This window comes from Onychomys torridus, chromosome 21 (genome assembly GCF_903995425.1).
Source record: "Onychomys torridus chromosome 21, mOncTor1.1, whole genome shotgun sequence".
Classification (NCBI taxonomy): Eukaryota; Metazoa; Chordata; class Mammalia; order Rodentia; family Cricetidae; genus Onychomys; species Onychomys torridus.
In genome coordinates, this window is record NC_050463.1 from 15,989,986 (window position 1) to 16,134,164 (window position 144,179).

At 42.7% G+C, this 144,179-nt stretch overlaps 3 protein-coding genes across 3 annotated transcripts; 2 read left to right on the forward strand and 1 right to left on the reverse strand.

Annotated features, from left to right (window-relative positions):
- Window positions 1–20,004: 20,004 nt before the first annotated feature.
- On the forward strand, window positions 20,005–98,450 carry Fbxo11 (F-box protein 11). The gene is made up of 23 exons (XM_036171347.1): window positions 20,005–20,103; window positions 69,599–69,723; window positions 69,839–69,920; window positions 70,319–70,463; window positions 72,768–72,897; window positions 74,066–74,149; window positions 74,383–74,515; window positions 76,531–76,637; window positions 76,719–76,830; window positions 76,918–77,024; window positions 77,105–77,242; window positions 85,459–85,676; window positions 87,376–87,461; window positions 88,757–88,851; window positions 91,324–91,446; window positions 91,556–91,641; window positions 92,627–92,703; window positions 92,790–92,933; window positions 95,526–95,636; window positions 96,565–96,672; window positions 96,893–97,001; window positions 97,425–97,523; window positions 97,603–98,450. Exons 2-23 carry the CDS (start codon window positions 69,616–69,618, stop codon window positions 97,730–97,732), a joined length of 2,532 nt encoding a protein of 843 aa, XP_036027240.1. The 5' UTR covers window positions 20,005–20,103; window positions 69,599–69,615; the 3' UTR covers window positions 97,733–98,450.
- Window positions 74,989–75,739, forward strand: LOC118571969 (ATP synthase subunit ATP5MPL, mitochondrial-like). Its single transcript, XM_036171348.1, has one exon. It carries the CDS (start codon window positions 75,532–75,534, stop codon window positions 75,712–75,714), a length of 183 nt encoding a protein of 60 aa, XP_036027241.1. The 5' UTR covers window positions 74,989–75,531; the 3' UTR covers window positions 75,715–75,739.
- A 476-nt stretch (window positions 98,451–98,926) lies between the features above and the next one.
- On the reverse strand, window positions 98,927–115,930 carry Msh6 (mutS homolog 6). Its single transcript, XM_036171346.1, has 10 exons — window positions 115,544–115,930; window positions 109,618–109,817; window positions 106,937–107,109; window positions 103,288–105,847; window positions 101,303–101,571; window positions 100,744–100,861; window positions 100,479–100,568; window positions 99,462–99,616; window positions 99,180–99,379; window positions 98,927–99,085 (listed from the first exon to the last, which is right to left on the reverse strand). The coding sequence occupies exons 1-10, from the start codon at window positions 115,807–115,809 to the stop codon at window positions 99,004–99,006; spliced, it is 4,113 nt and encodes a 1,370-aa protein (XP_036027239.1). The 5' UTR covers window positions 115,810–115,930; the 3' UTR covers window positions 98,927–99,003.
- Between the last annotated feature and the right edge of the window lie 28,249 nt (window positions 115,931–144,179).

Below are 144,179 nucleotides of genomic sequence, written 5' to 3' on the forward strand. Positions count from 1 at the left end.
TGTGAAAATATGGATGGCGATTATGTAACCATTTTGTTGAAAAACAGGAAAATGCAACGTTTTGTATAATGAATACAAAGGGTTTTGTTTGGCTGTGAGACAAGGCTGTGAGACACAGCCCTGTGAGTCCTGGGACTCACCATGTAGACCAGGCTAGCCTTGAACTCAGAGATCTGCCTCCCAAGTGCTAGGATCAAGAACGTGAGCCAGTAAGCCTGGTCTGGTTTCTGTTTATTTTGTTTTTGTTCCTTTTTTTTTTTTTTTTTTTTGGAGACTGTGTGTTACTATGTAGCTCTGACTAAACATGAATTCACTCTGTAGACCAGGCTCACTTCAAACCTTTGGTGAGAGTCTATGGAGTCAAGTCATAGAACCATCATGATGCCTTGAAGTACTTGGTCACCTACACCAAGGATGTTCCTGAGAGAGTTAGTTCTATGGAAAACCCCAGCCTTGGCCAGACAGAGTGGTCCCTGCCTATAATTCCAAAACAAAAACAAAACAAAAAAAACCACAAAATCTTAAAATTGAATAACAATTGTGTGTGTGTGTGTGTGTGTGTGTGTGTGTGTGTGTGTGAGAAACAACATTTCTACATGTAGAGGCCAGCCTGGACTATGGAGTCCCTGTCAAAAAGAAAAAAGAAAAAGAAACAGTGTATACTGGGGGGGGGGGGGGTTGGTGTGGTGTGGGGGTGGGCTAGGCATATAGCCTGTGTCACAGAACTTGCCTGGGATGGCTGAGGTCCTGGGTTTTATCCCCAGCACCACAAAAACAATTCTATAAAGAAGTGAGGGAAAACGTATAAACCTCAGACTTGCAAAAGCTCTATATTTTCTTTAAAATGGATTGTCTTTTTAGTGGGGTGTGTGTGTATGTGTGTCTGTCCATCCATACTCACACATATACCACAGAGCACATGTGGAAATCAGAGAGTCAGGAGTCAGGTTTCTCCTTCACCAAATGGGTCAGATCATCAGTGAAGCTTGACAAAGTCTTTTACTGACTGAGCCATCTTGCTGGCCTGAAATTACTTTGTAAAGCTTTCTTTGGAGTTAAGAGAATTAGTGGGAGGCCTTGGTGAGTGACAGGAACCAGAGAAAGGTGTACATGTGGAACATTAGCAGGGCCAGCATCCCATCCCTCAGCTCTGGTCCTAAAGCCCTGACAAGGAGGCACAAGGACCTGGCTGGGAATGAGCAAGGAGGGGAAGGCGCCTCAGAGCAGCCATGGGTCATGTGGGAAGAAATGTAAGATGTTACCTCACCAGCTTGCTTCTTCCTGGCTCCGATTTGAAATAATCCGAAAGAAACAGAAGCCTGGGGGAGAGGTTACAAAGGTGGGCTCTCACTTTGGAAACTTCTTCCCTTGATGTGTTTTCAAAATGTCACCAGTGGACAGAGCGGACCTTTAAGCTAGCCTGCGTGCGAAACTGGGCTGAGTGCTCCCCTTGAACATGTCCAGTAATAGTCAACCTCTTTTTCAGGCAGGGGAGGTGGCTCAGTGAGTAGCACACTAGTTGCTCTTATAAGAGGACCAAGACTCAATGCTCAGCACCCACACTCACAGCCAGCCTAGACTCCAGTGAGCAGACATCTAAAGCCTCTTCTGATTTCTGAGGGCACCAGGCATACATGCGGTGCACACACATATTTGCAGGCAAAAAATTTATATACTTCAAATAAAATATATAAATCTAAGAATATCTTTAATGTTTTGAGTGCACCAGGGGAAACAGTCCTAGGGTGTTATTATGTTTACCTAATAATTGAGCCCTTTCCTGGAATGTATAAATCTCAGCTTCAGACCAAAAAAATAAATTAAAGAGAAAGCACGTTCCCCAACTGAAGGTCAGATGAGCCCTTTGTAACCAGGAGTGAGGTTTCATGGTAAATTGTGCTGGGCATCTGGTATTTAGTCCATAAAGGCCAATAAGGAGCACTTCTAAGCCTGAGCTATTGTAGCGGACATGTTTATGTAATAATTGTGTCCTTATTCCTTGAAGAGTAAACAGCACAAAAAGTGTGAGCATCTCGTCTACAAGGCTACCTAAGCAGGAGCTGAACAAGGATGACACCTATAGACAGACTAAGATAATGGGGAAGATCTCATGGGGCCTCAACCCTAGACAAACAAGTAGAAGCACACATATATATTCTACATATGGGTCTATATGTGTGTGTATACACATATATATATTCCATGTATGTGTGTGTAACAAAGAAATAGAGGCCATGAATTTGAGAGAGAATAGGGTGGTGGGGGTACATAGGAAGGTTCAGAGGTAAGAAAGGGAAAGGGGAAAACAATGTAATTATATTTTAATTTCAAAACATTTTTTTTCTGGGCTGGAGAGATGGCTCAGAGGTTAAGAGCACTGACTGCTCTTCCAAAGGTCCTGAGTTCAATTCCCAGCAACTACATGGTGGCTCACAACCTTCTATAATGAGATCTAGTGCCCTTTTCTGGTGTGAAGGTACACATGCAGGCAGAACACTGTATATATAATAAATAAATCGTAATATAAATATGTATGTATGTATGTATGTATGTATGTATGTATGTATGTATTTCTATGTATACCCCTGGCTGCCCTGGAACTTTCTCTGTAGACCAGGCTCAAACTCAGAGCTCTGCCTGTCTCTGCCGCCCGAGTGCTGAGATTAAAGGTACATGCCACCACTGCCTGGTGCTTTTAAAAAACATGAGCAATGAGAATCTTCATAGTCTAGGGATAGGATCGGTGTTAGGACATGGAGGGCAGAAGCGGTTATAGGGCACACTAAGATCTTGGCAGCTTTGATTCTGTTCTTACCACTTTCAAAGTCTCCGCAGATAAAAAGGATACAAAACCTCTTCCCCAACTCTCCGTAGACCTTCTAGGCAAACATGGAGTTCTCGGGCTGAACACTTCCATTTGTGTGTATTACTCTGTCTCTTAGCTCCCCGTAAGAAGGTATCAGATACACAGGAATTTGCCCTTTCCTTTACGGTGTTCCTACACGGGCCGGGCCCTATGCTCCACACCGCAGAACCAAAGGAACCAGGGGAGAGTCTCTGGAAGCTGGACCGTAGTGAGGAGAGGGAAAAGGGTAGTCAGTTGAGTAAACATGTCCTTAAGCTTGGGGTACTCTGACAGTAGTCAACTGCCAGGAAAGGCTGATGATCAAACACCCCTAGGGTTGTGTCTTTGGAGTATGATCACGCCTTCAGCAAAGAGAAACCTAAGCTTTTCACCCAAATGCCTACCAGGCTGCTCTGTAATCCCAGAATTAGGGAGACTGAGGCTGGAGGGTTAGGGATACATATTGAAGCCTTGTTTAAAAATTAATAAATAAAATTTTATTAAATAAATAAATAAGCAAGCAAGTACCCTGGGTGGTGGTGCAGGCCTTTAATCCCAGCATTTGGGAGGCAGAGGCAGGTTAATGTCAAAGTTCAAGGCCAGCCTGGTCCTGGTCTACAGAGGAAGTTCTAAGACAGGGCTATACAGAGAAACCCTGTCTCAAAAAAGCGAAAATAAATAAACAGATAAATAAATGAAATGAAAAATAAATATATTAGCCACAACGAATAAAAATTAGGCCCTCGCTGGAAAAAGCTTTCTTGGTAGAGGGTAAAATAAACTTGGCAGAAATTGGTGAGTCAGCAGAGGGTCTGAGAAAGAGGAACCTCCTCCAGGAAAAGGGAGAAGCCAAAAGGGTGAGCAGAGAGGTCAGATCAAGTTTCAGTCAGATCCTCTATTGGCTCTACTTTGGGGGTCATCCCTTTCATGTAAAAATGTATTTAAAGGCTTATTTATTGTATTGACCTGTGTATGTGTGTGCACGCTCATGCCTATATGTGTTTATGTGGCTCAATCACATGTGTGCCAGAGTCCCTGGAGGCCAGAAGAGGGCATCAGACACCCTGGAACAGAGCTACAGGTGGTTGTGAGCTGCTGTGTGGGTGCTGGAAGTCCAACCCAGGTCCTCAGCAAGAGCAGTAAGTGCCCTTAACTGTGAGATAGCTCTCCAGCCCGCCCCTTTCCATTCTTGAGTGGTCTCTTTTTCCTGCCATAGCTTCCACTTTGGCTCCAGTAAAGACCAGGCTAACAGAAATAACAGGCCCTTCTGGATTTGGCAAGTCTCCATCTTCCAAGCCTGCTCTATTTTCTTCCCAACATGAAACTTAGTCTCAAAGCTGGACGTGGTGGCACATGTCTTTAAACCTAGCACATGGGAGGCAGAAACAGACAGATCTCTGGGAGTTCAAGGCCAGCCTATTCTATATTTCAAGTTCCAGACCAGCCAGAGTTACATGGTAAGACCCTGTCTCAAACAAAAACAAACCAGAAAACAAAAGAAAACAAGTAAACAAATAGTCTTAGTTTTATATTTACTGATTTTTTTTTTTGTAAAAACAATACATTTACTCAAAACTGTTAGGGTTTTGTGTGTGTGTGTGTGTGTGTGTAGTTTTGTTTGTCTGTTCATTTTGTTTCATATTGATTTTGTTCATATTGATTTACAAAGAAATAACCAAGAGCTACTAAGCTTCAAGAAAGCCACAGATGATAATAGCTACAGCTGGGCTGGGGATATTTCTCAGTTGGTGAGTGTGCCCAGTTTGGTCCTAAGCACCACACAGACTGGGCACACTGGAACACACCTGTAATCTTAGCTCTTGGAAGCTGACACAGGAAGACCAGCAGCTCATTATCACTGTCAGTCAGTTGCATAGTGAATTCAAAGGCAGTCTGGGTTACATGAAACCCTGTCTCAAAAAAAGGGAGAGAGAAAAAGAAAGAAGGTACAGTCCCAGTATTGGGGAACTATAGCCACCATACTTTAATCAGAACCATACTTTGTGATGAATATGAATATCTTCTTTTTACTAAAAAGGAAACTTCCTCAGAGAAGTGCCATACAAGGTGGGACCACCAATTAGTGACACAGGGAACAGGTAAACCCAGGTCTGTCTGACTTCGGGACCCAGGTTTTCCTACTTCATTATACTGTCCACGTCATCTATATCACAGAGAATATGCATGCCTCCATGGGCAGCTCAGGGTCCACACCCATAGGCAGGAGCCGAGCGGGAAGAGATAACACAAATAAGAAACTCAATAAAAATAAAAAATAAGATGCTCAATAAAAGTGATCCAACGCAAGACATCAAAGAGAAGACATGAGCGGTTGGAGTCAAGAGACGCCTGTGGGTCCTAGAAAGAGCTTGGAAGGGCTTTTAGTCAAGATACCAGGGACATCAGGCTGTACTGTTCAGCCTACTCTGGTTGGTAGGCAAGCCACCCTGGCCCTACCCACTTCTCCCAGAGGATACTTGCCTAAACACTAATAACAAGCCATCGTTTAAAACAAAGATAGGCTCAATTTCATGTTAGGCATTCATTAACATAAGTCACATAAGAAAGTTGATCTGTATCAGGAGAGAAACATCCTGGGATGAGGCTTGGCCCTCTAAATGAGGTTTGTAATGACTGGAGAGCTCTGGCTCCCTCTTGTTAGGACAAGATAGTTTCCGGGTAGTATCCTACTCACTCCCAAATCACATGCTTCTGCACTAAAAGCGGTCCACCTTGATGAGTATCTCTGTTTATGTTCTAGCTAAGGGGTTTTAACGCAGGGCTATTAGAACACGGGGAGGTGTTTAATCTGTCCATCTGTTTGTTCTCAGAAGTCTGACTCCATTTGTGGTCCTAGGTAAGCAGTAGCTTGAAGGGTTTTTACCTATACACAAAAGATCAGCTACCTAATTGTCGATTTCCATAATTATTTAGTGGGGGGGGAGGTCTTGAAATGGGGGAGTGGAAGTTATCAGGACGAACTGAGATTCCCTGCTGCTTGTAGTATAGGCTGCTGCCTTTTCTCAGTTCTTACCATCCTCCTCCTCTCTGCCCCCACTGCTCCTCTGAATTTTCAGGAGGAGCCTTGAAAGAAAAGAGCTGTATGTATCACACTGAGCGGCCAGTCACACAAAGTAGGCAGAGGCAGCTGGACTGTAGGGGGACAGAAAAGACTAGCTCAAGGCACATGGGAGGGAGCTTTGGGTAAAGGAATACTCAGGCACCCCTTCAGCCCAATATCCTTTAAATGGCTGAGGACAGAGAGAAATTCATTTTCTGTTGATATAAAGTGTGCAGCTCTTTATGGTTAAAAAAAAGGATGTATTACACTCACTGAATAGAGTAATATTGCCATTGCTTTGGAATAGTCTCTCACTTCACACTTTTTCTATCACTGGAATAGCAATAGTTACTCACCAAGCAGGGAGGCCATTTACAGTTGCAAAATCTTACTCAAAATGTATTAATAAGGGCTGGAGACATGGCTCAGTGGTTAAGAGCACTGGCTGCTCTTACAGAGGATGCAGGTTCAATTCCCAGTACCACATGGCTGCATGCACCTAGCTGTAACTCTGGGTCCAGGGGATCTGATGCCCTCTTCTGACATCTGCAGGTACCAGGTATGCATGTGGTACACAAACATACATACAGGTAAAACACTCATACACATAAAATAATATAAACATACATACATACGTTTTGCTAGTTTTCATGTCATAAAAACAGTTCTAGGGGGCCTGGAGAGATGGCTCAGAGGTTAAGAGCACTGGCTGCTCTTCCAGAGGTCCTGAGTTCAATTCACAGCAACCACATGGTGGCTCACAACCATCTATAGTGAGATCTGGGACCCTCTTCTGGTGAGCAGACATACATTCAGACAGAACACTATTCAAAATAAAGAAATTTAAAAAATAATAAAAAAAAAGTTCTAATTTTTTCAAAGTTCTTATTCTTTCTCGATTTTTCTTTGAAGAATTTGTGAGCTGGACAACCTCTTGCAAGACATTTCCACAGCTTTCAAATGCAGAAAATAACCAGGTGAGCACACACCTGTAATTCCAGCATTTGGGGGTAGAGGCAGGAGCATCAGGGGCTCAAGGCTAGTCTAGGCTACATAAAACTCTGTCCCCAAAGACAGAGAGATGACTCAGCCAGGGTCTCGGTCACAGTCCTATTGCTGTGAAGAGACACCATGACCAAGGCGACTCTCCTGAAAGAAAGCGTGTAATTGGGGCTTGCTCACAGTTTCAGAGGTTCAGTCCATTCTCATCATGATGGGGCATGAAGGTAGGCACTGGAGCAGGCTGAGAGCTACATCCCTATTCATAGGCAGAGAGAGAGACTCTGGGTTTGACATGGGCTTATTTTATCCTCCAAGCCCATCCCCAGTGACACACTTCAACAAGGCCACACCTCTTAATCCCTTCTAATGGGAGAATTCCACTCAATGGTGTGACCCTGTGGGGCCATTCCCTCGAAAACCTGAGATCCTGAGTTCAATCGCCAGAACATAGAGTGGAAGGAGAGAGCCAGATTCCCAACGTTATCCTCTGACTTCCACATGTTTGCTGACAAGCACATGCGTGTACACACACACACACAACATACACACACAACACACCAAGCACACATGCACCATACACACACATACAATACACACACAATATGCACATACACCATACACACACACCCCATACACACACATACCACCACACACATACATACAACATACACACACCATACCCATAACACACACATAACACACACACATACACACACAACACACCATACCCATAACACACACACATACACACACAACACACACACACCATACATGCAACAAACACACATACACAACACACACAACACTAATAATAAATTAATAAATGCAAAAAAAAAAAAAGATGGCAGGAAATAACCTACCCACCCCCCAAAAGTATTTGAACTTTGTAGTAAAGTTCCCAACCTGGACCCTGTCAGAACCATTTCTCTCACCTGACCTCCCTGAGGAGTGAACACACCTGGCCTATCCCAAGGAGAACCCTGCGCCATTTTATTGGTACAAGCTGACAACGCCTGGCTTTAAACTGAATCTTGGAGTCAGAGTCTCCAATTCTAAAACAAAATCTTGGGACTCCTCTCAAGGGAGCCACAAGAGACTGAAGATAAGGCCAGGACTCAAGTGCAGTGATCCCAGCAGCCACACTGTACTTGGGTCTACCTGCCAGTCCCCAGGCCAGAATGACACTGGCTAGCCAGAGCCACAGGATGGGGAGCAGGGAGGGGAAGAAAAGGCGGCCATCTTGCCTCGCCAGCTCCTGTGTGTGTGTGTGTGTGTGTGTGTGTGTGTGTGTGTGTGTGTGTGTTTCTTGTTCCTAACAGTAGGAAATGAAAGCACAGACAATAAGAGAGATGCCTTTCAACATTCCACTCCCTCCCTCTAGGAAAGTGTCCCCAATGGCTCTGACCAGATTAGCTTTTGTCACCTTGGCACACTCTAGACATGTCTGGGAAAAGGGAACCTTAACTGAGGTTTCTCCATCTGATTGACGGTAAGAAAGTCTGAGGCATTTTCTTGAGGGAGTACACGGCCAACAGTGGGTGATGCCACCCGAGGCAGGTGGTTCTGGTTGTGTAAGAAAGCAAACTGAGCACGCCATGAAAGCAAGCCAGTAATCAGCATCCCACCATAACCTCTGCTTCAGCTCCTGCCTCCAGGTTCCTACCCTGACTTCCTTCAATGGTGGACAGTGACTGGGTTGTAAAAACCCTTTCTTTCCCAAGTTGCTGTTGGTTGTGGTATCTTTATCACAACAACAGAAATTGACTAGGATATCAGACTAGTACCTTTTTTCTAAAAGTGTATAGGAGAGTGGCTGAGGTTTGGATGAATGTTTTCTGTCTCATGTGCTTGAGCAGAAATGTTGAGAGTCACAGCAACCCTCCTAGGCTTCATCATTTTTAACAACTGAATTTGACTAAATCCTTGTCACAGGGGACTGTCCAGCTAAGAGAGATTAACAGCCCCCTCCATGCTCACCACTGGTTCTCACTGTATCTTTCCAGGACCAAAGATCTATGCAGTTAAGCCCTCCCTCTGAAGATACTCTATAATAGATCGTTATGGCATGTAACAGGTCATTAATCAACTTAACTTCAAGGCTATCCTACACCCTGGGACACATCCTCACTCTCTGGGTCTGTTTCCCATTTGAAATTACATCTAATCATAATGTCCAAAGTCTGTCAGCAAAGAAAAAAATACTTTCAAAAGTCCAAATAAAACAACAGGGGGGTGGGGAATGGCTAAGAATTGAACAACATAAAAGCCTTTCCCACTGGTAAATTCCCAGGGAAAGTCAATCCAGAGTGAATTCCTTGGGTTGGAGATTTAGCTCAATGGTAAAGTGCCCAGAGCCCTGGGTTCGATCCTCAGCTCAAAACAAACAAACAAACAAAAACAGAGTGAATTCCTCGTCTACTGTAAGCCAGACTCACTTGAAATGCTTCCGCCTCTCCTTGTTTGCTTTTCCGGTCTCATCAGATCGCTCACCCTCAAATGTCTGTGGGTGTGCAGTCTTCCATCATAACAGCATTTTCGTTACCTTCACAATTAATCTACCCAGATCTCGTGTCTCATAGTAGAAACAGTCTCTACAATAATAGCGGATGCTGTTCTAGAACCCATGGAGAGCCTTGCAACCGTACCCATCAAAGACACTGGCCTGGGGTTGGGGATTTAGCTCAGTTGTAGAGCGCTTGCCTAGCAAGCGCAAGGCCCTGGGTTCGATCCTCAGCTCTGGCAAAAAAAAAAAAGACGCTGGCCACCTTTAACATTCTATGGGGAAAGGGAACCACAGGGCAAGGAAGAGAAAGATGTCTCCTACCTCATCGCTCTTCATTCTGTCTTCCAAATTCCCACCCGAGTGGCCCATTAAGCTCTGCTTGCAGCCTTCTAGAACTTCACTAGCCCACAGCTCCAAACTCTTCTATATTCCTCCCTCAGAACATTTGCAAAGGCTTAAAATCCATAGTGAGCTTTGTCACCAGAACTTGCAGCCCCAGGTTCTACTTCTCTACATCAGCTTCTTTCTTCACTGCTGTGGCACCATTTAAGAAAAGCTGAGGATATATCTCATGCTTGCCTAGCGTGCATAAAGTTCTGTAGTCAAGTCTTCAGCATGGTTTAAAAGAAAAAGAAAAAAAAGGAAGAAAGAAAGAAAAGCAACCCGAGGGGCCGAAGAGATGACTCAGCAGTTAAGATGTGTTTTCTTCTCTTTCAGACAACTGGAGTTCAGTTGTTGTCACCTGTGACGTCAGCTCCTGGGGACCCAGCACCCTCTTCTTGCCTTCACAGGCACCTACATTGTACATACACACAAAAATAAAAATATTTTTGAATGGGCTGGAGAGATGGCTCAGAGGTTAAGAGCACTGACTGCTCTTCCAGGTTCTGAGTTCAATTCCCAGCACCCACATGGTGGCTCACAACCATCTGTAATGAGATCTGGCGCCCTCTTCTGTAAACATAATAAATAAATCTTTAAAAAATATATATATATATTTTTTGAAGAAGAAAAGCCAGCAGGGTGTGGTGGCACACACCTTTAATATCAGCACTCAAGAGGCAGAGGTAGGCGGCTCTCTATGAATCAGGCAGATAGATATCTGTGAACTCAAGGCCAGCCTGGTCTACATAGTGAATTCTAAGCCAGGTAGACTTATACAGCAAGACCTTGTCCCAATTCCCATTCCCCCCTCCCCAAAAAAGTCAATGTAAGGAAGAGTTGTTTATTATATTCCAACCCCAGTTTCCACTTCTTCATCTGCTCCCAGATCCCCCTACCTGCCTACCCTTGTGATTACACACCTCCTTCTCTCTCTCTTTAGGAAACAAAACAAAACAAAAACAACAACAATAAAAAAAAACAATAGAAGAAAACAAGATAGAGGGAAAAAAACAAGAAAAAGCATATGCAGTACACACACACACACACACACACACACACACACACACCATAAAAACACAAAAAAAAACAGAAACCATAGAGTAGAAGCCAATGACCAGTCAAGCAAAAAATAAAAATAAAAGTAAAAATAGAAAACCCAAAGCATTATGAGACAAAAACTCTCCAAAACTATCACTGAGTTCATTTCCAGTTGGCTGTCTTCTCTTGGGCATGGTGCCTGACCTTAAGTGTGGTTTGTGTACCCAGTGAGAAGGAGGTTTGTTTGGTCCGTCCATCATGGTGGGGAAGGCATAGTTCTGCCCTCAGAGAGAAGCTAGCAGACAAGCAGTAAGGCCAGGCTGTACATCTTCAAGGCCCACACCTACTGACCCACTTCTTCCATCCAGACTCCCCCTCCTAAAAGCTCTAGAACCTTCCAAAACAGCGCTTCCCGCTGGAGATCAAGTGTTTAACCATTTCACATTCAAACCATTGCACTTTTAATGCAACATCTTCCTTCTGCCCCTCCCTAGACCCCAGCTCCCAACGCTTCCATATTCCTCCCTCAGAACAGTGGCAAAGGCCTAAGAGCGACAGTTAGGTCCAGTGGCCACCCCACTTCTGGTACTATTCTATATTCGCTGCTTCTCACAGCTCTGACAAAAATACCCGACAACAGCTTTAAAACAGCTGTCATTCTTCTGCTAAAGACCTTCATCTCTTCATCAATTTCATTCCATAGGAAGATCAAGAGCCAGTCCGAATGGTCTGAGGGCAATTCCCTCTTCTTTGCCAGAGATCAAGAACTGTCATGAAGACAGTTATGGATGTGAGGGTTTCGTCTGGTAGCGTCTCAAATGTCTAGCCCGTTCTCTAGCCTCCTTTTTTCCCCTTGGAATCCTCTCCATATCTTGAATGCTTTTTTCCCTTTTCCCTTTCAGCCTGGTGTTTCTGGCCTAGAAACACAACGTTGAACTTATTCTGGTTTCTGCCCAATGACATGAATCCAGCACTCCACATTTACAGTAGTCAACTCTACAATCCATGCTTACAGCCTGGCAGCTGACTTTTCCGGGATTTGCCCATTTCCAGAAAGAACTGGAGACTTTTTCAACTGTAGGGCACAGCTGCTGCCACTGTTTCTTTCTCTAGACATCTGTATTAACCTTGCTTCCAAGGCCTCCTTTCCGACAGTGTGTCCTAGCTGCACAGATCCTGAATCCAGTTACTGCTGCCAAGGGCCGTAATCACAGCAACACAGTGGGCAGGGGTTAACATGTTTGAGTGTGAACGACTTAGCTCACTAAGACATATGCTTGTCTCCAAACAACCTTCTTCTGTTAGTTGCTAGAACCTCGTGTGCATTCATTTCTGCCTCTTTTCTTCTCCTGCCACATTTTTTTCTATCATTTTCTACTCTCAGTGGGGCTGAATTGGTGTTTTGTTGTGGTGGTCTCTTTAAGAGACAGGAACTTGCTCTGTAGCCTTGCCTAGAACTGGATATATAGACCCAGGTGGCTTCCAAATCAAAGCTCCTGCTGTCTCTGCCTCCTGAGTGCTGCTGGGACTAAAGTCATGCGCCACCTTGCTAGGAAGAGTATGCAGATTTTAACCGGCTACTTAAGTGGGTCCAATTCTTTCTAACACAAATAAACCTTCAACTGCTACCCCCACCCCAGCCATATTTGCTTCTTGACCTTGACCTGTCCCCAGCAGTTCATCCTTCATCTCCAGGTCCAGGTCTTGCTTGAGTGGAGAAACCCTTCACAGGACTCTCCTCTCATCAATTCCAACCTGTGTCAGTTCATGCCTATAGCCGAACTAAGTTGCCCTGCCTCTTTCTTTTCTTTTCTTTTTTTCTTTTTTCTTTTGTTTTTTTTTTTCTTCGAGACAAGGTTTCTCTGTGTAGCTTTGCACCTTTCCTGATCTCGCTCTGTAGACCAGGCTTGCCCTCGAACTCACAAAGATCTGCCTGGCTCTGCCTCCCGAGTGCTGGGATTAAAGGTCTGAGCCACCACCACCTGACTTGCCCTGCCTCTTTCTTTTGTGTGTTTCTGGAACCTTAAAAAAAGTTCTCGCCGGGTGGTGGTGGCGCATGCCTATAATCCCAGCACTCGGGAGGCAGAGGCAGGTGGATCTCTGTGAGTTCCAGGCCAGCCTGGGCTACAGATCAAGTTCCAGGATAGCCTCCAAAGCTACAGAGAAACCCTGTCTTAAAAATTAATTAATTAATTAGTTAATTAATTAATTAAAATAAAAATTCTCATTACCTTCATTTTCTAGGCACATTTCCTTACAAGAGCATACCTGCTCCCCTATGCCCCTCCACAGAAATGTACCTTCACATTGATCAGATAATGTGTGAAGTAAATTCATCGCCAGCAGCAGGGACCAGAATGGCTAATATGGACTGGACTTCTACTATGCAGTAGGCACGGTTTAAACATAGACTCCTCGTTTTTGTTTGTTCGTCTTTTTGTTTGGTTTTTCGAGACAGGGTTTCTCTGTGTAGCTTTGGAGTCTGTCCTGGAACTCACTCTGTAGCCCAGCCTGGCCTCGAACTCTCCAAGATCCGCCTGGCTCTGCCTCCTCAAAGGTGTGTGCCACCACCACCCCCACCACCCCCACCCCCACCCCCAACCCCCCGGCAGACTATGTTTTTATAGACACTCATTTATTTAGTCCTGGTGATGAGCCTGCACAATGAGAACTATTATCATAACTCCCCACCCCCATTTTGCAGATGTAGAAACAAACCCAGAGAGGCCAAGGAATTTGCCCAAGGTCACCCAGCCAGTGACTGCACTTCCTGTGGCCTTCTCCCTCACAGCTACTTTCGCTCCTGTGGCCTCCCAGGCCCTCCTAGGACAACTTCCACACAGTACTTTGGTCTAGTCTTCTCAACACTAAGCAATTGGGTTCTCCGTTTTAAAAGCAAATGTAAAGATGTATAAATATGGACCACATCCACCCTAAATCCTGACTATAATTAACCTCTTCTTCTGTGCTGGCTACATTATTCCATGGGGAAGGGGATTAAAGTTACTTTGTAATTCTTTAACGATGACCTCTAGTGTAAGTATCGCTTGTTGGAGGTCACCAGGCTTTTCCACATAGACATTCACTTCAAGCCTTAGTTCCCAGTTAATTTTCACTACCTGATGAAGTATTATCTGAGCATGTGCTAAAGAATGACTTTCTGGAATTTAGCGAGATAAGTCATTCATACTCCAACACGGATCTCTTAAACAGAGCTGGTTATTCCTGTAGGGGAACTATATTCAGATCAAACTAATTTCTTAAATGACATAAAAGGAGCGTGTCTTATGTAACTGACTGAGTGCTGATGGCTTGGGACTAGATGGTAGCTGACAGGGAAGCTGAATCTTAGAAATGGCAGAAATTATAATCTAAAAATTACAATAAATATCACCTGCCAGGTATTAAAATGATTAAAGGGCTTATTCTTCTGCACTTCTATGGTGGTAGGTTTCATAAGCAAATAATTTTAAGAACACTAACCTGTTAAGCACTAGTAATTAGTTGAAAAAAACAAACACAAATGTTCTTGAAGACGGAGTGAACCCTGAGGGAATTCAGTCCTCTGAAATTATACTAAGTGTTACTGAAGTAATTCTTGAAGACTGCTACCCCAAATGAAAACCCCCTTTACATTTTCTTCTGTTTCCCATCATCTAATACCAATGTCTGGAAAAACAAAATCAAAAACCAATGAAACAAACAAGCATCCCAGGGGATTTGGCTCAGTAGGCAAGAGTGCTGAGCAAAAATGAGCAGCAGCACCCATGTAAATAGCTGGGTTTATGTCACTCACCCACATGTAGCCACAGGGACATGGGAGGCAGGCACAGCCGTCAGAGCACTTGGGCCTGCTGGCCACCAGGTGACTGAGAGACCCTGTCTCAAAGGAGAGGGCATAAAGCATGGGTGGGTGATAAGGCGGGACACCTGACGTCTTTCTCAGGCCTTTGCGTGTGCACACTGGCGCACAGCATACCACCTACACCACACACACACACACACACACACACACACACACACACACACACCAGGGTCTCTCTGTAGCCCAGACTGTCCAGTAAATCAGTATGTAGCTTATGATGGTCTTAAACTCACAGCAATCCTCCAGCCTCAGCTTCCTGAGTTGGATTACAGGTGTGAGCTAGCATGCCCAAGCTCATTGACAGTTTCTCTGGCAGCTGTCAGGATCACTTGCTAATCTAGGCGGGTCTGGTGATGGAAGAAAACCCTCCGGAATGTTTTGGGTTTTCACCAGAAGCATTAAATGTTTGTGAATGGAAGGACATTGGACTGGCAGACAATGGCTCTGTTACTGAGTAGTTAATGGGACATGGTTTTGTCATCTTGTGTCTCTGGACTTTGGTTTTGCAGTCTGTCAGATAGAGAAATGAGATGAAATGGTCTCCAAAGCACACCCTAAAAACTCCGAGCTCCACAAGTTTAAGACGTTTTTTAAACACTGTTGCGCAAACAAGATTCTAAGGCTTAATTCCATAAAATAAACTAAAAATACGTCTAAACCAGTGACATGGGAATAGGATATTTTAAAAAATATCTCCCCAAAGATCTATTATTGTTAAACTAGTTTCTCTCAGTCACTTCACCCAAGAAACAGAGCAGAGCAAATGCCATCTCAAGGAGGAAGAGGCACCTGTGTTCTCAGTAATGCAGGGTTCAGGCAGGAAGGATGTAAGTTCAAGGCTAGCCTGAATACAACATAGATCATATCTTAAAAAAATAAGTAGTACATAAGGGATGTTTCCAAAAGAAAAGAAATCCATCGTTTGTGGGCCCTGGAGGATGAAGAAAAGAAGACAGGGTGACAGGGAAGAGCTGATTTATTTTCCATGCCCTCCCGAGGTGGAAAGGGAAGTTGGAAGTAGGCAGCGGACAGACTCACATACATACGGAGACATTCAGGGAGCCAGAGAGAAAGGGTGGCTTTTCTGGGCACGCCTGCGAAAGGCCAAGGCCTCTCTCTGAGTACACTTGCAGCCTCAAAGCATGTTCAATGAGAGTCAGGGAGAACAGGGCAGCCTTGGGAGAGAGGTGGCCCCGGAAGGGCAAAGCAAGTCCCCTGCTTCGTCAAGGCCTGCGTGGGGGATTCAGGAAGTCCAGAAGTGATGGTGTGTTTCAGTGAGAAGACAAAGTACCACTCTGAGGATGAACCTGGAGACTTGAGTTCCATACGGACGCTGGGGTGTGGGGGAGGGGAGGAAGAGAACAAATACCTCCAAATGAATTACCATGCAAGGAAAGCACATAATATCTCAAAATGATAGACGTGACCAATTTTACCTTGGGGGTTAGTGCTCTTTCTGAAGCATAGTAGGGGCCACATTAGAGAACAATATACAGTGTGGCTTTTGTGGCTCAGATGTCCTTTCCTCGGGCCGTGAAAACCTCCTATCCCTCAGTCATTAGAAAAGGGTGTTCCTGGGTGAGCAGTATACATACGGCACCTGGCCTTAGTATTTGGGAGACAGAAGCAGATGGATCTTTGTGAGTTCAAGACCGGCCTGGTTTTACATGGTAAGGTTCCAGGTCATCCCAGACCACATAGTGAGACCCTGTCTGGAAGGAAGGAGGGGTGTTCCTTTTCTTAGAACACTTAATTTTTATGTATTGGGAAACTGTCACAAGAAAACAAGAACTGCTATGTTATAAACAAGGCACGTTGCCCTCACTGGCCAGATAACAGTTGATTCAGAAATCTAGGATATGCAGAAGACAGCCTCCGTAACTTTATTCTCAAACATACTTTGGAATAAGCAAATTGTGAAACAAAATCTAAATGGTGGTATTTATGTAGAAGATGTAGAGCTGCATGGAGCTGAGGGTAAAATGGACAGGAGACAGGGACAGTTTGGCCCTCAGAACCCACGACGGCAGAGAACCAACTCTGCCTGTGAGTTGTCCCTTCACACGGCCATCACACACATGTGCTCACACACATACACACGTACGCACACGAAATAAAAATCAGAGGAAATAAGCTACCGTTTCTACATCTGATTAATGTGAATAAATCTTCAATTCTATTACAACAGAATTCAAACTCATCACGGCTGAGGCTTGGCCTTTGGTATTTTCTGTAGTACCTTACGTACTATGTTTACATCGGAGGAACCCTGTGTACTTGCTGAGCAGAATATTTTTTCTTTTTCGAGACAGGGTTTCTGTGTAATAGCCGTGGCTGTCCTAGAACTAGCTCCGTAGACCAGGCTGGCCTCAAACTTACAGAGACTTGCCTGCCTGTTTCCTCAGTTCTGGGATCAAAGGTGTGCGCCACTACCGCCCGCCTCTCTTCCCTCAATGTTTATTTAAGCTAAGTACCAATGTTTATTTTTACCTAGTTAACCATAACATTTTTAATATTTATTAATGTATTTACTTAGAGGTGGCCCTTATTATGCAGTCCAGGATGGCCTACAACTTGACATTCTTTTGCTTCAGGCTTCAAAATCCTGAGGTTATAGGCATGAGCTTCTCATGCATAACTCAAGCTGTTTTTTTTTTTTTTTAATAAAAAAAAATTGGGGTTGGGGATTTAGCTCAGTGGTAGAGCGCTTGCCTAGCAAGCGCAAGGCCCTGGGTTCGGTCCTCAGCTCCGGCAAAAAAAAAAAAAAAAAAAAAAAAAAAAAAAAAAAAAAATTAAGTTTAAGAGTATAGATGTTTTGCCTGCATGTCTGTGCAACACGTGCATCCTGGCGCTTTCAGAGGCCAGATGACAGGTGCCCTGGAACTGGAGTTGCAGACAGTTGTGATCTGCCATGTGGGTGCTGGGAATTGAACCTGGGTCCTCTGGAAGGGCAGCCAGTGCTCTTAAGGGATGAGCCATCTTTCTAGCACCTCAAGCCATTTTTCAAATAGCTGTCTTCACATAATAGGTTTTGAAAAGATTATATTCAAGGGTCTCTCCATTTTCAAAAATCACATGACCCAAACAAAAAAGAAAAATAACAATAGTACATCATATGGTAAAGTTTTAGTTAAATGGCAGGCGAGATGTCTGATACTCTAGAGTCACATAAGGCATCGGGGTCTCACACAGCACAACATCGGCTCCTCTCCTTGACCTTCTCTCAGGGTTCACTTTTCTCGCTCTCCGTCTCGCTTCCATCAAGCTTTGTAATGTCTTATCTATCTTAAGCCTAGAAAGCAATCAATGAAATTCAAGGAGGAAATCACTGAAAGCTCTGAAAATAAGGGAACCCAGAGGTAAAGCAGTAGCTATGCCAGAATGAATAAATAGTGAGAAGAGTACATTTTCAGCCATCACAACGGCAGCCAGGGAAGAGAAACACGATTTCCTTGGGGAGAGATTATGCTAAGGGGACCAGATACAGATACAAAAGATAATTCCTCTTGGGAGTTTCTCTCTCTTTTTTTTTTTTTTTTTTAGTGTGTGGGACCTAAAAAAACAATGAAATAGTCAATCACGAACACAATCTTCACACATTTATTTCTTCTGGAACATTATGTAGATCACTTTTCCAAAAGCTGGCCAAGATCTAAAACATTCTGGTTTGGTCTGGGTGACAGAAACTGGAACCGACTCTAAACTTCCAAGCTTTCAGCTCAGTCCCAGCAGGTCTCTAAGGTTTTTTACCCCGAGCCGGGCTAAAGGGCACAGAGCCTGTGGCGCTCCCTACAGCTCAGAGTTAGAACCTCCCGAGCACAGAAATGCCGAGTTACCAAAGACAGACTCCCTCACTCCACTTTCCGTTTAAGAAAACCAGGTGAAGGCTGGGGTGGAGGGAGGCTGAACCGGCAAAATACAGGATTAATCACTTCTCCCAATTACATCAGCGGCCCCCGCCCTTTCTTCCGAGCACCTCCTCTCCCAGAATCTTCGCTACGTACCGGCGCTCCTTCGCCTACCCCCAGCTCCATTATATGCCCCGATACCTCCCCATTATCACCCGCCCTGCCACACTCCCCCTTTCCTCTTTCCTCCTCCTCCGCGGGGGAAGGAGGAAACCCGAGAGAGGAAACAGGGCGTTGGAGGAAGGGACTTCGCGATAAGAGAGGAGGCCCCATTGGCCCGCAGACTGTACGGGCGCTCCCCATTGGTCAGGTCCGGCCGGAATCCCCGCCCCCCGGTCCCCGCCCCCCGCCCCTCCCCCGCCGCCCCCCGGCCCTCCCCCGCGCCCCCCGGCCAGCCCCACGGCGGGGAGGGACCGACTAGGCTAGAGTGGAGGCTCCGGCGGTGTCAATGGCTCCTCCTGCCACGGAGCAGCAGCGGCGGCGGCGGCGGCGCTGGGGCTGAGGAGGAAAGGCTCCTTTAAGGAGGAGGAACGACGACGCCTCTTTTTGCCCCTATCTCCTCCCTTTACACTCATTTCCCCTTCGCTGAGGAGGGGGGGCGGAGGAGAGAGAAGAGGCCGAAGAAAGAGAAAATTCCTCGCAGGGCGCTCTTTCAGGGGGTGTGGGGGGAGGAAGAGGAACGGAGGAGCCGGGCGCCCCCCGCGCGCTCCCGCCCCGCTCGCCCTCTCCGAGATCGCCCGCCCGCCCACTCCCCCCCGCCGCCGCCGCCGCCGCCGGAGACGCCGCTCGGGAGTCGGCGGGCCCGGCTCGTCTGCTCGGCCGCAGACGCCGCCGCCGCCGCCGCCGCGCTTCGCCTCGGGCTCCCCAGGCGGACGGACGCCCTTTCTTTCTTTCTCTCGCCCGGCCCCGTCTTTCTGTCTGCGTCCCTCGCGGCCGCCCCGCCCGGCGGCCTCGGCCTTGCCCGTGCGCCAGGCCTGGCCGGCCGGCCTCGCTCGAGCTCCGGCTGTGTACCCCGGCCCTCCCCGCGGACCCGGGGGCTCACGCCCGCCCCGGGCCCCCCTGTCCCCTCATCCCCCGGCCGCCCCTGCTCCTTCCCGCTCCCCACCCCCTTCCCCGGCCCCCGGAGCTCGCGGTGCGTGTGCGCGTGAGTGTGTGTGTGTCCCTCCGCCAACGCCGCCACCTCAGCCCGGCAAATGAACTCCGTCCGAGCCGCCAACCGGAGACCCAGGCGAGTGTCGCGGCCGCGCCCGGTGCAGCAACAGCAGCAGCAGCCCCCGCAGCAGCCGCCGCCGCAGCCGCCTCAGCAGCCCCAGCCGCCGCAGCCGCCCCAGCAGCCGCAGCAGCAGCCGCAGCAGCAGCAGCAGCAGGCGCCGCCGCCGCCGCCACCGCAGCAGCAGCAGCAGCAGCAGCCCCCGCCGCCGCCACAGCAGCAGCCGCCGCCGCCGCCACCGCCGCCTCCGCCGCCGCCTCAGGAGCGGAACAACGCCGGCGAGAGGGGTAAGGCCGCGCTCGGGACCCGGCCGGGCGGGCGGGGAGGCCGGGCGGGGGCGGCGGCGGCGCGCCCGGGGTGGGAGACGGAGGCCGAGCGGAGGCGGGTCCCACCGTGCCGCAGTGTTCGCTTGGGCCCCGGCCTGGCCCGGCCTGGCCGGCAGGAAAAGCCGCGGCTGCGCGATTCGCCCGGGCTGCGGCTCAGGCCGCGCTTTGTTTGGTTTCGGGGCCGGCACCCTCCGTCCCCACCCCTCCTTGGGGCTTCCCGGCTGGCTCCCCACCCCACGGGAGTGTGTTGGCGGCCGGGGGCGGGCAGAGGGTGGGATTTCCCCCCTTTCTGCCGCCTGGCTCGGTCTGGGCTCCCCCTTTCTCGTGGTAGGTGGGGGGACGGCTGGCAGCGTGGGGCGGTGAGGCTGGCTGGGGAACTTGTTTTCCCCTTCTCTGTGGGCTCCCCCCTGCCCTGGAGGAGGGGGAGAGGGGCACCCGAGTGGTCCGCGGCTCCGGCTAGGGAACTTGTGCGGCTCCCCCCCCGACACCCCCCCAGGTCACGGGGCAGGGGGAGCCGCGGCCGCTCTCCCAACCCCACGATGTTTGCTGCGCAGTTTGCCTTTAGTTACAGAGCCCCTGGGAAGGACCCGTTAAATCAATACCTTTAAATAAATAAATATAGAAGCCATCGGCCATTTCCAGCCCCCTCCCTCGTGTGCGGTGCAGTTACCCTTCCGCTGTGCCGTCCCCCTCTCCTCTCCTCTCCTCCCCACTACGCCGTGGTGCTTCCCCTCTATCTCCTGGTGGGTTTGAGCACCCCTGTCGTAGAACCGGCCCCTTGGGATCCTGTGTGTGTGTCTGTATGTAGAGTCGCGCGCGCGGGCGCGCGTGTGTTGTGACCAAGGCCTAGTGAAATGTGTCATTTGGACCCAACTGTGCTGCGCTGTCTGGTAACCACCATTGTCTAAGGGCTGAGGCTCCCTGGGGTTGGATTCCTGCTTTAGCAAAAATAATGTTCGGCTTTGCCTGGATGATGTGGTTATTTGGAGAGGTTTGTGAGATGAGAGTGTTGGCACCTTGATCTCTGAACATAACTAGTCTATTAATGAGCTGCTTGCAGTGGGTGTAAGTCAGCACGGTATTTTTGTGTATGGTTGTTTAAAGGAGGAGACTTGTTAGGAGACATTTTGCGTGTTTTGGTTGGCGGATTAAGGTTAATTTTTCATGCTTTGCGTTGGTTGTCACACCTCCTTTGATTAAGGAGACTGCGTTTTAAATGTATTTTTTAGATTGTACATTCTTTCCTTAACTGTTTCATTGTGTTTGATCAAAATATTTATTAGGTGAAGGAAATTGTTAGTTTGAAAAACAAGTGTAAAAGGTTTGCATTAGTCACTGTTACAATAGTCTTTGAGAAAGCAGTTTGCTGTATGTTGTTTGAAAGAAGGGGATGTTTCCAGCCAACTAGAGGTCTTTTGCAACATGGTTGGTAAAAATGTTTTAGCGATTCTTTGATACGTTTACCAATTTATGACAAATTAAAAAAAATGTATCTCATGGTTACCTTTCGCTTACACATACCAGAGTTGTACCGTGTTCCATTCAAATAATTACTAGGTCTTCTAGAATTGACATTAGGGGAAACAAGCAGAATTGAAATGTTACGTGTTTAATGTTAAGGACTCTGTCGTTACAGTCAGCCTGATGTCCTGATCTGTTAATAGGAGATCACTGAAAGTGTCAGCAACACTCAATTCACTTCCATTGTGTGTTTTTAAACGTTTATTCTGCATTCCCGGCTCACGACTTGTTCTAGTTTCCGATCTAGTTGAGGTAGACCCTGGGCATTGCCTTCATTTATTCTGAATTATTAGTTACCAAAGTCCATTTCTACCTACATCTTGGTCATTGATGGTCACATACCAGAGTGTCAGTTTTCTTTTTATTGTTGTTCAGACACTGACAAAGATGTTCTCGGATCGCGGCTTCATTATGTACTTAACCAAACAGTAATTGAAGTGCACTGGGGTTGTTGCTGTGTTGTAGGAGTAGGAACTGTTTTTGAGCTTCAGTATTGGTACACAGGGGATAAGGACTTGCTGGTTAGCCTTGGGGGAGACTGGTGTGAGGCTTTCAGCAGGCAAATATATGGCCTCAAAATGAAAACATTAAGATAAATTAAGACTAAAATAGTGAAGATTTTGCTAGGCTTGTGCAAACATTCGTTGAAAGATTGGCATTTTTATTACATTTTAAAATGTACTTAAAAAGTTTTAGAGAGTATACAGATTATTTCTAGTTTAAGAATATATTAACACTCATTTAGGAATATAGTAACTATGATTAGTAATTTTATAAGGGGGCTAGAAAAATGGTTCAGTGGATAAAGGAGCTTGTCACCAAGCCTTGATGACCTACCTGAGTGTTCCATCCTGAGACCCACATAGTGGAAGGAGAGGATCAACTCCCTTAGGTGATTTTTCCGACCTTATATACCACCATAGATATACACACATAAATAAACAAATAATAAAATTATAAATGATTTTATATGGGGATTAGGGAACTAAAGCTAATGTGTTTATGGTTTATTTTTCTTTAAGTCTGATGAGTATGTAACTTATATTAGTCTTGGTTAGAGTTAGATAATAGTGGTTCAGGGAGTAAATCAAAGTGAGAATTAGTTTTTAGACAAATTAGTTAAATCTGTGCATAATTGACTTCATATGAAGATGTACTGTAAGCTTTTTAGTTGTAATACAGTTAAAGACATTTTTCAAACAAAAATTCCTTCAGATTGCTTTTTTATCCACAAGTTTAACTAGAATAAAAAATTCTTGGCAGTGCTATTAAATATGTATCTACAAATAAGTGTATTGGTCTGTTTTGTACACATACATTTTCTCTTGTATGTCATGACTAGTATTTGAAGTGCAGTAGAAACCGGTGGCATCTTAGCAGGATTCTATGCCACTTACCTGGAGAATTTCTAATAGGCTACACTGGGAGAGGAAGCCAGCATGCTTCTTGGGAAGTTATCATGCAATCTGAAATGGTCTACCATTCAGAACTGTGCTCTAATAGGCTTTTTGTTTTAATCTGAAAGTTTTTAGTTTGGGATTTCGCATACTACTAAAAACTAGAAGAAAATTTGTGTTCCATGTAGTCACAGTTGGATAATGTATTCCATGATTTAATGAAATTGGAAGACATTTGGTATTGGATTTTGTTTGTTTGGTTTATTCATATCTTTCACTTGTTTACTTAGGGGTTCTCCTTGGTAGCTCTGATGGGCCTGGAACTCACTATGTAGACCAGGCTGACGACCTACTCACAGAGATCCACTTGCCACTGACTCCTGAGTTCTGGGATTAAAGGCATGCACTGCCATGCCAGGCTATATCATATACAGTGTGTGTGTGTGTGTGTGTGTGTGTGTGTGTGTGTGTGTGTGTGTGTGTTTATTTAACTTCATTTTATGTGCATTGGTGTGAAGGTGTCAGATCCCCCGGAACTGGAGTTACAGACAGTTGTGAGCTGCCATGTGGGTGCTGGGAATTGAACCCAGGTCCTCTAGAAGAGCAGTCAGTGCTTTTAACCGCTGAACCATCATCTCTCCAGCCTTTATACTTTTAATTTACATATTTATGGGATACTCAGTTTTAGTACTTGTATATATCATGCGTAAAGTTCAGATCAGGATAAGCATCAAATATATCTCTCCTTGAATATTTATAATTTCTTTCTGATTAAAAACAGTCCTTCTAGTTTTTTGAGATCCGTAGTACATTACTGTTCTCTGTAGTCACCCTACCATAACAGTAGAGCTCAGTTCTCTTCCTGTGACAGTGTGCTGACCCACCTTCCTCCAGCTCTCCTGGTGTGTCGCTAATTCTGCAGCAGTGAGGTCAACTTTTGAAGTTCCACACATCCATTTGTCTTTCTGTGCTTGGCTTGTCTCACTTAGCATCATAAAAACAACAGATTTCATCCCTCTTTCTCTCTGAAAAATGTGTATGCGTGTGTATGTACGTACCTGGTCTTCATCAGTTGATAGGTTCTTGAGTTGTTTGCATCTCCTGACTCCTAAGAATAGTGAACGAACGAGGCAGTGGAGGTTTAGCATACTGAATTCATTTCCTTTGTTTAAGCATGCATGTTTGTTCTAAAATTCTAAAAAGGACTTAGCTCTTGCAACCTGTCCCACAGAGTTCATCCTCTTTATTCTTCAAACCTATTTTCTACTTTCTCTAGAAATACAGGGAAAGCAAATCTGCAGATGTGCTATATAGGTATTCTAACTAGTAGTTTTTTTAAAAAAATTTTATTTAATAACATTTCTCTCTGTGTAGGTGTGTGTGACTGTATGTGTGTATATGGGTTATGTACATGTATGAATACAGAAGAGGGTGTCAGATCCCCAGGAGTAGGTACTGGTAGTTATGAGCCACTTGACAAGGGTTCTGGGAATAGAATTTGGGTCCTAAAGAGTAGCAAGTGCTCTTAACGGCTGAGCCATCTCTCTAGCCCCCCCTTTTTAAAAAAAAAACAAACAAAAAACCCCCACTGTCTCACCACATATCCCTGGATGGACTGGGACTCGCAGAGCCTGCCACTAGCTCCCAAGCACTGGGATCCAGTACCACCATGCTCAGTTTCTTAGTTACTTTTCTGTTGCTATGGTAAGGTACTATGACCAAGGCAACTTATAAAAGAGTTTATTTGGGGCTTATAGCTTCAGAGGTTTAGAGTCCATGACAGTCATGGTGGGTAATATTGCAGCAGGCAGGGCACTAGAGCAACAGCTGAGCACTTACATATTGTTCTACAAACACCAGGCAGAGAGAGCTAACTAGGAATGGTGTGGGCTTTGGAAACCTCAAAGCTAGTCTCCCATGGCATACTTCCTCCAACAAGGCCACACCTCTCTCAGACAGGTCCACCAACTAGGGACTAAACTTTGAAACATGAGCCTATGGGGGGCGTTCTAATTCAAACCACCATACCTGGTTAACCAGTACTTTTTCTATGCTAAAATTTATTTATTTAAACTGGATATGATTGACCCATTCTTATAATCCCAGCTGTAGGGAGGCAGACAAGATCATGATTTGTATGTAGGCTTGCCTGGGCTACAAAGCAAGACTCAAATAAAAATAGTTAATACATGTGCACAGTTTAAAATTCAATTCCCTTTTTTATTAGATATTTTTATTTATTTGGGTTTACTTGTAAATGTCTGTGTATGAGGTCAGAGGAATGTCAGATCCCCCAGAGCTGGAGAAACAAGCAGTTGTGAACTGCCTGATGTAGGTGCTGGGAACTGGACTTGGGTTCTCTGCAAGAACAATATGTGCTCTTAGCCACTGAGCCATTCAGCCAGCCCTGAAAGTCCCTTTTTATATGTGCCTTCACCTCCTAAATTCTACTTGCAATCAGTCACTCTTCCTAGCTTTTCCATCATGATGATGTTATAAGAAAATTTGAGTTGTGTAAATATATTTATATAGAAGTTTCTAAAAGTAGTGGTAATTTCTAGTATGTGGGAAAGAAAATGACAGTTTTAGGTGCTGAAATTTTAACTATAAAGTATTATTCAAGAAATGTACTAATTCTGTATATTAGTAGATGTTGCTATTTATCATCTGAAATAAGTTCATAGCACAAAAGTTTAGTCTTAGCCTGGTGGTGGCACATCCCAGCGCTTGGTAGGCAGAGGCAGATGGATCTCTGAGTTTGAGGCCAGCCTGGTCTACAGAGTGAGTTCTCGGACAGGTCCAAAGCTACACAAAGAAACTCTTGTCTCGAAAAACCAAACCAAAACAAAACAAAATAAAACAAAATGAAAAGAGAAAAGAAAGAAAGAAAGAAAGAAAGAAAGGAAAAATTATTTTTATTCTCATACTTGCACGATAAAAATGTCATCTGTGACTGTGGACTCTGGTCACGTGTGCAGGGTGTACATTCTCTGTGACTGTTTTGGCTTATAGAAGGAACCTCTGAGACCTATTTTTGGATCCAAAGTATGATTTTCCTTTTTTGAGGAATTAAGTGCCTGGGACACTATTTAGTGACATAACGCTCACAAGAGCTCCCACGAGAGGAGTGTTGTGCTTTATTCCTTTCTTAAGGGAGACCGTGTTCCCAAAGCTTAGACACCGAGGAGTACCAAGCGGTAATGTCAAAGCTGTGCTGGTGAGGCCTCCAGGCTGTCATTGTACTTCTTTCTTTCTTTGACGCTCTTTGAGACTCTGGCAAACCCAAGGAAAGGCCACCTAGCTTGGGAGTCGGTTGGGTAGACAAGAAGCCCCAGCAGGTCCTGTCCAGTAGTGAGGCCTGCCTTCCACACCTCACATTTGGCAGAGTTCAAGGTTCATCCTGCAGTGTCCTGAGGGAGGGGCCTGTTGTAAGACCCTATACCAAAATCTGGGTCTTTCTAAAGTTTCTTCTACGAAATGGCCTAGTACAGAATCTGCATATAAGCTTCATGTGTCCTTCCTTCCAAGGACAAGAAGTCGTCTCTGGGTTACTCATAATAATGCAAGTGAAGTGCTGTGCAGACTGCCGCACTGTTATCTGGAGTAGTAATAAGGAGAGGCTTATACACACGACAGTTTTCAGTGTGGATGCAGTTGCCTCTCCAGATTGTTTTGTTTTGTTGAAACAGGGTCTTTATTCTGTAGCTCTGGCTGTCGTAGAGCTTGCTATGTAGGTTAGTCATTTGGTGACTTAGTTTTTTCTTAATGTTGGAAATAGCTTACTTAAGGTCTGGCATGGTAGCTTCGTGTGCCTTTAATGTGAGCACTCCGAAGGCAGAAGCAGGCTGATCTCGGGGGTTCTGGGCCAGGCAGAGTTTTATACTGAAACAAAAGAAGGAAGGAAAATAAGCAGCCTGTGGGTCATTTCAGTGTAAGAGTTCTTGACTTCCTGTTTCTCTGTCACTAATAAGTGACTCTTACTTTGTTAAATCTGTTGTACCTGTCTCTGAAGAATTCTGATTTTTACTTTCCATTTCACTTTATTAGCTTGAATTACATTCTTCCAAATGAGTAACTCAGATTAGTGACAAGGTGGTACTCCTCAAATTGCATTTGTTGTCCATTGGAAACAAAATTAGGGAAACATAAAATAGAAGGGTTGACAGATAGGCAGCATAGTGCGACAGGCTTAGCTGTAGAGGGCAAGCAGCACACTGCTGTGCCTTACTTTATAGTCTGAGGAGAGGTGAGCACTTGAACTATACCAAAATGTAAGAATGAAGATACAGAGGACCTATGATATGTACATATGATGATCGCTCAGTAATGACAAGTCTTTCAGATAATTTTTAAAAGGAGGTTCTGATCAGTTGTCAAAATTAGGTACAAGAAAATAAGTGCCTGTGAGACATTAAAGACTTTGGTAGATCCAGAAGTTTTGATCTAGATGATTTGGTATAAATTGAGCAACACTGATTTTTTTTTTTCTTTTTTCTTTAATGGATGTATTTATTTTATGACTGTTTTACCTACATGTATGTATGTGCACTATGTGCATGCTTGATGTCCATGAAAGTTAGAAGAGGGCATTGAATCTCCTGGAACTGAAGTGACAGATGGCTGTAAGCTGCTATATGGGTGCTGGTAATTGAACCTGGGTCCTCTGCAAGAGCAGGAAGTGCTCTTAACTGCTAAGCCTGTCTCTTTAGCCCCAGTTACACTTTTTTTTTTTTTAATTGTAAATAAGTAATCTTAAATATAGTAGATTGAATTAGTTTGGTTTGTTTGTTTGTTTGTTTGGTTTTTTTGTTTTTTGTTTTTTGTTTTTTGAGACAGGGCTTCTCTGTAGCTTTGGAGGCTGTCCTGGGACTGGCTTTGTGGACCAGGCTGGCCTGGAACTCACAGAGATCCACCTGCCTCTGCCTCCCGAGTGCTGGGATTACAGGCATGTGCCACTACTGCCCAGCGTGAATTAGTTTTTAGATTTATTTTTTTTTTTTAAATTCAGAGGGTTTTTTTGTTTTTTTTTTTAAAGATTTATTTATTTATTATGTATAAAGTGTTCTGTCTGCATGTATGCCTGCAGACCAGAAGAGGGAACTAGATCTCATTACAGATGGTTGTGAGCCACCATGTGGTTGCTGGGAATTTAACTCAGGACCTTTGGAAGAGCAGTCAGTTTTCTTAATCTCTGAGCCATCTCTCTAGCCCCTTTATTTTTTTATGTAGATGTGTGTATATGTAGGTGTGTGCACATGAGTGCAGGCGCTGAGGCCAGTGGCATTGGATTCCTTGGATGTAGAGTTAACAGCTGGCTGTAAACCTCCTGACATGGGCACTGGGAATTGAACTTAAGTCCTCAGGGAGAGCAGCAAGTGCTCTTAGCCACTGAGTCATCTCTCCAGCCCTTGGTTGTTTTTGTTTGTTGTTTTTAAGTAGGAAACAAGCAATAGGGATTGAACAGTAAACATTAACTTTGTGCTGTGCTGTAATCTGCAGGCACATTCATAATACTGTCTCATTGGTAGCAGAAAAGGAATTTCTAGATTGACTTTTGTCACCGACTCCATATAAAGGGAATTGGCCAGAACATGTTTGGTTGAATGCCTCCATCATGTTGAGAGGAGGATTAACCTTGCCCTTACAGCAGATCTGCCCTTTATCTAATCTCATCTAGTTTTTCCGAGGTCAGTATGTTAGTTTTGTACTGTTAATGCATCACGTGGCTCAAATGTTCCCAAATAACCTAATGATAATTTGTCTCACTTGTGGACTAGTTAGTAAGGTGCTGTTCTGCTTGACCAACATGGTTTTTTTTTCCTTCCTAGCATGTTGATGACAACACTAACAATTACTGTACAAAGAAGTGTTAATTTCCTCTGAATTTCATATAACTTAAGAATAAAAAATTTGAAGCCATTTTAGCTCATGGTTGCAGGAGCTAAATATTTTAGGAGGGGGAAAATGTGAGTTAAATAATAGTGTTAGACGTAATTTTAACTGGTTTATGAACTGGGAATGCTTTCCTTACCAGAGGATTTTTGTTTTGTTTTAATTTTTGGTTAATATAATAGATGTGCTTAAACTTATTGTTAGAGAACAAAGAAATGAAATTAACTAACTTCCTTCATATAATTTACTTGGTTTTAGGCAGATATCCAAAATAATTTGTTTCATTTGTTTTACTTTAAAGTGGACACTAATTGCGTTTATTTATTTTAAAACACTTTGAATGAGATACGTTAAAGTGAGTGTAGGTTCTGTATGATTATTGCTTATTCTCAGTTTCTAAAACTTGAGACCGTCTGCTCTTTAACACGTAGGACACTGGAAAGTTAGTGACTAGAAGTGGCGAAGGAAAGACTACTCAAAGCTGTTCTCCTATTTGGTGACTAAACATTAAAAAAAACTATTACTGCTACTATATTATGAGAAAAGAAGGGTTATTTAAATCTTATTCTTTGTTTCATGAGAAGAAAGATTACTGGGTTTGTTTTTTTGTTTTTTTTTTTGGTGTATGACAGTTTTGTCTGTATGTGTGTGCACTTGGTGTGCGTGCCTATGAATGGTTGTGAGCCACAGTGTGGGTGCTGGGAATTGAACTCAGGTCCTCTGCAAGAACAGCAAGAGCTCTTGACTACGAAGCCATCTCTCTAGTCCAGATTCCAGTTGTTTTTTTTCAAGTGTAAAATTTGAAGGGTAAAACTAGAGTTAGGAACTTGTGCTTTGAACTAGTTTTCAATAGTAATGGTAACCTTAGGTTCACTATTTCCTTGATTGAACAACACTTTTCCAGATGCCTGAGTTGGATTGTGACAGAATCTATGTTGAAGGTTTTTCTTTGATCTGGAATTAACTGGCTATGCTGTGGGTTCAACCCTTTACGTTACTTCTTTAGTAACTGATACACCCATCTGATTTGAATTAGATTAGTCTGCTAGTTCGCCAGCTCCACTTGGGTTTAGATGCTTTCTTGCCTGGTGTTCAGAGTTTATGAAATTCTGTTTTCTGTGCATTGATTTTATATCTTGTACACATAATATATAACAGTGCATGCATATAGGGGCATGTTGTTTTTAAGAAACGATAATTTGGGGCTGGAAGTAGTTAAGAGCATGTGGTACAGAGACAAACAAAACACCAATAACACACAAAATTATAATTTTTAAGAAAAGTTTTATATCTAAGAGGAAGTAGCTGGAGAAAGGAAGAACATAAAACCTTTTAATTCACTTTTTTAAAAGTTCATTTATTTTATTTTTTATGTGTTTACCTGCTTGTATGTGTGTGTACCATGTGCATATGTGTTGCCCACGGAGACTAGAAGAGTGTGTTGGATCACCTGAGCCTGGAGTTGCACATGGTTATGACCTGCTATGTGGTGCTGGGAATTGAACCCTGATCCTCTCCTAACCATTACTTGTTATGTTTTAAGATGGACAGAATTTTGTTTGTTTGTTTGTTTGTTTTTCGAGACAGGGTTTCTTTGTGTAGCTTTGCACCTTTCCTGGAACTCGCTTTGGAGACCAGGCTGACCTCGAACTCACAGAGATCCACCTGCCTCTGCCTCCCGAGTGCTGGGATTACAGGCGTGCACCACCACCGCCCGGCTGAGATGGACAGAATTAGTATAAATGTGTCACTAGTAATTATTTCTTCCATGTAACTGGTCATACACCGTTTTGAAAAGATAAAGAAAACAAAACAAAACCGACTTTAAAAAGTGAGTTTAAGCCGGGCATAGTGGTGCATGCCTGTAATCCCAGCTCTCAGGAAGCATAAAAAGAAAGACCGGTGGATCTCTGAGGCCAGCCTGGGCTACAACAGTGAGTTCCAGTACAGCCAAAACTACATAGTGAAACCCCCTACCTGCCCCCCCCCCCAAAGTAAAAGTGAGTTTAAAGTAAATGAAAACCAGGGGTCTGTACAAACTTGTATCTTCCAGCTAAGAAAGATCAAGGACTTATTTTAATGAGACAGAAAGAAAACACTTTTGAATCTGTTTTAACGAAGTGGTTTTATAATATAGGAAGTTGTGGAAACATTATGTTTCTTTTTACATGCTCTACATTACTATGTTAATGCAGCCATTGAATTAACTCACAGTTGTGTGGGAGTGACTGATAATGCTCTGAGGGCATTTACATTTAAGAATCTTGAGTACTGGGTATTTTAGTATTTTATGCCCAGGTTGAAGCAGAAAGTGAAATTCAGTGATCGGAGTGGAAAAGTACATTCCACACGGCTTTTCTGAATACACTCTGTCTTTAGTTCTCTTAAGGTTTCCCTCTCCGAAACTAATTTTGGTTTAAGCATTGGGATAGAGAGAAATAGATTTGGAATAGTTGGTAGTACATATGGATGAATCATTTGAACCAGTAAAGGACATTTGGATCAAGAGTCTTTTTTTAAGTAGTTTATTTTTTATTTTATGTGCATTGGTGTTTTGTTATGTTCCAGGATGTCAGATCCCCTGGAACTAGAGTTTCAGACAGTTGTGAGCTGCCATGTGGGTGCTGGGAATTGAACCCAGGTCCTCTGCTCTTACCCACTGAGCCATCTCCCCAGCCCCATTAGTCTGTTCTACACACACACACACACACACACACACACACACACACACACACACACAGAGTGAGGAGAAGAGGAGAGAAAATATACATTACAGAAATAATTGTTAATCTTTTTTTTAAAAGATTTATTTATTTATTATGTATGCAGTGTTCTGTTTGCATGCATCCCTGCAGGCCAGAAGAGGGAGCCAGATCTCATTACAGATGGTTGTGAGCCACCATGTGGTTGCTGGGAATTGAACTCAGGACCTCTGGAAGAACAGTCAGTGCTCTTAACCTCTGAGCCATCTCTCCAGCCCTGTTAATCCTTTTTTAAAAAAATGTCTTATGCTAGGTGGTAGTCGCTCATGCTTTTTATCCCAGCACTCAGGAGGCAGAGGCAGGCAGATCTCTGTGAGTTCAAGGCCAGCCTGGTCTATAGAGCTAGTTTCAGGACAGCCAGGACTACACAGAGACACCCTGTCTCGGAAAACAAACAAATCCACCAAAGAACAAACAAAAACTCAGACTTTTAATCAAAGTTGTTAAATGCACAAATCGTGTCCAGTTTGATGCCTCCTGACAGGTGTGTAAGGAGGTGATAACACCTACATGAAGAAATAAACATTACTAGCATCCTAGAAGTTCCTTTTAAGGTTTTTGTGTTACTACTCCCAACTCTTTCTAATTCTTTGGATTACTTGCATGTGTTTTTAGCTTTATGTAAATAAAATCACTGTGTGTGCACTCCTTTGTTCCTTGCTACTTGCCTCTAGTATCTGGGTTTTATCGCTGTAGCATTAGCCTGTTCATTCTTATTACATTGTTTAAATATGTTGCAACGTATCCATTCTACAGTTGAACCTAGAGACAAACATAGAAACTGTTTTTGTATTTAGATGTCAGTGAAAGTTATTATGTGTATCATTTACTACACACACACACACACACACACACACACACACACACACACACACGGTCACAAACCAGGGACAACAATATATGTCATCATATTGTTGCATTTTCCCAAAGAAATTGACACGAAATGGAAGATAGGACATTTTGAAGACAAGTAAACCTTCTCATGATTGTCACTAAAACTTTATCACTTCAATCCGAGGGTGATAATCCAAAAATGTAGTGGAGGAGAATACTCTGTCCTCAGTTTTCATTTTTGCAGATAGCAAAATTATTTTTAAAAATTAATATTAAAATATTAAAGATATTAAAATAAAATAGCTGAGTAATGCCAGAGACATTACTATAAACATGTTGGTGCTTGTTCCCCACCACCACCTTCTTTTTGTTTGGTTCTGTGAGACAGGGTTTCTCTGTGTAGCTAGCTATGGCTGTCCTGTCCTAGAACTCACTCTGAGACCAGGCTGGCTTGAACTCAGAGATTTACCTGCTTCTGCCTTCCAAGTGCTAGGATTAAAAGTGTGGGCCACCACCAGCCCGAATGGCTCTTTTCCCCTCTCTTACATTACATCCTGACTGCAGTTTCCCCTACCTCCAGTCTTCCTTCTCTCCCCTCCTCCCTCCACTCTCCCTCAGATCTATTCCTCTTCTGTTTCTCTTCAAAAAAGGAAGAAAAAAAAAGAGCAGGCCTCCAGGGACACCCACCGAACATGACCTAACAAGTTACACTAAGACTAGCACATCCCTCATATCAAGGTTGGCAAGGTGACCCAGTAGGTGGAAAAGGGCCCCAAGCACAGGCAGAAGAGTCAGAGACACCCCCCACTCCCACTGTTAGGAGTCCCACAAGAGCACCAACCTATACAACCATAAGCTATTTACAGAGGACTAGCTCAGACCCATACAGGGTCTGTATTTGTCTCTTCAGTTTCTGTGAGCCCTGCTCAGTTGATTCTGTGGGCCATGTTGTTGTGGTGTCCTCAACTCTTCTGGCTCCTACAATCCTTCCTCCCCCTCTTCTGCAGGGTTTCCCTGATTCTGCCTAGTTTGGCTGTGGGTCTCTGCATCTGCTCCCATCAGCTGTTAGAGGAAGCCTCTTTGATGACAACTGAGCTAGGCTCTGATGTATGAGTACAGCAGAATATCATTAGAAGTCATTCCATTGACTTTTTGGTTTTTTGTTTTTGGTTTTGTTTTTCCCTGTCATGTTTGGTTCTATCATAGGTCGTCCTGGGCTGTCCTGCCTCTGGTCCAGGCAGTGTCAGGCATGGGCTCCCTCTCAGTCCTCTGGTCCAGGCAGTGTCAGGCATGGGCTCCCTCTCGGTCCTCTGGTCCAGGCAGTGTCAGGCATGGGCTCCCTCTCGGTCCTCCTGGCTTTTTTTTGTTTGTTTGTTTGTTTGTTTGTTTCTTAAGGGTAAGGGATCACTATTAAGTCTGGTTTGGCCATGTATTCTTGGGCTCAAACAGTCCTACTTCAGCCTCTTAAGTAGCTGGGATTTAACATTTGTGCACTACTGTGCCTACTTTGTGGGTGTGGGTGTGTACACACACGCATGCGCGCATGTGCATGAATGCATGCACATACATTTTTGTGTGAATGTGGGCCATGCATGCTATAGCATGTGTGTGGAGGTCAGAGAATATTCTTGAATGCCAGTCTTCACCTCTACCTTGTTAAGAGACAGTGTCTTTGTGGTTTTTCCCAGTTGTACACAGCACCTAGCTGCAAGCTTCAGAGGTTGGCTTGTGTCCCTCCATTTTCCTGTAGGAATGCTGGGACTGCAGTGCTCCGGGTACTTGTCCAGCTTTCACCTGGGTCCTGGGATTGTAACTCAAGCTTTCACCCACCACACTCTTTTCTAGCCCATAAGAACTGCATTGTTACAGAGTTTACCTGTCAGTGCCTGAAATTCCATTTACTTGGGAGGCTGAGGCAGGAGGATTATAAATTTAAGGTCAGCCTGGGGAGTTTCTATCTGAAAATACAACTTTGTAAAGAGAATTGGAGATGTGTCTCAGTAGTCCTGAGTTCAATTCCCAGTACTGTTTTCCCCTCTCCCCCAAAAATTTACCTACAAAAGTAAAGAACTTCATGCATGTTCCACTCAAAATTACAGGTGTAAGTGGTTGCGGGAGAGCGTCTTTTTACCTTTAGAAATTTTAAACTATTACAGACTTTGACGTGATTTTTAAGTATTCACCCCAGAACTAATGGCTACTGAAGTGGTTTGGAGTATTTTTGTTTTCACATTTAAGTTTGAAACATGTTTCTAGCTGCTTTTAAGCTTATCCTTTTTAATGGCTTTCAAGTGTCTTGCAGTGGGCAGGTACCACATATGGAGGCCGAAGGATTGAGTTCAACACCAGCCTGGGCACAGAATTGAGTTGCAGACCAACTTGGACTATATAGTGAGAACCACCACCCACCTCCTCAGGATAGTCTCAAGTAGCCCTGGTTGGTCTGGCACTCAGTGCTGGGATTAAAGGCATCACACCCAGCAAAGAAGCACTTTTCTGTTCTCTGGCTTTCTGCTCGTTCTTAATTGCTCTTTATTGTCTTACAGTCAGCATATACTGAGAATTGTAAGAAGTGGGGCTGGAGAGATGGCTCAGCGCTTAGGAACACTGGCTGCTCTTCGAGGACCTGTGTTTGGTTCTTGGCACTCACAGGGTGCTTCACAACCGTCTGTCCTCTGGCCTCTGTGGGTACCAGACATGCACAGTATGCAAAGACATGTATGCAAGCAAAAGACCTGTACACATAAATAAATCTTAAAATATTTTTTTAAAGAATTGTAAACTTTTTTGGTTTTTTTTGAGGCAGGGTTTCACTGTAGCCCCAGCTGTCCTGGAATTTACTCTGTAGACCAGGCTGGCCTTGAACTCAGAGATCTGCCTGCCTCTGCCTCCCACATGCTGGAATTAAAGGTGTGTACCACCATTGCCTGGCTAAGAATTTTAAACTTTAACTGAAAAATTGAGGCATATTTTGCTATCTGTTTTTCTAGTTTTTGACCTTATCATTCCTGACATATAGGAAAAGATGAAATCAACATCCTTGGTAAGTTCTCAGGTAAAAGCTTATGCTAAGTGCCTTGTAAGCTTGTGTCTCCTAGGATATAGGTTTCCCCTGAGAAGGACTACTTGATTGAAATGGACAATGTGGTAGCCTTAGATAACCAAGGAGAAAGGGGTTTATAAAGTCTATTTTTACTTGGGAGGCTGAGGCAGGAGGATTATCTAAAAGCGTCTAACAGTCTGTCTTATTATTTGCCAGTCTAAGCTGAGGTTATCTTTCCTGCCCACAAAAGCAGGTTAGAAAGGATTGCTATCTTCCTTTCCCAGACTGACTTTTTTCCAGACAGGGTCTTACCTTTGTTTCTGTTTGTTTGTTTGTTTTACTGAGCTGTGTTTTGTAAATGTTGCCTAAAACTTGGGAGATAAGAATCTTCCCCACCCTCCAAGAATTTCTTTTTTACATTTACTTTTTCTTTTTTTGGGGGGTGGGGTGGGGGGTGATCTCATTTGTAGACCAGGCTGGTCTCATATTTCTGGCAGTTTCAATCCCTGGAATTCTAGGATTATAGGTATGAATCATCACATCCTGCTGAGAAGGATCTCTTAATTAGGGGCTTTTTGAGGAGGATGATTTCTGAGACCTCTTAAAATTCTTCGTGTAGTTTTTGAGTTACTAGTATAAGTCAGTGGGGTTTTAATTTATTAGTCATTATTATGTATACATAATTCTTGTCTTACGAAACTTAAGGTTGAGTTAAGAAGGTGACTTTAAAATAAAATACAGGATCAAGATGGATTGTAAATAAAGATAATGCTTTCACTTTTTTTTTATTTTTTTAAAGAAAGGAACTTACTATGTAGCCCAGGCTGGCCTTGAACTCAGAGATCTCCTACCTCTGCCTCCCGAGTGCTAGGGTTAAAGGCGTGCACCCCCACCGTCCTGCTTTTTACTTGTGTCTTTTTTTTCTAACAAGTAGAAATCAATGTTTTCATTGTTTAGAATAATAATTTATCAACCCATATTTTTCTGCTTAAATCAGATACACATTTTCAAGTATGGTGACTGATGTAGATGGGTGCTAGTCTGTGTGTATCTTCAGTTCTGTGTGGGGGGGGGTCTATTGGGACCCCTGCTGTCTAGTAATATTTTTGCCTTTTAATGGCCTTTGTGTCATTTCAAAAGTTGTTGTAACCTAACCATTAAATTTTAGGGGTTTTGTGTATGTACATTTTTTTAAAAAGTATACCAGCTAAGGAAATACCTACAGAATTAGAGTCACTCACTTTATTTTCATGGTATTGTCCTTTTTTTTAATTATACTTTCTTTGAACTTATCTAGGAATTAAAGGTAGGAAGATGGGTTTAAATTAAATTGTATGTTGCAAGAGTTCCAAATACCTCAACTGCAAAGATTAAAAAAACACTTGAGGTTCCTCACATATGAAATAGTAGTTAACTTCCCAGGGCCTTTATGGAGCTTTTGGATTTCACAAGAAACCTATATATTGATTTGGAAGTTTACTTAGAATCGCTAAGAGTTGAAAAACTAAAATGTCAGGAGCTTGAACCAAAGCTGCTACATTAAAACACTGGGTTTAGGGAGCTAGAAAAATTCCACATACCTAGTGTAGACATGATTTTTGTTTTTGTTTTTGCTTTTGTTTTTTTTTTTTGAGCTGAGGATCGAACCCAGGGCCTTGCGCTTACTAGGCAAACGCTCTACCACTGAGCTGAATCCCCAATCCTGTAGACATGTTTTAACACAGAAACTGAGAAATATGCATTCTTTTTTATTTTATTTTATTTTATTTTTTGGTTTTTCAAGACAGGGTTTCTCTGTGTAGCTTTGGAGCCTGTCCTGGAACTCGCTCTGTAGCCTCAACTCACAGAGAACCTCCTGCCTCTGCCTCCAAGTGCTGTGTAGGGCTTGTGCCGCCGCCACCGCCGCCACCCTGCAAAGTGTGCATTCTTGAGTTGATAAACTATCTGAAATGTTTTAACGAGAAACTTGGTAAGAAGTCATGATGTTTTTTCACCTGTGCTATTTAAAACAACAGCAGCAAGAAATGATGGGGCTGGAAAGGTGTCTCAATGGTGTTAGGAGTGCTTACTGCTCTTGCAGAGGACCCAATCCAACCTTTCTGTCACCCATTGTGGCAACTGACAACTTGCCCCTCTAGTTCCAGGTTATCTGATGCCTTCCTCTGACCTATGCATGCATGTGGTGCACATAAACTCATGCAAGCTTGCATGAGTTTACATTAAAAAAGAAAATAGGGCTACAAGAGTAGCTCAGTGGCAGAGTACTTGGCTAGCCTGTGCACCCCCTTCCCTAAAGAGAAGTATTTGGGGAGTTGAGGCGTGTTAGAGGACTGGAGCCTTATTAATCACTGTTCTTAGAATGTAAAATAGTTCAGTCTTATAGAAGACAACAGGCCAGGGGTTTCCAAAAGGTAGAGTGTTATCCAGAAATTCTACTTCTATCTAGTTAGTGACTCAGAAGAGGGTTGAAACCAATAGCTCCCCTCCTGTCTCATACTGGGAGTTATACCCAGAGTCTCTTGCCCAGCAGGCAAGCACTTTCCAGATGAACTCTTTCTCAGCCACAGACAGCCTCAGTATTTTGAAGAGATGCTGACTTTCTTGTGTTCATAGCAGTAATTATCCAGAGTAAGTAAGGTATGAAAACAATCCACTTTTTATTGACGACAAGTGAATGGAGAAACAATGTATACACACACAGAGGAATGTTATTCAACCTTCAGAAAAGATACTGTGCAATATGCAATGACATTGATATACTGTGAGAATATTAGCCAGTCACAGAAAGATAAGCACTGCCTAATTTCATTGAATTTATATTTATATGAAGTATCTAAAATAGTTTCCTAGAATCAACCAATCCTGGAATGGGCTTGCCAGAAAATAAGGGAGGGTCAGTGGAGAGTTAACATCAACAGACATAAAGTTTCAGTTAAGCAATATAAGTAAGTGCTAGAAATCTGTGTGTCCTCAGCACAGGTTAAAAAAAAACAACAAAAGTCACTTCAAGTGATCTTGACTAAATAAAAGGAATTATATAGGAAGTTGTGATTTAGTAGGTTTGGTTTTGTTCTTGAGACAGGCTCTGTAGCTGAGTCTGTCCTGGAACTCCCAGTGTAAACCAAGCAGTCCCTGCCTCTCTGCCTCCTGAGTGCTGAGATTCAAGGCATGCACTACCACACCTGGCCAGTGGTTTTGATTGTGAGATGAAGTCACACTACTTGGTTAGTTGTGTAATCCTCAATACAATCTTTTTAAATTAGAAAAGCTTTATATTTTTCAGCACAGTTTTAAATACTTACTAATTTATGAACAGTTTTGGTATTTATAACCACAGTAACTTTACAGTGGCAAGTGGCTAAAGTTATTGTGATTAGGAACTGAGTAGAACTAATACCAGAAACCCAGTTGAGAATTTAAAAATTAAATATTTGGGACTTTGAGCAGGCAACTCTTTCCAGAGTAAACTTGGTGAGTGTAGCATAAAAAATCTTTTTGTGTCAATTAGATTATGATAGCAAATACAAAGAAGTTTAGTTTCTAATTAAACTGAATGGTTTGAAAGGAAAATGTATTTTTGTTACAATGATTGGCTGTCTTTCCCTAGATACCAGTGGTATAGATGGTGCTTCTCATGAACTGGGTTTGACTCTAGAGAAATTAATGACTATCAGTTCATGAAGTTTTGAAACAGATTGATAGAAGAAATTGTCATCAATTAAAACACACACGCATGTTCCCTTTTTTGTGCACGTGTATGTTGTATGTGCATACTGGAGCATGTATGAGTAGTCAGAACAGCCTTGGGTGTTGGTTCTTACAGCCTCTGCCTCATTGAGACAGGGTTTCTCGTTCACTCTGTATACCAGGCTTGCTGGTTCCACAAGCTTCTACAGGTTGTTCTGTGTCTGTCTCTCATCTCCTCTTAGAGCACTGGTGGACAGATTAGAATTACAGCACCTAGATTTATGTGGATTCTGGGAATACAACCACCTCCTTACTTCCGGTTTGTGAGACCTAGCATGTTTGAGAATAAGTAACCATTTCCAAAAAATAAGGGCCTTTGAAATAGAATTAGTCACTAGATTTTTTAAAAATCTTTTACTTATTTTTATATCGTGTGCATTGCTGTTTTGCCTGCATGTATGTCTGTATGTGTTGGGTCCCCTGGAACTGGAGTTACAGACAGTTGTGAGCTGCCATGTGGGTGCTAGGAATTGAACCTGGATCCTCTGGAAGAGAAGCTGGTGCTTTTAACCACTAAGCCATCTCTCCAGCCCCTCACTAGATTTTTTAAAAATTGATTTATATATCTGTAGGATTAATTATCTGTAGGATTCTTTTTTGGTTTTCTGAGACAGGGTTTCTCCATGTAGTTTTGGTACCTGTCCTGGATCTTCCTATGTAGACCAGGCTGGCCTCGAACTCAGAGATGCACCTGGCTCTGCCTCCCAAGTCCTGGGATTAAAGGCGTGTGCCACCACCGCCCAGCGTAGAATTCTTATGAACCTAGACCAAGAGAAAACAAGCACTTACCTGTTTTAAATACACTAGATACCTACCAAAAGAAGTGAAAGATGTTTGTCTTAATCTTAAAGTAAAGAAAGGTTAATGACATGGGAATGTAGCTTAGTGATAGACTACTTGTATAGCATGCTCAAGTGCTAGGTTTAATAATTAGTATCTACATAATACCCTGTCTGAAGAAGAAAAAAATTAGAGGCTACTGATTGATTTAGGAAAAATCAGTAAGAGTAGATTCTAGGGCCTGGCGGTGGTGGCGCACGCCTTTAATCCAGCACTTGGGAGGCAGAGGCAGGTGCATCTCTGAGTTCGAGGCCAGCCTGGTCTACCAAGTGAGTTCCAGGAAAGGCGCAAAGCTACACAGAAAAACCCTGTCTCGGAAAAAAAAAAAAAAAAAAAGAATAGATTCTAGGTAATAATGTGTTTCTCTGAAACTTTTTTTTTTTGGCCAAAAAATTAGTAAGAGAAACAAATTCAAATAAAACTTTTATGGAACAGTTACATTTGTGGTTTTTGTTTTTGTTTTTTTTCAGTTGCAGGAAACTTTTAAAAGTGTTTTTAGGAAAGCTGTAACTTACAAAGTTTGCATTTGCAGCAGATACTTAGTTTTCCTTTCACTTCCATCTCTGGACCCAGCTTTGTTCATACAGTTACTGATTTACACTACTGAACATTTTGAGTATACACTAGATAACAAATTTGAAATTATGTTCTTGAAGAAAACAAGAAATCAAAGTATTTGTTATTTTTAAGACAAACTTTTGATGTGTACAAGCAAAAAAGTAGACTCAAATACTGGAGAGAACTGAGTATGGATGGCTATGGGTAAAAACTAGAGAGCGAGTATGCACTCGTGCACAGACGTGACATTACAGCAGTAAGTTTACAGATTTTTTAATGTCTTGGCTGGGTGTGTAGTTCTGTTACAGTGTATGCCAGCACCTACACAGCCCTGGGTTTGATATCCAGCATCCTGTAAAGTAGGCATGGTGGTACATCCCTTGACACTGGTATGCAGCCTTGGGAAGGCAGGAGGACCCAAAGTTCACAGTCATCCTCAGCTATACCTGGAGTTCAAGGACACCCTGGAATACATAAGCTCCTGTCTCAGAAAACAAAAGTTGGATGCAGGGATGAATGCCTCTGCTCTCAGCACTCAAGAAGTTAATGAAGGACTCCAAGTTTTCTGTTTGAATGTTTATGATTGCTTTTCTTTTTTAATTAAAAAGAAGCCACAAGCTACACAGAAATTAGTTGGTGTTTTAAGTTTTGCTTTTTAGTTAAGATACCCTGAGTATTCATTCCTCCATATCCATCACTCATGCTTTTTTTAAAGTTGCTGAGTAGTCTATATAAATACACTGTATTTATTAGAATATTTTTCTACTAATAGACACAAGTTTTTTATTTTTGCCTTTATTGAACTGTAGCAATTAACCTTATGCCAGTATCTTTGCATATTTTATGTCACAATCTCAGGAAACAGATTCATAAAATTGGGTCAAAAGGACCTGGGAGGCAGAGGCAGGCAGATTTCAGTCAGTTTAAGGACATTTTGGACTACAAAGTGAGGTCCAGGACAGCCAGGGCTGCACAGAGAAACCTTGCCTTGAAAAACCCCCCCAAAAAAGGGGGAGTGGGTGTACAATTTATAATTCCCATTAATGTAAGAGATTAAGTACAATTGAATGAATGACTACATCAGATACTTAGGGAACAGCTAGGCCTGGGGTTGAAATGCTCTCCGAAGTTGCTCAGAGGAAGTGGACAAAGTAGACTTGCTTGTTTGGGGTTGGTTCAGCTTGCCTGGATGCTGGGTTAGGGTGGCCCTTCTGTCTTTGCTTCCCAAATCCTGGGTTGGAGGCCACCCTGCTGGCAAGTACAGTTTGAAGAATGAGTATATACCACAGATAGAGGGAAGAGAAAAAGAAGTTTAAGAAAACAAAAACCAAAGATCTCTGTTAGTGAGAGGATATGGGTAAAATGTAGAGATTAGGAGAGTTACCAGTACTATCTTTTCACTCTGTTCATTTCTTGGTTCACTTTTGTTGGTACTTTCTTGTCTTCATGGTTTTTGCCTCATGGAACTCAAGGTCTTGCACTGCTTTCATGGGATTCTCCCTGAGTAGACCATTTATACATTGTTCTTGAGTGAACCACAAAGATGGCACCCCACATTCTTTAGGTACTGCTGGAAGATTTTTAACTCAGTAGTCATCTTAGTAGGTGCTCATATCACAACCTCAGGTGCTTACTGTCCCATAGAAGGATCATTTTGTTCACTGTCTTGAGTATGCCCTCTTATATAGTTATAAAGTCAAGAGAGCTCTGAACTCAAAACTGTTATGTTAGCTTGTGTTGTTACTCAAAAATTTAAGATTTTTGACCCTTTGGAATTCTGGGTTTTTGGAATAGCAGTGTTGAGTTGGTAATGCAGGCAGATAGAAGTCAGAAATTCGTGGTGACTATAGTGAGTGGTGCATGCTTATAATCCCAGAACCTGGTAGTTAGGGGCAGGAGGAGCCGGCATGCAGCCTCTACCTCTAGTGAATATTCCAGATAGTTTGAGACCTTATCTCAAAAAGAACTTGAGGGTTGGAGGAGCCAAACTCTTATCCCAAGCATTTCAGATAAAGATTTCCGCTAGGCCATGGTAGCATGCCTTTTATCACAACAGAGGGAGGTAGATCTCTGAGTTTAAGGTCAGCCTGGTTTATATAGAGAGTTTAAGGACTACATCGAGAGATCCTGTCTTGAAAAAACAACAACAAAAAGATTTCTAAGCAATAATGCTGTTCGATAATTAAGTTGATAAATATTTAACTGGAGTATATTTTCTTTGTTTAAAAGTGTATAATATCAATGCCTGGACTTGTAATACGCAGTAGAAACTGTATAATTTCTGTTAAGCATGATGAGATTTTTTGGAAGTATTTGTGTGTGTTCCAGTTATTTAACTTGACACATGGGGAAACAATATAGAAATTTTCTAATAATGGTAACAAACACTACTTATAGCACTAATGATGACCATTACTTACTGGTCATTATTCTGGGGAAGCACTCACTGCATCATGTAACAGCCCTCATTAGACAGATCATATTTTATACAGTTTACATTTAGCAGACAGAAGTTTAGGAAATGTAAAGGGATTAGAAACTGTGTCTTTCTGATTAAACAGCCTGGGTAAACCTTTAGTTGCTATATTATACTGTACCAATAATGATTATCTCATGTAAAAGATATAAAAATATTTCTAAGAAATGTCTTTTTGTTACATAAAATTTATCACTAATTATGCTGCAGTTACTTGCCTTTTTCTGAAAGGCAGAGAAATTATCACAGCACTTGGGAGGCAGAGGCAGGCGGATCTCTGAGTTCGAGGCCAACCTGGTCAACAGATTGAGTTTCAGGATTGCCAAGACTACACAGAGAAACCATGTCTCAAAAAACCGGGGGTGGGTGGTGGTGGTGGTGGTGGTGGTAATAAATTAGATACTTACATTTTTTTTAAAAAAAAAATTCAGGATGTTTAAAAATTGAAAAATTGTAGCAAAAGCTGTACTCCTTTCATTTGGTAAAAGTAAATATCCAAAACATAGAAATATGTAAAATTGTGTCTACTATAATCATATAATGTTTACTTTCATATTACTATTTATTTTCCCACTATAAATGTACATGCGTATGTATTCTTTCAAAATGTTTTGGTTTTGGTTTTGGTGTTTTTGAAGACAGACTGCTCTGTGTGGCCCTCTCTGTCCTGGAACTCCCTTTGTAGCCCAGGCTGGCCTCAAACTCACAGAGATCTACCGGCCTCTGCCTCCCACGTGCTGGGATTGAAGGCGTAGGCCACTGCTCCCTGGTCGGAAATGATTCTTAATGGGTTCTTCATAATCCTTTACATGTATACTGAAGCTCGTGTCGTCACTAGACCTGTGACCATTTGAAGTTGTGCTGTAGCTAGAAGGAGACCAAAAGAACAGTGGTGTTGATTCAGCTCGGAGAGTCTGTCTCTCTTCAAACAGAGCGTTGACAAATGAAGCTTTCACAGCTAACAGTCTTCTGGAACAAATAACAGCTGCCTTTGCCTGTGTCTTTTTCCTCTAGAAATTCTAAAAAAAAAAAAGAATGAGAAAAAACCTTAACCTTCATTCTCAGTGATTGTGATTATTAAAGGCTATCAGAAGTTTCTGAGAAGGACAGAAGCTGTAAGCCTAAGGATATTTGCTGAAGGGGAGGCTTCACCTTGAAGTTATTTGTAATGGGAGAGTTAGTGGCAGAAATATCTGGTTTGGTTTAAGAAGGAAGAGAAAATACAGCAATACAGAAGCATACCCAGCCCCAGGTTCACAGACAGCCATTCTCTGGTTTGCACTGTGACATCTGCCTCCCTCCCACCCCACTGCCTGCCCTGCCTAGTCACTAGGAACCAGTGTTTTCCAAATCAAAAACAAAAGAAGTGGTCATGGTAGCACATTTACCAGAGCACATTAGGAAAGCGTTCTACAGAGCGTGTGTGTGTGTGTGTGTGTGTGTGTGTGTGTGTGAGAGGGAGAGAGAGAGAGAGAGAGAGAGAGAGAGAGAGAGAGAGAGAGAGAGGAGAATTGAGGATCTTACATTTTTACCACCATGTCCTTCTGCTCACCCTCACCCCAAATCCATTTTGATTTTTTAAAACTTTATTTATTTATTCACTGTGTATGCAGCATGTATGACTGCAGGCCAGAAGAGGGCACCAGATCTCATTACAGATGGTTGTGAGCCACCATGTGGTTGCTGGGAATTGAACTCAGGACCTCCGGAAGAACAGTCAGTGCTTGTAACCTCTGAGCCATCTCTCCAGCCCCCTCATTTTGATTTTTGAGACAAAGTCCCTCACTGTATACCCTGGATGTCTTGGAATTCACTATGCAAACCAGACTGTCCTCATTTGGAGTGGTCCTCTTGGCCTTTGTCTCACAAGAGCTAGGATTATAGGTGTACACAGCTGTGCCTGGTTTGTTTTTGAGTTGGAAACGCTGTAAAAAATTCTACCAAAGATGACCAAAGATCAAGAATACAGGAACTCAGAAAAAAAAATGGTAAACTAACAAAGAGATGGAATATGAATTGAGAAACCTTAGAAAAGAATTTGAAAAGGCAAAAATCCAGAAATTCACATGAATTAGAAAGGAGATAGCTTTGAAAAGCAGTAAAGAGATAAGCAGATAAAATAAGAGAAGCTGGGCTTGGTGGCACATTCTAGAACTGGGGATCCTTAGTTCCACATCCTTAGTTCCACGGTGAATTTAAGACCAGCTTGAGCTCTACCAGACCATGTCTCAGAAGGGAGAGGAGGGGAGCTAATGGAAGGAAGGGTAAATGATGGTCCTTGTCTATAACCCCAGTATGCATGTGATCTCCATTAGGTGATGAAGAAGGAAGATTGTAGATTTGAGGTTAGTCTGAGCTGTGAAGTATGAAAAAGAGATGTTCACACTTGTAAAAAAAGATGATCAGAAACTCTGGATATACTGTATACCCAGCACTGAGAAGCAGGATTTGAGGCCATCTTGGACAGCATACAAACCTGTCTCAAAAAGCAAAACAAAACAGATGGAAAATAAAACTGATAGGAACTGCTGTAGATCCAGTACTTAGAATTGGAACCTCTATTGAGAACCAAGAAAGTCCAACAAGATGAGTGGGGAGAGATGCAGCTGAAGAGAAGCTAACTGAAATGTATACATTAGAGACTATCTGTGCTGAGAAAACTGATCATCTTATAGCAGGTGGATAGCTACACCCTACAAATCTGCCCAAGTAATTTATAAGCTGTTGAAATCAGGCTGGCCTTCTGTAACACTGAATAATAGTAAAGCTACATTTATAACATACAGGAGGAGTAGGGTAGGAACTAAAGATTTCTCATGCCCAATCACATTATTCTTGAAGTAACACACGGAGCTCAAAGAACATTGTTCTTGTTTTTTTTTTTTGAGACAGTGTTTCTCTGTGTAGCTTTGGTGCCTGTCCAAGATCTCGCTCTGTAGACCAGGCTGGCCTCAAACTCACAGAGATTCTCCTGGCTCTGCCTCCCAAGTGCTGGGATTAAAGGCGTGCGCCACCACTGCTGGTCAAGAACACTTTTTTGTTTTTTGTTTGGTTGAGTTTTTGGAGACAGGATTTCTCTATGTAGCCCTAGCTGTCCTGGAACTCTCTCTGTAGACCAGGCTGATCTCAAATTCAGAGATCCATCCGCCTGCCTCTGCCTCCTGAGTGCTGGGATTAAAGGCGTGCGCCACTACGCCCAGCCAAGAACATGGTATGAACCCTTCTGCAGAAGCACAAGACAAACTTGAACTAACAGACATCCGGAAGGAACTTTGGTGGTAAGTATTGAATGTAGATACACTCCTAAGGACTCAGAAATACAGAGGCCGCAATGGCAGATCTAATCCTGAAGGTGACTAGTCTTGTCGGAACGTGATGTTGATGTGATGGAATGTTGATGTCATGGAAGTCAGTAAGACGGAAATGATAGAAATAGTAAAACACAGGCCTGTAATCCCAGCTACTCTGGGGTCTGGGGCAAGAGGATCACAAGTTCAAGGCTGCCTAGACAGACCACAGAGAAAGAAGGCAGAATATTCTCATTGCCTTATCAGAATAACTGATAACCAAAAAGATAAAGATCACAAATCAAGTAATAAACTCAGTCAGTGGAAGTATAAACATACAAAAGAAACATTAAAGATACCACAATTAAATGTTATTAAACCAGTGCATGGGTGGGGGAACATACTAGTTTTAACTTTGTCCTTAAGATGTAACTGTTGAATTGAGAAATATAGGTGAATTACGGAAATTAGTTAATCATGCGCCATATAAGATTATAACCTGGTGGGACTGCACATGACTAACTGTTATTTCCCTAATACATGGGCAGAACTAGTTTTGCCTGGAAAACATAACCTCAAAATATTTCTCTTGTTAAGACTAAGCCCACTGCCTGTTCTGTTTCAGTTTTTCAGCAAGGGGATTGAATTCAGGCCTTCCAGAATGCTAGGCAAGTGAGACAGTGAGCTAACCTTACATCAATCAAGCCCTTTAATTTTTTCTTTCTTATTAATGAGGCATGTAGGGGTCTTAAGACTCCTTGTTTTCCTCCTTGTACAGTTGCATGTAAATTTTCTTTCACTAGATTTTAATGGATTTTTGGTTCTTTCAATATTAAAGAAAACTTACATTTTTGCTCTGAAAGTTTCATTTAACAGTTCTGAGTCACCTAACTAGGATATTTCCTAAGAAATGTGTTATTAGGCAATTTTGGTCCATGACATCATGTGTCCTTCCATGTCCTCACAAAACAAGCCTTGAACAAATGAGAGGACACACTGTTTTTTTGGAATGGCAAAGTGACATCAAAGATAGCAGTTCTCATTGAGGAACTTTGTATAAATTAATTTTAAATAATAGACGTGCTATTTTCCACAGTATAAGAAGAAAATGAATTGAATGTTGTTTTTTCATAGGATCCACATGGATCATTGTATGCCTTTAATCCCAGCACTCAGGAGGCAGAGGCAGGTGAATCTCTGTGAGTTTGAGGCCAGCCTGGTCTACAGATTGAGATGAGATCCAGGACAGCCAGGACTACATAGAGTAACCCTGTCCTGAAAAACCAAAAACAACAAAAGATACACACACACACACACACACACACACACACACACACACACAAAGCCAAAAACATGGAATCATGTAGAATAAATACTCATGCATAAAATAAATTTTAAAAATTTAAAAATACATGGAAGGGTCTTATTATAATCTTTGTAAGGAAAAGCATTGAAGTGATCTGAGCTAGGTATAGTTGGCGGTAGAGTGCCTCTTTAGCCTGCACAAGATTCTGCTGCAGAATCAACAAACCAACCAACTCAATTAAGAAGTAATAAATTGACAAATGTGTACATAAAGTAAATACATTTTAAAAAATAAATAAAGAGCACTGCTCTTCCGGAGGATCTGGCTTCAGTTCCCAGCACCTACATGATGGCTGACAACCATCTGTAACTCCCACCCCAGGGGATCTGGTGCCCCCTTCTGGAGATGCCTCTGTGGGCAATGCATGCATGTGGTGGTCAGACACACATGCTGGCAAAACTCATACACATACATAACAAGTAATAAAGTACTAATATGGTTTACTCCATGAAGAAGTGCTCTTGCAGCTGAGGAGTTGACTCAGCATGTGAAGGTACTTGCTATGCAGATCTTGTGGCCTGAGTTTGATTCTCAGATCCCAGGTAAGGGGGAAAGGAGAGAATGGATTCCGCAGTTGTTGCTCCTTCACATGCTCCCCACCTTATCATTTGTATACACACACAATAATAATAAATTTAAAAACACGCACTATTTTTTTGAAAGCAACTATTGCAGTCCCAGCACTTAGGAGGCAGAGGCAGGAGAAACTGCAAGGCCAGGGTGGGTAGGAATCTTATTTCCAAAGGAAAAAAAACTAAAGGCAAACAGATGCCTATCTGAATGGGTAAGGAAGATGTGGTTTGTGTATTGTGTCATAATCAGCCTTCCAACTTTAAGAAGCATGGACACACCAAGAGTAAAGCTTGAAGGTACTGTGCTGACCAAGCCACTCACAGCTTGGCAGATACTGCTGAGCATCTTGGCATAGTAAGAGGCCACAATGGAAGGAGTGCTGGGAGCCCAGGCCAGCCTGTGTTTCATAGCAAGGTACAGTCTCCAAATTAAAAAAAAAAAAAAATAAAGACAGACATATTGGGCAGGGTTTACTTAACTGAGTAGAATGCTTGTCTAATGTGTTCAATTAGCTTATGATTGCATTTGTACCAGGTATCTCAATTAGTTACTCATAGAAAGTTGGGTTGTTCAGTATATATATATGGATTTTTAGCTAAAATATATTTGCATCATAAAACTTACAATTAAAAGTGAATGGACTGGATGGTGCATACCTTTAATCACAGCACTCGGGAGTCAGAGGCAGGCGCGGCTGTGAGAATTCAGGGCTAGCCTGGTCTACAGAGCTAGTTCTAGGATGACCAGGGCTACACAGAAAAACCCTGTTTTGAAAGAACAACAACAAAAAGTAAATAAATCATATTATAGTCATATACAGTGCATCTCCAGACAGTGGGTAATAACCAAATAGATAGTTCTTAGGAGCTTAATTTGTTTTTAAGTATATGAGAAGTTGCCAGCCTCATTCACAGAAAGAAAAAATGAAATTTACAATGTTAGAGTTTACTTAGGCCTAAACATAAAGGTCAGGTAACATGTCCTGCTGGCTGTGGTGGGAATGATGTGTACAATGTGATGTTGCATTACAGAATATTTGTTGCATTACGGAATATTCAGCCTTTAGAAGGCTGGCTTCAAATCCAGAGATCAGCCTTGTCTTTGCCTCCAGAGTGCTGAGGTTTAAGACATACACCATTGTGCCCAGCTTATGAGTCCTAATATTATATCCTGTATGAATTTTCTCAAGAGAACTCATCAGCAGGCAAGATTTTTCTGATGAATGAATTTCCTTTTTGAGACAGAGTCTCACTATGTGAACAAGATTGGCCTTAGACTCAGAGAAATATGGAATTATATTGTGGAATTACAGACTTGTACCACCATACCCATTCCACACAATATGTCTCTAAGGATAAAAATAAAATAACCTACTTAGTCATTTAGAAATATTTGCAACATAAATCCCAGCTATCTCTGAAGAGAAAAGATGTCATGAGAGTGCCCTTATACTTTATATGATGTCGTGTGCAAAATTTTTCATGGTACCAGAGACTTGATGTGCTTAAACCTTCCTACTAACATTAACAGCCAAGCATGGTGCCCTTTGCCTAGAATCTCAGTCATCAGGAGGCTGAGACAACTAGATTGAGTTTGAGGCTAGTTTAGGCTACAGAGTTGAGATTTTATTTCAGAAAAGATAAAGGGGAAAAAATTAAAGATCATTTTGTACTTTCCCTTTATTTTTCTTTGTGAAACGATAGAAAACCTTTCCTGAGGAAGACCATTTGCGAGCTCATAGTAAACGATATGCTGAGGCATAAAGTATGAGGAACGATGGAAAGAGACAGTAGGAAGTTTAAAAGGGTAGTTGTAGCAGGGTAGTAGACGCGCTCAGTCACAGTTAGTGTGCTAGCAGTGTGTGTTTAAGAGTTCTAGTGAGGCCTTTAAAAGAGTGACAGTTGCATGTTGGAGCTGGAGAGCCTGCAGAGGACCAGGGTTCGGGGCACAGCACCACACGTGATTTCCTGACCTCTGTAGACATCAGGCAAGTGTGTGGTGCGTAGATACACATGTAGGCAAAACACCCATACACATAAAATAAATCTTAAAGGCTGATCCTCATAAAGCAAAGGAACATGGATTGTAAAAAGATAAAAATGTAATGGACACATATATATCTTTGTTTCCTCCTGCAACACCTTAATATACTGAAACAATTTTGTAACTGCCTGAACTCAAAAACAGAAAGGAAAAGACACCCTCCCCCCCCCAAAAAAAAATCATTTTGCAAACCGAAAATTAAGCTGGTAACTGATTTAGTGTGTCCAGTAAAGTTGAAAGTGAGCTTGTAGGAAGCTACAAAGAGCAAGCCAAATCGTGTCAAAGAATCCCAGAAAGATGATTGAGAGGCACAAGTCCTTTGAAGTCTAGGTCTGCAGCAGGACTAAGACCTAGCGGAACCATAGTGAAGGCTGTCATAAAACCAGTTGGACATCCAGCTCCCTTCCTGGTTAGGCATACACCTGTTAAGGCAGAAAAGCTGGGGCCTGTTAGGGAAAAGATACAGATCGGGGTCTTCACACCTAAGATGGTAACTGAAGTGGGAAGTGTGTATATGAAAAGGTGAAAATCCTAATGCCTTAATGGTCGCCCAGTTAAATACTAGGTTTCTAGATTTGTCTTTGTTTGGTTTTTCAAGACAGAGTTTCTCTGTGTAGCTTTGTGCCTCTCCTGGATCTCACTCTGTAGACCAGGTTGGCCTCAAACTCACAGAGATCTGCCTGCCTCTGCCTCCCAAGTGCTGGGATTAAAGGTGTGTGCCACCACCGCCGGGCTTTAGATTTGTCTTTCAAAGATGACATGTCTTTCTACCATGACATTGAAAGAGGGAGGTTGAGCTGTCTAGAAACAAAGTGAGAGCTGTGAATATAGCTCAGTATTAGAACATTTGCCTGCCATACACACAGCCCGGAGTCGGTCTGCATCACCCTACAACATCCTCCCCGTAAACCCTAGGAAGGTGATAAATCTGCCAGTGTTTGTCCTGAAACTTCATCATGACCCTGTTGTATTACTCTGCAGTAGCACTGCCAAGCTTTTCTATGTCAAGACTGGTAATTATCTCCTAGTTATCAAGGTACCCCAGTAAAATTAAAGTGTTAATACAACAGCTGTCACCAAGCTCATCAAGTTAGATCCCCAGGTCCCACATAGGAGAAGGAGGGGATGACTTGCAGATTGTCCTCTGACCTTCACACACATGCTGTAGAATGAAGCACACAAATACAAAAACAGAAACGTATAAACAAAAGAACAATATTTTTTTAGAAACTATAGCAATAAACTTAGGTGTCTGCACGGCATACTTTCTATGAAAAGTAATGCTTTGAATCTGAAATTTCTCCTACAGGATTGTGTACTATTGGGGGCTCAGTTCTCAGCCTGTGGCACTATTTTGGAATACTGTGGAGCTTTTTGGAAGTTGAGACTGGGCTGTCTGAAGGTATAGCCCAGCCCTAATTTCCATCTGGCTTTTCTCAAAGACGTGACATGAGCAAGCATCTACCACGTTCTTTCTGTCACAGAGAGATTTCGTCCTAGCTTTCTTACCATTATGAGCTGTGTACCCTTTGAAGTCACAGCCCAAACAAATCTTTCCCCATAAGTTTTGTATGTTAGGGTTTTTTTGGTCACGGTAATGAGAAAATAAGTAATACACTGACTTCTCCACTAACACATTTATAGTAACATTGTTTAATAGTCTTGTGAATCACTATCCAACTTAACAGATACTTAATTTAATATCTGCTTCTGTATTTTTGTTTCTCTTATTATCAAGTATGTGTGTATTTATACATATATTTATTATTAAGGAACTGGCTCATGTAGTTATGTGGTCTGTGGCATTTAAAATCTGTGTATAGTCTAGCAGGCCTCAGACTCATGAAAGTTGATGGTACAGATGAAGGCTGGAGGCTGGAGATCTTTTTGTTCCATTCAAATCTTTTAGCTCCTGGGATGAGACCCACTCAGCACCTGTGGAGAGCTATTTATTTACTCAAGAGTTTGCTGGTTTCAATTTTCATCTTATCCCAAGACACTCTCCAAATTAATACATTGGCATCCAAGTTTATTTTCTTAAGACATACATAATGTCCGACTGTCCTGGAACTCACAAAAACTCACCTGCCTCTGCCTCCCGAGTGCTGGGATCAAAGGAATGTGCCACCACACCCAGCCATAATCTCATTAAAGATAACCCTCACATAAATCAATAGTGTGATTTTTGGGTTTTTTAAGACAGGGTTTCTCAGTGTATCATTGGAGCCTGTCCTGGAACTCACTCTGTAGCCCAGGCTGCCCTTGAACTCACAGAGATCTGCCTGTGCTGGGATTAAAGGCGTTAGCCGCCACTGCCACTGCGACCACCACCACCCGGCATGATTTTTCTTTTTAATTTTTAATTTTTTTTAAGTCAAGACATGTAAACAGGGTAGTGCACACTTTTAATCCCAGCACCAGGGGCAGCTGGATCTCTGAGGTCCAGGCCATACTGGTTTCATGACAGCCAGAGCTGCACAGAAGACCTTATTTCAGAACAAACAAACAAACAGAAACAGGGAATGAGCTATAGCCCAGTGGTAGTGTGCTTATTTTGCATGTCTTGAGTTCAGTCTATTCAGTTCCTTCCCAAAGGAACATATATGTTACACACACACACACACACACACACACACAAGAGAAAGAAATACTTCATTTCTGTAACTACTTAGATGATTATAGCTGCTGCTCATACCAGTTTGCTTTTGCTACTTATTCTGTATTCTCTTGGCTTTTAACAAGCACTAGGGGTAATTCTTTCTGATTTCTGAAGGATCTGGGCTATTTGTAGTCCCGATTAATTGGGCCATAGTTTTCTGTTGACTTTGATTATATGAACAGTGATACTGTGATATAACCTGGGGAATCTCCTACATGCCAGACATGCTCTTCCTTTTTCCCTTGTGAGTGAGTAATAACAGACCAATTTCCTCTCAGTAGTCCAGATAAAATACTCTGGTAGCCTAATAACTCCATTGCTTTTTGATTCAGATACATGAGTGTTTGAAATGGCCAGGTGGCAACTTTCATTTCAGTGGAATTATTTCATCTCCTGATGGAAGCTTGTCTTCCTTTGGAGCTAACTAAGATCTCCAGGCTGGAAGAGTATGTGCTCACGGTGACACAAAGCAACAGTGTTGTTAGTGTGTCACTAAAGGCAAAAGAAATACCACTCTCTGTTTCTCTCTTGATTCTTAGGCCTGTCAATTCTGACTACTGAAGAAACAGTATCATGTATTAAACACTGATGCAGGGAATACATAGTTGCTTGTAGGTCATCATCCCATCCCTACAAAGTATTAACCTAATAACCTTCAAAAGACTATTTTATTCTATGAAGCCAAGCTGTCTTAGGGTGGTATATTCAGTGAATTTCACAAGCATTTGCTGGGTTGTCTAAGGCAGATAAGATGCTGCTCTTCCATTATGAAAGTGTTCCAATGATATTCAGACTTGAGTGACCTTAACCTTCTGCTGTAGGGAGCTGCCATGTCAAGTCAAAGTATCGATCTCCACTGTTGACAGACTAGGCACTCAACAGTAGCCTTCCTTCTCCCCTCTAAGCCCAAGTATAACCTCCATGCTTCTACTTGCTTAGTGGACACTTTATTCGTGAGTCCATGGTCACTAACCGGGAAAGCCACCACTTGAATATTTATTAAAATCCTTCTCTCATTTTCGGTGGCATTTATCTACATGTTAACACAAATATCTTGGGGTTTGCCCACTTGGGTTTAGCTGCATAGCCCTCCCCCAGGTTTCTTCATCCCCAACTTTGAGTTGCATGTCTCCAAGTTGCTAGCCATTGACCGCTGCCCATGGATTGGTTGGTATATAATTGTGTATCTGGCTGTATCCTGGTGGCCCAGAATAGAGTTGCAGAGCTGTATCTATCCACCCAGAACTGATTTCTGTATATTATACAGAAACATCCTATAAAGTGAGCCCTCTCTTCCTCTGTCAGCTGATGAAGAGACTTCCCCCTGGGGTCACATGTGCAGGTGATGGCAGTGGCGGGGGTGATGGCGGGATTAAGGATCATCATGAGACATTTCATCTAAGTTGTTTGCATCTTAGGGCCTTGTTGGACACAATCCTAACAGTATCACTTCCATTGATGACAGAACCTTGCTCATCACCCACAGGCTGAGGAGAGTGTCAGCTCCCTCGCAAGTGGACTTACAGATGGTTGTGCCCTCCCTGCCCCCTGGGGACTGGGGGCTGAACTTGGGTGTCTGCAAGAGCAGCGAAGTTTTCCTAACCGCTGACCCATCTCTCCAAGTCCTGTTTTTAGCTTTTAAAATGACATGGTTTTTCGAGATAGGTTTTCTCTGTGAAACAGTCCTAGATGCCTGGAACTCAACAGAGATCCACCTGCCTGTCTCACAAGTGCTGGGATTAAAGGTCTGCACCACCACCGCCTCCCAGCCAACAGGTCTACTTGTTATTGAGCTAATTTAACAAGAGTTTGTTTTGGATTTTATTTCCTAGATTGAAACAGACTTCAGTGCAACACAAATCCTTGCATTTGAAACTGTTAAGTCTTTGAACCAATTGTTTTAGGTTTGTCATAGTTACTAATTAGGAGTCGTATGTCTGGTACTATGAAAATTGAGGTTTGGACTTGAATTGTTATTCTTTGCCCTGTAGATTAGGTTTTGATTTTCACTATTATTTTTTAGTTAGTCCACATTACTCCACTTTACTTAATTCCTTTAATAATGTGGGGTTTCATGTTATTACTCCTTGTTTTATATCATGAATGGTGGAACGCTTTCAAAATTAAAGGTGCTTTTGGATGTAAATTAAATTAAACTCAGTGTTTTAAACATAAGAAATATTTCATCCAGCAAGTTTTATTTCTGATTTTCCGCAGTTATGTCTTTGCCCTTGTCACTTGGTCAACCTGGCATCCTGGTTGGTCTTCCTCAAAGAGCTGCGATGATTACCTACTGTAGACAGTACAGCACTCGCCTGTTCTGTTTTGTTTTTCCCCCGAGACAGGGTTTCTCTGTGTAGCTTTGGTGCCTGTCCTAGATCTCACTCTGTAGACCAGGCTGGCCTCGAACTCACAGAGATCTGCCTGAGTCTGCCTCTGAGTGCTGGGATTAAAGGCGTGTGCCACCACCGCCTGGCACTCAATCTGTTTTTGATTCTGCTAGCAGGAATAAAAAGAGCACTGCTATCTTACAACCTTCCTTTTCCCTTCCAAAAAATAAACAAATGCTGCATAGGATCAGCTTGGGCTTGCCTACCCTGAAATAGATGTACATCTGCCATGGGAGGTGGGTGTGTGGAACCAGTTATAGTGGCTAGTCATGTTTTTACAGAGTCTGCAGGTGACTCAGGCTTAAAAATGGGGTGCGGACCCCTCATTTCCCATTGGAGCAAAGTGACTCTTTGTGACTGGTGTATCATATCTTTTTTAAGTCTTTTCTGACATGTCTTGGCTTTTTCATGGGGGGGGGGGGGCAGGACCACAAGTGGAGGTCAACAACAACTTCCTGCAGCTGCGTCTCTCATGCCACCTTTACGAGGCTCCTGGTGTCAAAGCTCCCATCTCCAGGCTTGTTCAGCAGTGTTTTAGCTACTGAGGACCCCAAGGCCCACGTTTTTAGATTAGTGTTGGTTAGAGTCCAGGGTAAAATGTTTAATTAAGGATAAGGATTGAAATCTTACATTCACAATTGTCATTTACATTTACTAGCCATCAATATGAAATAGTTAAATTGTAATGCCCTGGTTGTGATTTCTGGCAAGACTAACCAGTTGGAACAGTGGTTGGAGTTCTCTAAATTGTGTGGGGGTGGGTGGGTGGGGGTATGGGGGGTGTGGGGGTGTGTGCATACGTGTGGGTGTCGGTATGCACAAGTGCACATGTGCCATGTGCTTGTGGAGGTCAATTCTTCACCTTTACATGGGTCTCAGGGATCAGATTGAGATCTGAGTTTACCAGGCTTGTACAGCAAGTGCCTTTAGCTGCCTAGCCCTCTTGCTGCCCCAGAAAATACTGTAATTATTTGAAATGCAATACTCACATTCCATAACACTAAGAAACAGAAGTGATAAGACTTCTATGCAACCTAACGTAGTTTTAAATGCTGTGGACTTTATTTGGGGGAGGAGCACAAAGTTTCCCATTAAGTGTCTGTTTACTTTAAAAGTAGATGTAGATGTTTTGTTTCGTTGGTTTATTAGAGAAAAGATTCTGTACTGTTGGTGGACAGCTAGAAAAATTGACAGCATAATAGCAAGAAAAGGAGACTCCTAGCACTTAGGAAATGGGGAGTATCTAATGAGGCCCTCTCTTAAAACAACAGTACCACATGAAAACTTCTGTGTTTTATTATTCTAACTTACATTCTTCAGTTTTACTAGGATGGGTCCTGGCTCCCACCTCCTTCCTGCCTTTGGTTTCAGTTAATCATGAATTCATTTGTAGTAACCCAAAAGCAGTATTTTTAATGACATTTTGGCGCCATCTGCTGTTCCTTAATGTGATACTCCATTTACTTTGGTAAAGCTTATAAGTAGGAGGTTAAAATATGTTATTTGGTTTTGCTCAGATAAACACAAAATTGAATTTAAGAAGAGAACATGCTTTATCTGCCTTGATTTCTATATCCCGTCTGACATGACTGTGGACTTGAATAAAAATATTTTTATGCTCTTGCATCTGCTGGTTTTGCATGTTCAACCACTGCCTTTTAAGTTCCCTTTTTTGGTTGTTGTTTTGTTTTTTGTTTTTTGTTTTTTGAGACGGAGTTTCTCAGTGTATCCCTAGCTGTCCTGGAACTCAATCTATTGATCAGGCTGACCTTGAACTCAGAGATTCAACTGCCTCTGTTTCCCAAGTGCTAGGATTAAAGGCATGTGCCACCACCGCCTGCTTACATTTACTTCTTAACACCTTTCCCCCAACCCCCAAACAAGGTTTTTTCTTTTTTGCTTAATTTTTTTATTGATTTAATTATTTTTATTTTATGTGTGTTGTTTACAAGTATATATATGCACCATGTGCGTGCTTGGTGGCCACAGAGATCAGAAGAGATTCCCTGGAACTGGATTAACATGGTTGTGAACCACCATGTAGGTTCTGGGAATTGAACCCAGTAGTCTGCAAGAGCAGCAAGTCTCTTAACTTAGCTGAGTCAGCTCTCCAGACCTTTGAAACAGGATTTTCATTTAGCTCAGGCTAGTTTCCAGTCTAACTATGTAGCTGAGACTAGCCTTAACTCCTAATCATCCTTCCTTCTCTTCTGTGATATGCATATGCCTGTGTATAGCTTCTTTTATATAAATCATTTCTACTACAAATACAGCATCTTATTTTATATTCATAATCTTTTAACTGTCTTACATGATCTGGTTCCTTGTCTAGTGTAGCAATTTGTATATATGGGAATATAAATGACTAGTCAGGTATGTCTTTTCTTTCTCAACAGATGTCTCTTCGTGTCTGTATAAGTATAGATGCCTTCAGAGACTAGAGGAATCTGATCCTCCTCCAACTAGAAATACAGAGGTTGTGAGTAACTAGATGTGGATATTAGGAATGAACTCAGAACCTCTGCAAAAGCAGTACACACCCTTAACTGCTGTGCAGTTTCTACAAAGTCTGCATGTACTATTAGGTATGTAGATTTGTGCATAAAGACAGATGGCTACAAGTGGTAGCTTTTGAGTAATGTAGATCATTTGGCCATTCAGAGCTCATCCAGTCAGTTCTATGTTACTTTTAGATGTTGTCTATTGAGTTCTGCTGTGGTGATCAACTTAATTCCCATAAACGTTTTGGTTTATAGCTATAGATCCTGTCTTTAGTATAATGATGACATTCTCAATTCTTTTCATTGAAACACCGTCCTAGATAAGTTCTGCATTTGCATTGTACTGGCTAGTTTTGTGTTGACTTGACACAAGCTGGAGTCATCAGAGAAGAAGGAACCTGGGTTGAGGAAATGCTTCCACGAGATCCACCTGTAAAGCATTATCTCAATTAGTGATCAGTTGGGGAGGGCCCAGCCTATTGTGGTGGTGCTATCCCTGGGCTGGTGGTCCTGGGTTCTGTAAGAAAGCAGGCTGAGCAAGCCATGGGAAACACCTCCATGACCCCTATATCAGCTCCTGTCTCTAGGTTCTGACCCTGCTTGAGTTCCTGTTCTGACTTCTTCCAATGATGGACTATGATCTGGAAGTGTAAGCTAACTAAGCCTTGTCCTCCTCAACTTGCTTTTTGGTTATGCTATTTCATTGCAGCAATAGAAGCCCTAAGACAGGTATTTTGAAGGTTAAGAATGTCTATATTGGGGACTGGAGAGATGACTCAGGTTAAGAGCACCAGCTGCTCTTCTTCCAAAAGACCCGGGTTCAATTCCCAACACCCACATAGTAGCTCATAATTTTTTTTTTTTTTTCCTGAGACAGGGTTTCTCTGTGGCTTTGGAGCCTGTCATGAGATGTATTTTGTAATCATTATTTCTTCCCTGTAGAATTTTCCAAATATTAGATGGAGTGATTTTAAAAAATTTTTTTACCTGGGTTTGAAATAAATTTTGAATATATTTTGTAACTTTCAGTGTCTCATCTCAGTTATAATAACTGATACTGAATGTTGTCTTTATCAGGTACTGTTACCTGTCATCACAATAAATACTAATCTGGAAAACAACACATCTCCACTTTTTAAAATTTAAGATTATTTGTGGTGTGTGATGTATGTGAGTGAGTAAGTGTGTGCAGATGGTCAGGACATCTTTCAGTAGTTCTTCTATCATGGGCTCTGGGCATTAAATTTGGGTTGTCGGCCTTGTACAGTGAGTACTTTCACCTACTGAGCTGTCTTGCTGGCCTGCTTACTTATCTCCATTTTGTAGATGAACTGAAAGTCAGTAAGGAAGTTGAAGTTTAAAAGTGAGAAACTGAGGCCAGGGAGGTGCCTCGGTTGGCTAAAGTACTTTACCATGTAAGCATGAAGACCTAAGTTCAGATCTTCAGTAGCAATACCATTCAACTAGGCCCAGCAGCATATATCTGTAAGCCTAGTATTGGAGAGGCAGAGATGGGACCCCAAGGCTTGCTGGCCAGCCAGTCTAGCTAGCCAGTGAGCTTCAAGGTCAATGAGGAACACTGTCAAACATTTTTTAAAAATAATTTAGGAAAGAGTAGAGAAGCCATTCCATATATCCTATATATGTACACACACACACACGCACACACATGCACACACGCACACGCGCACACACACGCGCACACACGCGCACACACGCGCGCGCACACACACGCACACGGCACTTTCTGAATAGAACAGGGCTAACACTGAATGCTAAACAAAGCCAGTCTTTCTGGAACTCTTGTATCTTTTACTAAATGAAAATATCTAAGGAACTACCTCTTTAGAAAATGATTAAAAGGTGTGTGTCCCACTGCATTGTGTTTTCTACAAGCCTCTAAAATACTGGTAACAAGTATACGTAATTGTACTAGTACAAACAATTTGCATTTAGATAGTGCCTTAGTAATATAAGCTGTAAAACCTCAGCCGGTCACAAACTGATTCCCCTCCGCCTTAGCCATCTGAGTGCTGAAGAGTGTGGCCTTGTGCTCCCATGGCTGGCTTGCTAGGTGATCCTGGTGTTTTGGTTTTCGCTTTGTGTCGTTTGTAGAAACATTACTAGACATTGTTCTGTAGTTACAGTTTACTCTAATACCATGGAAAGAAGAACTGATAAAGCCTTCTTCCACATAAAGTAGGTTGTCTTAGTGACATTCACAAAGCCGAGGTGATATTTTTCTGTGTACTACCTGTGTGTGTGCCTGGTCTCAAGGAAGGCAATAGGAGGATCTGGAGTTACAGGTGCTTGTGAGCTGCAGTGTGGGTGCTGGGAATCAAATCTGGGTCCCCTGCAAGAACAAGTGCTCTGAACTGCTGAGCCCTCTTTCCAGCCTGAGGTAAATAGTAAATGCTTGGAGCTAGACAGATGGCTCAGCGCTCAAGAGCATTTCTTGTTCATGAGGAGGGTCTGAGTTCTGTTCCTAGCAACCACATCCTTCATAACCCTGTGTACCTCCAATTTCAGGGGCTCACCAACGTTTTCTGACCTCATTGGGTAGTGTACATACCAAACACCCACACATACACTTAATAAATCTTTAAAACAATGAAAGAAACGGCCTTAGTCTCATCTTCTTGCTCTTCCTACTTTGCTGCTCTTGGTTATTCTTTCTCCAGTAAATACAAACCCATAAAAGATCATTTCTAGGAATTTCTAAACTTAATGTGGAAATAAAATTAGGCACAGGCTAGATGTTTTCCCCTTAAGCTGTATGTTAAGATTGAGCTCATTAGTTTGGAGCAATGGTCATTCTGATGATAAATTTGATACTTAGTCACATCAGCTTCCACACAGCTCTAACACTGCTTTTAATTACCTTGTTAACTAGTTAATATTGAACTTGGGGAGAATTAAAATGTACACAAGTTGCTGGACATGGTGGTTTGCACCTTTAATCTCAGCACTAAGGAAGCAGAGACAGGAGGAACTTTGTGAGTTCAAGGCTAGCCTTGGCTACATAGTGAGTTCCAGGCCAGCCTAGGCTACATAATGAGACATTGTCTCAAAACAACCTTAGAAAGTCACTAACTTTCAAAATAACTTCTTGTTCAAAAGAATAGGAATGCATTTATGAATGTTGACAGGTGGGTATGATGAAGATTCAAAACTGAATGAACAGTATGAAAGGAGAAGGAACCTCTTTTGAAGGAAAGAATTTTTAGGCTTGCAGGATGGCTTGGCAGGTTAAAATGCTTACCACAGAAGGAAGCCTGATAGTTTGAGGTCAGTCCCAGGCATCCACATTAAGAAGGAGGGAACCAATTCCCAAAAGTTTTCCTCTGACTTCCACACATGACATGCATTTATACCTGCATTCACATAGACACACACTAATAAATAAAAATAAATTCAGGAATTTTTATGATGCTCATTTTACAAAGATAAGGGGCTGTTTTGCACTCTTCTCCTCAAAGCCTAAGAAAAATGTCTTGAGAACACAGGTTGTGGTACGTAACAGGGAAGAGCTAAGTGTTCCCAAGGAAATATAAACTCGGATTAGTAGTTGTCAAAAATGGAGAGATTTTATTTTTCACTTTAAAGCTATAAAATTTAATCAGTTCTGGAACAGATTTTCTTTATGGACACTATCAGTAATTTTGACATAAAAATAATAAGACTAGTCCATTGAGCAAAAATATTCTGTATTACTTACAGTGCAGTTTTCTCATGAATTGGATGACACATCATCTGTGAAACCTGGTCTGTGCTTTCTGATGCAGGCATGCAGCAGTCTCTTTTGGTAGCCCGCACTTGTCGGTCGTGGGTCTGGCCCCTGTTTCACTGTAGCTAGCAGCAGGCTGGCCCAGCCGTTCCTCCTTTCACTCGTTCCGCAAAGGCGTGGTGACCATGCTTCATGCTGTGCACTTCACCACAGAACGTTGTAAACTTCTGCAGTAGAGATGAGTCCTCACTGGGTTTCTGATATTCATAACAGCAAAGATTGGGCGTCTCTAAGTAGGTAGAAAATAGCCAAAGTGATTGATCTTTTTGAGTAGCCTAAGTATGTGTGTTTTTAACTTTTTTTTTTAAAGAAGGATTAAGCTAATCCCTACAGTTATGTGATGGTGAAATTTAATAGACACATGTACCTGTTTATGTAACTAAATATATTACTGCAGGGGATCATGTAGCATTGTACCAAATGGTTAAATTTTAAAAATTTGTAGTCTAAGTATAGCTAGGATCTGATCACATTGTACGGCAGGTCAAGCTTTTTAAAACAAATTTAACATACTTATTTTTTGATTCTCTATCTTAAAATACCTCTGCTTTAGGTAAAAATAGTTAAATTAAAGAATATTTAAAGTAAGTGTTCTCTTGATTTCAGTGTGTCATGGATAGTTTTAAATTGGGAAAAAGCAGCAGTGTTTCCCAGCCGTGTTAGAAACAGTTGTCAAGTGGTAGTGCTTTGCACTGTAAGGCTCGGAGCTGTTTCTAAACACACGGTTGTTAGCAGCACAGCCTCCAGTGCAGCCCGTCCAGCCTGCTCTTTGTAAGTCGTCTTTGTGTGTGGAGGGGTGGCTTCTATATATTAATCTCCATAGACTACATTCTGCAAACCTTTGAGATGGTCACAAATATATGTAAAAATCAAGATGTTCTAGCCTCAGGCTGGATGGATACCAGATTGTTATTTGCATCCTAATACATTTTCATTGCTACTTAATTATCAAGTTGTTAAATATTTACTTTTAAATTAAGAAACCTGTTTATTTTCTGAGGGCCTTCCTTATCCTAGTGGTTCCAATTCATATGGAAAATTCTAGAATACACACACACACACACACACACACACACACACACACACACATAGGATTTGAAGAAAAGTCTAGAAATGTAAAAATAAATTTTGATTACATATGTGTGTGTGTGTATATATATATATGTGTGTGTGTTATGTATGTATATGTAGCTTTCTGTTGAATTGCATAGTAACTTTTTGTTGCTATTCTTACTTTTGAGATTACATGTATGTCTAAGTGCAGGGTTACCTAGCAAAGCCCCAATTGAATTAGTCTCTCAGTATTTGGTAGCTACCATGACCATTGGCTTTATATATTGTTTTTCTTATTTATATAATAAATCTTATTTTATCTATTCTTGTATGCAGAATAGATCTGTCTTGGGGAATGCTTCTATAATTTTAGGAAGGAACAAAAAATAATGTTTAAAAAAATGTAAATCTGGAGAAACGAAAAGTTAAGTCAGTTCCTATCTGTTCATTCTTCAGTAAAGATCATTATAGTTCTCTGGCAGGGCGGTGGTGCACGCCTGTAGTCCCAGCACTTGGGAGGCAGAAGCAGGTGGATCTCTGTGAGTTCGAGGCCAGCCTGGTCTACAGAGTGAGATCCAGGAAAGATGCAAAGCTACACAGAGAAACCCAGTCTCGGAAAAACAAACAAACAAACAAACAAAAAAGATCATTATAGTTCTCATTGGTTGTGGAAATTAAGTATTCTCTATGGAGAGGAATCAACATTTACTGAGTCTTTATAGGTGCTAAGATGAAACAGTGAAGGTGTAACCCTCAGAGGTTATAATTTTGCTAAAATATGATACAGCAAAGGTAAAAATAATTAAGGCAATGGTCTTAGTCACTGTTCTATTGCTGTGAAGAGAAACAGCACCAGGGCAACTTGTTTGTTTTTGGTTGTTTGGTTTTTTGGTGGTTTTGTTTTGTTTTCAAGACAGGGTTTCTCTATGGATCCCTAGCTGTTCTGGAACTCACTCTGCAGACCAGGCTGACCTCAAGCTCAAAGATCTGCCTGCCTCTGCCTCCCCAGTGCTGGGATTAAAGACTCACCACCACACCTGGTTCCAAGGCAGCTCTTAGGAAAGAAAGCATTTAATTGGGGGTTTGCTTATGGTTTCAGAGGTTTAGCCAGTTATCATCATGGTGGGGAGCATGATGTCATGCAGATATGATACTGGAGAAGCAGCTAGGAGCTGCATCCTGATCTGCAAGCAGAGTGAGAGATGCACTGGGCCTGGCTTTTGAACTCTCAAAGCCCACCCTGTGACACACTCCTCCAAGAAGGCCCACCTCCTAACCCTTCTAATCCTATCAAAGAGTTCCTCTCCCTGGGGACTAAGCAGTCAAATATAGGAGCCTCTGGTGGTGATCTTATTCAAACCACCGCAGCAACTATACCATAGTAAGGAAGATGTACATGTTCCTTCAAAGACAAAACAAAGAGACGCTGGTGGCTAGAAAACAAAGTTGATACTATAGCTGAAGTTTTCCTGTATCCCTCCCAGTCCTGCAGCCGCTCAGACCAGTTCAATACACAGAGGCTTAACATCAGTTACAAATGGATGGCCATGGCTCAAGCTTCTTGCTAGCTAGCTCTTACATCTTAAATTAACCTGTTTCTATTCATCTATAAGTTGCCACGCAGCCATGGCTTAACAGATATTTTCACATTTTGTTTCTCCTGCCGGTGGCTGGCAGTGTCTCCTTCCTCTTCTTTGTCTTCCCACTAACTCTCTTGGATTTTCCCACCTGGCTCCATCCTGCCCTGCCATAGGCCAATGCAGCTTTAATTATCAACCAATTAGAGCATCACATATTCACAGCATACAGAAAGATAGCCCACAGTATGATACTGTATTTTGAGTCTTCAGAACATTACTCTGAAGCATGACTAAACTAGGCTGATAGAAATACCAGTCCAGTGTGTGCATAGACTGCAAACGTAGCAGAGAGACATCACAGAACTGTAGCTGAACCCCAAGGAAGGAGGAGGGGAGTCACGGGTGCTGGAAATGAGAGGACCCTAAGGCAAGAGTGGGAGATAGTGCTGTGGTACGGTAGCACAGGGTCTTGTGTGGTCCTGGCTGTCATATGGGACTCAGGTAGAACTCTAGTACACACATACTTGTTGCTCTTCAAGAGAACCTGGGTTCATTTCCAAGCTCACAGCCATTTCCAGTTCCATGGTATCCAAAGCCCTCTTCTGACTTCCATAGGCACCAGACATGCACGTGGTGCACATAAATTTATGCAAGTGAAACATTTCATACACATAAAAAATGAGTATTTTTAAGTGTGACATTGGGACTTTTTAAAACAGCTTGCACAGACCCAGATATTTGGCTTAGAAGTTGAAAACATCCCTAACTGTTCATAGTGACTAGAAAAAGAACCTACTAGGCCAACACTCAAGAACAAACTCAATGATAGAACTTAAAGATAATATAAAACATGTATAAAGTAATTAGGAGGGGTGAGATGGTAAAGGACTTGGTGCACAAGCCTGACATGGGTTCAGGAATTCATGGTGGATGGAATAACTCCTGAAAGTTGGCCTGTGAATTCACATACAATAAAAAACAAAATGAAACAAAAAATAAGTATTCTAAGAGATTAAAGGAAATAAAGCATGATGAAAGTTTTAACAGACCAGTGTGAAAAGGTAAGCCAAATCAACTTTCAAAAATTTAGGTTGATAGTGCATGCCTTTAACCATAGGGAGAAATGGGTGGGAGGGTCATCCCAAGTTTGAGGCCAACCTGGTCTACATCACTAGTTCCAAGGATATGTGACTATATAACACAACCCTGTTTCAGAAAGGGTGGTGGTATTGCCTAAAACAATGCTTATATTAGGATGCTTGTCTATATTTTTAATGAAAAGAATAAAGAGAGCTATCACATAATTCACCAGGAATTAGTAATCTTGATCTGTATCCAGTTAACATCTTGGAGTATATAAAACAAAGATGTATAGGTTAAATAGCCTACCTAGTAATGCAGTGGGAGATTTTAGCATATTTCTTTCTGAAGCCAGTAGATAACCATACTAGTTCTACTCACAAGAAAGGACAGACAGACTGTTTGAACATCATATTAATAACTTGCTTTTTAGAGATTTTAAAATTGTGTTGTAAAATGTAACTATATTGTACTCTAAAATGCAGGCTCTAGGGGCTGGAGATAGACCTCAATTGGTAGAGTTCCTGCCTGATATGTATCAAAGCTTGTTTAAAAGACAAAAGACTATACATGTTCTTTTAGACACAGATAAACTAACCACATTAAAGCACAGAAGAAGGGGCTCCACACATACCTAGTAAGTCACATGCTGTATTTTCTGACTCCAGTGGAAAACTTGGTTTTCCGAGTTTTATTTGAAAATGGTTTTAAAAGAACACTTTGGGCAGTGGTGGCACACACCTTTAATCCCAGTACTCAGGAAGCAGGGGCAGGAGGAGGATCTCTGTGTTCAAGGTCAGCCTGATCTACAAAGTGAGTTCCAAGACAGCTAGGACCACAAAAACCCTGTCTTGAAAAACAGAAACAAAAACAACAGAAACCACATCTGTATCCCAGAGAAGCCTCAAACTCTTGATCTTCTAGCTTTAGCCTTCTGCATGCTGAGGTAATAAGCATGTGCCTGATACCCAGCTAAAAACAACGTTTAAGTGAAATAATAACAGCTAAGCTTTCAGATCATTTTGATGCTCTTTCCCAGGCTTCTATTCTTCCTGGAGGAAATATAAAGTCTGGTTTCTCTTTTACTTATACTAGGGATGATTGATGTTCAATGGCTAAGTCTGTTAACATTAAGAAATTGCAAAGTAGTGATTCTGCAGTTTTATTATTTTCTTCTGGAGTGTGTGTCTGTAGGGGAGCCATTTTTTGTCTGTTGGTCATTTGATGGTTCAGGTTAAGCCAGGAAGTACGAGTTTTTTATTTTATGAATTTGAGTATTTTGTCTGCATGTCTGTCTATGCACCACATGCATGCCTAGTGCCTGAAAAAGCCAGAAGGTTCCAGCCAGATCACCTGAAACTGGAGTTGTTAACCCTGTGTACATGCTAGGAATTGAACCTGAGTCATCTGGAAGAGCAGCCAGTGCTCTTAACCACTGAACCATCTCTCCAGTCACATCTTTTCTTTAGCCAATAAGAGCCTCTTCAGGTTGACTCCCTGTCTCATGGAGAGTATGTTTGTTCCCTGAACGAGTTCCACATGTACAGGGTTTATGTTGGTTTGTTTCTTTTTCAGTGTTTTGTCTGAGTTTTGCAATTTGGGCCTTGTACATAATAATTGACACTCTTACTAAGCTACAATCTCCAGCCCTGATGTTTGTTGTTTTTTGTTTTGAGTTTGTATTTGTTTTTGTTTTTTTCAAACAGGGTTTCTTTGTGTAGCCCTAGCTATCTTGGAACTCACTCTTTTATACCAGGCTGGCCTTGAGTTCACAGAGATCTGCCTGCCTCTGCCCCCTCTCCTGCGAGTGCTGGCAGCCCTGATGTGTATGCCACCCTGTATAGTGGGGTAGTGCTTCATCACACTGTGTAGCATCCATCGTGAGCTGTCTGACAGTGGGCATTCTGGCTGCTGCCCATGACGACAGCTGCAGGGTCAGCTGTCAGAAATGGATAGCTAAGTTACACTTGCCACACTGCCTTCGGAAAGCAGTGAAGAGGCTTTCCTCTTAGCCTTGATGGCTCTAGTATGCAAATTGTCCTTTGTGTAATGTGGTAGATAAACAAAAATTATCAACCAGATGGTGGCAGAAGCACACGCCTTTAGGCAGAAAGGCAGGTGGATCTCTGAGTTCAAGGCCAGCCTGGTCTACAGAGTGAGTTCTAGGACAGCCTGGACTACACAGAGAAACCCTGTCTTGAAATCCTGTCTGTATGTGTGTGTATGTTATATTTATTCATTTATCTTACTTTTTTTTGTTTGTTTGTTTTTCGAGACAGGGTTTCTCTGTGTAGTTTTGGTGCCTGTCCTGGATCTCACTCTGTAGCCCAGGCTGGCCTCGAACTCACAGAGATCCGCCTGCCTCTGCCTCCACCGCCCATCTCTTACTGTTGTTTTTATTTGTACTTCCTTAATTGAGAACTGTCTTGTCTCTATCTTATGTACCACCATAAATCATGTGTGGATTTGTGAACAGACCGCCCCTTTGTAATGTATTGTAGTCATTTTTTCCCTGTCTATCTTCTTTTGGCTTGTTTGGGTTGAAATTTTTAAGATTTTTTTTTTAATCCAAACTTAGAGAATGAGCTTTAGAGAGGTCCCCAGTCCTTTAAATGTTAAATCACCTTTTTATACCCTACTTCGTGAGTATCTGTGTCCTACAAACAAGACTCTTTAAAGAACCATGGAGTTAACATGGGTACATCCTGTTTCCAATCTCGAAGTTTCCAGGTTTCAGTAATTGGTGGGCTTGGGGAGGTAGTGTTCTTCCGCACAAGAGCCACGGGTTGTGTTTACTTGTCCTATCTCTTCCTACAGAACAACTTTTTTGCTCTGTTTTAACAGAGACCATTTTACTTCATAGAACAAATTTGGGCTTGTTTGATTCTTCATAATGACTTCCTGTTACACATCTTTGTAAGGGATATCATAGAAAATCTGTTAGATGCTATTGGGTGGGGCAGTTTCAGTTTGTCTTCTTAATGCTGTTAACTCTAGCTCTTAACACAGTTGACATCCTGTTTCACTCCTTAGTCTCTAGGGAAATAACTTTGAAGTACTTGTCATACTTTTCAGCGTATTTATATCAGTGTTCTTTTATGGATTGTACCTTTGCCTTGGTTACTACTTTCGATGCTCCAGCTTAATCTTGCCTTTTCAAGCTCACTTTCACCTTATTGTATATGATCTCATCATTCTCAAGTACTTTCGTTCTGCCGCAAGATATTCTAGGCTTATTTTGTACTTTTCCTGCCTGAGCCCTGGGATCTATCATTTTTCCAACAAGTATGAAAACTTCCTTTTATTAAAAATGTTATTCAGAAGCAAGATCCAAATATTAGTCATGCTCATTACTTTGAGAAGCTTCGTATTCTCAGATGTGGAGAGAGTTAAGGATGATAAGCACCTTTTCCATGAACATCTAAATATTTACATCTGTATTTCTATATCTGTGGTTGAAAATCATGAGTTCACACTTTATACCTTTAATTCCAGTCTCAACATCAAAGGGCTTACCAGGGCTTTCTGTTTTTATATTTATAGCTGTTTTCTTTAACAGAAATATGGCTTCCATTATCCTGTGTATTTATTTGGCCATCATGTCACTCTGTTGTTACATGTAATCCATCTCTGCCATCACCTCCGCTATGTGAGACTCAGCCTCTCCCTTCCCCTCCCCGGCAGATTTCTTTCATGTTCCTAATCTCTAGCATCAGATCTCAGACCACCCTCTGTGGGTATTCTTCCCACCTAGTTGTGTCTAGTACACAGTATTGACCTGCCTCTCTTCAGAGGTGACACCTCCCATCTCTGCTTTGCGATGGCACCCCTTGCCAGTCTGCTGACCTGTTTCACTGTTCTGTCCTGCTCCTCTCCTTGACTAGGTATCTCTCCACTTCTTTCCCTTTCTTCTTCAGTGTGTTCCAAGCTTATAAGACGTCTAACATCTGTCAGATAGTCATCCAGTTGGCTGGAATTTCACATAAAAATTGGATTGCTCCTTTCTCTTGCCAAAGTTGACATTTTTATTCAAAAGATGAGTATCATTTTTCTTTTATCTTTTACAGATGATGTTCCTGCAGATATGGTTGCAGAAGAATCAGGTCCTGGTGCACAAAATAGTCCATACCAACTTCGTAGAAAAACTCTTCTGCCAAAAAGAACAGCGTGTCCTACCAAGAGCAGTATGGAGGTCAGTTCACTGTGATTGTTTTGTAATGAGAGAATTGGGGGGAAGCACAGCTTTTGAGAGGTAATTGTATACTGTAGAACTGTTTGATTGATACATTTTCTCTCTGGTTTTGAAGGGTGCCTCAACTTCAACTACAGAAAACTTTGGCCATCGAGCAAAGCGTGCAAGAGTATCTGGGAAGTCACAAGATCTGTCAGGTATTTTGAATGGAAAGCTAGGGAGTAAGAAACAGTGGGTTTTAAAAACTTACATTTGAGACCACAAGTCATAAACCCAAGCTACTTAGGAGGCTAATAAGGGCATGTGTGGTGTTAGAGGGTTGGAAAATTAAGTGCCTGCCTAAGTTAGTGAGTTCAAGGCCAGCCTAGGAAACTTTTCAAGATTATTGCCTTTAACATAAAACAAAAACCTCTGTGTGTGTGTGTGTGTGTGTGTGTGTGTGTGTGTGTGTGTGTGTGTGTACATATATGTAAGATAAAAGGAAAATATAACTCATCAAAACATACAAGCTATTTGTTAGATAAAGTAGTCTTTAATGAGGAAGTCATTGCTTGATAATGAATTGTTTACATTTTGTTTGTTAATCTCTTTTTAGCAGCACCTGCTGAACAGTATCTTCAGGAGAAACTGCCAGATGAAGTAGTTTTAAAAATCTTCTCTTATTTGCTGGAACAGGATCTTTGCAGAGCCGCTTGTGTGTGTAAACGCTTCAGTGAACTTGCTAATGATCCAATTTTGTGGTAAGTGAACACCTTGTTATCTTGAAATATAGTATGTGTATGCAAGTGTAAGTTTCTAGTGACAGCTAAGTAGTTAAAATTAAAATGTTTGCAAATTCTGTTACCTGAATATCATAAATGTGGAGGACTTGTCAATCCAAGAAATATTTATAGACCAGTAAACGAAATTGTTTCTGTTATTTACAAGTTGATAACAGTTGAGTGATTTGGGAAGAAACGTTTTATTTGTGGGTTCTGGTGGGGTGTTGAAGACTGAATCTTGTGTAGCTGAGGCTGCCCTTGAACTCCTGGCCCTCCTGGTCCAGCCTGGGATGCAGGTATATGCCACCACACCTAACTCATTTCACTTTACCTTTTTTTCCTTTAATGAAGCAGTTAGGGCTTAACAAAGATATTTTGGTATAGACTTAAGTACCAGGGTCAGGAAAGATGCTCACATAAATCTGCCTGCCTGTTTCCTGGGTGCTGGGATTAAAGGTATGTGCTACCACTGCCTGGCCAACCTGGTCTACAGAGCGAGTTCTAGGACAGCCAAGGCTACACAGAGAAACCCTGTCTCCAAACACACACACACACACACACACACACACACACACACACACACACAGACAGAGAGAGAGAGAGAGAGAGAGAGAGAGAGAGAGAGAGAGAGAGAGAGAAGCTCAGAAGACATAAAGACATACCTACATACCTAAGCGTTGGTACAGGCTCCTCAATGAAGTGTTACCTGGTTTTTGAAAGCAGGGCTAGTTGTGCTGGTGGCACACACCTTTATCCCAGCAGAGGCAGGCAGAGTTCAAGGCCAGTTTGGCCTACAAATAGAATTCCAGGCCAGCAAAAGAGAAAAAGTCAGCTGGGGTGATGGTGGCGCACGCTTTTTATTCCAGCACTCAGGAAGCAGAGGCAGGTGGATCTCTGTAAGTTTGAGGCCAACCTGGTCTACAGAGTGAGTTCCAGGACAGCCAGGGCTACACAGGAAAACTGTCTCAAAAACTGAAACTAGGGAAAAATCTAAGTGTAATTTAAAATAATTCCTTAAATCTCATAGTTGAGAGAGATTGATTGAGAATGTATGTGTGTGTTACACATACCTGAAAATGATTATATTCATAAACTTTGAATACACATTCCCTTTGCCCCAGTCATTCTATCTATGAAAATGTTTTCACTTTTGCACACTTTTTCCTAACAACATGTAGTTAATGAGTAGGAAACTGGAGGTCATTTCCTTCCAGCAGTAAGGAAATGAGGTAAGGGCTACAATGCTCACTCCCCTCTCAGAGGACCTGGTTGGGTTCCAGCACCACTCTGGTGCACACACAAAACTCATGCAAGTAAGTGACTCTGACTTCAGAAAAAAGCCAGGTGTTGTGCACCCCTATAATTTTAGCATGTGGGTGGTAGAGGCAAGAGACTCAGTTCCGTAGCTGCCTAGGAAATGTGAGCTTACATGGGACTCTGTCCAAAAGAAAGAAGGAAAAACCAAAGGAAACGACATGAAACAAAAAGTGAACTGAGCAGGGCTAGGCTTGTTACCCTGAGCTGCTGCTGAGCCGGCTCGGACGGGAAGACACTTACCACCAAGCCACACCGCTGCATTTGCTCTCCAGAACCCACGTGGTGGAAGGAGGGAGACTGCTTCCACAATTGTCTTTGACCTCCACGTGTACATGGCATGTAGGCTGGATCTTTTTGGTGTTTTGAGACTGAATTTCCCTGTGTAGCAGCTTTGCCTGTCCTGGATCTCACTCTGTAGACCAGGCTGGCCTCGAACTCACACAGATCTGCCTGCCTCTGCCTCCTGAGTTCTGGAATCAAAGGTGTATGTGACCACTACCTGCTTTTTTTAATTAATTTTTTTAATTAATAATTAATAATTTTTTAAATTATACTTTGTCAGCTAGGTGTAGTGGCACATGCTTTAAATCCCAGCACTTGGGAGGCAGAGGCAGGTGGACCTTTTGTTCAGGCCAGCCTGCTCTACAGAGTGAGTTCCAGGACAGCCAGAGCTACATAGTAGACCCTGTCTTAAAGGGGGAAAAAATAAAAGGTGGTCCCAGCTACTCAGAAGGGTAAGAAGGCAGGAGGTTCCTTGAGCTCAGGAGTTTGGAGCCAGCCTGGACCACACAGAAGCCCTGCACCACCAGTACCATCTTAGAAACTAATCAGTTAATTGATTTCTATATTTTGCTATTTAAGTCATCTGTCCGTATTGAAACTTTGGTCATTCAGATAACATTTAATATTTTATTAATCTAGAGAGTATTTTTATAAAGAAATCTTTAATTCCTTTTTTCCCTTCAGGAAACGATTATATATGGAAGTATTTGAATATACCCGCCCTATGATGCATCCTGAACCTGGTAAATTCTACCAGATTAATCCAGAAGAATACGAACATCCAAATCCATGGAAAGAGAGTTTTCAGCAGTTGGTATGAAATACAGAAAATACAGATTTATGTTATGTATCTGTAAATACACTTATTTATAAAAATTAAATAAATCAGGTTGGGGATTTAGCTCAGTGGTAGAGCGCTTGCCTAGCAAGTGCAAGGCCCTGGGCTCGATCCTCAGCTCAAAAAAAAAAAAAAGTTAAATAAATCCAGAACTAGAGAGATGGTTCAGGGGTTAGAGCATGCACTACTTTTCTAAAGGACCTGAGTTTGAATCCTAGCATCCACATAGGCAGCTCACAGCCTCCTGTAACTGCAGCTCCAGGGGATCTGGTGCCCTCTTCTGGACTGCTGAGCCAACTGCACTCACATACACATACCCACACACAACTATACATTAGAGCTTTTAATTAAATAAATACATGTATTCAAGAATAGATTATAAACTGGACACAGTGGTGCATGAACACACCTGAAATCCCAGTGCTCAGGATGCTGAGGCAGGAAGATCCTAAATTGAAGGGCAGCCTCTGTCACATAGTAAAACTGTCTCAAAGGGAAGAAAACAGCAGAAGCATCAGTAGCATAAACAGTTATGACTTCAATGGATCTGCTTACATTTGTACATAGATTAGTAAGTTTTAGTCATTTTAAAATTCCATATAAGACCTTACTTTTCTTGTTTTTTTAACTGAGGTCTTGCTGTGTTGTCCTGGCTGGCCTAGAACTCTCAAAGATCCACCTGTCTCTACCTCAACTTGTGCTGGGATTAAAAGTATACGCTACACCACACCCTTCATATTTCAATTTTCTTATAGTCCATTCTGAGTGGTTCCCAGCTAGGGGTGATTGCTTTCTCAGATGTCAGGGAACATGTGGCAGTCTTGAGATGTTTTGTCAGAGCATAAGAGGGCACCTTTGGTATCAAGTGTGGTAGAGATTTCATATGCTACTAAACAGCCTCTGCTTCAGGGGACAACTCTCATCTCAAAGAATTCTGTAGCTCCAAATAATAGTGGCGAAATTGAAAGTTGGCCTATCTTACTAGGTAGTAATGAATAGCTTCTTCATTCTACTGTATGACTGAAAATTAGTTGGGATAGTTGAGAATTGTTTTATATTTAGTAAATGTTACACTGGTACATTGACTTAAAATACTATGTTTCTATGACAATATACAATGTTTGTCCTGTTTTTGACATCTTAGTATAAAGGTGCACATGTAAAGCCGGGATTTGCGGAACATTTCTATAGTAACCCTGCAAGATACAAAGGAAGAGAAAATATGTTGGTATGTTTGTTTTTATCTTTTAATTGGCATGTGGGGTTTTGTTACAGTGTTTTCAAATAGAATGTGTTTCTGTTGACCTCTCCCTTGTCTCCCTTTCCATTGTTATGTGACATCTATTCTGTGCTGCTGTGAACAGGCCTAGTCCTATCTCGTTTGTATTTTTATGAGTTTAGATAGTAACTTTCTGTTCTGTATGATAATAACTGTTCTGTACTGATATTTTTTTTTTCTAGTATTATGATACTATTGAAGATGCCCTTGGTGGAGTACAGGAAGCACATTTTGATGGGCTTATCTTTGTTCATTCTGGAATATATACTGACGAATGGATATATATTGAATCTCCAATCACTATGATTGGTGCAGGTATTTTGAAACTCATTATTAGCATTTTGTTCATATTCTTTAATTTACATATTGGGGCTTTTTTTAGTGCTAATGTATCTTGATGGTAGGAAAGCACAGCAGTGAAGATACTTTGGATACTTTATATGCCAGGGAAACAAAAGCAGGAAAGGTTAGCATTACAGATGTGTGTGTTTTGAGATCACTGGTTCTTCCAGTTGCCGTCAGTTACTCATTGAAAGAGAAAACATAGTTATGTGATTTTGTTTTCTGCGGGGGCTCAAATTCGAGACTTTGTGTATACTCACTCTGCAAGTGTCTACCACTGAGTTACCTTCCTAACACCAATGCCTATGTTTTTATTGCTGTGCTATTTCGTATTTAGATTTATTTATTTTATTTTGTGTGTTCCTGTATTTATGTATATATGTGCACCACATACATACCTGGTGCCTGCAGAAGTCAGAAGAGGCCATCAGATCCTCTGAAGCTGGAGTTAGAAATGGTTGTGAGTCTCCATGTGAGTGCTAGAACCTGGACCCAAGTCACCTGCAAGGGCTTTCAACCACTGAGCCATCTCTCTATCTCTAACACCCATTGCTAGATTTTTAAAGAAATAAATTATAGATTTTAGATGCTTTGTGTACTAGTCAAGTTTCTAGCACTAAATGCAGTAAGGGTTTTATTTAAAATACTAATTAGTTATTTCAGGATTTGACTCCATCTTTGATTTTCTTTTTTGAGAATGCAGTTGGCAGACCACATTAATCCCTCTGCTTTTCTCCATCTCCATCATAAAGAAGAGGGGGGTGGAGAGTAGAGTGTTTGTCTAGCATGTGTGAGGACCTGTTCAAGCCCTAATAACAGCACCACCACCCCCAAAAAGAGAGAAGCTTTGCTCCTTTTAGCTTTAAACTTAGAACTTTAAAAACTGAGGTACCACCCAGCAGGCCCCGAGCAGCACCTGCGTGCTCAGTGACCTTTCCCAGTCTAGTGGATTCTGTTGTGGCCCATGGCATGGCCTTGGTCTTGCTGAGATGCTTCAAAGCCTTATTAAGAATGTCTGGGTCCCCATGAAACCCTACTACACCCAGGTTTACCAGGAAATTTGGGTAGGAATGGGGTTAATGACCTTCATCGTTTATAAAATCAAGAGTGCTGATAAAAGAAGGAGAGCTTTGCAAGGCTCCAGTCCTGCACCTGCCCAGGGCCATCATTAACCGCTCCCGGAATCCACTCACCATGAATTCCGTCGGCTAAACTTAAGCGAGGTGTATTAGATGGGAACATGGAACATCGCTGTGCACTTACCTAAGTACCATTTACAATGTGGCATTAATAAATGTATGTGAGCAGCACAAAAAAAAAAAGCTGAGGTGCCCATTGAAAATTAATTGAAAGAAGAGATCTTTTCTCTCTCCTGGGCTGCTGCTTCTGCTACTGCTGCTGGTGGTGACTGTTTATTTCTTAATATTTACTGCATTTGATATTTATACTGTTTATAGTTGAATCTTACCAGAAGTATTACTATACATGAGTTTGGGTTTAGTGTTAATCAAATAATTATTTGTCGTAAATACAAATGAAGCATATAACTAAAAGATCACTATTAGTCTTGCTGCTTAATATTGATATCTTTTTAATTCATGGATTCGTATGTGTGTGTTTGAGTATGGGCATGTGTGTATGGAGTTCAGAAGAGAGGGCCAGACCCCTGGAACTGGAGTCACAGGCAGTGAGCCACCTGGTGTGGGAACTGGGAATTGAACTTAGGTCCTCTAGAAGAGCATGAAGTATTCTTCACCACTGAGCTATTTCTCCAGTCCAATACTAACTAATGTCTTTTTAAAGTTCCCTCTCAGCTGGACATGGTGATGTAGGTGTGTCCCAAGCACTTGGGAAGAGGAATTGGGAGGCCCTTGAGTTTGAGGCTGTCCTGAGCCAGACACTGAGGGCTTGCCCCGGGGGGTATTCTCTGCACAAACACCTCACTGGTTGAATAGAATAAAGCTGTGTGCTTCAAATGTCTTCTACAGCGCCTGGGAAAGTTGCAGACAAAGTTATCATTGAAAACACTAGAGATTCAACTTTTGTTTTTATGGAAGGTTCTGAAGATGCTTATGTTGGATATATGACAATAAGAGTAAGAAATTTTCCATCTTGAAACATTTTTGAATTAGGTAATGCAGTAGCTGTTATTTCAGTTACAATTTCTCCTTTTCAGTTCAACCCTGACGACAAATCTGCTCAGCACCACAATGCACACCACTGCTTAGAGATCACAGTAAACTGTAGCCCCATTATTGACCACTGTATCATCCGAAGTACATGCACAGGTTTGTGTTTCCTTATGCTTTGTGTAAAGTGGAGCCATTGTCTTGGTCCTCGGTAGGTTTTTAATGAATACATAATTTTTCTTATAGTTGGTTCTGCAGTATGTGTTAGTGGTCAAGGAGCATGTCCCACTATCAAGCATTGTAACATCAGTGACTGTGAAAATGTTGGACTTTATATAACAGATCATGCACAGGTATTTTTGGTAGTTTGGACTTTTTTTTTTTTAATTAATTGTTTTGAAACTTCACTAATGTTTGTTTCTCATTGTTGTAGGGAATATATGAAGATAATGAAATTTCTAATAATGCATTAGCTGGGATTTGGGTTAAAAATCATGGAAACCCAATTATTAGACGGAATCACATTCATCATGGACGTGATGTTGGTGTATTCACATTCGATCATGGCATGGTAAGGTTTATTTTTAAGATAAAAAGCTGGCTCTGCCAATTAATATTTCATTATTTTTCATCAGATTATCCAAGTTGAAGAATATCATTATAATCTGGTTTTGTTTTTTTTTTTTTTTTGGTTTTTTGAGACAGGGTTTCTCTGTATAGCTTTGTACCTTTTTCCTGGAACTCACTTGGTAGCCCAGGCTGGTCTTGAACTCACAGAGATCCATCTGGCTCTGCCTCCCGAGTGCTAGGATTACAGGCGTGTGCCACCTGTAATTATTATTATATTCTTAAAGTCATACAATATTCATTCTATAAATTCATGTGCCCAGAAAAATATGTCTGTGATAGAATTCATCAAGAATTGATAATGCTCTTTGAAGTTTAATCCAGTAGTTAGTTCTCAAGTCTGAATGTAGGTAAAAAGCAAATGGGAACCTATGGGGTTTTTTGTTGTTGTTGTTGAGGGTGTGTGTGTGTGTGTGTGTTTGTGTGGATTTCTATGCCCACATCAGGTACAATAAGGATTTCCAAAAATGAGGCCAAAGAAAAGCAGTTTTGATCGGCAGCATAGTGAGTCTAATACAACTTACCTGTAATGTGTTTACTTTGGAAACAGTCTCAGTTGTTTAGGTTTTTCTGTTTGTTTTGTTTGTTTGTTTGTTTGTTTGTTTGGTAGAGAGCAGTGTTGAGGGGTCAGACCTGGGACATGGGTAATAGTAGTAGTAGGCAAGTGTTCTGCCCAGCCTCTCATTGTTAATTTGGTTTCCATTTTATTTCTTTTTTTTTTTTTTTTTTTTTTACCCAGAGCTGAGGACCGAACCCAGGGCCTTGTGCTTGCTAGGCAAGCGCTCTACCACTGAGCTAAATCCCAACCCCCATTTTATTTCTTTAAAAAAAAAAAAAAAAAAAATTGTTAGGCAGGGTATACCATATACCAATATCCCATAATCCTAACCTTGCAAGGTAGAAGCAAGGAGTTCTGGAGTCAAGGCCAACCCTGGATAGAACAAAGCTAGGGAAGAAGAAAAAAAACCCACAGAACCATCTTTCAACTTTCATAAATTCAAAGCCAATATAAATAACAGAATATCAGTTCTAAAACAGGCAGAAATTACTGAGCATCTAAATTTGGCTCTTTATTTTACATAATTTTCTAGACTTGACTTTTGAGTTCTCTAAGGTCATTTTCCAAAATAGTCTTAATAGCAGACTGATATAATGGCACATGCCTGTAATCCCAACATTGTGGAAGCAGGAAGATCACCACAAATTTTAAGACCAGCCTGGGCCATATAGCAAGTTCCAAGCAGGTCAAGGCTACATAGGAAGACACTGTTTCAGTAGACAATAACAGCGGCAGATATTTGTAGATATTCATTTAGATGTTCTTTTGATTAGTGTCTGGTTTTCTTGAGGTAATTTTCAGATTCTCATGCAGCATTGCCAACATTTTGTATTGTAGGCATTCAAGAAATTGGAGGAAAGTGGTGACAAATAGGACTATGTTGAGATTTGATTGCTGTTATGTATTAATTAAACTACCTGAGAACATTGGGTTCATAGATGCATATTGTCTATGGCAAAGAAAAATTGTCTTTTAGATAAAAAAAAAGAAAAACCCTACAAATAAACAAAAAACCTACAGATCCTAGATGAATTAAGCCGTGATGAGTGACATTTTTCAAATGCTGATTAGTCCTAAGGAGTTTAGGTCAGAAGCTAAATTCCTAGATCAGTTCACCCATTTTACCACTATAAACTGAGAAAACTGATCCACTTATAATTCAGGCTGTGGCTGGAGTCTGTATATAAAAATTAAAGTAGAGGCAGGGCAGTGGTAGTGAAGGCCTTTAATCCCAGCACTCAGGTGGCAGAGGCAGGAGGATCCCTGTGAGTTCGAGGACAGCCTGGGCTCCATGGAGGAACCCTGTCTTAGGAAGAAAAGAACGAAAAGTAGAATGGGGAGGAGGGTACGTGGTGCATGCCTGTGTCAGCACTCAGGAGGAAGAAGCAGGAGGGTCTCAGAGTTGAGGACAGCCTGCGCGTCACAGCAACTCCTTAACTGGAAAAAGAGATCAAAGTTACTAAAGAATGTAGGAACTGCAGAGATGGCTCAGAGGGTAAGAGCCTCTTCCAGAGGTCCTGAGTTCAATTCCCAGCAACCACATGGTGGCTCACAACCATCTGTAATGACATCTGGTGCCCTCTTCTGTATACATAATAAATAAATAAATCTTAAAAAAAAAAAAAAAATAAGACTGTAGCTCTTTTACTGACAGATAGAGAGGGGTTTGGATAATTATACCAAGGACATTGAAACAAGACTATTAGGAAGTTGTTTTCCCTTGGAGAGACATGTTGCTAATAAGTCCTAAATAGAATTCTTCATTTTGTCATGGAGCTGTATGCTGATAGTTTGCCTGTGTTTTCTTTAGGCTGTGTCCAGAAGTTATATACAATTCAAGTATCATATTTATGAATACTTGTTTCTCATTCACAAATGATTAGAGGTACAAAGGTAATTTGGCCTGAGTGCAAGCTTCTCATTTACGAAGTATCTGTGGTGATAGTTACTAAAGTTCACTTTAGTAATTTACTCCACAGCTTATACCCCTTAGGCAGGGTTTTGAGGTGTTTACACATTTGGGTTTACAAGTATTATAACAGCATTTTAAATTGATTGATAGTTCCATTAGGGTTAATGAGAGGTTTTCTAAATAATTAAATTTGTGAGGGAAAAGCAGTGTGTCTTTGCCATCATATCTTTGGGTTTGTTTGAGTACTGTAACACAATCTAAAATTCTTTAGAGCTGTGCTCTTCCAGTCCAGTTCTGTTGTCTTGTTGGCAGCTCATAATTGTTGGTCACATCCTATTCCAGGTAACTTTTCTATAGAGCTCCAAAGCACATCGAAATAAACATTTAAACCATTCCTGGGCTGTCACTTACCTTTAAATACATTCATATTTATTGTTCATTTTTGAAGTTATCCTTTTCTGTGTCTATTGCATTCCTAGAATTTACATCCCTATATTCCTAAAATGAGTCACAGGAGATGTTAAGGGTGGGGAGACGGGTCAGTGTGTAAAGTGTATGCTGTACAAGCTTGAGTTTGGATCCCCGAAACCCATCTAAAACTGGGCACTGCATTACTTGCCTGTAATCCCAGTCCTAGGGTGGCAACCGAGGCTGACTGGACAGCCAGTCTGTCCGAATCTGTGAGCTCTGAGTTCGGTGAGAGGGTTGGAGAGAGGGCTCTGAGGTTGCAACTCCAGCTCAAAAGAGACTCAGTGCCGCCACTGGCTTCCAAGAGCACCAGCATTCAAGTGTACATGCCCCACACTGATACACATAATAAAAACACATCTTTTTCTTTAAAAAGGTGACATAAGTTGAGGAAAACACCCATAGTGACCCTAGCCTATACATTTGTACACAAACATGTGCTTGCTACCCCTGCACATGTGTGTGCTTAATTTACCTGACATATACAAACACCCTAAGGATTTTCTATTTTTGACTTTAAAAAAAACATTTGTTTAAACTTTGGCTTAAAAGAAAATAAATTAATGAAAAGTTTTGCTACAACTTCAGAGTTTGTCATTGTTAGTTGTGTGTTTGAGCTCCCGTATTTTGAAAAAAATAAAAATAAACTTTTCAACTAAAGCTTCATCCTATCATTCTTAAATCTTTGTGGGATTTTGTTTGGTTTGGTTTTTTGAAACAGGGCCTCACTAGTCCTTGCTGGCTTGAAACTCACTCTGTAGACCAGGCTGGCCCTTAAACTCACAGAGATCCCCCTGCTTCTGTCTCCTGAGTGCTGGGATTGAACATGCATAGCCCTTTTTTTTTTTTTTTTAATGTATACAGGTGTTTTGTCTATGTGTATCACGTGTGCACTGCTCACATAGGCCAGAAAAGGGCATCATCCTCTGGAATTGGAGTTACAGATGGTTGTGAGCCACCATGTGGGTGCTGGAAATTGAACTCTTGTCCTCTGCAAGAACAGCCAGTGCTCTTAATAGATGAGCTGTCTCTCCAACCTTATAAATTCTTTTGTAAATGCTGAAAACATTTATGTTCTTACAGTTAGTTGGTGATTTGTATGTGTTTATCATATTCTCCCATGTCCCATGACTCCCTGAATTTTACATTCTGGTTCATTCTTGACATGTGTCTGGGTTTTGTCAGCTAGCCTCCCCCCAATCCGTCATTCTTAGAAGAATCTAAAGGTTTGGAGTTTCACTTTCTGCCCCTTGAAAATACCTGTTGGTTACCTTTGAACTTAGCTGAGTCTGCAAAGTGGTGTGACTTTCCAAAATCTGCAGTCCCTTCATTGTTTTGTAGGATTCTGTCACTTTATTTTGTGGTTTTTATTTTTAATTTTGAATATTTTTTAAATGAAACAGTTGTAAAATACACAAAGGTAGAGAAAATAATGTAATGAATCCTAATGTGCCTGCAGATCTCTCAGATCCAGTTTTGGTTCTCACTGCCTCCTTGTTTATGCTGTGTTCGTTTCCTTATTTCTGGATTATTCTGAAACAGAATTGAGCATTACTGGGATTAATACAATCCAGACAGCATTATTGTGTAAATATTTTAGCATTTATCTTTCAAAAGCTAGGATTCTGGGGCTGGGATTTAAGCGGTAGAACACATGAAACCCTGGGTTTTTCCAGCATCAGAAAGGGGGACCTTTGTTCCTCTCCCAGTGTTCCTCTTCAGACAGTGAGGCGGCTCAGTTGGTAGTGAGCACTTGATGGTCAGGTCTGAGCACTGGAGCATGATCCCAGTGTCTTTTTTTAAATTTTTAAACGAAGAGGTGTAGTGGTGACCTGGTGACCCATGCTAGGTAATCTCGGTCCTGGGGAAGAAGAGGCAGGGGGACCCTGGGCTCTGATCAGCCAGACTAGACACGGGTCCTAGTGAGAGACCCTGCCTCAGAAAAGGAGATGGTTATTTGTGCAGCACACGCATACAAACAGATTTTTAAAACAGAGTAAATAAGAGTAATTTCTTCATGCCCTCAAATCTATTGGTGATGTTCACAATTTGAGAGTGTTTTCCCTTTTGTCCTATATTCAGTGCATTGAAGAATGTTAACTTACTGTTTGTCTAGACTCTCCATATAGACCAGGCTGGCCTTGAACACACAAAAATCTGCACAATGGAATTAGAATGAAGAGTGTGCATCTCCATGCCCAGTTTGAAGACTGTTCCTCTTTGTAAGATAATGATTAAAGGAGAGGTGTCAGATTGTTAATAGAATTCCGAAACATTTCTTCCAAATTCTGAACTTAACCTATGATAGATTGAGTCTATTTCTTAAATTTGATGTTCACCCTTTCATTTCTTACCACTTTGAATAGGAAGCCTAAATTTATTTACTATTGTGTATGTACACAGTACACATGGGCTACAGAGAGTGTGTGTATGTGTGAGAACATGTGTAAGTCAGAGGACAATTTGTTTGTTTGAAATAATTCTCATGTATCCCCAAACTGCCCTCGAACTCACTGTGTAGCTAAGGATGACCTTAGATGCCTGCTTTTTTTTTTTTTTTTTTTTTTTTTTTTTTTTTTTTTTTCCTACTTTCCAAGTGCTGGAGTTTTTCATTTGGGTGTTGGTGCTAGGGTACGAACTCAAGGCCTCAAACATGCTAAATGGGTACTCTACTGCTGAGCTGTGCTCAAACCCCTGGAAGTATAAGGTTATTTTGGTTTGGGGTTTGTTTGCTTGCTTGCTTGCTTACTTTTTGGGAGACAGGGTTTTTCTGTATAATAATCCTGGCTGTCCTGGAACTCAACTTTGTAAACCAGGCTAGCCTCAAACTCACAGAGATTCGCCTCCCAGTGTTGGGATTAAAGGCATGCTCTACTACCACCCAGCTGGAAGTGTAAGTTTTAACCCAGAAAGAATCACTTCTTAGTTTCCTACTTCAGATTTACATTTTAAGCATAAATTGTTTCTGTTAACTATCACTGTAGGTTGTGGGAATGGTGATGCATACCTTTAACCCAAGCACTCAGGCAACTGGGGTACACAGCCATAACCCTAAAAACATGAATAAAAAAAGCTAAAACAACAAAATAATACTTGGATAGAAGTATTACTTACCAGCTGGGCGGTGGTGGCGCACTACTGTAATCCCAGCACTCAGGAAGCAGAGGCAGATGGATCTCTGTAAGTTCGAGGCCAGCCTGGTCTACAAAGCGAGTTCCAGGACAGCCTCCAAAGCTACAGAGAAATCCTGTCTCGAAGAAGAAGAAGAAAAAAAAAAGTATTACTTACCCTCCTGTGCTATTTGTCCATTTATCCTGTTTGTACTAGCCTGCTTTATGTTGATGGGAACATAATTACACAGAAGCTTGTTCTCACTCAGGGTTCTGGCCCAGGATGAAGTCGTGCATTTGGGGACAGCCTTGTTGGGATCAGAAATCCAAAATGACCCAGAGTATAATGTGGCCAAAAACCATGAATGTTTCTACCCGCCTTTTTGCCTGTTCTTTATCAAGCAGCCTGTATTCAGTTGTAGAGGCTCCTCCTGGTGGTCCTAGCTAGTCCTAATCACTTTCCAGAGACCATGCCTCTAAACACAGCTGCCTGAAAGTCCCACATACTTGGAGGGCTTGGTCTGGGGAAGAGAAATGTTGTTTTGTTTTGCTATTTCTGGGTTGGGTTGGTTTTGGTGCACACATGAGAGAGGAGCACTCTACTGTGAACAGGACCAGCAGCTCATTTCTCCTAAACACCCCCTTCATCTCAGTTACATGTATGTCTGTACCACATGTGTGCAGTGCCCATGTTGCCCAGAAGAGGGTGTTAGATCCCTTACAGTTGTGAGCCACCATGTGGGTGCTGGGAATCGAACATGAGGCCTTTAGAAGAGCAGCCATGGCTCTCAGCTGCCCAGCTGTTTCTCCAGCCCAACCTTCAGTCTTACTACCGGCCAGTGGGAGTTTCAGAAAGACACACTGTTTATAAGTTTAATAGCTATCTACTCAGTTTAGGAACATTCGCTACTCTGTGGAGAGCTAGACTCTAAGGACATTCTGAGGTAGCATCAGTTTAGTGTCTTCTTTATCCAGAGCATGCAACATTTGGCAAATGTTTTATAAATTATAATTTGGGTTGTGGATGTTGATTTCAGTGAAAATAGCCTTTTTCTTTTTCTTTTTTCCTCCAGTTTTACTTATTTACTTAAAGGCAATATTCCACTATGTAGCTTAGGCTAGCTTTGAACTCAAGATCCTCCTGCCTTATTCTTCTGAGGTCTGGAATTAAAAGCTGTACTTTGGTTCTTTTTTTAATTTGGAGAGGCCTCATGTGAGTCTCTTGTACTTCTTTCTTTGTGGTAATAAAGATGATTTTACATCAAAAATTATAGTTAGGGCTTTTGTGGTTTTATGTTACAAAACAGTGTTCTGTACAAATTCATTTTACAGTTTGGCTTTACTTTATGTTTATACTGGAGTTGTATCTTAAAAATAGATGTATTTCTTTACACTATATTTTAAAGCAAAAATGGCTAGTTCCATTGGGTTAGGATGAATAAACCTTCTGGTTTTTTCTAGTGCTTTTTGAGACAGGGTCTCATATATATAGTCCAGGCTGATCTCAAACGTCTTTTGTAGCCAAGGCCAGCCTTGACTCTCCATCCTCCTTTCTCTGCCTACTCACAGACCTCCATACTTAACGGTTGTTTTAGGTCAATATTTTGTTCATTAATATTGGTTTTGAGACTAGGCTTCTCTGATGCAGGCTAACCAGAACTGCTAGGATCAGATCATGTAATCCTGCTGCATGAGCCTCCAAAGTTGCTAGGGTTGGATGCTGGGCCCATTACACCTAACTGCAGGTCACCTTCTAGAAAGTTGAGCCCATTACACCTAACTGCAGGTCACCTTCTAGAAGGTTGAGCTTATTGTGCCAGGTTCTCCGCAAGAGCAGCAAGTGCTCTTAACCATTGAGCCATCTCTCTAGCCCCAATTCATTGTGGTTTTTTTTTTTAAAGACAATTATCATGTGTTTTCTTTAGTGACTTCAGCCTTTTGTTAAAGGACATTAACAATTAAGCGATTTCTTTTCCACCATTGAATGCATTGACAGTAAAGGAAGTTCATAGTGTTGCTGTATTGTCATTTGAACTTTAGTGCATATTTTTCATTTCTATTTAGAAAGTAGCCTTTACATATAGATTTTAACTTTTTTTTTTTTTTTTCAGGGTTACTTTGAAAGTTGCAACATACACAGAAACAGGATAGCAGGCTTTGAAGTAAAAGCTTATGCTAATCCCACAGTGGTTCGATGTGAAATTCACCATGGGCAGACTGGAGGAATATATGTCCACGAAAAAGGAAGAGGACAATTTATAGAGAATAAAATCTATGCAAACAACTTTGCAGGTGTATGGATTACCTCAAATAGTGACCCAACAATAAGGTATTTGTATAATTACAGATATAGGATGATTTTTTTTCCTGAAAAAAGAGGGTGAACTTTAACTCTTAAAAATTATTTTTTGTTTTGTTGTTTGGTGCAGGGATGGGAGATGTAGGAGGGTTTGGGGGTAGGACTTCCTTGTCTACCTGGCTGTCCTAGAACTCACTCTGTAGACCAGGCTGACCTCGAACTCACAGAGATTGCCTGCCACTGCCTCCCGAGTGCTGGGATTAAAGGTGTGAGTCACCACTGCCTGGCTTAAAATACTTTTGTGTGTGTGTGGTGCTGGAGATATGGCTCAGTGGTTATAGCACTGACTTCCAGAAGACCCAGATTCAAGTTCCAGCACCTACATGGCAGCTCACAATTGTAATTCCAGCTCCAGGGAATTTGACACCTTCACACAGACACAGCTGTAGGCAAAACACACATTTATAGGGTGTTAACACAGGTTGTTCATGACTCGTGTTATAGGTCGTTAAATAGGTCTGTAACCTTCTTAAAACATGCCTTTGTCCCTTTTTTTGTGTGTGTGTCTCTGTCTGTCTCTCTCTCTCTCTCTCTTTTAATGAAAGACAGCAAATAGTGTAACTGAGGAAGGTGATTCTCTCAAAGATCCTAGGACAAAGGTCTGGTCACAGTAAGAAAGCAAGCAAACTTTTAAAGCAAGTCTTCTGTTGTTGCTGTTGCTGTTGTTTCTCTGTGTAGTTTTGGAGCCTGTCCTGGATCTTGCTCTGTAGCATCATTGCTCAGTCTTATAGTACAGAGCTATTATAATTTAATCAGAGCATAAAGGTTTTTTGTTTTGTTTATTAAATGGGGTCTCTGGTCTCCTTGTATATTTGACTGACCTCAAACTTTATGTAGACCAGTCTGGCCTTGAACTCTCAGAGTCCACCTGCTTTTGCCTCCTGGTATTGGGATTCAAGGCTTGTACTAGCATGCCTAGCTGATTTAGTTTTAATTATAAAGTTGTCTGTTGGCTTTATGAAAAAATATTTCTAATATTCATCACATCTTTCTTTCTTTCTTCCTTCCTTCCTTCCTTCCTTCCTTCCTTCCTTCCTTCCTTCCTTCCTTCCTTCCTTCCTTCCTTCCTTCCTTCCTTCCTTTCTTTCTTTCGAGCTGGGGATCGAACCCAAGGCCTTGTGCTTGCTAGGAAAGCGCTCTACCACTGAGCTAAATTCCTAACCTCGTCACATGTTTCTAAGCCAGCTAAAAGAAAATGTTTTGAGGGTTTCAAGGGAATGTTTTACAAAACTATTTTGGTGTTGGGTCTGGTGGCAAACACCTGTAGTACCGTCCCGTGGGGTTCAGAGGGTGGAAGAGCCCTGCAAGTTTGGGGCCAACTGTCTGCATAGTGAGACTATTTGAAAACTAAAACAAATCAAAACAGCAAAAAGAACATTATTTCGGATCTGCTGATAGAGCTCAGAGCTTACCCAGCAATATAGAAGGCCCTAGATTAGTTCAGCACTGCACAATAAACATAAACAAATAAATAAATAAATGCTTTTTCAGCTTAGATAATGAAAGAATTTAGAAATACCTAATCAGGCAGCAGTTTTTCACAAATTAACAAACTTTAGGCCCATAGAAGCTAGATGATTTTTTTAATTTACCATGAATAATCTTATATAGTTGTCTAAAACAAGCTTTGTTAAGTATATGACTTTTTAAAAATCAATTCACATTATAGGGGGAATTCTATATTCAATGGAAATCAAGGAGGAGTGTACATCTTTGGTGATGGAAGAGGCCTTATCGAAGGAAATGACATTTATGGTAAGCATATGATTTGTTATATTAAACTTACACATTAGCTTATCTTGTGTGTGTGTGTGTGTGTGTGTGTGTGTGTGTGTGTGTGTGTGTGTGTGTACGTGTGTACGTACACTGGACACATACAGATTTATTGAATGAGGTAGGGGACAGGTGAGGCAGGCTCAGTTTTTGGCCTCTACTCTCTTCAAGGCTACCTGTACATTGCTCAGATTTTCCTCTGGATGTGTGTTCCACCTTTTTGATGGACTTGAGTACCTGCTTGTCCTTGGAGATCTTGAGCAATTTCATAGTGCACTAGGGTATGAAGTCACATACCTCCCAGATCATGTCCTATATAAATTTGGTGTGTTTGGTAATGTGCCATGGAGCCAGATGTGCCTCAGCTTGCCATACACACTATCACTCTGTGGCCTTGTGGAGGCCACAGCCATGGTGTAGTGCTGATCTATGGCTGTTGCTCTTCTGCAGGGACCATGACAGTGAGACCAGCCTGACTTCTTCATGTTAGTACTAGACGATGCTGAACTATCTAAGTGAGAGGACTGACTGATCTTTAAAGTCTCAATAAAAGGGCTAGAGAGATGGCTCAGTGGTTAAGAGCACATGTTCTTGAGAGGACCCAGGTTCAAGACCCAGCACCGACAGCCAACTGTAACTCCATATTTAGAGTGTATATGATACACAAATATTCATGAGAACAAAATACTCACACACACCAAAAAAAACCCAGTCATTTTAAAAAGAATAAATTCTCAAAGACTAATCTCTGGTACTTAAATATTCAGTGTTCGATATACAAAGGCTCTGTGCCAAATACCACAGGAAAAGAGAAATGAGACCCTAGTCTTAAGGAGTATGTATGGGTTTTTTGTTTTTTTTTTTTTTTACATTCACTAAATGTCTAATAATAAACTATGTTGGTTGAAGTGCAGTCTACTTTGAGCTCAGTAGAGAAGGGAAGTACTCCCCACTAAAGCTTTAATTCAGCAAACCTGTGTGCCAGACACATGCTGTCCACGTCAGTTCTGTGTGGTACATATTATTAAATACCTCTAGTTGGTAATCAGAAAACAGGCATGAAGAGTCCAAAATACTGGTTCAAAGTCACATTGGAAATGAATTCTTGGCGGCCTGGCTTGATCTCTATAATCTAACTGCAACATTTCTATATCTACTTATACTCTAGTCTTCTTGGTGTTGTCTCGTAATGCTCAATAAAATCCTGGTACATGAATTGTTACTATTGCTTGATGTAAAATCCTTACATTGATATTGTAAATTTTATTTTTAAATAGGCAATGCGTTAGCAGGAATTCAGATTCGGACAAACAGTTGTCCTATTGTTCGACATAACAAAATTCATGATGGACAACATGGTGGGATTTATGTGGTAAGCTAATGAATATAGTTATGTAAATGTATGCATGAAATCAAGGCCCCTGGCTAGATGCCTCATTGGTAGAGTGCTTAGCTGGAGTAGGTTCAGTTCCCACTACCACTTAAACTTGGCCTAGTGGCCCAAGTCTATAATCCCAGGATTTGGAAGAGGCAGGAGGACCAGAAACAAGCTCAAGATATAATTGTCAGCTGATAAGCAAATTTGAGGTTAGCCTGGACAACGTGAGATCTGCCTCAAAAAATAGGGAAATAAGGAGAAAACCACAAAACGTTACTCATCAAAGCCTACAGGCATGCTCTTGGGTGCATCTTCCTAAGCATCTGTTTCTCTTAACTCTTGTATTCAAGCCTTATATGAAAATACTACTAAAGTCCCAACCCTTTCATTTAAAAAACAGAAAAGAAAAAGCGAGGGAGCTTGGATATGTTGGCCTGTAATTCAGCACAGAGCTAGAGCAGGAGAATCACAGGCTGAGAGCAGGGCTGCACAGTGGCTGCACAGTGGCTGTGGTGGCAGTGCGCTTGCCATTCAGGCGTGAGGACGTGAGTTTGAACTCCAGAACCCACTAAAAAAACAAAAAGGTGTGATGGCTTGTAATCCCACTGCTGGGGAGTCAGACAGGAAGAATCCCTGGGGTGAGTAGGGGGTAGATACCTGAAGTGGAAAAAATAAACTTGAGGCTAGCCTTGCTCCATACTAGAACTGACTGAAATGAAAACAGAAAACCCCCTGTGAGGGGTTCAGGCAGGATTGAGAAGATTACATTCAACTTTTGGATTATGAATTTGTACCTTTAGTATGTACAATAAATACTAGTCTTGTTCTTTTTTTTTGTATATATGAATAACTTCTAGATATGATGTGTAAGTAACATAGGAGATAGAACCTTCTTTAATTAATGGGGGGGGGATACATCCCACTCCTCAAATGGAGATGTCAGAAAACAAGTTCAAGGAGTTCTTCCCATCTACGATGTGGGTCTCAGGCATCACATTCAAATCAAGCTTCAGAACCAAGTGCCTATACTGCCTTAGCCACCTCAGCTACCTTTAAAGACAGAATTTCTGGGAGCGAATAGTGTGTTCTAAAATTATAGCAACTAATCGGCAGTCTGTTTTGTTAACCTCTGTTTTGTTAACCTGGAATTGTGTTAGTGTGACTACTTTGTGTAGAGTCTGAAATTCTATACAAGCAATATGTAAACTCTAGCCACTGCCGCCACCCCAGACGAGAGCCTTCAAATGAAATGGCCACCTGGGTCTTCAGTTTTTTCTAACAGTGGTGAAATGTCTGGTAACATTGAGCCCTTAACATTTTGGAGAAATTTCACAGCAGAAATTGGTAGTGACTTTGCTAACTGAGGCATTTTCAGTATGTTACATATCTTAGAAATGTTCCTTTCTTTAAAAAACACAACAAAAAAGCACGCCTGTAATCCCAGCTGAGGCAGGTGAATCTCTGTGAGTTCGAGGCCAGCCTGGTCTACAGAGATAGTCCAGGACAGGCTCCAAAGCTACAGAGAAACCCTGTCTCAAAAAACCACACAACCAAAAACTTCCTCTTACCATGATAGATTTAACGTGCAAATCTATATAAAGAATGTTTTAAAACTTTGGAAGATTAAACACAAGTAGAATCTACATTTTAAAAAATGTTATGGTGGTGTGTGAACCCAATTTGGGAAGAATGAGGTAGGAAAATTGAAAGTTGGAATACAGCCTATCTTTTAAAAGGGGGTTAAGAGCACTGACTGCTCTTCTAGAGGACTTAGGTTCATTTCCCAGCAACCACATGGTAGCTCACAACTTTGAGTTACAGCCCTAAGATCTGACACCCTCACACAGACACACAGGCAAAACACCAATGCATATAAAAATAAATTTAAAAAATTAAAAGGAGCTAAAAATGTTTTAAAAAACAATGTTGGGCCAGACATGGCTGTTCACACCTTTAATCCCAGCACTCAAAAGGCAGAGGCAGGAAGATCTCTGAGATCAGCCTAGTTTACTTAAGGAGTTCCAATCCACCCAGGATTACATATTGAGGCCATGTAAGCAGGAAGGGCAGTGTGAGGCACAGTGAGATGGTGCAGCAAGGAAAAGCCTGTGGCATAGCTGACTGAGCACACGAGCCAGACACCTGAGTTTGTTCCTTAGAGCCATGTAAAGGTAGAAGGGGAGAACTGACTCCACAGAGTTGTTTTCTGACCACCCTGCTGTGCCATGGCATGTGCAAACCCTCACACATCATGCACACACAATAAAAAAATGATAGAAGGTATTCCTAACACTCGCGAGTCCTGGGTTCAGTTACCAGCTCTAGAAAAGGAAAAGGTGTCTTCATTTCCTTACCTAGCTGAAAAGGACAGAGCCTGCAGCCGTTGGCAGCAGTGTTTTGGGTGGGTCACACTTAGGACTTTTGCTATAAACAGTACACACTGTAACCGGTTTAACTTCTGTTCAGCATGAAAAGGGACAAGGTGTAATAGAAGAGAATGAAGTTTACAGCAACACTCTGGCTGGAGTCTGGGTGACAACCGGCAGCACACCAGTACTGAGAAGAAACCGGATACACAGTGGCAAGCAGGCAAGATGACTTCCTCGGTCTTCTTTGGGTCATTAATGTTTGTTTTGTTTTGTTTTGTTTAAAAAGCTATCATGTGAAAAAGAGTTCTTTTCTTTCCCTTCAAATTTAGGTTGGTGTTTATTTTTATGACAATGGACATGGTGTGCTAGAAGATAACGACATCTACAATCATATGTATTCAGGGGTTCAGATAAGGTAAATGTTTTCTTGGCTCTCTTTTGCAAAGGACGTAGGAGTATGTAGACTGTGAAAAATTGCTTATTTAATCCCCAGTCATTATTCTGTTCCGTATATTCATACTCTCTTTGCACTTGTAGCTTTTCTTGGTCAGGAGTTAATAACATATACCAGAAGAGCTAGCTTATTTCACTGTTTTGCTATCTAGAGTAGCTCAGCTGCTACCTGCTCTTAACTGTGCTCTTAACATGTCATTAACATTCTGTAAAACAGAAACTTTCTGCTTTTATGCTGTGTATATTAAACAACCCTTATAACTAGCTATGTAGACCAGACTGGTCTAAGAACTAACAGAGATCTGCTTACCTCTGCCTCCACAGTGCTAGTGCTGGGATAACTTTTTACATCTCATTTTTTAATATTTTATGGAATTGTGAGTTCAGGAGTGGTTGACTTTGGTTTTTGTGACAGTGTCTCTGTGTAGATCATGCTGGTTTCAAACCCACAAAGCTCTGCCTCCCAAATTCTGAGATTAAAGGTATATACCACTCACCACACCTAGCCCAAGAATCCTAAGAGTCTTAATGATTATAAATTCAACCTTTAACTTCATTCATGCATGTATGAAATGTAAAGTCATGTAACTTCAGTTTAGCTTAGCTGTAGAGCTCTATGTTGAAAATCTATAGCAAAATAATATAAAGTGTGGTTCTCTGGGAAAACAAGATTAATCATTTATCTACAAAGATTTTTATTTTGTGTGTGCATGTGAGCAGGTATGCGTGCCAAGGCACAGATGTGGAGTTCAGAGAACAACTTTCAACCCAGTTCTCCTTCCACAATGTGGTTTCATGCCATCAGCCATGCTTGTCAGTGCTGATCCATGTTACTGGCCCTATGTAGTTCATTCTTGCCATGATTAGTGTTGCTTGTAGTTATAAAAGATGAATTATCCAACAATAAACGAGTGATTAAAATGGATTCCCTTCTTTCTTACCCACAGGACTGGAAGCAACCCTAAAATTAGACGCAACAAAATCTGGGGAGGACAGAATGGTGGAATTCTGGTTTATAACTCTGGTATGTTTAATCCATCATCTTTTTCTGTGTTAATAAACCTTAGCAATATGCCTTCTAAATAATGTACCTACATTTTACATTTATAGGACTAGGCTGTATAGAAGACAATGAAATATTTGACAATGCAATGGCTGGAGTCTGGATTAAGACAGATAGTAATCCTACACTAAGAAGAAATAAAATCCATGATGGAAGAGATGGTGGCATCTGTATATTTAATGGGGGTCGAGGTATTGTTGTTAAGTTTGCATTAGTAAAAAACCCAGTTTTCTGTTGTTCTTCTATATCTTTAATGATCCGTGACACTGCCAACTAAAATGTTACAAATGGATGAACCTTTTTCCTTACCACATCCTTTGATGGTTTAGGAAATTAGTGCCTAGAATTAAACAAATGAACAAGTATTTCCATCTTTTGTAACTACCTTGGTTCTGCCAGTTGTCAGTAAAGTTTTTGAAGGTAGAGTTGCACATCCTCACTCTGGTCCGTTTATTATTCTAATAAACATTACAGTCAAGTTACAGAAGTAGATGTGGCAAATAAATGAGCGTGTGAAATTCATGCAACTCTTATAGCAAGCAAGTGTTGATTTTGTAACTGTTGAAGAACTAAATTAACAAAGCCAGCCCAGTTGGCCTTGAGGCGTAAGTCTTACAGTGATTATTCTTTGCAGATAAACTGTTCATAGATTGTTCATAGATTGCTGAGAGCAACCCAACACCCAAAATGCTGTATTATCCCACATGAAAGAAATACACCAATACTTAAGATCATTTACTGTAGCAGGGCAGTGATACAGACTCAAAGAGGTTAGCTTTTTTAATAACTCAAAATTTACATAGCTGATAGGACAAGCCACCTGTGGCAGCTCCCACCTCTAGTCTCAGCACTTGGAACTCTGAATTAGAAACGTCCCGAGCCTAAGTCCAGCTTTGGCTCCTCAGTGTGCGACTGTCTCCAAAAAATAAAGACAAGTAGACAGGGGTTGGTTTTAATTGCAGGGTGTTGAGCAAAGGTTCCTACAGTAAAATAACTTGAGCTATGTCTCAATATTCAACTTTTGGAGGGCTTTCCAAGTATAATTGTTTGCCTTTGACTTACTTTGTAGTGCCTGATTGAGCATCTATGTACCAACCACTGGTAGAGGTAGCTAAAGACCATAAATAAAAAAAATCTACAATTAAATGGAGTGGCACATTGTTAACAAAATCTGAGGGAGGGAAACTGAGAATGATTTAGAAGGTGCAAGAAGTGAAGGAAGCTGAAGCTGGCTAAGGAGTGGGTTTTCTGTGTGCAGTGAGGGTTTAACTGTCTCACTAGCATCTGAGGGCCCTGAGATCTGAGATGGCTCTGTGTGTAGAGGTGCTTGTGCACAGGCCTGAGGACCTGAATTCAGTTCCCACAAGATAGCCAGAGACTCCACACACACGTACACCTGCGTTCATGTTCATATTCAGTACATGAGAGTGAGGAAGACAAGCAAGCTGATTAGAAGCAGGGACTTGGTATAATGTGGGCAAGAAGTTACGAATACATCAGCGTAAGTTACAAGGGCTGTATGTCTAAAAGGGTAGGAATGGGACAGGAGAGATGGTTCAGTGATTTATACTGCCTGTTCCTGCAGAAGACCTGGGTTCAAGTCCCAGCATCTACATGGTGGCTCACAATCTCTTAACTCCAGTCACAGGGAATCTTAATGTCCCCTTTAGGCCTCTCTGAGCACCAGGCTTGTACATGGTACACAGACAAACATGCAGGCAAAATACAATAGGTGGGAATATGCTGGGACTGATGTTCAATTGTAGACTGGGTCCTTAACATTGCAAAGGGAAAGATGAGAGAACATTCCATTGAGCTACAATGCAATGCCCAGATTCCTAGAGGTCAAATGTCTGCTTTTGGGAAACAGAAACACCAGTGTATATTATTTACTGTATCAAAAACAGATAATGGGTTTTTTTATTGTTAATATGCAAGTCTGCACACCACTTGCAAGCTTGATAATCTATAGAGGCTAGAAGAGGGCTTTGGATCCCCTGAAAACAGAGTTACAAGTGGTTATAAGCCACCACGTGGTGCTGGGAATCAAACCCAAGTCCTCTGGAAAAGCAGCTAGCGTTCTTAACCACTGAGCCATCTCTCCGCCTAAAAGCAGGTTGTCTGTGTAATAGCTGTCACTTACTAGTAAACTTTACCATGAAAATAGTTCACCCACTCATAGCTAGTGACAGAATATTTGAAGGATTGAAGTCTTGATTCCTTGGCACTTTCACAGCTAGTGTAAGGTGTGCCAACCCCACAGAGAAGTGACAGTATGGAGGAGTGGAAGGCACTCCAGCAATAATGGGAAGCCAGGGTTCACAAATGCACAGTAACGTAGTCAGACCGGAGTACTCTGAAGACTTCAAATGCAAGTTAATTTCAAACCACCCAAAAATGAGTTTCATGAGCAGAAAGTGATGAACATGATCAGAATCCTGCAAATTACTTTCTTTGGAGCTGAAAAGGGGCTAAAAGGTTTTTTTTGTTGTTGTTTTGTTTTTTAAGCTGAGGATCAAACCCAGGGCCTTGCGCTTGCTAGGCAAACACTCTACCACTGAGCTAAATCCCCAACCCAAAAAGGGCTAATTTATAATGTAGTTATTAAGAAACAGGAGGAAGCCAGATACCACGAGATGCTAGCCAAATTGGCCCATGTATGCTCCAGGTGTGGTGGTGCATGCCTGTAACTCAGGAGGCCAGCCTTGGGCTGCATAGTTGAGACCCTGCTTCAACAATGTTCGCTGTATGCATTAGCTTTAATCTAAGTATTTTAATTATAGGTCTCCTTGAAGAAAATGATATTTTCAGGAATGCTCAAGCAGGTGTTCTTATCAGCACTAATAGTCATCCAGTCTTAAGGAAAAACAGAATATTTGATGGATTTGCTGCAGGTTTGTATTCTTTATCCATGACTTGTTTACAGCCTGTAACTATAAGGTTTTCTTGGAGAGTATTTTATTTGACTGGGAGAGAACCTATTCAAAGTTCTGGCTCCCTCTACTCTAGGCCAACCTTTCTCTGCAACCCTGGCTGTCATGGAACTCTGTAGATTCAAGAGATCTGTATCCATTAGAGGCATGTGCCACACCGCCTGGTTTCAAGAAACTACTCTGTAATGTCTGAACATTAACTGGAATATATTTGTAGTCAGATTGGTAGTTTACAGATAAACTTGAGTCTTTTGACCTCTAAATGTTTAAAAGGGGAAAAATGGTTAATTACTTAGCAGTGCCAGCAGTGCATGCCTTTAATCCCAGCACTTGAGAGGCAGAGACAGGCGGATCTCTGAGTTCGAGGCTAGCCTGAGCTACAAAGTGAGCTCCAGGAAAGGTGCAAAGCTACACAGAGAAACTGTCCTGAAAAACCATTTAGCAGATTTTCTTTAATATGAAAACTCTTTCAGCGTACTTCTGGGTACTCTCCCTCTAGCTCTATTCTTTACTGCAGTCTCTGTTACACTTTCTGGTAAGTTTTTACAAGCTCTTAAGCCCTTTCTCTTGTAACAGTATCCCCCAGTTTACTTTTCCTGTCTGACTAGATCACTTGTAATTTGTTCATAGTAAGCAAACTAATGTAAAAGCACCAGCTTACATCCTTCCCAATTTGGAGAATAAAGTGGCTGGGTGGTGGTGGCACACGCCTTTAATCCCAGCACCCAGGAGGCAGAGGCAGGTAGATCTCTGTGAGTTTGAGGTCAGCCTGGTCTACAAAGTGAGTTCCAAGACAGTCAGAGGTACACAGAAGCCCTGTCTCAAAAAACAAAACAAGCAAACAGTATAAAGCGATGATGCATCTACTTGTCTGTAAATTTCGCTTCAGGTATTGAAATTACAAATCATGCAACTGCAACACTAGAAGGCAATCAGATTTTTAACAACCGATTTGGAGGCTTATTTTTAGCATCTGGTGTTAATGTGACAATGAAAGGTATGTTGAAATCTGTGTTTTTGTTTTTGTTTTTTTAAAGTACTCTAAAATTTTAAGTTGGAAGTCACTTTCTAAGTTAGCAAGTTTAAATGACCAGTTTTGAGTTTGGCTTATTCTCAGAGTGGGGATATTTTACACAAGGAAAACCTATTTCTGTTCTTAGTTTCTTATATAATTTGTATCCTTGGCTAGCTGTTCAAAATACCTTTTGTTTTTACAGATAACAAAATAATGAACAATCAAGATGCCATAGAAAAGGCTGTTAGTAGAGGACAATGTTTATATAAAATATCAAGTTATACCAGCTATCCCATGCATGACTTCTACAGGTACATGTCTAAATTACTTAAATTCAGAAAAATGGAAGTTAATGATGTTGCCTAGTATCTTTGGTTCTGTTGTCCGAACTGAGCTGTAGAATCAGACACTGCTATTAACTGATGACATTTTAAATTGTACAGGTGTTTACTAAGTTATAGACCAGGCTGGCCTTGAACTCACAGACATCTACCTGTCTCTGCTTCTCATGTACTGGGACTAAAGGCATGGCCTGGCCTATTTTGTAAAAGTAACATTGCCACTGTGTTATCTACAACACAGGTTGTTCTGTTTTTCCTAAGAAGACACAATACTCTAGTTTCCTTTCGGTCTAGACTTAGCCAGCCACAAAATTTCTGTAAAGTCCATAGAGTACTATAATGCACTGTTTTAAATTCCTGACAAGTTCAATAACACAGTGTTTTGATTTTTAGATGTCATACTTGTAACACCACAGATCGAAATGCCATATGTGTGAACTGCATTAAGAAGTGCCATCAGGGACATGATGTAGAATTTATTAGACACGATAGGTACGTAATATACTTGTGGTTATATTGCCCAGTTACTTCCCTTCCCTTTGCTAATTTTTGGATTTTCATTTTGCTTTAGGTTTTTCTGTGACTGTGGTGCTGGAACACTGTCCAATCCTTGTACATTAGCTGGTGAGCCTACACATGATACAGACACATTATATGACTCTGCACCACCTATAGAATCTAATACGTTGCAGCACAACTGAATTCTTTCCCTAAAGAAAAAAGTCCTGCCATTCTAACATCTTAACTTAAAACATTTTTTGGAAGATTTAAAATACTTGCCCATGCTACAGAAAGAGACTGTCATGAAAAAATTGGATACACAGGTCAGTTGACACTATGAAGCTACCAAAAAGACAGTGGCAATATGTTGACTCAGGATCTCAAAGCTGGGTGTTTTAGCATTCTGTGTGAAGACTTTGGAAGGGACAGAGGTGAAGAAAATAAACTGCAGTTCTGTACAGACACCACCTTGTGAAAAGCTGGTGTTTGGCAGCCAGCGTTGAGTGCGGTCCCACTTGCAGTAGTGGTCTTCACTAGACAGGCAGCTTTGTTGCTGCTTCTGTGGACATGGGTACCAATTGCTTTTGTAATAGGGGAAAATGTGAGCTAGCACTTCTGCATTCATTTTTTTTAACATGTATTCAGACTGAGAATATGATTTTAATGCTTTAATCTCATGTAGTTTGTTTTTAATTTCAAGCAAAATCTTACTGTACTTGAATGTGCCCTGTTTTGTTAGCACACCTAGACTTGCTGTAACTGTACTCATGTCCCAGTATGTACGTTCTTTCTATGAAAGAGAAAAACACTAATCTTAAATTATATCCAGCAAGGTTTCTGGTATCCTTTAAGAAAAGTTAAGACTATTATTTCCTTCCCTCTCCTGTGCAGCATTCAAAAAAAAAAAAACAAAAAAAACAAAAAAAACAAAAAAACAAAACAAAACAAAAAAAAATCACCCCTAGAAAAAAGTGAGTGTTTTAATGAGACTTCCTAGGAAGGGATGCACTGTAAAGCAAAAGTATTCTTGTATCTCAGTTTTGTGAAAGGTAAAAACTACTATGTTTTAAAGTTCACTTTAGAAAGTCTCTTCAAAACAGGCCTGTATTTGAATTCTGTTCATAGTTTTTATTTGAACAGTTTAGACAAAACAGCTGGAAATTAAAGCAATTTCCTGCATAAGCTGAGACCAGTATATATATACAGCCCTATACAGTTTCATAGCTCCCCTCCCATTTATGTGTATTGGTGACAGTGGGTATAAACAGCCTGAAAGTGTATGCATGTACCATAACATCTAGACTTAATATATTGTGGAGTATTCAATAACCATTATGTAGAAGGTAGATGAGAATTAAAAGGGTTTAATTTCCTAGAAAGAAAATGGAAAAATGGTCATTTTTAAAAAATAAAGTTTATTAGATCATAATGTTGTCTGAATTTACCACCTTTGTCAAAAGTCCAATGTAGTTTACAATTCCTCAATCAAAGCCAGCAACCTATGGATAGCTCCAGCGTCTATAGTCGGCCTTTCACTAGCCATACAAACTTCCCTTAAAAAAGAAAAAAAAAAAATTATTTGTCTCTGTACCAGCCTTCCAACTCTTAAAAAGTCAGCTGTAGCAAAATTATACTCCAAATAATTACCGAAATAGTCGTAATGACTGATTCATCTTCTCAAATTCTCTTGCTTTTCTGTGTCCCTTTTGAATAACTTCCTCCGGAAGATTTGCAAGCCTTGCTGCATTAAAGCCATAACTCTTGGGACAAGCTCCCTCAATGAACTTATAGAGGAAGGTAATAGTCTCCTGGCTGGGATCCTCACATTCATTTTCTACCATGCAAGCCTTTAAGAAAGAGAAACTGTTTTATTACAGCTCTACTACTTACTTGCTGCCAATAGAAAAATGCCTGATTGATTCCACATACCATGTGTCCTAGGCGCACAGAAACATTTTTAGAATAGTCTTCTACTAATGAATGATAGTGTGTAGAAAACAATGTTCGACACTTTATTGTTTCAGCAAGTTCTTTAACAACTGCATTAGCTATCGCTGTCCCATCAAAAGTTGCGGTACCTCTTCCTGTGGAAGTGAAATGTGCTACATTAAGAGAGATTACAGTGATAAACACAGAGGGAATGCAGTATAGAAGTGGGGAACACCTGTCCTGCATCTCAAATGAGTACAATCAGTAACTCAGTGTGGTCCCATGCAGCAAGAGCCACAAGGTTATCAACCTGGACAACTTAGTGAGACAGTCAAAAATTACCAATAGGCATTTGCTGGTTTAAGGTACAACTTACTCAGTTGTCCTCTGACCTCCGCGTGTCGTCCCGTCTCCCCTCCCCCCACACACACAAAATGATGTAACAAGTTTTAAGATGCTTAGCATTTAAGAGGACCACTTAGTATAGTGGCACACACCTTTAATCTCAGCACTCAGGAGGCAGAGGCAGGTGAATCTCTGAGTTCCAGGACAGCCAGAGCTACGCAGAGAAACCCTGTCTTGATAATCTACACACAGTTCTGGGAGATCCTCTATGGGCACTTCCATGCACATAGTGCAGACATACATGCACATACATGAACTCAGACCTAATTATTTTAACCTGGAACTGGAATAAACATGCAGTTTATTTGTGAGCTGCCTGATATGGGTGCTAAGATAGAATTCCTGTCCTATGTAAGAGCAATACATGTTCTTAACTGATGAACATGTATGCAAAGATGGGAGATGGGGAATGTACCTCAGGGGTACAGCTCCTGCCCAGGAGACCCAGGTTCAGTTTTAGTACTGCCAGAAGGGATAAACAAATGTCATAGTAGCTGACGGGAAATGGATCTTCCGTTTTAAGGGCATTCTTTACATAGCCTTCAGATTTCATCTAGAAAGAATTACTTCTAATGATTTTAAGATGGCATTCCAACAAAACCTGCTTCTTACCTAATTCGTCCACAAGCACCAAAGAATGTGCTGTTGCATGCCTAAGTATGCTAGCAGTTTCACTCAACTCAACAAAAAACGTACTTTCACCTGAAAAAGGAAACAGGATTGTGTTAACAGCAGACTATCTTGGTTGAATATGACAAGCAAGAGGTGAAACTACAAAATTTGTCAAGAGTTTTAAGTTTTACATAATGCCACATGTCTTTATCCCTGCCAGCTGAATTGTAAAAGCCTTAGTGGTGAAGGAGAAAGAACAACTCACCTGACATTATTCTATCTGAGGCACCAAGTCTAGTAAACACTCTGTCCACTGGTGTGAGCCGACACACTTCAGCAGGTACATAACAACCCATCTGGGCCATTACAGCCAATAGACCAGCCTGAGTATGGGAGGAAAGGGATGGTAAGATTGGTATTAAAAGAACCTGTCCACAGCACACATTTGACTCAAGAATCCTTGTGAAAATCTGGAACTCCATTTAAGTAACACCTAACAAACAAACACTGTATCTAAATAAAGGGCAGGGTCAACAGGAAGCTCCTTAGCACTAAAACTACAAATGCCTAGAAATATAACCCCATACTTAAGCCTTCCCTCCCCGCCTTTACCAGTCACGAGAATCAAAGCCAGGGTCTGTCTGCTCACACATCTAGTTGTCGTATTTCCTACACAGAGCCTTACTACTCAACACTAGCTAAGAGGACAAGGAATTCCCCTCTGCTTCCCTTATGTAGCTTTGTGCTATCTGGAAAATAGACTAGGGTATATTTGCCCCTCACCTTACAGTTATTATCCAAATAGAACATGAAGGATAAATTACCTGTCTTATGAGTGTAGATTTGCCCCCCATATTTGGTCCAGTAACAAGCACACAATAGGCTTTGCCATTTTCTTCTGCTTCTTCTTCACAGCCTATTAGAATGTCATTAGGAATAAAATCATCTCCAAAAAAAGTCTTTGTAATGCAGGGATGCCTTGACCCTTTAAGCTCTAGGAAAGGATGTGTGTCTTCTCTTGGTAACACAATTACCGGTCGACACATAGGACCATCTCCTCCTTGACTATAGTTAGCCAGGCACAGTAAGACATCTGTCAAAAGAATATAAAAGTAAAGATCATATAAAAGTAAAGATTTTGTTAATTTCTTGCTGGGTTTACTGTTATACCCACTACATAGTACTTGTTCCAGCTTTTATAAAATGTCTTTTTAAAAATAGGCATCAACAGGGTTGGGGATTTAGCTCAGTGGTAAGGAAGGCCCTGGGTTTGGTCCTCAGCCCTGGGGGGGGGGGGGGGGGGGATGGCGGGAGCAGCAAGATGGCCCAGCAGCCCGAAGGTGCTTGCCACCAAGTCCAATGACCAAAGCTCAATCCCCAGGATCCACATAGTGGAAGGAGAGAGCTAATTCTCACTAAGCTGTCCTCTTACCTCCACAGGAACTGTTACATGCCCAACTCCCAACACATACAAAAGTATTGTACTAAGTAAAGGTGGCATGTTCTATTTGTTCTAAAATGCTCTTAGTGCCAGGCATGGTAGTGAAAACCTTTAATCCCAGCAACTGGAAAGCCAAGGCAGGTATCTCTGTGCTCCAGGCTAGCCAAGGCCACACAATGAGAGCCTGTCTCAGAACAAAATGCTGTTTCTGAAGACAAGTTATTGGTGTGGGTGTTTTCCATGTCTTCATTGTAACAATGCCAGTAACAGGAGAACTAAGTCTCCATTTCAGCAGTTCTCTGCTCCACATCTCCATGGGGGTAGAGTGCTCATATACTACAGAAATACACCATGTGCCTGAGGGATAGGAACAGCCAGAGAGCCAGACAAATGGACCGACTTAGAAGAGGATCTCTGCTGAGAAAGGATTTTACTGTTCCAGTCCTTTTGACAACTGTGTTCAGAGGAGGGTTCTGTGTTACAATCTCAGTTGAGGATTACTGTGTGCACTGGACAAGCACGTGCTTGAAGCACTAGCTAGGTTCAATCCCCCACACCACCAGGTGGGGAGGAACCTACAACAAATTTTGGCTTCCCTATTTTACAAAAACTGATGGTCAAATAGTTCCAGATACACTAGCCCTGACATTTAAAGATTACCAAATTATAAGCATACAAATCAAGGCAAAGATATTGTGGTGTAAGAAGGGCTAGAGGTACAGATCACAAAGCCTAGACTCAACCTCAATCCTTTGCCCCAAATGATTTCCATTCAAATTTGACTCAAGGAAATACAGAAGGAAGAACCATGAAGAATAAAACCAAATTTACACACTCTCTGCTTTAAAAAAATAAAAATAAAACCTCAATTACAACAGCAATTTGGGCTCAAGAACTGGCCCGGGGCAGTGTTTGCCCAGAATGCACAAGGCTCTAGGTTTGATCCCTAGCATAGCAAATTAAATTATAAAAGCTAGGGATTAGTGGCTTACTCCTCTAAGTAATCCTAGCAGTTGCGGAGTTGAGACAGCTGAGACAGGAGGATTGCCAGGAGTTCAAGGAGAGCTTGGGCTAGAGACTCTGTCTCAAACCAAGAAATGACATACTACCAATTTTTAAAAATCTGGGAAAAAAAAAAATCTTTCTTCAATAATACAATTCAACTATTCCAAGAATGGAGAAAGTCATCTGGCTAGAAACCAAGTTTCAGTTATTTAAATTACCTTGTGCAATAGATACAGCAGTTTGATCCCAAACAAGCATGTATGCATCCATGTCAATACACACACCCATGTTTAGAGATGTACAGCTGAGACACAAGGATTTATCAGTCAAAGCCTGGGGGAACAGGGTTGTCTAAAGCCTTACCCAACACTGCAATGCACTCTACAGCAGACTGCCAGTCCTTGTAATTTTTATCGAAGTTACAGAATAGCCGCTTCATGCAGTCCTTCAAAGATGTGTCCCTACGTTCTTCAGCATTTATAAGATTAGCTAATTTCTTCTCAATCGTTTTGGTCCAGTATCGTTTACAGCCCTTTCTAGTAGATTTCAACTCATATTCTTCCGGTAGGTTACGGGTAGTAAAATTGTCTGGAATCTCCAACTGGTAACGGTTCCTACCAATTCCCCAGTAGACTATGGTCCTGCAGCCAATCCGACTACGCTGTTTTTCTAAGTACTCCAGGAGGCCCTGTTCATTCTCTCGTATGTCAGCAAGTGCTTGGTCATAATCAGAGTCAAACCCTGCCTTTGGAGTAATGAGTCCAGTCTTTCGAGCCTTCTCATGGTCAAAAGCAGTATACCATCGGTCCAGTTCTTCAGTCAGATCAGGAAAGCGGCCTTCAGGGCTCTTTGTCTGTGGAGTAACAACCTGCCTAAGGGTTTTGGACTTAAAATCACCAGCGACATCCTCCATAAGCCCTATAATCTTACTTATTACTTTGAATCCTTCTAGAGCAGAAAGGAAATCAATGATCTTTTTTTTGCTGTATGTGGTTTCTTCATACATTATAGCCCTGCTGTCTGGGTGGTTTTGGTTCTTTAGGGGAGAGCCAATATTATGGATCTTACTCAGTAGCCTCTCAAGATCTGGTAGCTTCTTTAGGAGGTCTGCAACTTCAGTGATTTTGTCAGGCAAAGCCATCAGGTCTTCCACAGCATCTAAGCGGTCACTGATGGCACAAGGGCTGCAGAGGGGGGCACAGAGCCACTGTTTTAGGAGCCGCTTGCCAAAGGGAGTATGGCAAGTGTCAAGCCTCTCTAGCAAAGTCCCTTCAGTAGAACCATTTGTCCCATTCAGGAAGATCTCCAGGTTGTTTAACGTCACTGCATCTAGCACCATTCGCTGGTTGGCACGAGTAAAGAGAGCACCAGGTCTTACTGTGGTGACCATGTCAGAATCCAAGGGGAAATAGTCTTCAAAATTGGCCATTGACAGAAGCTCCTGATCGATCAGGCATTTTTTGAGGTAGAAAACACAACCACCTAGAGCAGAGAGGGCCAATTCACTCTTTTCTCCTGGGGTCAGCCCGACCGAATCCGACTCCGAGGTCATACTCTTAAGCACCCGGGGCAGTACTGCACCTGCACCGCTGTCTTCTCCTAACTTCCCAGTAAAATAGCCTTCTTCAAGGAGTGTTCGCAACGTCTTAGTGGCATCCCAAAATTGGGAACCTGGTATCAGACCTTCCTGAAGACAAGAGGACAGTGAACTCTTCAGGACTGTTTTGGTTTCTGTTGAGAGATTTCCTTTCTCAAACAAAATCTGTACTGGAGGATAGTGTGCCACAAGAGTCCTAAATCTGGAACAATGGCGATCATCCGAAAACTGACCCAGGAAAAACTTGCCCAGTGAAGTGTCCACGAAGCACACACCATATACACGGGTGTGACCAGAAGAATCTTCCTCTTTCTCTTTAAGGCTAAGAAGATACCTGCTGTGGTTCTCAGAGGGCTCACCTTCCAGCACCCCATACGTCTGTGTGCCCTTGGTGATGATCCTACAAACCTCCCTCTTCACCACTCTGTCAAACTTGGACACATGTGCCATCTTCCGGCAGCGTGCCTCCATCATCTCTGGAGTCTCAGTCTGTTCCACTCGTGCTACTTTATAGCCCTTCTGCACCAAGGAATCAGAAAATCGGCCAAAGGCAATTTCCGGAAAACCAGAATGGGCCCAGTTGCCCTTCATGAATACCAGCCCCAGCTCATTGACTCCAATAATAGCATCCATGTGATACAATTCGTAAAACTTGCCCACCTTATAAAAAATGACAAGATCAAAGTTCTGAGACTTAATCTGCCACCACTTCCTCATCCCTGGAGTACAAGTATTAAGGAAATCTTCAGGCACATACAGTGTGCAAGGATTAAAATCGGGGTGATCAGGCCGTCTCCTGTGCTCATCTCTTCTCTTTTCCGGCTTAAGCCACTCTAAAGTCTCATGGTACCAGATAGTGGGTCCACCACTGTCATCTCCCCCACTGACATGGGTCTGGGAGTCAGAATTTGGAGAGGCTGAGAAAGCACTCAAGGTACTCTTGGTTTCTGACAAAATTCGAGTTGCTCGTTTGGTGGCTGAGGGGCTTTCCTTCTTTGAACTCTTCCTTTTAAATGCACTATGACCAGCCACTGTCCTCTTCCGCTTTGGAGCACCCTTGGCAAGGGTGCCCAGGCCTTCGCTGTCGCTGTCACTGGCTCCAGCCCCACTGCTCATTTCGTCGCTGCTCCCGTCTTGCTTAGTATCTGGCTTGAACTCCACATCGGAGCCCCCAATGTCACTTTCAGAATCCGATATGACCCTGCGCTTCTTCACCTGCCGGCTGCTTCGCCTAGGCCCCTGCACCTTAGGCTGTGCTTCTTCTTCTTCGCTTTCATTCTGATGATTACCCTCTTCACTCTTATCAGACACAGAAGCTGTGTACACCTACCAGACAAAGAGGAGAAAAAGTTTTTAAATAAAACAAAGGCCCTAAGTTCAATCTCTGGTACCACAAATAAATGAAAAATTTAAAAACAAAATTTGGAAAATACTTGAGTAGAACCAGATGTTATGACTCAGGTTCATAACCTCAGCACTTGGGAGGCTGAGGCACAGATTACAAGAACATTGAGGCCAGCGTGAGGCAGGGGTGTAGCTCAGTTCACTAACATGCACGGATTCCTGGGTTTGACCCCAACAATTCATACACCAGGAATGTTGGCATACACTGTAATTCCAGCACTTGGGAGGTGGAAGCAGAATCACTGAAGTCATGCCCCACTACATGTGAGTTCAAAGCCAGCCTAGAATACCCAAGAAAGAGCCTGTCTCAAAGAACCAAAAGCAATACTGCTGTGCATATGCTGTAATGTCACATACCCTGAGAAAGTGTTCTTTCTTAAAGCTATTTTAGTTTAGCCTGACTTTAAACATAAACTGAACCTGATACCAAAGGTCTATAATCCAATTTCTTGTGAGGTTGAACCAGGAGTTCTAGGCTAGCCTGTCTCAAATAAAAATAGCTCTTTTCTCTGAAGGAGGTGGGTGGGCTAAGTGGAAGAGCACAGGCCTAATATATATGAGGCCCTAGGGTCAATGCTCAGGACTGGGAGACAACATGTATAGCAGCCTGTAATCCCAATATTTGAAAGGCAGAAATTAAGAAGATTCTGAGCTGGAGGCTAGTTTCAGCTACAAAGACTATCCCAAAAAAAAGGGGAGGAAACTGTTGAAATTCTAAATAAGCTAACATAACTTCCAATCCAGGGAAGTAGACATATGCATGTATAAGCACTGGACATTCACACAAAATTACCTTTTTTTTGTGTTTGTTTTGAGACAGGGTTTCTCTGTGTAGCCTGTCTGTCTCGGAACTCACTCTGTAGACCAGGCCAGCCTGGAGATCCACCTGCTTCTGCCTCCCAAGTGCTGGGATTAAAGGCATGCAGCACCACCGCCCAGCTTCCTATTTTTTGTTCTCTTTCATCACATATCATTTTCCCCATCGCCCCCTTAAGAGAACTGATGCCTGACCTCTGTTGTCTCTTCCTCCTCTTCTGGCTCTGAAGGCTCATCACACACTGCCAACTCAAGCCTCTTAATCTTGTCTTTACTTAAGGCTTCATCTGCACGTTGCATTGCTCTGAGTATTTCAGACTTTGAACTGTAGAAATGACCTCCCTTTTGGGCTTCCTTGGACTTTGAACCTAGAAATATATTTACAGTAAGAACATGGTAGGTGGATAGTTGGCCAAATTACAACATGAACAAGAATGGTTACAATCAGCTATAATTTTTAATGCCCCATTTTTTTCATATACATAGATCAAAAGCTTACAGGAAGGAATTTTCAGAGAAAGCTAGCAATGAAACCGGAGCCACCAATTTTCCTTCTTTGAATCTGCCCTGTCCAATCACCAGGCCGCTCTTCTAATGTCTCAGAATCATGGGCCAAGGTATGACAAGCCTCAAAGTGAAGCAGACAGAAATGTGATTTCAGATTTATTAAATAAGTAACTTGATAACCAGGCTGAATTAACTCAACTGTTAGGAGTGCTTGCCTAGCATGTATGAGCGAGATCCAAGACAGGCTCCAAAGCTACACAGAGAAACGCTGTCTCAAAAAAAAAAAAAAAAAAAAAGCATGCATTATGGGGTTGGGGATTTAGCTCAGTGCTAGAGTGCTTGCCTAGCAAGTGCAAGGCCCTGGATTCGATCCTCAGCTCCACAAAAACAAACAAACAAACAGACAAAAGCATGCATTTCATTTTTTTTTTTTTTTTTTTTTTTTTTTAGAAACTAGGTGCTTGCTGGAATCTAACCTAGTGGTGGGATTGTAATCCCAGCTCAAAGAGAAGCTAGAGGAGAGGAATCCAAATTCAAAGCAAACAGACTATGGTGGCACACACCTTTAATCTTAGCACAGGGAAACAGAAACAGGCAGATCTGAGTCCAGACTAGTCTACATAGTAAGTTCCAGAATAGCCAGGGCTACATAGACACCTTGTCTCAGAAACAAAAAAAAATTAAAGGCCAGCCTAGGCTACAAAGGGAGTTGAAGGTAGCCTGTACAATTTAGTCTCAGAAAGTAAAAAAGGCCTACTACTCCTTATCTCAGTGTAGGGTCTGAGAAAATGCTGAAGATCCCAGGCTCTAATAGTGTGCAAGCACAAAGAGTATTTAGTGTGCCAGCATGCAGGGGTAGGCACCTGCACAAAATGGGGAGTTTCAGGGTCATACATAATTGGTTAAGCATGCAGAGGTTACATTAGTAGATTTCCAGTTGGCTGAGGTTTAGTCCTAACATTTTTGGACACATCTGCACAAGCTTGGCCATGACTCAGAAGGGGCTGCTGGGTTTGTCCTTGAGATACCGTGACTGACGCTGACTTAGACTCTGTGTGTTTGTTCTCTCCCTCAACCCTGAGGACCTGTAGGTAAATGGCCCTTTGTTGGGAGAGCCACCCGTTTGTCCTCCTCAGAGAGCTGGAACCTAAATTCAGTTGTAAAAGTGAGAAGAGCTGAGCCCCTATGAGTACTATGAAATGGAAGCAGAGGCAAGTGGATCTCTTGTGAGTTTGAGGCCAGCCTTGTCAACATAACAAGATCAAGGATGACCGGGGCTAGTTTCCCCAACACTAGAAGGAAAAACTTGTGCACATTCTGGGCAAGGGCTCCATCACCAAAATATACCCTCAGCCCAAAAAATGGGAATTTAAAAGAACAATGGATAAAATGTTAAAGACCAAAACACATTTCATTTACACAACAACATTTCCTGATCTCTTATTTTGCTCAGGCAGTTTTAAAATATAAAATTCCTGAAGAGCAGGGCTCTGATGGTGCACACCTTTAATCCCAGCACTTAGGAGGCAGAGGCAGGCGGATCTCTGTGAGTTGGAGGCCAGCCTGTTCTACAGAGTGAGTTCCAGGACAGGGCTGTTACACAGAGAAACCCTGTCTCAAAAAGCAAAATAATAATAATAATAATCCTGAAGAACTCATTTATCATCTGCTGCTGTAAGAAGTCATTTTACATGAGTAACAGTATCATCACCAAGATATGCAGCAGGTAAGCAGAAAAATAGAATCAACTTCCTGGTTGACATTACTGTTTTTCAGTAAACCTACCTTTTGCAGGACAAGCACACTAACCAAAAGGTTTTGTTCTTCAGAAGAGTTCTGGGAAGCTGGCCCTGTTGTATCCCACACCAAAGAGTTCAACGTGCTAGCCTGGGATGGGTGCCTGAGAACATAGGATGTGGACTTGCTCACAGGCCGTGTACAGTGTACTGTATCCAGCAATTACACCATGTGTACACTGCCTAAAACTCAAGCGACAAGAGATGCCTTGGCCGAGGTGGGGTCTGTGCAAATAAAGCTGGGCTTATAAAAAGAGTTTTGGTGTGAAACACAACTCAAATATACTCATAGATTATTGGAAGACATGTGGTATGCATCTCTGTCATTGAGAATGTCACTGACCCATGCTATTATCCTGCTTACATTACCTAATTATTCCTTCAAAATAGAACTAATGTAACCTTTTACCCTTCTCATGTCTATTTCATAGTTCAATTAACTCGCATCAAGAGACAAATTTTCCTTGAAGGGCTTTAATTACTGTACATTCAAAAGACAAAAATAAAAATTGCCCCCCCACACATACACCCTCAAACACATGCACGCACAAACTCACGCACTCCACCTCTTACCTGTGTATGGCTTCAACAGCCTTCTGCTAACCCAGCCCCTTGTTGGACTGTCGTCAAAAAACTGTACATGAATGCGGACTGTTCTCCCTCTCTTCCGGATGAATGTCCCATCAAAGGGGTGATCATAAACCAGGCAAGGCCACCAGGGGTAACCTTCCATCTTAGCCCAAACCAAATCACCTGGTGAGAAGTCACAAGAACTGTTGCCAAAAAGAAAAATAAAATTCGGTTAATATTTGGCTACTTACTTTAAAGACAATTACCCACAAATAAACGATTTTAAGGAAGTTCTCATTAAGACTCCTTTAGAAACTTCTGGCAGTCAGAAGGTTCAAGTAACTTTTATAAAGTAAGCAAGCTAATACAATGTTTATTTAACAATTAAGACAATAATAAACTAGTACTAGATAAGCAACTGTTCCTCGGAAGTTTTAAAATGATAGCAAAATTCAGACAGTATCCTGTCAGTCACAAAAGCCAGGGAGTCATACCTATACTGCAGTTCAGTGCACCAGATAGACGTAATCCACAAGACCTGAAGACATCATGATTATCAGCTTGCTAACTATATTGTTATCTAATTCATTAAATTTAGCCTGCAATTGTTCCAGCTAGGATCCTATGTACTCAACATTCCAAAAGCTGTTTCCCTTGACCAAACTAGTTTCGTCAACAAGGGCCTATGGCCATTGGTGTGGCCCACACCTGTAATCAGCACTCGGGAGGTAGAGAGAGGGGCTCTCTCTGAGTTTGAGGCCAACCTGGTCTACAGCACTAGTTCCAGGACAGCAAGGCTGTTAACAGTACCCTGTCTCAAAAGACCAGAGAGAGAGAGAAATAGCGAATCTACATGCCTATAGGATTTTTTTCCCCAAAGGTTCATCCTTCACAAAACTTGATTAGGCCAAAACAACTCTGAGATACCACCTTACACCTGTCAGAACGGCTATGATCAAAACCACTAATGACAGTCTATGTTGGAGAGGATGTGGAGCAAAGGGAACACTCCACTGTTTATGGGAGTACAAAGGTGTACAACCACTATGGAAGTCAGTATGGTGGCTTCTCAGAAAATTGGGAATCGATCTACTTCAAGACCCAGCCATACCACTCTTGGGCATATACCCAAGGAATGTTCAATCATACCACAAAGATACATGCTCAACTATGTTCATAGCAGCACTATTCATAATAGCCAGAACCTGGAAACAACCTAGATGCCCATCAACTGAAGAGTGGATTAAGAAAATATGGTACATATACACAATGGAGTACTTACTACTCAGCAGAGAAAAACAATGACAGCATGAAATTTGCAGGCAAAGTCCTGAGTGAGGTAACCCAAACCCAGAAGGACAAACATGGTATGTACTCACTCATAAGTGTATTCTAGATAAAGCAAAGAACAATCAGACTGCAACCCACAGAACCAGGGAGGCTACATAGCAGAGGGACTCTAGGATGACTGTGGCTTATAAAAAGTTTTGGTTTTACTCAATCACTGGGCAAGCCTCAGTGAAACATTTCACTATTAGGATAAGAATATGTACTGTATCAAGGTGATGATAGAAAAAAATAGTAATTAAAAAAATTAACTCTTAAAAAAATAACTTGATTTGGCTCTTGTGGGTTGTCTCTGAGGAAAGGAAGACAGAGAAAAAGGAAAAAGAACTCAGAACTAACAGACCATAAGAACTCCCATGATAGAAAGGCTACTAAACTATTCCTGCTCACGTGCATTAAACAGCAATATTTCTAGGCCCTTGTAAGATTCTTAGCACCTACAATATTAACAAAAGCACACTACTACAATAAGAATACTTTAGACATTTCCAGAGTATTCAGGTGAAGTCAACTTAGACCCAATCATGAAGCATTGTTTCTTAAAAAACATTAATATCCCCAACCAGGCATGACGGCACAAGCCTATAATCCCAGCACATAAGGCTGATATCTCTCTATCTTTAAGGACTGTCTCTCAATTTCTTGTTGGTTTGTTTTTCTTCTTTTTTCTTTTTTTCTTCTTTTTTTGAGCTGAGGATCGAACCCAGGGCCTTGTGCTTGCTAGGCAAGCGCTCTACCACTGAGCTAAATCCCCAACTCTGTGTAGCTCTAGCTGTCCTGAATCTCAATTTGTAGACCTTGAACTCAAGAGATCTATCTGCCTGCCTCTGCCTCTTGGGTGCTCGGATTAAAGGTGTGCGCCACTATTATGGTTACCAGTACAAGTTTGTGCATATCAACTCAAGCTCACTATACATGGTCATCATTAAGAGGAAGCTGTACCTGCACAATTCAAACAGTTAAATAACTGTTTCCTAACCTGACCTGGCCCGGCAAGTCTTTCTTCAGTGACACATTTCCAATAGGAAGAACCAGGGGATCAAAAAATAATAATAGGAAAATCGGGGTCAGAAGGTCTTGCATAAACTATGCCTTATGCCAAACAAGTTTATTAAGTATAGCATTAAGTACAGCATATTAAGTACAGCTTGGGGGGTAGGGGGGATGGGACAAAGTCAGCAGGAAGCTAATCAAGCAATGTTGTAAAAAGGGAATACAGTACATCTCAAGTAGCTGCTTTGGGATTAAACACCATAGCCCTTGGTGGCCAGGGTGGGGCTGGGGTGTTCCCAGGAGCCTGAAACTTCTCCCAAAGCCCTGTCCCCAGGCTATTACTGACCTTGCCAAGCACGTACCAGATTTTAAACAAGGAACTAGTAAGTTCCCTCTCCATATATCAGGGCCTCAGGGAAAAGCCTAGCCCTCAACACTAACCTATCCACAGGAACATGCCTTCCCTTCACTCAGGCAATCTGACCACTGCACCACAAAGCCTATCATATCACATCTGGCTAAGTTCTATAAAATCTTTTTTTTAAACTTTGTTTTACAGTTAAGTTAAAAGGACTTAAGCTATTCTCAGCACCTACATTGGGCAGCTCACAACCACCTCTTCACTCCAGCTTCGGGTTATCTAATTAATGCCAATGGCTTCCATGGGTACCTGCATTCATGTGCACATACCAAACACACCGAAGGGTGCAGGAATATAGAAATATTGTAAACCTTAAAAGGGGGTGGGGGTGGGGATTTAGCTCAGTGGTAGAGCGCTTGCCTAGCAAGTGCATGGCCCTGGGTTCAATCCTCAGCTCTGAAAAAAAAAAAAAATGCTCAGCAGCCAGGGGTTAACTTTTAACCCTCTTCCCCCTTATAGCCAGCAACTGCCTGGACCAAAGTTAACTTTTAATAGAGGTTTCTAAGTGACTCCTACCGTGCACCCCATGCCTGGTGCTTTCCCCTCTTACTATAAAAGGGGGGCCAGAACCTGCCTCCACTGCCACAGCCTCAGAATCCCAAACACGGGCTTCTCAGCTAGCTGATAAGCTTTTGTGCCCCGTGGTGATTTTTCCCCCTTTGGTTTTTTTTTGGTTGGTTGGTTGTTTTTTAAATCATTTTTTATTTATTATGTACACTGTGTTCTGTCTACACATCAGAAGAGGGCACCAGATCTCATCATAGATGGTTGTGAGCCACCATGTGATTGCTGGGAATTGAACTCAGGACCTCTGGAAGAGTAGCCAGTGCTCTTAACCTCTGAGCCATCCCTCACAGCCCCCCCCCTTTGGTTTTTTTCTGGGATAAAGTTTGCTTCTGGTTTAATAGACTTCGGTGGTCTGTCCCCCATTATTTCGTGACCCCAGACCCAACAACATATACATGATTTCAAGTTAAATTATAATTTAAAAATTGGGATTGGAGGGAGGAAAGAGGGGAAATTCTATATTTCAATTAAGATAACTAAAAACTAAGAAAAAATTAAAGGGAAACAAAGAAAAAGACAGTCAAAGTTGGCATTATACCCTGAGCCAAGCATGGCAAATGCCTTTAATCCCAGCACTCAGGATGCTGAGGCAAGCGGATCTCTGAGTTCAACACCAACCAGCCAGGTCTACATAGGTAGTTTAGTTCCTGGACAGACAAGGGTATCTGTGGATGTCTCAAGACAAAAAAAGAGGGCCAGAGCTGAAAGGACAATACAGAAAGGAAGAACCCATTTGCATTACACATAACTGACAAAGAACCAGCAAACAAGCTTCAGTACAAAAGGAAATCGTAACAGCAAACAGCTCAGTTACTGTGAGCTTCCATCCCACACTCAAGTGTGGACCTATCAGCCCAGTGACTGGACCATTAATTCTCCTGCAAGTCGCCCTCTGATTCCCTTGCATTTTTCCAGTTTGCAGGTTCTCTTCCAGAACCAGAAACCACTCAAATCTGGCTAGCTCTGAGTCCTTTTATAATCTGTTTACAGAGCTGAAAAAGCCTATCTTGAACCACACCTTCTCCTTCCACCAAAGCACAAAAACCCATATTCTACTTTGGGATCAGTTTTTCACTCAGGATACATTAAAACATATAAAGTAACTTAGAGTAAAGTAAATGCAACCCTTTATTTTGGATACCACAAAATCAATTAACAACCAACTAAACATGCATTCCTCACCAGATGCTAGCTTGTTTTTGTTTTAGAGATCAACCTGCCTCTGCCTCCCAAGTTCTGGGATTAAGGATTAAAGTCGTGTGCCACCACAGCCAGGCAGATGTTTCTTTAGCAGGCTTTGAGATCAAACCTAGCCAGGACCTTAAACACACTACAGCAAGCGCTCTGAGTTATAACCTCCAATCCCAGACAACTCAAGTGGCCTTTTCTGATAATTTGAACACACAACTGCAGGCTGGACGTGAAAGCTCAGCAGTACACACAGCATGCAAAGTTCTACGCTCCAGGCCCAGTACCACCCAAAAAACAAACAAACAAAGTATCAAAGTATCAAAGAGACTGCCTCTGCAATTAAACTTTGAAAAATCCAACAATTCCTGTAGACACCTTGAACACAGCATCAGAAATCGTTGCAAAGGGGGCTGGAGAGATAGCTGGGAGGTTAAGAGCACTGACTGCTCTTCCAGAGGTCCTGAGTTCAATTCCCAGCAACCACAAGGTGGCTCACAACCATCTGTAATGAGATCTGATGCCCTCTTCTGGCGTATGGCAAACTTGCAGGAAGAACACTGTTTACATAATAAATAAATAAATAAATCTTAAAAAAAAGAAAGAAAGAAATCGCTGCAAAGAACCCCTGGCTAGCGATTTGATCTGATTTTTTTTTTTTTTTTTTGAGTCTCCATGTCATTACTGGCTTAAACAGCCACCATTACATTATGTGTTTAGAACAGTAAAAGCGAGCTTTCCGCCGGATGGTGGTGGCGCACGCCTTTAAAATCCCAGCACTCGGGAGGCAGAGGCAGATGGATCTCTGTGAGTTCGAGGCCAGCCTGGTCTCCAAAGCGAGTTCCAGGACAGGTGCAAAGCTACACAGAGAAACCCTGTCTCGAAAAACCAAAGAGAAAAAAAGGACAAGACAAATTCAGAAAGAGCTACGACAACCCCCCCAGGCAGACTTCCTCAGCAAATGTTCTTGCCCAGGGCGCTCCGAAAACCCTTCCGCACCCTTCCCTCGTGTGGAAACGTGCGTTTAAAAGCTGCGTCGTCCCGAACCGGAACACCTCTGCCAGCCCAGACAAACTTCCACCTGCCACCCCAAGTTTCCTGGCGTCCTCCCCGGTAGGTACACTCCGGTGGTGTGCTCCCCGCCCCGCCCCCTCGGACACACCCCCGCCCGCCGAGCTCCCCACCCCGGCCAAGGCTGGGGGGATGGGGAGGGACGGCGTCTGGACGCCAGAGCCTCCGGACCCACCCCACGCCCGAGGTGGGAACGCGCCTCCGGCGTCCCCCAAGGCCCCAGGCACTCGCCCCGCTCCTCCCGGGCCAGCCGCCCCTCCTCCGGCCGCCGGCCGGGCCCTGCACCGCCGCCCCCTCCTTCCGGCCGCTCCGCGCGTGCCGCCTCAGCCCCAAGCCGGCTACCTGGCGGGGACGGCCGGGGAGGCCGACCTCCGCGGGCCTCCGTTGAGGTTCTTTGCCTCGGGCGACGGGGTGGACACCGCCGCGGGCCGGGACTCAGATCCAGCCTCGCTCCAGGCCGCATCCCCGCCGCGGGAAGCGCAGGCCCCGGAGGAGGCGGCGGCGGCGGCGGCGCCGCCTTCGCATGAGGCCCCGGCCGCGGCCTTCTTGGTGTCACCGAGCGCCGGGGACTTAGAGAAGAAGCTGTACAGGGTGCTTTGTCGCGACATGGTGAAGGATGGCGAGCCCGACCGTTCGGCCACTCCGAGCGCCTACTGGTACAGCCTCCGCCGCGCGGCAGCTGCTGGCGGGAAAGCCGGGGGGAGGGGCGTCCGGCCCGAGCACCCGGAGCCCGCCAGCCAATCGGCAGGCACCTCGGCCTGCGCGGTGGGCGGGGCCCCATCTCGGACGTGCCCCGGCGTCGGTGGGCGGGGTCTTGCCCCGCCCCGCCCTCAAGCCCGGGCTGGCGGGCCTTGCAACTCTGGGCCGGAAAGTTGGGGTTGCGGTGGCCACCTCGGGAAGTCCACCCGCTAGGACGGAAGTGGCGAGCGCGGTTACCTGGGCCTACGCTGGAGCGGCGGGACTCGCCCTGCGGGAGGCCGCATACACCCTACCCCGGAAACACCTGGCGCTGCGGGCGCTGCTGCGGTTGGACGGATCGGAGCCCAGGAGTTGACTGTTAACCGTTTCCCCTGGACGCTGCATGCCTCTGCAGAGCATGCGGAGTGCAGAGTGGCGCTCGTGAATGCCAAGTGCAAAGCCTTTGTATTTCAAACCAGCTATCCACAGAACTTTCCTTCATTGCTTCTCAACTAGTTTATGCCTCATAATCTATGAAGTAGACTGCTAAGGTTCACAGCCTTATATCTGAGCCCTTTGGCATAGGTGTGCAGAATTTTTTGGATTTTAGAAACTGAGTATGTTAAGGTAACGCTTAGAGTCGAAATCTGGGCCCTAACAACCCTATCATGCTCACCCATCCTCAATAATTGAATAAAAGAGACAATAACAAAAACCAGAGAAAGATTTGTTCAGTGGGGCCACATTAGGAAGAAAAGTTCAGAGAACCCCCCCTCCAAATTCAACTTTGGGGTACTGACATGAGGTTTAGGTTTAAACAGGGCAACAGGAACCAGAGCGGTCCTTTGCAAGGGGTAGTCTGGCCCAGCGTGGTCTCTGCTCCAGTCTGTCCTGTAAGGTGATTCAACAAGGTTCAGAAACCTGTGAAATCTCCTTTCAGGAAACAAGTTCTTACTCTGGCTAACACCAGGCTTCCCCTCCCCACTGCCCACCTAGAAATTCCAGCTCCTTGGGATCCATTGTTTCAATTGCCTGATAGACAAAGGGAAGGTGTTTAAATTTCTCTCCTCAGAAGGTCTTCCCGCCAGGCTTTGGTTACAAGACTTTTAGGAAATGAAAGCTCCTATTCAAAGTCAAGAAAGGTACTGGAGCCAGGTGTAATCCCAACAACTCAGGAAGTAGAGGTAGAATCTCTGTGAGTTCAAGGCCAGCCTGGTCTACTAAGTGAGTTTAAGGACAGCCGGGACTTAGTTACACAGAGAAACCTTGTCTCAAAAACCAAACCAAGGAAGGAAGGAAGGAAGGAGGAAGGAAGGAAGGAAGGAAGGAAGGAGGAAAGGGAAGAAAAAGGAAGAAATTGGGAGACTAATGAGTCTGTGATCCCTTAATCCAGCTCTAATAAATATGGAATCAGCCCCAACTAGCAATTGGCAAAGGGGTAATAATATTTGCTCTAGAGCCAGGCTACCTGGAACTTGCTCTGTAGACCAAGCTGCCTGCCTCTGCCTTCCGAGTACAGGAATCAGGCATGTGCCACTACTGCCCAGCAAAGCACACGGTTTTTAAAGGCGGAAATCACATTCGCCTGACATCTTGCTCCGCAGCTCTGTGTGTGTGTGTGTGTGTGTGTGTGTGTGTGTGTGTGTGTAAACAAGCAATTTGACAGAAGCTATGCTAAGCAGTTAGCTGGGGGGTGGGGGGAACTTTGTACAAGCAACCAGTTTAACAGAAGATAGGAAAAGTTAGCTGGGACATCTTGACCTTGGTTTCCTAGAATAGAGTTGGGTATTTTCCACAGGAGAGCAAACTCTAGTTAAACCTGAAAAGGCCTCAGTGAGACTACAAGATGGAGGAACCTCTGCTCTGTCTTACCATCATAGGACTAGCAGGTCATTCTTCAGTGACTGGTTCCTGAGGATCCTGTTCCTGATCTGGGAGATAAAGAAGACAGGAGCATCGGGGATCAGATCTGCATGAACTGATGACATGTGCCAGCAAGTTTATTAAGTACAGCATCGTATATATTGTGTTTGAGGGAAACCTTGGACAGTCAGCAGAAGACCATCACACAATGGGACGAGGTCCACAGGAAGCTACTCAATGGATGCACACAGAAAGGATACAGGGTTTATCCGGTGCAGTACACACCTAGCTCACATCATACTTGGGACTAATAACATAACCTGTACCTGGAAAGACTTGGGTTCCAGAATCAAAGCTCTCCCAATGTCCTGGCCCCAGACCATTAGTGTTCCTGGTTTTAGACAAGGAAACATATTCCTTCGCCAAAGATCTCAGCCTCAGGGAAAGGCTTGGGTTGGCCTGACCTCCAACAGCGTGACAACAGCCCCCTCCCTTCACAGACACTCTACCCTACTGAGATACTGAGGCCCTAGCTAACTGACTTCTCAGGGCTGTGACATCTCACTTGGGAAATGATTTTACATCCAAGAGGTACCCCTTCCTGTGTTTACCCTCTTCCCTGCCTCCTGTCTCGTTCCAGCTCTTGCTGGGAAATCATCTCCAGAGAGGTAACTATAAGAGGCTCCCTTCTTTGACAAAGACATGGTCGCCATTCCTGGAACCGGAAGTACAGAACCATTTGTAGTTAAGGTTGCAGTTTGGGGCAGAGCGCACTCCTTGAAAAACAGATGTTTAATTATAAGCAGACATGAACCTAGTTTGTCTTACTATAAGATGGCTTTTAATCCTAAAATAGAGGCAGGCTAGTTCTTCAATGCAAGGTTGTCCTCCATTCTACACACAAACACACACACACACACACACATTTCATACTCAAAAAGTACCAACTATGCATGTATGTGACCCCTCATTATTTCTGGGAAGATACATTTTATGATAAAATAAGGATTGTGGTTCCACACAAGTTTTACACCATTATTTAGTTATGGGCAATAGAGCATACAAGAAAAGATTTTTATATGATTAAGGAGGCTTCAACCCAAAAGATATTTATAGAGTTTTTCTAAGATCAAGAAATGATGTGCATTGCTGCACTGAGGCAGGACAGACAGACAGACAGGGAACAGCATGAGGATATGAAGAGGGAAAGAAGCCCCTCACCCTGGTGCCTGAAGGAAGCCTCCACCAACTGAGAAACAAGATGCCCTGCACAAGTTTGCTGTCAAGGCTGCCAACACCGAGTTCATGCCGCTTGCACATACACAGGCGGCCATCCTCCTTTTCCTGCGAGATCAGAACCAGAATATAGAACTGCTAATGGGCTATGCTATGCTAACAGCTGAAGATTCTTTTTTTTCCAAGACAGGGTTTCTCTGTGTAGCTCTGGCTGTCCTGGAACTCACTCTGTAGACCAGGCTGGGCATGAACTCACAGAGATCCACCTGTCTCTGCCTCGCAAAGTGCTGGGATTAAAGGTGTGTGCCACCACCACCCAGCTAAACTGAAGGTTCTTAAATACTGCCTCACCCTTCTTTACCCGTAAGGCACCACACCAACCACCCTGCAACTTTGCTCACCAAAGGGAATTCTTTAAGAGAAAAACCAGTTTATAGTTTTCACTTAAAAATTTTACTTAATTTAATTTTTACTTACTTGTTTGTTTATGTTTGAGATAGGGTCTATGTATCCTCACCTAGCTTGGAACTCTGCCTCTATTCCCATGTGCTGAAAGCAAAGGTGTGCGCCACCCAGCCTGGCCTTTACTTATTTGTTTGTTTGTTTTAAGGCAAGTTCTTGTCAGCCCAGGTTGGCATCACTGGATATGTAGCAGAGGATGACCTCGAACACCCATTCCTCAAGTGCTGACATTATATGAGCACATTGCCGCACCTGAAGAGGCCTGACTTAATGTTAGTGCAGCCATGACAAGCTGCAGATTACCAGTACTGGGACTAGTCCTCACCATTACAACAACCAGGAAAAGCCACAAACTGTACTACCCTGCAGAGAACCAGTCAGAACTGAGACAAACAGGTACTAGAACATTAAGGATCGTTTACATCACTTGTATATAAATTGCCAATTTCCTTGCAGCAATGCCAGTACCAATCCCTGTTTGACAAGACTTCTGTTGCCTGTTGTGGAAATCGCTCAGTATAAATAAAATGCTGTTTGGCCAGTGGCCAGGCAGGAAGTATAGGCGGAACAAGAGAGAAGAGAATTCTGGGAGGAGGAAGGCTGGGAGGAGACACTGCCAGCTGCTATGGTTGAAAACTAGATAGTTATAATTTCCTCAATTATGATAAAAAATAAGTTAGATATAAAACCTTAGACTCACAAACATAAGATAGATACGATATCTTCTTTAATATTGTAACTGTAATTCTTGCTTGATAATTGTTTTGTTATATGTAATTTATAAAAAAAAAAAGAAAAGGCGAAGTGCTGTGGATATCGCTCTGTATAAATAAAATTCTGTTTGGCCAGTGGCCAGGCAGGAAGTATAGGTGGTACAAGAGAGAAGAGAATTCTGGGAGGTGGAAGGCTGGGGCAGAGAGACACCGCCAGCAGCCGCCATGGCAAAAAGGATCTAAGGTAATGGTAAGCCACAAGTCACGTGGCAAAGTATAGATTTATAAAAATGGGCTAAATCTAAGAGTAAGAGCTAAACAATGGTGGACCTGAGCTAATGGCCAAGCAGTTTAAATAATATAAATGTCTATATGTTTATTTTATAAATGGGTTGTTAGACTAATAGGGCTTGGCCGGGGGGCTGGAGAGAAGCTCACCAACTACAGTTGCCCCACTCCTGCCCAGTCAGGAGTTCAACCCCATCTGAATCTAGAATTCCCCTACCTCGAATCCTTTACTCCTTAAAAACCCTGCCATAACTGAGCTCAGGGCTCTCTCTGATCCCACCACTGAAATGGACGGAGAGCCCAAGCTCAAGCTTGCAATAAAGGCTCTTTGCTTTTGCATGCAAACTCAGACTCCCAGTGGTCTCTGGGGGGCTCATGACTCGGGCATAACTTCTACAGTTCTATAGATCAGAGGGCTTGGTGCGTCCTGCCAACTGAGCCAAATCCCTAGTGTACTTTTCTTTCCTTTCTCCCCCACACCCTCTCTCTTCTGTCAGGGTCTCACTGTTCTGGAACTTGCTATCTAGGCCAGGCTAGCCTCGGACCCACAGAACTGCCTACCTCTTGAGCGTTGGAACTAAAGGCATTCGCCAACAAGTCTAGTTCCAGGGCCTGTATTTCTAAACTTCTTTTGTTGCCTAATTTGAACAAAAAGTGTGTGTGTGTGTGTGTGTGTGTGTGTGTGTGTGTGTGTGTATGAGTGAATTTTTAGCTGGGTATGGTGATGTACACCTTTAATGCCAGCACTCAGGAGACAGAGGCAAGTGGCTCTCTGTGACTTCCAAGACATCCTGGTCTACATATGGAATTCCAGGATGGCCAGAGATATTTAATAGAGAGATCTTGTCTTTTAAAAAGAAAAAAAAAATAGAATCGTTTGTGTGAGTCCTCCTGAGAAAGTGTGAAGGATGGAGAGAAGTCATCTACCCTTCCAGTGAGTGAGATGTCTGGAATCTTCTCAATGTAGGCCCCACCACTTGCCTCCTGTCAATGGTAAATGGTATTTCTTTCAGGCACAAAGCATTTGGCTTTTTTTTTTTTTTTTTTTTTTTTGGACACGGTCTTTCAAGCAGGCAGTGGTGGTGCACACCTTTAATCCCAGCACTCAGGAGGCAGAGCCAGGCAGATCTCTGTGAGTTCGAGGCCAGACTGGGCTACAGAGTGAGATCCAGGACAGGAACCAAAACTACACAGAGAAACCCTGTCTCAAAAAACAAAAACAAAACAAACAAACAAAAGTGATGTAGACCAGATTGGCCTCAACCTCTCAGAAGTTCTTCTACCTCTGCCTCCTGGGTGCTGAGATTAAAGGCATGTAATATCACACCTGGCCTTTGGCTCCTTCTGATGTACCTGGCTCTGATATGCTTGATGGGATCTATGTAATGTTGTAGGTGGGCTGCTCTCACCCAAGACAAGGTGACCAACCAGAAGAATAACCTATGAATCTGAAGTGGGTTTTTTTTTTTTTTTAAAGATTTTAATTTATTTATTACCTATACAGTGTTCCAGCTACACATATGCATGCCAGAAGAGGGCACCAGATCTCATTACAGATGGTTGTGAATCACCATGTGGTTGCCGGGAATTGAACTCAGGTCCTCTGGAAGAACAGCCAGTGCTCTTAACCGCTGAGCCATCTCTGCAGCCCTGAATCTGAAGTTGTTATTGAGCCACACAGCCCTAGCTGGGGGCTTGTACTCTTGGGACCACAAGTCTAAGGATGCAGCCCCAAGCTGAGTGGGCAGGGGGTAATGGAAGAGGAAGAAGCCACAGTTGGTCCCTTCCATTGATGTAGGTGCCGCTAGCGAGCATGACAGCATATGAACTTTTAATGAGAGTAGAGCACAGGTGTGCCCCATGGCAGCTGTGTTTGATCAGGGAGCAGAAAGCCTTGTGGTTAGAAAAGGAGAACAGGGCAGGTTAGCAGAAGTTCCTTTAAGTACCATACGCGCCTGAGGGTCAGGCTGACTTCCGTGTTAGCCCGAGTCGGGTCAGCACTTGGTAAATATGTTTTTCTCTTCAGTACCAAGTCAAGCACTAGTCAGCCAAACCAATGACCATGGCCAAGTCCCTCAAGGTTGAGGAATGGGGAAGAAAAGGAAGAGTGTAGCTGGGCCTACATTTAGGATCCCTCCTATGAAAATGGATGATGGCCGGGCGGTGGTGGCGCATGCCTGTAATCCCAGCACTTGGGAGGCAGAGGCAGGAGGATCTCTGCGAGTTTGAGGCCAGCCTGGTCTACAGAGCTAGTCCAAGACAGACTCCAAAGCTACAGAGAAACCCTGTCTCAAAAAACCAAAAAAAAAAAAAAAAAAAAGAAAGAAAATGGGATGGGATGATGGGGGCCAGCAAGATGGCTCAGCATGTAAGGGTGCCTGCTGCCAAGCCTGACATTCTGAGTTCAGTGCCTGGGACCCCCATGGTGGAAGGCAAGAACTCAAGGTTGTCTTCTTACTTTGGATATATTAAATAGCCAGGTGTGAAACCTAACAACCTCCATATGCATGTAGTAGCACACACACACACACACACACACACACACACACACACACACACACCATATAGATAGCCTTGGCAGTTTGGAATAAACTTCGCCTTTTCCTCCCACGAGCGGCCATTTCAGACGTCTCTTGCTTACCCTGACCTACCAAACTCCACTGTGTCTGACTCTACCTTACTTCTTTCCTTTGGAGTTCTGAATTCTCCTGAGTCTTTCCCCACATAGTCTACCTTAGATCCCAGACACTAGTCAGACCGCTGAACAAAACAAAGACATTTACTTCTGAAGCAACAGAGACCTTCTTGGCGCCCACATTGATCTTAGACAGTTGGTCTTAGACAATGGCCCCAGATAATGATCAGCCAGACCACAGCCAGAGCAGAGAGCCTGGCCTGCTATGTGGAAACCCCCAACCCTTGTTTCTCTTTCCAGTATCCTGCCAACTCAGGAATAAGCACTTTGAAGCTGGAACTAACCAGCAGACATCCTCCCCTCGGGGCTCAGGGCTTCCAACGGAAGAGGAGGCAGAAAGAGTGTAATAGCCAGAGGGGACGGAGGACACCAAGAAAACAAGGCCTTAGAATCAACATGATCTGCACACACAGGAACTCAGAGACTGAGGCAGCATGCACAGGCTCTGCCCCAGTCTGCACTGTCCTCTGAGTATATGTTATGGCTTCTAGTTCAGTGTTTTCATGAGATTTGTGAGTGTGAGAACAAGTGGGGCCTGCGCCTTCTCTGGGGCTCTTCTCCTTCTGTTTGATTGTTTTGTCTAATTCTGATATGTTAGTTTTTGTTTCATCTTATTATATTACATTTTATTATTATCCCTTAGAAGCCTTATAATATTTTATTTTATTATTATTCCTTAGGAGCCTGTTTGTTTTCTAATGAGAGACAAAAGGGAACTCAGGTGGTTGAGCATATCTATGGGAGATTTTTTTTTTCTTAATTAAATCATTTGAAGTAGGAAAATCGCTTCTAATCTGGACCACAGCTCTGCTGGAAGCCTGTCTAAAGGACATGGAAGGAGGAAGTTGCTTTTTTGGGCCTGCTTGCTCTTGCTATGGAGTCCATTCCTTCACTGGCATTAGCGCCTTCTCCTCCTCCTTCTTCTTTTTTGTTTTTTCGAGACAGGCTTTCTCTGTGTAGTTTTGGTGCCTGTCCTGGATCTGGCTCTGTAGCCCAGGCTGGCCTCAAACTCACAGAGATCCGCCTGACTCTGCCTCTCCAGTGCTGGGATTAAAGGTGTGCGCCACCACCGCCCAGCTTAGAGCATACTTCTTTGGGGTTCCAGTGTACATTGAAGACCGGCTGAGACATCCAGCCTCTTGGACTGTACAGCTACTGGATTCTTGGACCTGCCATTAGTACTGTTGGACTAGCTGGACCACAGCCTGTAAGTCATTCTAATAACTCCCCTTTTCATCTATAGGTTCATTCTTTCAGTTCTCCTCTGGACAGTGGTTCTCAACCCTTTAATATAGTTCCTCTTGCTGTGGTTGACCCCCAACCTTAAAATTAAAAACTATTTTCATTGTTGGTTCATAACTATAATTTTGCCACTGTTATGAATCATAATGTAAATGTCTGTGTTTTTTGATAGTCTTAGGCGACCCCTATGAAAGGGTCATTCAACCACACCAAAGGGGTTATGACCCACAGTTTGAGAATCATTGCCCTAGAGACCCCTGACCAATATATCCACATATATAACTACATAAGTAAAACAATTTGGTAGTCTATCTTTGTCTTAGTTATTTTTCTATTGCTATTCAAACACCAGGATCAAAGCAATTTATAGAAGGAAGAGTTTATTGGAACTACAGTTTCAGAGTGTTAAGAGTCCATGGCCGCCGGGCGGCGGAGGCACAAGCCTTTAATCCCAGCACTTGGGAGGCAGAGCCAGGTGGATCTCGTGAGTTCAAGGCCAGCCTGGTCCACATAGCCAGATCCAGGACAGGAACCAAAACTACACAGAGAAACCCTGTCTCCCTGTCTCCCAAAACAAAAACAGAAAGAGAGAGAGAGAAAGAGAGCATGACCATTACAGCTGGGAGCACAGGAGCAGGCAGGCAGCATGTTTCCTGGAGCAGTTAGCTGAGAATTTGGTTCTTAGCTCAGTGGTAGAGCATTTGCTAGAGTGTGTAAGTGGGGTTGATCCTTGATGCCATAAAGAGAAGAACAAAAAGTTGGACCTTTGGAAGCCAGGTTTACCCCTCACCAGCTCTGATGATTGTGCTCACCCATCAGCTCTGTGGAATTGAGAATCACCTAAGAGCATGCCTGTGAGGGCATGGTCAGAGAGGATGTCTTGCATAGTATTAGGGGGACCAGCCTTAATATCATACATCTCAGGGGTTCAGGAGAAAGAACTATGAACAGCGAGGACTATTTTCAGGAAATAGAATCTCAGCACACTAACCTCTTAGTCCAGTCATTTATTCTTCTAAATCTTCCTCTTCATCCTCCCGTACCCTGGAAGTCCTGGTATATATACACTTACAAGCAGTATTCCCTTGGCAGTATAAAGTCAGGCTTCCAGGGTCAAACAGAGGTGTGGTAAGAATCACATAGAGGGGCAGTAATTGTTAATTATCATTTGCAAGCCCAAAGGGAAGTGACCAATGGGGAAATGAATTAACTAAAGGCTAAATTCGGGTAATATCTAAGAAGAGGGATCTTATGTGCTCACTATAGTCTTAAACATGATTGGTAGAAAATGTTAAGAATCTGTAAGTTGGTAGGTCAATGGGAGAAAATAAAACTGCCTTCTTTTTTCCTGTGGCTCCTATCTGTCCAAGCTATCTGCCATTTTTCTGCAGGGTGGGGCAAGTGTGCTCGGTCGCTAGGCAACCTGTGTACAGCTAGATGCCTCTGGTGATGGATGGTTAAAGGGAGATCTAGAACTAGAGGTAAGATTTGGGAAAGGAGGAAGTTCATCTTAATTGGTACATCCGCCAGGCCTTCTCAAACAGGTAGCCTGGACGCTTAAGTCTGTTCTTAGAGAGTACAGAGGTATCTCTGATAAGATACTTTCCTCCATCCCGGGAATGGACCTGGCCGGATGCTGCCAATGATGATAATTACAGGGAGGCTTGAGGTGATGGGGTTCTGGCTGTGCACAGCCTCAGGGCAGAAGGTTATCTAAATATTCCTTTAGTAGAAGGGAAATGGTGCCCAAGAAATGACGGAAAAGCTACACTAGCACAGAAGAAACTCCTAGCAGGAAATGGCTGACAATCAAAAGCCAAATATCACCAAGGCTCCTTGAATCTCAGCTTGACCTCTGGAAGGCCCTTGGCTTCTTCCAAGTTTTAGCTTTGTCGTAATCAGCTGAAATCCTACTCTGTATATTTTTGCAGCTTGCAGCAAGGATGAACTGAGAGATGACCTGACCTGTCCCTCCAAGTGAGCAGCTCCTTCCAGATGCAGAGAGCTTGGAGCAGGCTGGCCTGCTGCCTTTGGTTCTTCCTGAGTGACAGGTCTAATGCTGCTACCATCTTCTTTCCCGGGGTCTCCAGCCTTCCATTGCAGCTGAATGTCAGCAATGACCTAGGGACCTTCCAGGCCTTCAGCACTATTTGGGGACACCGAGGCATTCAGCTGTGTGGTTCTTTGCCTCTCCAGCCTATGGACAGACAATTTTGGATTACCCAGTGTTGTAGAATATTATTTAAAGGTGTGTTACATTTGTTTATGCTCTGGAACATTTGCTTAATGATGCAAAGATGTGTTGCATTCTTTTATGCTGCATTTGTTTAGCTCTGTGAAGCTGTGTGACTGAGCCTGTCTAAAATGCCTGATGGTCTAATAAAGAGATGAACAGCCAATTGCAAGGCAGGAGAAAGGATAGGCAGGGCTGGCAGACAGGGAATAAATAGAAGAAGAAACCTGAAGAAGGAGCAAGAGAACAATGGGAAAAGGACACTAGGGGCCAGCTACCTAGCCACACAGCCACACAGCCACACAGCCACACAGCCACACAGCCAGCCACACAGCCACACAGCCACACAGCCAGCCACGGAGTAAGAGTGAAAGTAAGATATACAGAAGTAAGAAAAGGAAAAGGCCCAGAGGCAAAAGGTAGTCGAGATAATTTAAGAAAAGCTGGTTAGAAATAAGCCAACCTAAGTAATAATTTATAAGTAATAATAAGTCTGTGTGATTTATTTGGGAGTTGGGTGGCGGGCCCCCCAAAGAACAAAGAGTAAAGAGCTCAAGAGTAAAAAGTGACCAGCAGCCCAGCCCCCATCACGTACGGCAATCTAATAAATCCCTTTGTAGCATAGATGCATTCTATTGGTTCTGTTTCCCTAGATAACCCTGGCTCATGGGCTGTCTGTGTGACCTTGTGCAGATGACTAAACCTTTCTGTGCTTGAAAGAGACATCTCTAGGGCTTAGGGTGCAGCTTAGTAGCAAAGCATCCACTTAGCATGCATGAGGCCTGGGTTCCCAGCACAGCCCTCCTCACCAAAGGCCACCATTGGGCAGATAATAATACTTACCCCACAGGATTGCTGAGACAGTTCAGTGAATGGCTCCCCCATAAAGTGCCCAGAATTGTCCAGCACAAAGTACCATTTAAAATTTATTTGGGAAAGGCAAAGCATTTACCTAAGAGCCCTCAGTTAATTGCTAATAATCAGAAACTAAATAAACAACACCTTTCCTGTCTCTTGGTTCCAGGTTCATACTAAGTGAAAATAACTCGACGGTTTGCTTTAGGAAGTATCTACTCCTAAAAGGTAAACCACAAACCATGCGATATAGCCATGGAGGCCAGGCGCTTGCCAGCACAACGGCATGTACCTGTAGTCCCAGCTACTTGAAAGGTTTGGAAGGTTGGGGGAGGGGAGGCAGGTCACTGGAGAACAGGCGATTTTTAGAGCGACAGGAGAGATGTGGTAAGAGCACCAGCCTCAGGTATATGAGCCTGAGTTACCAGCTGCAGGAGTGTGAGCCCGGGTCACCAGCTGCTGGTGCTGTTCTGAGAGGTTGTGGAGTCTCTTGAAGGTGGAGCCTTGCCACAGAAGAGTGACTGGGGGCAGGCCTTGAGGTCTATATCCTGTCCCCACTTCCTGTCCCCTTTCTGCTCCCTGGCTCACCTAGACAATGAGCAAGCAGCTGCCTCATATTCCCCCCACTAAGGCGCCATCTGCTGTCATGCCTTCCTCTTCTAGCTTGGCTTTGTGATGCTGTGATACAGCATCAACCAAAAGTAACCTGGGGGGAGGAGAGGGTTCATCACTGAGGGAAACCACGGCAGGAACTGGAGACCTGAAGGGAATGCTGCTTACTCTCGTTTCCACTGGATCCTTATGTAATTCAGGACCACCTGGCTAGGGGTGCCGCCGCCCACAGTGGACTAGGCCCTCCTCCCTCAATTAGTAATCAAAGAAACACCCTACAGACACGCCCACAGGCCAACATGACGAAGGCTATTCTTCAACTGAGACTCCCTCTTCCTAGTTACAGCTAAGCTTGCACCAAGTTGGCAACCGCTAACCAGCACACGTGCCCACCATGGTGGACCATCTTCCCTCAATACCATGACCTCAAACCAACCTCTCCGGGGCTGCAGAGATGACTCAGGGGTTAAGAACACATGGAAGCCAGCCATATGACCACTAGGTGAAGCCCTCGGGTGGGACCAGGTGTAAACAGTTGTTAGCTGAACGTCACTTGGTACGTGTGGCTTTGTTTCAGCTGAAGGAGTCTGGCACCTTTCTGACCTCCTCCTGCCCACTCCACTGTCTCCCTCTTTCTCCCCCGACTCTTCCCCCGCTAAGCCATAAGCCCCAGGAAAGTCACTTCTGAAGGTCACCCCCACCACCACCTCCAGAAGAAGGGAATGGTGTCCTGTCCCATGCCTAAAGAGGAATGCTGTCCTGTAGAGACACGGAGGAGGGCCTGAATAACAGACATACTGGGTCCCTCAGTCTACCTCCATCAGCTCACACCACCCTTTCATCCCCTCATCCTTCCGCAGGTCTGTTTGCTCTTTGTGAATGTTTCAGAGCACATACCTGTAATCCCAGCACGGGGAGGTAGAGGCAGGAGGATTAATGCAACATCATCCTCAGCTGAGTTTCAAGTCGGAGGTTTCCCTGGCTACACAGAGAATCCTAGTCTCAAGAAACAAGCAGGCAAACCAAACCAAACCAAACCAAACAAAATCCCCAACCCAACACACCTGACCCACCGACCCACCCGCTGTCTTTCCCAGGCCTTCCTCCTAACTGCTCTCGCTTTACCTAAGGCGAATGAAATGGGGTGGTCTCTTGTGGTCTAGCCAACAGCGCAGAAAGTCGTCACGTGGCTCTGAACCTGGCTCACTCCCTGGTTTCCTTCCACAACCACCTGCTCTCGGCAGAGCTCTGCTTGGGTCGAGCAGGCTGCAGCGGCAAGGCGCGGAAGCGGCCACCAGGGGTCAGCCCTCGCCAGGGCGTGAACCAGCGACTCCGCTCCAGGCTGCAGCTCCACCTGGAACTTTCAGTTTGGGCTCCTGGGACCCCATCCCACTGAAGGAGCCAGCTCCCCCATGTCTCTCTGGTCCCTGAGGTAAACACGTGAGGTCAAAGTCGCGGTATGGACGTGGGGCTGTCACATAAACCACAGGGACATAGTTAAATTTGAATTCCCTGTTGTCTCTTCATCTGTCTCTGTCATACACCCAATGCACATAAAATACATGTATTTGTTGGGGTTGTTTGTTTTTGTTTTTATTTGTTTTGCTTTTGGAGACAGAGTTTCTCTGTGTTGGCTTGGCTGTCCTGGAACTTGGTCTGTAGACCAGACTGGCCTTAAACTCACAGAGATCTGACTCACCAGGGAGAACAGGCTGGACATGGTGTTCAGAATTGCTTTGGGTTGGTTTTGAAACAGCCCCCTTGAGGATGCTCTGGCTGAAAAGTGCCGACTTCTCACCTGAGCCCACAGGATGACTACACGCAGGACACCACCCTGCATTTTGTGTTTCTGTCTCTGCACTTTGGTGGAGGGCACTGGATAACCCATGGTCCTAAGCCTGTAGTCATCCTGGTCTCCAGGAAAAGCAAAACTTCAGAGGCCAGAACCCTTCCCTCCTGCGGGAGGACAGTTAGCCATGAACTCACTTGGGGCCGAAATAACCAGCTTCTGAGAACTGACCTGTCCCCTCAGGTAAGGCCTTCTTTTGACCACTTCTGTAGGACCCAGACTGAGACGATGGTATGGAAGTCAGGGTCAGTTCCAAGTTCTAGACAGCCAGAGCTACACAGAGAAACCCTGTCTCGAAAAACCAAAAAAACAGAACAGGCAAACAACAAAACCCCCCAAACCAACCAACCAAACAACCCCAACAAATAAAGTATTTTATTTACTTGGTGTGCAGGTGTGTTTATGACAGAGAAACAGAGAGACCAGAGGAAGGGTAAAAAGGAAGAGACAACAGAAAATTCAGATTTAACTGTGTCCCCGAGGTTTATGTGACGGCCCCTCATCCATACCTTGACCACGACTACTGAATTATCTGTACCCCTTGCTTCTTGCCAGAATCCATCTTCGGTTTAAACCTAAAATGTTCAGCTGGTAAGGGCATTTGCCCTCAAGCTGGATAACCTGAGTTCGATCCCTGGAACCCACCTGGTGGAGGGAGAGAACTGACTTCTTCAAATTGTCCTCTGACCTCCACTTATACACATTCGTGTGTGTGTGTGTGTGTGTGTGTGTGTGTGTGTGTGTGTGTGTACCCATGTGTGAGTCACTAAATCTTTTCGTCTGTTCTTCCTCTGAGTGTAGCCACACTGAAAAAAAAAGCCTCCTTGGACAGGCATGGTAGTACACTCCTTTGACCCCAGCACGTGGGAGGCAGGTGGATCTTTTGTGTGAGGTCAGCCTGGTTTAGATAGTAAATTCCAGGCCAGCCAGGACTACACAGTGAGACTCTGCCCCATAAGAAAAACATAACAAAAGGAAAACAAAACAAAAGCAAGCAAACAAACAAAAAAACCTCTTCTGGGGGGCTGGAGAGATGGCTCAGTGGTTAAGAGCACTGGCAGCTTTTCCAGAGGTCCTGAGTTCAATTCCAAGCAACCACATGGTGGCTCACAACCATCTGTAATGAGATCTGGTGCCCTCTTCTGCCCTGCAGGCATACATGCAGACAGAACACTGTATACATTTTAAATAAATATTTTTTTTTGTAAAAAAATCCTCTTCTGTCTGCTTTCTCTATCATGTGTCTCTTTAATTGATATGTTGGGTTGATCCATTCTATCTTTCTGGGCTGCAAGAGCCCAATCTTACACTTATCCTCCAGTTACAAATTGTAAAAATAGCTGGGCAGTGGTAGTCCACACCTTTCATCCCAGCACTCAGGAGGCAGAGGCAGGTGGGTCTCTGTGAATTCAAGGCCAGCCTGGTCTACAGATCGAGTTCCAGGACAGCCAGGTGGCACAGCCATATCTGATGGGAATGGCAAAAGTCATAAGGCCAGCACAGCTGTTTGACAAAGGACCCAGCAAGCTGAGACAGGGCAGGGTTTGGGAAGAGAGAGATGGGGGAGGGGAGTTGAGGTGGGGCTTCCACTAGAACACTCAGGAACAAGATAGTCAAAACAAAGTAAACATAAAAAAGGTCAACAAGAGCCAGGTGGTGGTGCACACCTCTAATCCCAGCACTCGGGAGGCAGAGCCAGGCAGATCTCTGTGAGTTTGAGGTCAGCCTGGACTACAGAGTGAGTTCCAGGAAAGAAGCAAAGCTACACAGAGAAACCCTGTCTAGAAAAACCAACCAACTAAACAACAAAACAAAGTAAACATAAGCAGGTCAAGATTCAGTGGGCTAGAGGAGTTGGTCAGAGTTCAGATTGCAAGCCTCTTCCCACTATACATTCAGACAATTACAAGGTATATACAGCAACACAGTTAGATTAGCTGAAGTCACCTCAGCCCTAAACAGAGACTTTTTGACACATTGATGAGCAAAGTATGAAATGGAAAGATGATAAAAGAATGAGTTGTTAGCACCTCCCTTTCTTAGAAAAGTTAGCACATGCAAAGCCAATGTGATGTCTTATGACAAACAAACAAACAAAAAAACAACAGAATGCCAGGATTAGAGATATAAACAAATTCTATAAAAATATAAACATTGTATTATGCCAGAATTTGGTAACTGTAGCAGCTTTGGCCTGAGGGTTTTTCTTGGGCACTCTGACCACTAAGAGTTAATAATACACTGCTTGGGACATGGCAATATGTCTGGGCTTGCTTGAAGATTTTGTTTTGGTCTAGTGTCCTTGAAGCAACCAAAGCTACCAGCCTGAGAACAGGCTGTCATATACCTCTAGATTCTTAAAATTTGGGTTATGGATTAATGAGTAAAAATGATAACTCTTTTTTAATGATGTCAAAACTTGAGAGAAAATGATTGGAAGTGGTACCTCTGTTCTGTCATAGTTTTTAATGATGACTAAAAGATGAACAAGGAAAAGTGAAACACATGGCCAAAACCAAAAATGATATAATCTATGTTTTGGAACAACATGAATCTATCCCTGTTACTGAATGTTGTATAAATAAAAAAGGCTGCTAAGGAGTCAGGCTGCAAGATTCTCCCGACCATTATGCCTGGCTCATTCCTTCCCCTGCTGACTCCTTACATCCTCTTCTGGGACCTGTCTACTGCCTAGGATGGCTCCCAGCAGCTGGAGCTGTCACACAGAGAAACCCTGTCTTGAAAAACAAAAACAAAAACAAAAAACCTAAACAAAACAAAATTCTTCTTAAAAAAAAAATAAAGAATTGTCTTGGTCGTGGTGTCTTCCTCCCCAGCAACAGAACAACAGTCTCCATTGTTGCTTTTTTGGCTTTCACATAAATCTGTCTCCTTGTTCCAGCAACTTATCCTTTGGGTTGACAGACCAACCTGGTCAGTAACAAAGAGACTTGTGTTATTTCTGGTTCTCAGTGACTCTGATGGGGTGAGGTTAACGGCCTAGAGACTCTCTGCTATTGCTCTGGGAAAGTAGAGCTTATTAAGTATGGCCAGGAGTGTACAGCTCAATTCTGGGTCTTCAAGAAGGGAAAACAAAGCATTGAAAACTAGGTGTTGTGGTGCATACCTGGAATCCCAAGACTAGGAAGGTGGAGGCAGGAGGATCATCATTTGGGGCCAGCATGGGATCGATGAAGCTCTTGAAAAACAAGCAAACAACACAAACAGACAAACAAGCAAACCCCTTTCCTCCACTTGAAAATATCATAGCTTCTTCCATTCTTCCCATCAATGACCCGTTTAGACTAAAGGAGGACCTATTACCTGCTCTGAGAACATTTCCATTTTATAGATGGAAAAACTGAAAATAGGAAGCATCCTAAAGGCAGTTGAGAACCCAGCTGTCGGCAGGCCCTGTGGTAGGAGCATTGTTGTTTTTGTTTAAATTTGTTCCATGACTTTTTCTGTGTAGGAGTCACTTCAGCAAGGCAGGAACAAGCAGGGAACCTGAAAATTTCAAAGCACAGACGAGGCAGAGGCAGGAGGATCAGGAACTCAAGATCATCTTGTATGATGTGGCGAGTTCATGGCCAAGCCTGGTCTGCATGAGACAAGGTGACACTATGTGACAAAACAAAAACAAGGCAAGCAAACAGAAAGCCATCAAGATTGGAAGCAGAAACAGGAAACGGAAGAGGGGGACTGCCCTGCTTCAGAGCATCCTGTCCAGCTACCTACTCCTGCTGCCCACCCTCACCACAAAAATGCCAACTCTGCTTCTTCTTACAGGCTTTCCTAACACCTGTACTAGCAAGAGAGCCCTAGGGAGGACCCACTGTCCTTCTGAGGTTTTCTAGGGCCTTTGGCAAAGGCTCAGCAAATGAAGAGACAAAATGAAAGACCAAAAATCACAATCATAATCTGAAGCATTTATCTAGTTATTCTTTTTGCTTGTTTGTTTGTTTGTTTTTGTTTTTTAAGACAGGGTTTCTCTGTGTACCTTTGCGCCTTTCCTGGAACTCACTCTGTAGCCCAGGCTGGCCTCAAATTCACAGAGATCCACCTGCCTCTGCCTCATGAGTGCTGGGATTACAGGCGTGCACCACCACCACCCGGCTTGTCTAGTTCTTCTTAATCAATAAAAAAGTCAGTAGTCAGATATCGGGGGTAAGAACCCAAATGATCAGAGAAGCGGAGAAGCCATCAGTCCCCTCCTCTCTCTTCTGTTCCTCCATCCAAAAGGCCTGAGATCCTCTCTCAGCTCTGCCTTACTACTTCCTGTCTATCTGTCCTCCATCCAAGACCTCTATGGCTAATTTTGGTCAGCTAGTGGCTAGCTCTGCCCTCTGACTCAAATCAAACTTTATTGTTGGAATGAGATCAAAATATCACACAATAATCCCCCAGTCTCTAACAAGCAGACACCGACTGTTTGGAGCCTGTTGACTCTGACCTGTATAAATGCCTTATACAAGCAATGCCGAGCCTAACTCCCAAAGCCCCTGGTGCCTCACCCTAATCGGCCAGTCTCAGGAAGGACAAAGCGGGTTTTAACATTCACGACCTAATGAGACAGTGAGCTGCCCTCCTCTTAGCTACTCAAATACCACCTCATTCAAATGGCCCATGACAAAGCCATGTAGCTTTTCTGAATTGCTCCAAAAGGTCCCCTTCCCTCTCAGCAGAGTGATTGTCCCTGAGAGCTGGCCTGCTCTGTCTGTGTCTGTCTAATAGTAGACTGGCTATTAAAACCTTTATATCGTTTTGGTCTGGTAAATATTTTTGCTTCCACACCTTGGGCTTCCTGCTGGCACAATGGTGACAGCCGAGCCAGCAGCGGTCTGGGCGGGGCACAGGAGGTGAATCTGGTTCTCTGGCAGAGCAGGGAAGTGAGTATGGAGGAGGCTGAGCCTGACAGTCAGGCATCTGCGGCTGAGGGCCAGCCCTGCAGAGAGAGAGGCATGCTCATGCTAAACAGCAAATGGATTTTTCAGCAGCTCATCCATTCTTCCTCGAATTCAGTAGTGAAATATTACCTGCGTGCACCTGAATCACCTTCAGAGGCTCGTAACACACCCCTGAAGAGATTAAAGTGATTTCCCTTGAGTATTCCTTGACCTAACTGCAACTCAGTAAGGATGGAAACACAAACACCGAGAGCAGGAGAAGGCGATGACCGCCCCCTCCTGGAGGCAGATGTGGGCTATTGCAGAGACCCCGCAGAAGGAGAGCCAGCTCCAGGACGGAAAGGCGCTGTGTGTTTCCAGTCTGGGTTGCAGCCCGGTCCACTGGGCTCTGGGTCCCTGCCTTGGGAGCACACTATCTCCCATCTTCAATACACTCCAAATGATGCTGAAAGTGACGCTTCTTTCTGAGTCAAGACTACCGGGGAGCGGAGTGACTCTGCTTTCCATCCTCTGCTCCTACCCTGGAGAGATGTGCCCGCCTTTTCCACTCCAGTAGCCTCTCATGTATACAGAGCTCTGTCTTCTTGTTGTGACAAAATGCAGGACCGTAACAACTTAGAGAAGAGTTTTTCTTCAGCTCACAGTTTGAGGGTACAGTCGCTCTATCGCGACACCGAAGCTGGGGGCAGCTGGTTATACTGCATTCACGGTCAGGAAGAAGAGAAAGAGAAAGCTTGGGCTCTGCTGGCTTTCTCCTTTTTGCTCAGTCTAGGACTCTAGCCCAGGGGATGGTGCCGCCCACTGTGGGCGGGTCTTCCACCTCTTTAACCTAACTAAGGAAGGGAACCATAAGCTTCACAGACATACCCAGAGGCTTGTTTTCTAGGTGACTCTAGACCCTGAGTGGTGACGTTACAGGTGTGAGTCACCACACTCACCTCTCACATGTGAGAATCAGATTGGGGTTGGTGTCCTGTCGTGTCCGGTCCCACAACCCCCCCCCCCCCACCCCCCCAGCTGAGAGCCGAACCCAGGGCTAAATCGCCAACCCCTGGTTTTGGTTTTTGAGGCAAAGTCTCATATAGACCAGGTTATCCTCGAACTCACAGAGATTCATCTGCCTCTCTCTCCTGAGTGCTGAGATTAAAGGTCTGTGCCACCACATCTGTCTTGTTTATTTGATTTTGGGTCTTACTATGTACTCCAGGCTGGCCTTGAACTGGAGATCTTCCTCTTTCAAGCTGCCAGCTGCTTCAGATACTTTTTTTTTTTTTAATATGCTTTTATCTTCCAAAAGTGTCTTCCTGTTTCTGGGAAAAGAATGAATTAAATGAGAAATATTTCCCCCATGGAAACAAAACCTTTCTTGCTAGTACCAAGGTTGATTTTTCTGTCTTTAAAGCATTGATGGAAACTCACTGAAACCAACTCAGAGCTGTCTCAGCAGCTTTTTCTTTGTTAGTCATTCAATTTTGGGTTAATGAGGCAATGTATATCGACAGACAGTGTTCTACCAATAATTATGTGAGCAGTTACATGTTTATTTGCGTTTTCTTTCCTTAATGAAATAGACCTAAGCACATTGCCCTCGGGTTAATCTGGAATATGAGGCTAGGGGATTTTATGTTGGTACAAAATGTGTCACTGGGGTTCTCAGATTATTGCTCACCTATGTTTCCAGCACAACCAGGTTTCTACAGAGGTTTGAGATCTGAAGGACACACATCTTCCATATGGCGCGGTTGCATGTCTGTAGCCCCATGGTTTCTTCTCTCTGCCTGTAGGTGTTGGATCCCCAAGCTTACAGGTCTGTATGCTAATGATTTACTATGAATTTGGGCTTGGATTAGGTCATTTGTGGGGGAAAAGGTCATTAAAATATTTAGGGAAGAAGTATGCAGCACTGAAGTAGATCCCTCCTAGCTACCTCACCCTAGCAGGGTGCATCTCGGGGCCTCCCTACAGAGGCCATGGTAGATCTGGGCCCCTTGGGCTTTCCACTTGGATAATCCCTGGTGTGGTGGGACAGGCCTCGTCTGTTTCAGAGGTCATAAATGTTTCTCAGCCTTTAGCTTTGGTATCACAAGACACAGCAACCAGAGCTCAGCCTGGTCTTTTATCACCAGTCAAATTATATAGCTCACAAAGCCGATGGCTTATAGAATGTGATTATGGACGGGAGCAACCACACAAAGAATAGCTGTCTGCTGATCTTCTAGGAGGGCCACGGCAGAGTGATAAGTTGGTTATTATACGGCTGCAAATGGGAAAATCAGTATAGTTCAGCAGTTGCTGTAATAGGATTTCGGAGAGGAGAAAGATTGAGACAAAGATATACAACTTACATTTGTCACTGGCTTATTATGTGCCAGCATTATTTCTGGGGTTTGTGATGGTATGGACTAACCCCCGTCTGCTGCCTACCGGGCCACAGGCTTTATCATTGAGCCACACCCACGGCTCCTGGTCCTGTTCTTCATGTGTCAATGGGGTACACCCCAAATCCTCTAAGATAGATACCGCATTTCCACCAGAACAGAGAGTTGAGGCTTAGGAATGTTTAAGAATAACTTCCTCAAGTTCTAGTAAGTACTAGACTTAGGATTTGGGTAAATAGGCAGATGGATAGGGAGAGGGGCCATGTCTGGGTGTTAAAGATGGCACACTTCCAAGATGTCTGTCTTCTTTACCCTCTGGGCCTGAGATAAAAGCCTGGCAGCCCAAAGCAAAGGTCTTATGGGCTTTGATTCTCCCCTTGTTGATGGTACTGGAGGACAAGGTCAAGCCATATCAGGACAGGCTTATGCCAAAGCTGACCAATCCGCCACGCTGTCTTTGTTCAAACTGACCTACCCTAAATTTGGGAGGAAGACTTCTCAAAGACCTGTGAGACCCCAGCCCTGCAGGAGAAGCAGGACGTGGGGCCTGAGTCTCCCCTCTGCTGTGCAGAGGGTCCTTGTCATGGTGTCAGGGTGCCTTGCTGTGTGTTTCTTCATCCTTCCTAAAAGTCTTTCTTCGTGGACTGACTCTGCCTGCTGCTGCCTGTGGGGCTGGAGATTTCCCCTGCCCTTTAATTCTGTAACCAACAGAGAACACAAATCTGCTCAAGACCCCTAGACAGCAGCAGCGCTTCCATTCCCTATGCTAGCCTTTTGTTGTTGGACAGAGTCTTACTGTGTAGCCTTGGCTAGTCTTGAACATGTGAATCTTCTTCCTCAACTTCCAAAGTATTAGGATTACAGCCATGTCTTAGTTAGGGCTTCTATTGCTGTGAACAGTAAAGAGACGCTATGACCTCGGCAACTCTTTTTTTTTTTTTTTTTGAGACGGGGTTTCTCTGTGTAGGCCTGGCTGTCCTAGAACTCACTCTCTGGACAAGAGATGGCTAGCTGAGATGATCCAGACTCACAGACTACTTAAGGAAGGACTTGAGACAAGCCCCGTACTTTCCCATTATGCAGATATGGACAAATGATATAACTAACTCTCTCAGGACTTGACAATTAACCCAAAAATGTTCTTTTCAGGATTTCTTAAAGATGTCTTTGTCCCCAGAAAGCAGGAAGTGATTTTAAGAAAACAATGCCCACATTCCCAAGAGGTGGGGTAGGTGTTTTTTGGTCATTCAATGGCTTATGGATGATTGTTATTGTTTACGATGGTTGGTTACAAGTTGTTAATGGTCAAATAAAAAAAAAGCTAAACAAAGGAGATTAGATACAGGGTTATTGTTTATAAAAAAGAAAAGAAAAAGTAAAAAGAAGATATAAAAAAGGGTAGATCATTGAATCTACTCTGAAAAGGGAAGATATAGAAATGATAAGATAAAAGGTAGATTTTTGGATCTACTCAGGGGAAAAAAAGAATATGGATATAATAAGATAAAAAGGAAGATTATTGAATCTACTTTATAAAAAGGACCTACTTGTTTTAAACAGGATAACTAATGAAAATTTTTTTTGTCAAATGTTAATAAACTGGACATTGTTAATATATATAATTTTTTGTCTGAATCTGTCAAATGTCAATGGACTAGACATTGTTAATGTAATTCTTTTTTTTTTTTTTTTTTTTTTTTTTGCCGGAGCTGAGGACTGAACCCAGGGCCTTGTGCTTGCTAGACAAGCATTCTACCACTGAGCTAAATTCCCAACCCCTGTTAATGTAATTCTTGACTGAATATGTTTATATATTTATTGGATATAGTTTTTCTTGTATTAGTTATAAGCTTTTTCAAATTTTAGACAAAAAAAAAGGGGAAATGTGGTGATATTGTGTGGTTTTTTTTTTTTTTTTTTTTTTTTTTTTTTTTAGCTGAGGATCGAACCCAGGGCCTTGTGCTTTGCTAGGCAAGCTCTCTATCATTGAGCTAAATCCCCAACCCATATTGTGCACTCTAATAAACTTATCTGGGGTCAGAGAACAGAACAGCCACTATATATAGATGCCAGAAAATGGTGGCACCCACACCTTTAATCCTATGATTCTGAAGGCAGAGATCTGTCTGGATCTCTGTGAGTTCAAAGCCATACTGGAAACAGACAGGCATGGTGACACATGCCTTTAATCCCAGTAAGTAATGGCAGGAAACAGAAAGGTATATAAGGCGTGAAGACCAGGTTAAGCTTTCAGGCTTTCAGCAGTAGTTCAGCTGAGATTCAGTCCAGATGAGGACTCAGAGGCATCCAGTTTGAGGAAACAGGATTAGCTGAGAAGTTGGCGAGGTGAGCTTAGCTGTGGTCTCTTCTGTCTCTCTGGTCATTCAGCATTTACCCCAATACCTGGCTCTGGCTTTGTTTTTATTAATAAGACCTTTTAAGATTCGTGCTACATCTATACTCAAACTCAGAGATCCACCTGCCTCTGCCTTTAGAGTGCTGGGATTAAAGGTGTTGTATCACCACTGCCTGGTGACCATGGCTGCCACTATTGTAAAGGAAAACATTTAATTGGGGCTGGCTTACACTTTCAGAGATTTAGTCCGTGAGCAGGAAGCAAGGCAGTGTACAAGCTGACATGGTGCTAGAGAAGTAGCTGAGAGTTCTACATTTTGATTCACAGGCAGCAGAAGAAGACTGCGCATCATACTAGGAGTAGCTTGAGCATATGAGACCTCCATAGTGACACACTTCCTCCAACAAGGCCACAACTCTTAATAATGTCTCTCCCTATGCGCCAAACATCCAAACACATGAATGGGTCTATGGGGGCCATTCCTATTCAAACCACCACAAGGCACAACTGGTTAAGTCTACTTTTTGGTACAGCATGAGCAAAGGCACAGATTTCGATTGGTAGCCACTGAAAGCATGCAGTCCTTAGAGGAGAGCAGAGTCTGAGCAGGGCGTGATGAGACAAGCTTATAACCCAGCACTTTGGCGGAAGACTGGGAGTTTAAGGTTATCTTTGATAACATAGTGAGTTCAAGGCCAGCCTGGGCTGCACGAGACTCTTTCAAAAAACAAACCCCTAACAATCCAGTTCTAAAATGTTCATGGAGAGAGCAAGTGTGGTGGTTCACACCTGAACTCCCACCACTGGGGCCAGACAGGGTGACTGGGGCAAGTTAGAAGACAGCCTGCGTGACACGGAGACTCCCGAGTATCCTAAAATAAATAAATAAAAATCCAAGAACAAATAAAACATACACGAGGTAGTCCTATACTGTATGCCCCAGAGTGTAATGAATTCTCTGTCCTTTCTTTCTTCTATAAAAATAAAGTAAAGTAAACACAGAAAGTCAAGGGAACAGCCAGACAGAATACTTTTGAAAAAGGACAGTGTCAGAGCACTCATGTGACCTGATTCCACTCTGTAAAGCCACAAGAGACAAGACTGTGGTCCTGAGGAAGAGACACAAAGATGGACTGATCTTTGGTGTGGCACAGAGTTCAGAAATAGACCCATGTGCGTGAGGTCAGCTGAGGTTTGGCACAGCCTCACACATGATTCAGGGTAGAAGCGATAGTCTTTCAAGGAACAGCACTGGATCTGTAGATTGATATCATATGTAAATTTTTGGGTTAAGCTAAAGTTTCTTTTATTTGTTTGTTTGCCTAGAATTTTGTTGTTATGCTTTTTGGTTTTTATAATTATTATTTTTTTCTTTTCTTTTTTCTTTCTTTCTTTCTTTTTTTTTTTTTTGGTCTTTTTTGTTATTTTGTCTTCTTTTTTTTCCAGAGCTGAGGAATGAATCCAGGGCCCTGAGCTTGCTAAGCAAGCACTCTACTACTGAGCTAAACCCCAACCCTGTAAAAAAAAAAAGTCTTAATCCCTACTCTCTATAAAATATAATAATCCCTACTGTATAAAATAACTCAGAACGAATTATAAAAACACATGTAAAGGGGCTGAGGATGTAGTTTAGTGGTAGTGTTTTCCTAGCATGCACAAGGCTCTGAGTTCAATCCACTGTATTGCTAAAATGAGAAAACAACAAACGCAAAAAGAAACAAAGATAATATAAAACTTTACATCATAAGCTTTTCTAAGAAAATATTTGTGGAGGGCTGGAGAGATCGCTCAGAGGTTTAGAGCATTGGCTGCTCTTCCAGAGGTCCTGAGTTCAATTCCCAGCAACCACATGGTGGCTCACAACCATCTGTAATGAGATCTGGCGCCCTCTTCTGGCCTGCAGCCATACATGCAGGCAGAACACTGTATACATAATAAATAAATCTTAAAAAAAAAAAAAGAGAAAAAGAAAATATTTGTGAACTTGGAACTTGGGTTAAGCTAAAGTTTCTTAGATTTGATACCAAAATACAACCCATGAAAGAAAAGAATTAACTTGAACCAAAATGAAAGTATCTTCTAGGGCTGGGGAGACAGTGTGGAGTGTGTGCTCATGATACTTGGACCCATTGCTTCTATTCCAGGGCTGGGGAGAGGGTAGGGGTATGAAAGAAGGGAGGGAGAGAGGGAGGAAAGATTAAATCCTACACATCATGTTCACATCTATAATTCTAGCACCTGGAGGTGGAGGCAGAAGGATCGAGGAGTTCAAGGCCAGCCTGGACTACTTGAGACCCTACCTCAAAAACAACCAATTAAAAAGAAATAGAGAGAGTCAGGCAGGGGGCTGAGTAAAGCATTTTATGAACAAGCGTGAGGACCAGAGTTCAGATCACTAGAACCTACTCCAAAGCTGGGTGTGGGTGACAGCTTGTCTGTAATGCCAGTGTAGGTGACCAGGGCAGGGAATCCTAGGGGCAAGCTGGCTAACCACACTAACCCAAATGGTAAACATTAGATTCAGCAAGAAACTCTGGCTCAGGCTAGGGAGATGGCTCAGAGTTTGAAAATGCTTACTGTGCTGACCTGAGTTCAGTCCCCAGAGCCCAGGTGAGAAGTCAGATGTGGCGGCATAGAAATCTCAGCACGCCTACTGTGCAGATGGGGCGGTGGGGGGTGGGAGGTAGACAAGGAACTCAGAGAGCCAGCTAGAAGACATCAAAGAAACCCTGCCTCAACAGGATGGAAGGAGAAAACTGACTCTCCAAAGACGCTTTCACATACATATCCCACACACATATAAATATAAAAACAAATAAAACAGAGATCCCGTCTCCATACAGAAGGTGGGAAGCAACTGAAATAGATACTGGATGTCAACAGTAGGTATCCACAAGCATATGAAACATGTATACACACACTCACACAGCCTCATGCACTGTGGTGGTTTGAAAGAAAATGGCCCGCAAAGGGAGTGGCACTATTAGGAGGCGTGGCCTTGTTGGAGTAGGTGTGGTCTTACTGGAGGAAGTGTGTCACTGTGGGGGTGGGCTTTGAGGTTTCTTTTTCTTAAGCGTCCCTCAGTGTGATCATCAGTCAACTTCCTACTGCTTGCAAGATGTAGGACACTTGGCTATTTCTCTAGCACCATGCCTGCCTGCTCATCGCCATGCTCCCCGCCATGATGGACTGAATGAACCTCTGAACTGTAAGCAAACCCTTCAGTTAAATGTTTTCTTTGTAAGAGTTGCCATGGTCATAGTCTCTCTTCACAGCAATAAAAACCCAAACTAAGACAAGCACACATACACATGCAGAAGGAAGGAAGGAAGGAAGAAAAGAAGGAAGGGAGGGAGGAAGGAAGGAAAGGAGGAAGGAAGGGTTGGACAGAGGGAGAATGAGCCATACAAACCTGGGAGAATTTTACAAAACATAGCTGCCAAAAGAATTGATTCCTGAATATATAATGAACTCACAAACCTCAGTTGGCAAAAAAAAAAAAAAAAAAGTAAGCTTGACTCTAACGATACAAGTGAAGTATTAAATGCTTTCCCAAAGGGAATATGTGCATGATAAATAAACACATGCAAATATGTGCAACATAAAAACACATGCAAATATGCTCAACATACTTAGTAACTAGGGAAGTACAAATTGAGACCACAATGAGATACCATCATATGTCTATCAGAATAGGAAAAATAAGTTCTGACAGAAATGAAGAGACTGGAATGTTCCTCTCTTGCTAGCAGGAATGTAAAAACACACAGCCTCTTTGGAAAACAGTTGGCAGCTTGACACAAAGTTACACATTTACCATGCAGCCCCCAAATCCCACTCCTAGGTGTTTACCCAAGAGACATAGAATCCATGATTGTAGCAGCTTTATTTACAATTGCCCAGATCTGGAAAAGACCCAGATGTCCCTCAACTAGAGCATAAATAATGTATGGTACATTCAGATAGTGAAATGCTTCTCAGCAGCAGAATGGAATCAACTACTGATGCACAGACCCCCATGAATGGACTTCAGATGCCTCGTGCTGAGCAAAAGAAGCTACGCTCCAGGTTACATACTGTGTCTTTCCATTTATACGACATTTGGGGAAAAAAATGAGATGGTAGGTATAGAAAACAGACCAGTGATTGACAGGGACAAGGTTGGGTGGAAGATTGGTGCAAGGAATTGTTTTTGTGGCCCATGATGAAGAGTTCGGAGGACCCTAACTCTCTCTGTGTCTATCTGGCTAGGAGTTCAGCACTACTGAATACATTAAGAATGTTAATTTTATCAACAGATCTTTTGGGGAGGTGTGGAGAGATGGCTCAGTGGTTAAGAGCATTTGTTGCACTTACAGAGGACTCAGTTTTCAGCATCCATAGGGCAACTCACAAACCACCAGGATTCGTGAGGAGATGCAGATGAAGCTGGAGATGAGCATGCTGCACTTAGATAAGGTATCAAGCCATGTGGTAGAACACAGACAAAATATGGGTTAATTTAAGCTATAAAAGCTAGTTATTAACAAGCCTAAGCTATCGGCCAAGCATTTATAATTAATAATAAATTTCTGTGTGGTTATTTGGGAGCTGCTGGTGGGACAGAGCTGG

Excerpts from the sequence above, each read along its gene's own strand:
- LOC118571969 (XM_036171348.1), top strand. The coding sequence starts at position 75,532 with ATGCTTCAAAGCCTTATTAAGAATGTCTGGGTCCCCATGAAACCCTAC.
- Msh6 (XM_036171346.1), bottom strand. The coding sequence starts at position 115,809 with ATGTCGCGACAAAGCACCCTGTACAGCTTCTTCTCTAAGTCCCCGGCG. Across the intron at positions 101,572-103,287 it reads AGAGTGCATTGCAGTGTTGG|ATGTCTTACTGTGCCTGGCT; the intron begins GTAAGGCTTTAG and ends TTCTTTTGACAG. Across the intron at positions 100,862-101,302 it reads AATCTACACTCATAAGACAG|GCTGGTCTATTGGCTGTAAT; the intron begins GTAATTTATCCT and ends TCCCATACTCAG.
- Fbxo11 (XM_036171347.1), top strand. The coding sequence starts at position 69,616 with ATGGTTGCAGAAGAATCAGGTCCTGGTGCACAAAATAGTCCATACCAA. Across the intron at positions 76,638-76,718 it reads TTGGATATATGACAATAAGA|TTCAACCCTGACGACAAATC; the intron begins GTAAGAAATTTT and ends TCTCCTTTTCAG. Across the intron at positions 88,852-91,323 it reads AACATGGTGGGATTTATGTG|CATGAAAAGGGACAAGGTGT; the intron begins GTAAGCTAATGA and ends ACTTCTGTTCAG.